General features: G+C 46.0%; 1 protein-coding gene across 4 annotated transcripts; it reads left to right on the forward strand.

Annotated features, from left to right (window-relative positions):
* Positions 1–47591: 47591 nt before the first annotated feature.
* Positions 47592–118438, forward strand: MINDY4 (MINDY lysine 48 deubiquitinase 4). 4 transcript variants are annotated; one of them, XM_040352231.1, is made up of 19 exons: positions 47592–47957; positions 55381–55500; positions 57096–57328; positions 58330–58594; positions 69014–69369; positions 70775–70833; positions 78875–78984; positions 79681–79797; positions 81554–81633; positions 85020–85124; positions 93573–93636; positions 95240–95305; positions 99657–99724; positions 102889–102952; positions 106991–107152; positions 108783–108963; positions 111736–111808; positions 112329–113739; positions 116591–118438. In XM_040352231.1, the coding sequence occupies exons 1-18, from the start codon at positions 47955–47957 to the stop codon at positions 112375–112377; spliced, it is 2175 nt and encodes a 724-aa protein (XP_040208165.1). In that variant the 5' UTR covers positions 47592–47954; the 3' UTR covers positions 112378–113739; positions 116591–118438. The 4 variants fall into 4 exon arrangements, with proteins under 4 accessions (XP_040208165.1, XP_040208164.1, XP_040208166.1 ...); XM_040352230.1 differs by lacking the exon at positions 47592–47957 and adding an exon at positions 52950–53124; XM_040352232.1 differs by lacking the exon at positions 47592–47957 and adding an exon at positions 52953–53193.
* Positions 118439–144179: the final 25741 nt, after the last annotated feature.

A 144179-nucleotide genomic window follows, 5' to 3' on the forward strand; every position in this document is an offset into this window, starting at 1 on the left:
ATTTTCGCATTCGCAATAGCGAAAAATCGCATTCAATTAATTTCGATAAAATATCACGAATATTCGAATTTAGCGAATATATCTCGAATATTCGAATATATATTCGAGATATATCGCGAAATCGAATATGGCATATTCTGCTCAACACTAACTAAGAACCGCCTCTCCGCCAAGTAGGGAAGCGCGGGTCTGATACCCATCACCTGATTGGCTGAAAGGACAGGCACTCCTATTGGATGCCTAGCAGGAGGAAAAGCATGGAGGAAGCATGGAGGACATGAGCACAGCTCGCCGCTTTCACCCACTTCCTGACCTGACACCAAGATGAGGTAAGTGCCAGTCAGACAGAAAGCAGGCACGGGGGGTGCTGGGGTCACAGTGGCTGCATTTGATGGCACAGTGGCTTTAATTGATGGCCACAGTGGCTGCATTTGATTGGCACAGTGGCTGCAATTGATGGTCACAGTGGCTGCAATTGATGGACGTAGTGGCTGAATTTGATGGACACAGTGGCTGTAATTGATGGACGCAGTAGCTGAATTTGATGGGCACAGTGGCTGCATTTGATGGGCACAGTGGCTGCAATTAATGGGCACAATGGCTGCATTTGATGGCCACAGTGGCTGCATTTGATTGGCACAGTGGCTGAATTTGATGGTCACAGTGGCTGCCATTGATGGACGCAGTAGCTGAATTTGATGGGCACAGTGGCTGTAATTGATGGACGCAGTAGCTGAATTTGATGGGCACAGTGGCTGCATTTGATGGGCACAGTGGCTGCAATTAATGGGCACAGTGGCTGCATTTGATGGTCACAGTGGCTGCAATTGATGGGCACAGTGGCGTCTCCCCGCAAGGATGTAGTCCCAAGGGAGGGGGCAAGCACGCTGACTAACCCCCAGCCAGAATGGCTCGGATGATGGGGACAAGCTTACAGGAAGTGAGAAATTCAGACAAAGGAAAAAAAACATTTAGAAGGGAAATCGAAGGAAAAAGTAAGTGAACCAACAATGCACTTGCTTACTGAGCACATATACCCCCTTCCTGCCCAGGCGAAATTTCAGCTTTCGGCACTATCACGCTTTGAATGACAATTACGCGGTCGTGCGGCGTGGCTCCCAAACAAAATTGGCGTCCTTTTTTCCCCACAAATAGAGCTTTCTTTTAGTGGTATTTGATAACCTCTGCGGTTTTTATTTTTTGCGCTATAAACAAAAATAGAGCGACAATTTGAAAAAATCGCAATAAGCGTATATAGCGATTGGTTTGCGCAAACGTTATAACGCCTACAAAATAGTGGATAGAATTATTACTTTTTTTTTTATTATTTTATTTTTTTACTAGTAATGGCGGCGATCTGCGATTTTTGTCATGACTGCGATATTATGGCGGACACATCGGACACTTTTGACACATTTTTGGGACCATTCACATTTATACAGCGAACAATGATATAAAAATGCACTGGTTACCGTATAAATGTGACTGGCAAGGAAGGGGTTAACACTAGGGGGGCATCAAGGGGTTAAATGTGTACCCTGGGAGTGATTCTTACTGTGGGGGGAGGGGGACTGACTGGGGGAGGTGACCGATCTGTGTCCCTATGTACAAGGGACACACCATTGGTCTCCTCTCCCTGACAGGACGTGGAGCTCTGTGTTTACACACACAGGCCCAGATTCTCAAAGGACTTACGACGGCGCAGCGCCATGTACGCCGTCGTAAGTCCTAATCTGACCCGTCGTATCTATGCGACAGATTCTTAGAATCAGTTACGCATAGATATCCATTAGATCCGACAGGCGTAAGTCTCTTACGCCGTCGGATCTAAACTGCATTTTTTTTTTGACCGCTAGGTGGCGCTTCCGTCGAATTCCGCGCCGAGTATGCAAATTAGCTAGATACGCGAATTCCCGAACGTACGCGCGGCCGACGCAGTAAAGTTACGACGTTTACGTTAGGCTTTTCCCGGCGTATAGTTGCCACTGCTATATGGTGGAATAAGTGCGGCGCATCAATGTTAAGTATGGCCGTCGTTCCCGCGTCAAAATTTGAAAAAGTTACCTTCGTTTGCGTAAGTCGCCCGTGAATGGGGCTGGACGTCATTTACGTTCACGTCGAAACCAATGACGTCCTTGCGGCGTACTTTGGAGCAATGTACACTGGGAAATTCCACGGATGGCGCACTCACCGTTCGGGAAAAACGTCAATCACGTCGGGTCACAGTAGATTTACATAAAACACGCCCCCCTGATCCAAATTAAATTTAGGCGGGCTTACGCCGGCCGATTTACGCTACGCCGCCGCAACTTACGGAGCAATTGCTTTGAGAATACAGCACTTGCCCGTCTAAGTTGCGGAGGCGTAACGTAAATCAGATACGTTACGCCCGCACAAAATTGCGTGGACGTACCAGAATCTGGCCCACAGAGCTCCACGTCCCTGGCTCTGTTACTGTCGATCGCCTGTGCATGGCGGACATCGCGACAGCCAGGCACACGCATAGGCACACGTATGATGCGGCGGGCGCGCGGCCGGTGGCCGTATATAGACGTCCTCCCGGCAGGACAGAGCCACCTTGCGGCCGTATATAGTCAGCCGCAGGGTGGGAAAAGGTTAAAGGAACCTATTTAGAAAATAAAAAAAAAAACTTTACAACCCCTTTAACCACTTAACGCCCGCCGCACGCCTATTTACGTCCACAGAATGGCACGTACAGGCAGATGGGCGTATATATACGTCCCTGCCTTCTAGCGGGCGGGAGGTCCGATCGGGACCCCCTCCGCTGCGTGCGGCGGGCGGCTTACCTCGGGGAGCGATCCGGGACGACGGCGCGACTATTCGTTTATAGCCGCTCCGTCGCGATCGCTCCCCCGAGCTGAGGAACGGGGAGAGCCGTATGTAAACACGGCTTCCCCGTGCTTCACTGTGGCGGCGTATCGATCGAGTGATCCCTTTTATAGGGAGACTCGATCGATGACGTCAGACCTACAGCCACACCTCCCTACAGTTGTAAACACACACTAGGTGAACCCTAACTCCTACAGCGCCCCCTGTGGTTAACTCCCAAACTGCAACTGTCATTTTCACAATAAACAATGCAATTTAAATGCATTTTTTGCTGTGAAAATGACAATGGTCCCAAAAATGTGTCAAAATTGTCCGAAGTGTCCGCCATAATGTCGCAGTCACGAAAAAAATCGCTGATCGCCGCCAATAGTAGTAAAAAAAAAAAATTAATAAAAATGCAATAAAACTATCCCCTATTTTGTAAACGCTATAAATTTTGCGCAAACCAATCGATAAACGCTTATTGGGATTTTTTTTTACCAAAAATATGTAGAAGAATACGTATCGGCCTAAACTGAGGAAAAAACTTTTTTTTATATATTTTTGGGGGATGTTTATTATAGCAAAAAGTAAAAAAATATAATTTTTTTTCTAAATTGTCGCTCTTTTTCTGTTTATAGCGCAAAAACTAAAAATCGCAGAGGCGATCAAATACCACCAAAAGAAAGCTCTATTGTGGGAAAAAAAGGACGCCAATTTTGTTTGGGAGCCACGTCGCATGAGCGCGCAATTGTCAGTTAAAGCGACGCAGTGCAGAATCGCAAAAAGTACTCTGGTCTTTGACCAGCAATATGGTCCGGGGGTTAAGTGGTTAAATATTACTGCAGAGTTCAGATTTAAATCTTCCTCAGATCTGCGCGGTGAAGTTCTGAAGAACTTTTCTTTTCTTCGGTTCCTGCAATACAGAATTTGGCAGCGATGGAGGGAAGTTGTATTCCACTCTCACATATAAATATTTTGACTTCTTCTCATAAAGTTTATATGAAAGTGATTTTTTTTTTTTTTTACACGGCTTCCACTTTTTATATGATTACAGATCCTATACTTCTATGCAGCGTACACACGACCGTTTTTCTAGTTGTAAAAAATGAAGTTTTTTTTTTATGTCATTAACCACTTAAGCCCCGGACCAATATGCTGCTAAATGCCCAAAGGCGTTTTTACAATTCGGCACTGCGTCGCTTTAACAGACAATTGCGCGGTCGTGCGACGTGGCTCCCAAACAAAATTGACGTCCTTTTTTCCCCACAAATAGAGCTTTATTTTGGTGGTATTTGATCACCTCTGTGGTTTTTATTTTTTGCGCTATAAACAAAAATAGAGCGACAATTTTGAAAAAAATGCAATATTTTTTACTTTTTGCTGTAATAAATATCCCCCAAAATCATATATAAAATTTTTTTTTCCCTCAGTTTAGACCGATACGTATTCTTCTACCTTTTTTTGGTAAAAAAAATCGCAATAAGCGTTTATCGATTGGTTTGCGCAAAATTTATAGCGTTTACAAAATAGGGGATAGTTTTATTATTTTAATTTTTTTTACTACTAATGGCGGCGATCAGTGATTTTTTTCGTGACTGCGACATTATGGCGGACACTTCGGACAATTTTGACACATTTTTGGGACCATTGTCATTTTCACAGCAAAAAATGCATTTAAATTGCATTGTTTATTGTGAAAATGACAGATGCAGTTTGGGAGTTAACCACAGGGGGCGCTGTTGGAGTTATGTTTCACCTAGTGTGTGTTTACAACTGTAGGGGGGTGTGGCTGTAGGACTGACGTCATCGATCGAGTCTCCCTATAAAAGGGATCACTCGATCGATGCGCCGCCACAGTGAAGCACAGGGAAGCCGTGTTTACATACGGCTCTCCCCGTTCTTCAGCTCCGGGGAGCGATCGCAACGGAACTGCTATAAACGAATAGCCGCGCCGTCGTCCCGGATCGCTCCCCGCGGGAATCCGACCACCGCATGTAGCGGGGGGAGGGGGTCCCGATCGGACCCCCGACCCGCGGAAAGGCAGGGACGTACCTGTACGCCCATTTGCCTGTACGTGCCATTCTGTGGACGTACATATACATGCGGTGTCGCCAAGTGGTTAAAAACGACCGTGTGTAGGCTTTCACAATGTAAAAAATGGACATTAAAAATTTCGAACATGCTCTAATTTTTCACAACGTTTTTAACGTTGTAAAAAAAGATTGTGTGTGGGCTTTAACGACGTGAAAAAAACGCAAATGCTCAGAAGCAAGTTATGAGACGGGAGCGCTCGTTCTGGTAAAACTAGCGTTCGTAATGGAGTAAGCACATTCATCACGCTGTAACAGACTGAAAAGCGCGAATCGTCTTTTACTAACACGGAATCAGCTAAAGCAACCCAAAGGGTGGCGCCATCCGAATGGAACTTCCCCTTTATAGCGACGTCGTATGTGTTGTACGTCACCGCGCTTTGCTAGAGCATTTTTTTTTTCACGATCGTGTGTAGGCAAGGCCGTTTTAATGATCGGGTTGAAAAAAACGTCGGGCCAGATTCACATACTTTGGCGTAACGTATCCCCTTTACGTTACTCCGCCGCAAGTTTTCATCGTAAGTGCTTGATTCACAAAGCACTTGTGTGTAAACTTGCGGCGGCGTAGCGTAAAGCCGTCCGGCGCAAGCCCACCTAATTCAAATGGGGCGGGGACCATTTAAATTAGGCTCGTTCCCGCGCCGAACGTACTGCGCATGCTCCGCTTTGAAATTTCCCGCCGTGCTTTGCGCGAAATGACGTCGCCCTGACGTAATGTTTTGAATAATCTAGAGTGGGTGACTGGGGACAAAGAGAAGGCAAATTTATTAAATGTTTTCTTCAGCTCTGTGTATACAATGGAGCATGGGGGAGCTCATGTCCAAAATGGGGGTGGGAGTGACACAGCCCCAAATCCACAATGGCTCAAAAGTGATATGGTCCAGAAATATTTAGACAGAATAAAGGTGGATAAAGCACCTGGACCTGATGGCATCCATCCACGGATCCTAGGTGAGTTGAGCTCTGTCATTTCAAAGCCACTGTATCTAATATTTAGGGACTCATTAATGACAGGAATAGTACCACTGGATTGGCGCAGGGCCAATGTGGTGCCCATATTTAAAAAGGGAACAAAGTCTTTACCAAGTAACTATAGACCTGTTAGTCTAACTTCTATAGTTGGGAAGATACTGGAACGTTTAATAAAAGACCACATGGAAGAGTTCTTGCTGGAAAAAAACTATTTAAGCAGCAGACAACATGGATTCATGAAAGACAGAAGTTGTCAGACAAACCTGATTTCCTTTTATGAAGAGGTAAGTAAAACCCTGGACAGAGGCGTGGCTGTGGACGTGATATATTTGGATTTTGCAAAAGCGTTGGATACAGTTCCGCACACACGGCTCATGTGTAAGGTAAAGTCTACAGGATTGGATATATCAGTTTGTAAATGGATAGAAAACTGGCTGAAAGACAGAATTCAGAGAGTCGTGGTTAATGATTCTTACTCTGAATGGTCCAAGGTTATCAGTGGTGTACCCCAAGGTTCAGTGCTGGGACCCTTACTTTTTAATATCTTTATAAATGATGTTGGGTCTGAGATCAAAAGTAACATTTCTGTCTTTGCAGATGACACCAAGCTATGCAGTGGAATAACGTCCTTACAGGATGTCTCCAATTTACAAGCCGACCTCAATGCTCTGTCTGATTGGGCGACTGAGTGGCAGATGAGGTTTAATGTAGATAAATGTAAAGTTATGCACTTGGGGGCTAAGAATATGCATGCATCATACATACTAGGGGGAGTACAACTGGGGGGATCTGTAGTGGAGAAGGATCTGGGGGTTTTAGTTGATCATAAGCTCAATAATGGCATGCAATGCCAAGCTGCGGTTTCCAAAGCGAGCAAAGTCCTTTCTTGTATTAGAGAGGTATGGACTCCAGAGACAGAGATATCATTTTGCCCCTGTACAAATCATTAGTAAGACCTCATCTGGAATATGCAGTTCAGTTTTGGGCACCAGTTCTCAAAAAGGATATCGGAGAACTGGAGAAAGTGCAGAGAAGGGCAACCAAACTGATAAGAGGCATGGAGGAGCTCAGCTATGAGGAAAGATTAGAAGAACTGAATTTATTCACTCTTGAGAAGAGGAGAATTAGGGGGGATATGATCAACATGTACAAATATATAAGAGCAGGGCCGCTGATAGGGCAGTACAGGCAGCCCTGTTGTACCGGGCCCGGACCCCAGCAGCTCCACAGGGGGGCCCGGACAACTTTACAGTTAATTTCTGTCTATTAAAAAAATACAGCTTTCTAAACTTCAAGTCCTTCCCCCGCTACTACTTGCTAAGGGAAGGGGCTGTAATTACACATTCCTGGGCCCCATCAGGTCATCAGAGGGGCCCAGGATGTGAGTGCAGTGGTGGGACTATTTCTTGTATTTCGGGCGGATGTACATAACACTGTACAGCACATTACTCTGCTTTTTAATTAGTCCCGGCCACTGCTGCTCACTACCTTCCCTGGTGGAGTGATACGATGCTGCACTCCGCCTCCTGTCCTCAACTCCTCATGTGCAGAGTGCAGACTGCCGAGACTGAGATGAGGCTGACAAGGGAGAAAGAACCTGAGCACCATGGCTGCAGAGCACACAGTGAGTGTAGCACAGAGGATAGACTCCTCACTGTGTATGGCTTACACACAGCATGGCATGTTACATTATGTGTATTTAGAATTATGATACTTACAGAGGCAGCATGTGCTCTGTGATGATCTGTCACAGTGTCATATTGCTGTTGGGTGCTTACTTTGTTATGGCTGTACTGGGTTAAAAGTTTGTAACCCACAGTACAGCCAAAGTCAGAACCCAAAAGCCATTTGACACTGACAGATCCATGACAGAACACATGCTGTGTGCTGCCTGTGTGATTTTCATAATGCTGGTGAAGATGCAGTGAGATGTTGCTTTACACATGCATTTAACCACTTCCTGTCCAGCGATGTACTGGTACATTGCTGGATTGTAAGGGTGATATCTTGATAATCGCTACAGCGATGATCAAGATATAATTTTTTAGCTCCAGCGATTCTGCACACAGTAAAAAGTAATCTTACTGGTTAAAAAGCCCCTGGATTACTTTTACAGTCAGTGGAAGGGGGTTCCACCACCATCACGCCACCACCTTTGCTGGGCTCTCCAATGCAATCGGGTCCTGTGAGCAGCAGCATCAAGTTCCTGGGACACAGTGAGTAGAACTGATGTAGTTCCTCCCACTGTGTGCTGTCAGAAACCAGGAGCAATTACCGGCTTGAACAAGCAACTGATCAAACCGATCTGGGTTTGATCAGATGCTTTGTAGGCCAGAGGATAGATATGGGGTCTAATAGACGCCAGATCTCTCCATAAAGGGGACCTGTCACTGCCCCATGCTATAACTAGGGATGTTGTTCATTACTTCTGATAGCAATAAAAGAGATATAAAAAAAATGAAAGACACAGTGAAAACATTTTTTGTTAATAAAATAAAATTGAAAAAAAAAAAAAAATTAAACCGTCTCTGTCCCCCTGTACTGATAAGTCATAATGATTGTGTGTGCATATGTAAACGGTGAGAAATCTGCAGAGGTGGGGAGGAGGGGCCTGGGGTGGGGTTGAGGGCGGGATTAAAGGGGGCCCCGTCAGGTAGTCTGTACGGGGCCCCATGATTTCTAACAGCAGCCCTGTATAAGAGGTCCATACAGTGTACTTGGTGTTGAGTTATTCACTTTACGGTCAACACTGAGGACAAGGAGGCACTCTTTGCGTCTAGAGGAAAAGAGATTTCACCTCCAAATACGGAAAGGTTTTTTCACAGTAAGAGCTGTGAAAATGTGGAACAGACTCCCTCCAGAGGTGGTTCTGGCCAGCTCAGTAGATTGCTTTAAGAAAGGTCTGGATTCTTTCCTAAATGTACAGAATATAACTGAGTACTAAGATTTGTAGGTATAGTTGATCCAGGGTAAATCCGATTGCCTCTCGGGGGATCAGGAAGGAATTTTTTCCCCTGCTGTAGCAAATTGGATCATGCTCCGCTGGGGTTTTTTGCCTTCCTCTGGATCAACTGTGGGTATGGAGTTGGGTGTATAGGATTTTACTGTGTTTTTTATTTTTGTTTTTTTGTTTTTTGTGGTTGAACTGGATGGACTTGTGTCTTTTTTCAACCTGACTAACTATGTAACTATGAATGGCGACGTGCGTAACGTACTTTCGTATTCCCGGACGACTTACGCAAAAAAATAAAAATTTGAAATTCGACGCAGGAACGACGGCCATACTTTAACATGGGCTGTCTATTGTTACACCACCTCAATAGCAGCCGTAACTTTGCGACGCGAAAAGCCGACTAGCGACGACGTAAGAGAATGCGCCGAACGCGCGTACCTTCGTGGATCGCCGTAAACAGCTAATTAGCATACCCGTCGCGGAAAACAACGCGATCTCCACCCAGCGGTCGCCGAAGTATTGCATCCTAAGCTCCGAAGGCGTACAAAGCCGTACGCCTGACGGATCTTAGCCAAATGCCGTCGTATCTTGTTTGTGAATTACAAATTGAGATACGACGCGGCAAATTTGAAAGTACGCCGGAGTATCAGCAGATACTCCGGCGTACTTATTCTGTGAATCTGGCCCGTCATTTTTTACAACCCGTAAAACGGTCGTGTGTACGCGGCATAAGGCCCCTTTCACACCAAGGGCATTTTGCAGGCGCTATAGCGTTAAAAATAGCGCCTGCAATCCGCCCTCAAACAGCTGCCCTGTTGCACTCCGGCTTTCACACTGGAGCAGTGCGCTGGCAGGGCGTCAGAAAGAGTCCTGCCAGCAGCTAGAGTCAGCAATAAAAAACTGTCAAGTCTACTGTGATAGATCGCCCATCAGGTGCGCACCCGAGGCGTGATATGGGAGGACTTCATGGCGACCACCCAGAATAATAAAGAAAGTTTTCCATCAAAGTAACCCAGGCAAAGTTTCAACTAGGGTAGTCCCGATACCACTTTTTTAGGACTGAGTACAAGTACCGATACTTTTTTTCAAGTACTCGCCGATACTGAATACCGATACTTTTTTTTAAATGTGTCCCCAAATGCAGCCATGTCCCCCCACATATGCAGCCATGTCCCCCCACAAATGCAGCCATGTCCCCCACATATGCAGCCATGTCCCCCCACAGATGCAGCCATGTCCCCCCACAGATGCAGCCATGTCCCCCCATATATGCAGCCATGTCCCCCCCATATCCAGCCATGTCCCCCCCATATCCAGACATGTCCCCCCCATATCCAGCCATGTCCCCCCATATCCAGCCATGTCCCCCCCATATGCAGCCATGTCCCCCCCCATATCCAGCCATGTCCCCCCATATCCAGCCATGTCCCCCCATATCCAGACATGTCCCCCCATATCCAGCCATGTCCCCCCCATATCCAGGTTCCTGGTAGGATCTCCCGTATGGTGTTGTGGAATTTAGCTGATCCGTTTCCAATTTTGATAAGCGAACACAAGAAAATACCTTCAGCCCACGTCCATCCCTGGAATTTCCTTCTGTGGTTCTATCTCTCATTGTCATATTCCTGTTTCTTAGGAAGACCGGGGGGCTGACATGTTCAGGTTATTAAAGCTGAGTTCCAACCACAATTGGCATTTTTTAAATGTATGTCCTTTCATCCTGCGTTTTTCTAATATAAATCCGGTCACTTACTATTTTACAATCCGCCGCCGATCCGCATAGATATTTAAAAAAGATAGTTTATAAAACTATGGGCCAGATTCTCAAAGGCGTTACGACGGCGCAACACCATTAGCGCCATCGTAACTCCTCATCTGGCCCGGGGTATCTATGCGACTGATTCTTAGAATCAGTTGCGCATAGATAACCATTAGATCTGACATGCGTAAGGCTGTTACGCTGTCAGATCTTAAAAGTAATTTTTTTTCCCGCTGCTAGGTGTCGCATCGTCGTTTTCCCCGTCGTCTATGCAAATGAGGTAAGTACGCGAGATTCCCGAACCTACGCGCGTCCGACGCTGAGAATTTACGTAGTTTCCGTAGCGTACGCGACGCGTAAGGTTGCCCCTGCTATTAGCAGGGGCAACCAATGTTAACTATGGCCGTCGTTCCCGCGTCGAATTTTACAAAAAATACGTTGTTTGCGTAAGACGTCCGTGAATGGCGCTGGACGCCATTTACGTAAACGTCTAAGCAAATGACGTCGGGGCGACGTCATTAAGCGCAATGCACGTCGGGTAATTTACCCGACGGAGCATGCGCAGTACGCTCGGCGCGGGAGCGCGCCTAATTTAAATGGTGCCCGCCCCATTTGAATTGGGCGGGCTTGCGCCGAGCGTAATAACGATACACCGCCGCAAGTTTACAGGTAAGTGTTCTGAGAATCAGGATGTAAACCTGTAAACCTGCGGCGGTGTAGCGTACAGCACATACATTACGCTGCCCAGGAGCAACGTTAATGTATGAGAATCTGGCCCTATATCTACACAGTTGTCATTTTGCTTGTGGGCATTGTGAAGCCTACAGGCACTTAGGGCCAGATTCAGGTAGAAGTGCGGCGGCGTAACGTATCGTAGATACGTTACACCGCCGCAAGTTTTCATCACAAGTGCCTGATTCACAAAGCACTTGCGATGAAAACTACGCCGGCGGCCTCTGGCGTAAGCCCGCGTAAATTAAATGGGCGTGTGCCATTTAAATTAGGCGCGCTCCCGCGCCGGACCTACTGCGCATGCTCCGTTTCCAAATTCCCGCCATGCTTTGCGTGCAGTGACGTCATTCTTTTGAACGGCGACGCGCGTAGCGTACTTCCGTATTTCTCGGACGGCTTACGCAAACGACGTTGATTTTTAAATTTCGACGTGGGAACGACGGCCATACTTTATACAGCAATACGATTGCTGTGTAAAGTTAAGGCACCAAAAACGAAGACTAACTTTGCGACGGGAAACTAGACTAGCGGCGACGTAGCGAACGCGAAAATCCGTCGTGGATCGCCGTAACTCCTAATTTGCATACCCGACGCTGGTTTACGACGCAAACTCCCCCCAGCGGCGGCTGCGGTACTGCAATCTTAAGACCCCACAGTGTAAAACAATTACACTTGTCGGATCTTAGGGATATCTATGCGTAACTGATTCTATGAACCAGCCGCATAGATACTCTGAGAGATACGACGGCGTATCTGAGATACTCCGTCGTATCTCCGCTGTGAATCTGGCACTTACTTCCTGGAAGTCTTGGATGGGGAGTGATAATTGGGTAGAGCACTGCATCCTGGGAAATGATGACACACATTTCCCAGGAGCATTAGAGGGAGATGATGTCAGAATCCTAGGTGGTTTCAAAGGCAGATTTCGTGGGACCGCATAGCAACAGGCATTTCCAGATGAGTAAAAAAAAAAAAAATTTTTTCTTTTTTAGTCGTAAGCTACAGTTTAAAGCAAAATAGTTTTTTTGATGGAACCTCCACTTTAAGGTCAATGATTGTTCTACAGGATTTCTATAGCGCCAACAGTTTGAGCAGCATTTTACAAAATAAAAATAAAAATCAGACAATACAATTATAATACAATTCAATACAAAAGTGGAGAAGGATCTGGTGGTTTTGGTAGATCATAAGCTCAATAATAACATGCAATGCCAAGCTGCGATTTCCAAAGCGAGCAAAGTCCTTTCTTGTATAAGTGAGGTATGGACTCCAGAGACAGAGATATCGTATTTTCCGACGTATAAGACGACCTTTTGCATCTAAAATAATGCCCCAAAAGTCGGGGGTCGTCTTATACGCCGGGTACCTGTGTGTCAGACGGCGGCCATCCATTATTCAAAAGCCGCGCCTCCTCCTCAGACTGTTCCGTGATAGGCGGAACACTAATTTTCCCAGCAGAGCCTCTGTTCAGTGTTCCGCCTATCACGGATGCCTTCTCATCCTCGGCCTCGGGCGAGAGGACATCCGTGATAGGCGGAACACTGAACAGAGGCTCTGCTGGGAAAATTAGTGTTCCGCCTATCACGGAACAGTCTGAGGAGGAGGCGCGGCTTTTAAATAATGGATGGCTGCCGTCTGTACGATGCAAACAGGAGAAGGTAGGGAGATCGTCAAGGCAGGGAATGGAATTGCACAGTGAGGCATGTAATAATGGTACAGTGAGGCATGTAATAATGGCACAGTGAGGCATGTAATAATGGTACAGTGAGGCATGTAATAATGGCACAGTGAGGCATGTAATAATGGTACAGTGAGGCATGTAATAATGGTACAGTGAGGCAGGTAATAATGGCACAGTGAGGCAGGTAATAATGGTACAGTGAGGCATGTAATAATGGTACAGTGAGGCATGTAATAATGGTACAGTGAGGCAGGTAATAATGGCACAGTGAGGCAGGTAATAATGGTACAGTGAGGCATGTAATAATGGCACAGTGAGGCATGTAATAATGGCACCGTGAGGCATGTAATAATGGCACAGTGAGGCATGTAATAATGGCACAGTGAGGCAGGTAATAATGGCACAGTGAGGCAGGTAATAATGGCACAGTGAGGCATGTAATAATGGTACAGTGAGGCAGGTAATAATGGCACAGTGAGGCATGTAATAATGGCACAGTGAGGCATGTAATAATGGTACAGTGAGGCATGTAATAATGGCACAGTGAGGCATGTAATAATGGCACAGTGAGGCAGGTAATAATGGCACAGTGAGGCAGGTAATAATGGCACAGTGAGGCATGTAATAATGGTACAGTGAGGCAGGTAATAATGGCACAGTGAGGCATGTAATAATGGCACAGTGAGGCATGTAATAATGGTACAGTGAGGCATGTAATAATGGCACAGTGAGGCATGTAATAATGGCACAGTGAGGCAGGTAATAATGGCACAGTGAGGCATGTAATAATGGCACAGTGAGGCAGGTAATAATGGTACAGTGAGGCATGTAATAATGGCACAGTGAGGCATGTAATAATGGCACCGTGAGGCATGTAATAATGGCACAGTGAGGCATGTAATAATGGCACAGTGAGGCAGGTAATAATGGCACAGTGAGGCAGGTAATAATGGCACAGTGAGGCATGTAATGATGGCACAGTGAGGCATGTATAATGGCACAGTGAGGCAGTTAATAATGGTACAGTGAGGCATGTAATAATGGCACAGTGAGGCAGGTAATAATGGTACAGTGAGGCATGTAATAATGGCACAGTGAGGCATGTAATAATGGCACCGTGAGGCATGTAATAATGGCACAGTGAGGCATGTAATAATGGCACAGTGAGGCAGGTAATAATGGCACAGTGAGGCAGGTAATAATGGCACAGTGAGGCATGTAATGATGGCACAGTGAGGCATGTATAATGGCACAGTGAGGCATGTAATAATGGCACAGTGAGGCAGTTAATAATGGTACAGTGAGGCATGTAATAATGGCACAGTGAGGCAGGTAATAATGGCACAGTGAGGCAGGTAATAATGGTACAGTGAGGCATGTAATAATGGCACAGTGAGCATAGGTGTGCACAGCCTATTGCATTAGGGTGTGCACCCCAAAGCTCAAACATATTTGCATGTGTATATACAGTATACTGATGGTGTCAGCAGAGCGGTGGACGGTGTCAGTAGGGCAGAGATTGGTGTCAGTAGGTCAGTGGACAGTGTCAGTAGTTTTCTATTTTTATTATATATATATTTATTTTATTTTAGGAGCCCCATTAGGGAGCTTTGGTGAAATATAAGGGGTCTATTTTTGTGCGTTACTGCACGCTTAACGCAGTACTGTATATTTCTGTGCATTACTGTATGTTTAACGCAGTATATTTCTGTGCATTAGTGCACATTTAACGTTGTATATTTCGGTGTGTTATGTGCCGTTTAATGCTGTATTTTTCTGTGTGTTAGTGCACATTTAACGCAGTATATTTCGGTGCAATCTGCACAACACAGGGTGATTAGGGTGTGCCCAGGCACACCTGGCACACCCTGTGCGCACGCCTATGACAGTGAGGCATGTATAATGGCACAGTGAGGCAGGTAATAATGGCACAGTGAGGCATGTATAATGGCACAGTGAGGCAGGTAATAATGGCACAGTGAGGCATGTATAATGGCACAGTGAGGGGTCATCTTATACGGTGAGTATATCCCAAAATCAACATTTTAGCTGGAAAATTAGGGGGTCATCTTATACACTCAGTCGTCTTATACGCCGGTAAATACGGTATATCATTTTGCCCCCCCCCCCCCTGTACAAACCATTAGTAAGACCTCATCTGGAATATGTAGTTCAGTTTTGGGCTCCAGTTCTGAAAAAGGATATCGGGGAACTGGAGAAAGTGCAGAGAAGGGCAACCAAACTGATAAGAGGCATGGAGGAGCTCAGCTACGAGGAAAGTATAGAGGAACTGCATTTATTCTCTCTTAAAGCGGGGGTTCACCCTAAAAAAAGCGAGCGAGCTACAGTACGCCTTTATTTTATTTTTTGGCGCCGTACTCACAGTTTAATCCCGTAGTGAAGTTTCAGACTCCCCGCGAGGAGTAGGCGTTCCTATGCAGAGGGAAGATGATTGACGGCCGGCTATGGCGCGTCACGCTTCCTGAAAATAGCCTAAACAGGACTTGGCTCTTCACGGCGCCTGCGCAGTCAACTCCTAGTCTGTGCGCAGGCGCCGTATAGCGCCATGAAGAGCCGAGACCTACTCCGGCTATTTTCGGGAAGCGTGACGCGCCATAGCCGGCCGTCAATCATCTTCCCTCTGCATAGGAATGCCCATTCCCCGTGGGGAGTCTGAAACTTCACTACGGGATTAAACTGTGAGTACGGCGCCAACAAAAAATAAAGGCATACTGTAGCTCACGCTAGTATGCTGGATTAAATGGTAGAAACTTGTTATTTAGGGTGAACCACCGCTTTAAGAAGAGGAGATTAAAGGGTTAGTAAAGTAAAAAATTGCATCCTTTAAAATAACAAACATGTTACTTTAGACACAGAAAACAAATACTCCTGCGCACGCACGAGTGGATTGTCCAGTGATCAATGTTCCAAGGAAAAATTGCCAAACACGGTAACCGAGGCCTTGCTACCCTTCATGGACGGGGAATATCCTAGTAGCACAAAGAAGGGAAGAGAAGAAAAAAGGCTCACCAGCCTAGTGCGTTACCGTAGACAATTTAATGAATTAAAAATATAATAAAAACTACTCACAAAGGAAGCAACATAATAGGCTTGTCGACAACACTGTAGTGGATACCCCTCAAACCACACTCTAAATGGGGGGAATGAAGGTGTGTCACTGCCGGCTGACGCGTTTCGAGGCTACAGAGACCTCTTCATGCTGGGCTCTGAGGAAGAGGTCTCTGTAGCCTCGAAAAGCGTGTTTTACGTTTACGTAAGGCTTTTTCCGGCGTATAGTTACCCCTGCTCTATGAGGCGTAGCCAATGTTAAGTATGGACGTCGGACCAGCGTCAAATTTTTTTACGTTTTACGTTGTTTGCGTAAGTCGTTCGCGAATAGAGCTATGCGTAAGTTATGTTCACGTCGAAAGCATTGACTATTTGCGGCGTAATTCGGAGCATGCGCACTGGGATACGTTCACGGACGGCGCATGCGCCGTTCGTAAAAAGCGTCATTTACGTGGGGTCACGAGTAATTAGCATAAAACACGCCCACCTCTTCCACATTTGAATTAGGCGGGCTAACGCCAGCACAGTTACACTACGCCGCCGTAACTTACAGCGCAAGTTCTTTCTGAATACGGGACCTGCCGCTGTAAGTTACGGCGGCGTAGTGTATCTGAGATACGCTACGCCCGCCGAAAGTTACGCTATTGTACCTGAATCTGGCCCATTGTGTTTTTGTTTTTTTTCAAAATTGTCACTCTTCTTTTGTTTATAGCGCAAAAAAAAAAAAAACACAGAGATGATCAAATACCACCAAAAGAAAGCTCTATTTGTGGGGGGAAAAAGGGCGTCAATTTTGTTTGGGAGCCACGTCGCACGACCGCGCAATTGTCATTCAAAGTGCGACAGCGCTGAAAACTAAAAATTGGTCTGGGCAGGAAGGGGGTGAAAATGGCTGGTATGGAAATGGTTAAAAAGGCACATCTAAGTATGCAGGCATCCGGGGTAAAGATGTCCACATAGACCATCCCCCACGCCACCGTTGATGTCGTCCCTTCCACGAGCGGTTCAAGCCTCGCTTTCAGATCGCTCTACTGCAGGGTAGTCTTCCCGGTCACGATTGCAGACTGACAGCGGTGAGACCTGGCGGTGCGGAGGACGGTCTGTATGTGGATCGCTTTTCCCCGGATCCCTGCATACTTAGATGTGCCTCTTTTAATCATCAACCATGTGAGTTGCTAAATGTTGTACCTTTATTAAATGTAACCATATTGCTACACTTAGAGGCGCCTCTCTTCTCTTTTATACTCTGTAGTTCCTGCTGGATTTTGCTTCTAATCCCCTTGTGGAGGTTTCCATTGGTGGATGGACATTTTATGGTTACACAACCAATCACATTGGCCCAGATTCAGGTAGCCTTGCGCTTTTTTTACGTAGGCGCAGGGCACCGTTTTTGCCCTGCGCCCCCGCAAATTTTCTGCGCTACCCGCGATTCACGGAGCAGTAGCTCCGTAAATTGCGTGGGCGCTCCGGCAAAATGCCCGGCGTTAAGCGCGCGCAATTTAAATGATCCCGTAGGGGGCGGGAATCATTTAAATTAGGCGCGTTCCCGCGCCGAGCGTAGGGCGCATGCTCCGTCGGGAAACTTTCCCGACGTGGATTGCGGTAAATGACGTCGCAAGGACGTCATTTGCTTCAAAGTGAACGTGAATGGCGTCCAGCGCCATTCACGATTCACTTACGCAAACTACGTAAATTTCAAACCTTGCGACGCGGGAACGACGGGTATCCTTAGCATTGGCTGCCCCTGCTTTTAGCATGTGCAGCCTTACGCGAAACCCGACGTACGCAAACGACGTAAACTGCGTACGCAGGGCTCGCGTAACGTTGTGAATCGGCGTTAGTATGCAATTTGCATACTATACGCTGACCACAACGGGAACGCCACCTAGCGGCCAACGTAAGAATGCAGCCTAAGATATGCGGGCATAAAAGCCTTATGCCACGCATATCTTAGGCTGTAGACGGCGTAACGAGCTCTCTGAATCAGGAGAACTCGTTACGTCGGGGCAAGTAAGCAATTGCGCTGCGTAACTATGGTTACGCAGACGCAATTGCTACCTGAATCTACCCCATTGTTATAATCTTTTTATATGGACTATAAACTGAAGGACCTATGGATAAATGGTTGTGGAACGAATCATTTGAGTTTCCATTATTTCTTATAGGAAACTTAGCTTTGATATACAAGTGCTTTGGATTACAAGCATGCTTCTGGAACGAATTATGCTCACAATCCAAGGTTTTACTGTATATAAAATATTCAATCAGTAAATAATGACAGAACACGAGCCCGGCGCTCAGATAAGTGAATGGAACGTCTCTGCTGGAATAACGCTAAAGCCCTGTACACACGATCGGATATCTGATGGAATCTAATCCGATGGATTTTTTTGTCGGATATCCAATGAAGCTGACTTTCATCAGTCTTGCCTACACACCATCGGTTAAAAATCCGATCGTGTCCAAACGCGGTGATGTAAAACACTACGACGTGCTGAGAAAAATTAAGTTCAATGCTTCCGAGCATGCGTCGACTTGATTCTGAGCACGCATTGATTTTTGACCGATGGACTTCCCCACAGACGATGGGTTTTTTAACCATAGGAAAAATTTAAAACAAGTTGGAAAAAAAAAACAATGGGGCCCACACACACGATCGTTTCGTCCGATGAAAACGGTCCGTTTTATCAGACAAACAGATCGCGTGTACAGGGCATTAGAGTTATAAAAACATCTCCAGCCCCCAAGGTCAGCTATTGTGTCGGCGTTTCAGGAAATTTTTCCTGCCGATACTTTTAAGGCAACTTTCCCACGGCGTGTCGCCTGCACTGTGCGCCTCGTGTGACCGATGAGCACTTTCTATTGTTGTTTCACTCTTGTATATAATAATAATAATAATATACAATGTATACGATGTGACTTCCTCGCGGTGTTCACGAGTCTGGAGCCACATCTCCCATTTATTATAATGTTCTCACTGTCACATTATGGACAATTCCCGACCCTGAACGGAAAATGTGAGGAAAGGACAAATCGCTCTGCTGCCATTGGGTCAATGGGGTTCATTTACTAAAGGCAAATGGACCGTGCAATTTTTGCAAGTACCATAGCTCCGGGACTGTCCCGGATTTCAAGAGACTGTCCCGGATTTCAAGAGACTGTCCCGGATTTCAAGAGACTGTCCCGGATTTTAACCACTTCCCGACCGCCGCATGTAGATATACGTTGGCAGAATAGGGTGACCACGTGTCCCGGATTGCCCGGGACAGTCCCGCATTTTGCAGGTCTGTCCCGGGCACCTTCATTCCGGAATGAAACTGACACAGCCACCCCCCAAGCCTAACGAATGCCCCCAAAAAAGGCCGGCACATCACCGCTTTACTCACTGACAGTACTTGTTCTGGCCGGGAATGCCTGGAGGAGCACAGTCCCCGCCCCCCTGCTTGTGATTGGAGAAATCATAAATCCCGCCTCTTGTGTCCAATCACTGTGCTGTGATTCGTTACAGCACAAGCTTATTTTTGGGAAGGGGGGTGTCCCTGAATGGTAGTTTGGAAATGTGGTCACCCTATGGCAGAATGGCACGTACAGGCACATTGGCGTACCTGTACGTCCCTGCCTAGACCCGGGTGGGGGGTCCGATCGGGACCCCCCCCCCGCTACATGCGGTGGTCGGATTCCCGCGGGGAGCGATCCGGGACGAGGGCGCGGCTATTCGTTAATAGCCGCCCCCTCGCGATCGCTCCCCGGAGCTGAAGAACGGGGAGAGCCGTATGTAAACACAGCTTCCCCGTGCTTCACTGTGGCGGCGCATCGATCGAGTGATCCCTTTTATAGGGAGACTCGATCGATGACGTCAGTCCTACAGCCACACCCCCCTACAGTTGTAAACGCACACTAGGTGCACCCTAACTCCTACAGCGCCCCCTGTGGTTAACTCCCAAACTGCAACTGTCATTTTCACAATAAAGAATGCAATTTAAATGCATTTTTTGCTGTGAAAATGACAATGGTCCCAAAAATGTGTCAAAATTGTCCGAAGTGTCCGCCATAATGTCGCAGTCACGAAAAAAATCGCTGATCGCCGCCATTAGTAGTAAAAAAAATAATAATAATAAAACTATCCCCTATTTTGTAAACGCTATAAATTTTGCGCAAACCAATCGATAAACGCTTATTGCGATTTTTTTTACCAAAAATAGGTAGAAGAATACGTATCGGCCTAAACTGAGGAAAAAAATTTTTTATATATGTTTTTGGGGGATATTTATTATAGCAAAAAGTAAAAAATATTGCATTTTTTTAAAAATTGTCGCTCTATTTTTGTTTATAGCGCAAAAAATAAAAACCGCAGAGGTGATCAAATACCACCAAAATAAAGCTCTATTTGTGGGAAAAAAAGGAAGCCAATTTTGTTTGGGAGCCACGTCGCACGACCGCGCAATTGTCAGTTAAAGCGACGCAGTCCCGAATCGCAAAAAGTGCTCTGGTCTTTGGGCAGCAATATGGTCCGGGGGTTAAGTGGTTAAGAGACTGTCCCGCAGTGGCGGTGTGTCTATAGAGGGCGCTGGAGCGCCACCCCCTCTGGCTCTCGCACCGCCACTGAATAACATAGATTCATGCATTGCATGAATCTATGTTATTGTTGGCGACCGCTGCCGCAACTATTCAGGTGGCCGGAAATTGAGCGCCGACTACCTGAATAATGGCAGCTGGTTGGCTGTGCAGAAGTGCCTATCAGAGCCATCGGCTCTGATAGGCTTTCCGAGTACAGCCCTCGGCTCCCGGGATCTTATCCTCGGGACGTACAGGAGGTGCGTTCCTTGGATAAGACTGACGGCCGTCTCAGCCAATCAGGTTCACCGATTCTGGTTATCGGTAACCTGATTGGCTGAAGCGTCATCGAGGACGGGAGAAGACATCGAGGGACGTGGAAGGAGAAAGGTAAGTGCCGGGCTGGGGGGGTATTTTACAGGGCACAGCGGCGACAATGGGCACAGAGGCGACAATGGGCACAGCGGCGACAATGGGCACAGAGGCGACAAAGGGCACAGTGGCATCAATGGGCACAGTGGTGACAATGGGCACAGTGGCAACAATTAAAGGGCACAGTGACATGCACAGTGGCAACAATTAAAGGGCGCATTGGTGACAATTGGCACAGTGGCGACAATTAAGGGGCACAGTGGCTGCGTTTGGCATGGCACAGTGGTGATAATTGATGGCACAGTGGCTGCGTTTGATGGCATGGCACAGTGGTGACAAATGATGGCACAGTGGCTGCGTTTGATGGCATGGCACAGTGGTGACAATTGATGGCACAGTGGCTGCATTTGATGGGCACAGTGAGGCTGCAATTTTTGTCTTTTTTTTTTGCGCCCCCCAAAAAATTTGAGCACCAGCCGCCACTGCTGTCACGGATTTCAAGAGACTGTCCCTGATTTGGAACAAAGTCCCTCTGTCCTTCTTCCTCCACAATTTGGTCTGATCATTGTCCCTCATTTTGGTCTGGTCTACAGCGGGGAAAAAAATTATTTGATCCCCTGCAGACTTTGTAAGGGTCTATAATTTTTATCATCGGTGTATTTTAAATGATAGAGACATAATATCAACCAAAAATCCAGAAAAAAATAAATAAAACGTATGATACAAATGTTATAAATGGAGTTGCAGTAAAATAAGTATTTGATCCCCAAGCAAAACATGAATTAGTACTCGGTGGAGTTGTTGGCAAGCACAGAGGTAATGCCCCTTTCACACGGACGCACCCTTCAGGTCCGCCTGTCAGTTTTGACGGCGGACCTGAACGGCCGCTCCCTGCAGTCCTATGGAGCGTCGGATGTCAGCGGAGACATATCTGCTGACATCCGACCCGATCCGCCAAAATCAGATGTATGGCGATACGTCCCCATCTGTCCATGGCGGATCGGATCGGGTGAGATCTGACGAAAACAGACATGCTGTCCGTTTTCATCAGATCGCTCCATAGGAATCAGCGGCGCTGCACAAGCCCCTCCCCACTCAGTGAGCAGAGAAGAGCTTGTCATCCGCCAGCTCAGCGGAGATCTGCGGACTGATCTCCCGCTGAGCTGTAGCGACGGAGTCCGCCTCGTGTGTCACTGGCCTAAGACGTTTCTTGTAGTTGGTGATCAGGTTTGCACACCTTTAAGGTGATCAAATACCACCAAAAGAAAGCTCTATTTGTGGGGAAAAAAGGACGCCAATTTTGTTTGGGAGCCACGTCGCACGACCACGCAATTGTCAGTTAAAGCGACACAGTGCCGAATCGCAAAACCTGGCCTGGACCTTTAGCTGCATTTTGGTCCGGGTCTTAAGTGGTTAAGGACATACATCATAATACATTTTTCATTATGGAAGGACTTGGGACAAAGGCTGAGACCTGCATATGCAGGGGTGCAGATAAGCCAGCCCTCCTGTACTGGGCCCGGGCACCTGCTGAGCAGGAGGGCCAGCTGTACTGTCTTATTGCAGACACCGATCCTCTTCTGACTCCCCCTTCTTCGCTGCCGACTTCTCCTCTTTCTCCCTCCGACTTCACTGCAGGGGGATTGGTTCTAACACATGCAGCCTTTCCATCTGCTGTCCGGGCCCCCCCATGTTTGCCCCATTCTTCAGCAGTGCTGCCAGCTTATCTGCTGTCCCACCGGCAGGTGCTGTTGGCACACAGGGGGATGTTTCAGGATGATGAGCAGGGGAAGGGGCTGGTAAATATGTAATTTTCTGGCCCCTTCCTTCCCTGAATGAACACAGTGAGCAATCGGTACCAATCACTCTTGTGTCCATTCATCGATGAAGCATAGTAAACTGTATTTTCTGTGCTTCAGTTTGTGAATGAGTGGGGAGCCTCAGGGTGCTTCTAATTCATTCATTTGTTCCGCTGAGGCTACAGAGAAAGGCTACTTATAAATCTTTGTCCTCAGAGGTAGGCTGTATGGGGCCCCCATGGTTTCTAACAGCCCTGTACATGTGACTTCACCTGGCCATATTCTACTGGTGGCTTTAGCATATTGCTTTCCATGTATCCTCCTTTTATGAATGGTTCTCCTTGGGGTAGATTCAGAAAGCAATGACGCCTGAGTATCCATAGATACGCAGGCGTAATTGCTAAGTAGCGCCGGCGTATCGACTTTCTGTATTCAGAGAGCTCGATACGCCGACTGTAGCCTAAGATACGACTGGCATAAGTCTCTTATGCCGTCGTATCTTAGGCTGCAATCTGACGCTGGCCGCTAGGTGGCGTTCCCGTAGTGGTCAGCGTAGAGTATGCAAATTGCATACTCACGCCGATTCACAAACGTACGCGCGCCCGGCGTTCGAGTTTTACGTCGTTTGCGTACGTCGCTTCCGTCGTAAGGCTGCTCCTGCTATTAGGAGGCGCAGCCAATGGTAAGTAAGTATAGACGTCGTTCCCGCGTCGCGATTTTCGAAATTTGCGTAAGTGGATCGTGAATGGCGCTGGAAGCCATTTACGTTCACGTCGAAGCAAATGACGTCCTTGCGACGTCATTTACCGCAATGCACGTCGGGAAATTTTCCAGACGGAGCATGCGCAGTACGTTCGCCTAATTTAAATGATCCACGCCCCCCTACGGATCATTTAAATTACGCGCGCTTACGCCGGCCCCTTTTACGAAACGCCGCCGCAAATTACGGAGCAAATGCTTCGTGAATGAAGCGTAGCTCCAGTAATTGACGGAGGCGTAGCGTAAAAACGGTACGCTGCGCCGCCGTAGCAGTGCGCGCCCCTACCTGAATCTACCCCCTTGTTTTCTCCGAGTTTATTCCAGATTCCATTTCAATAGACAATCCTCTCCCCGTCTGTCCTCAGATGGCCAATGGAGGATATTTGCTCCGGCGGTCAGGAATAAGCCGCCCTCTGATCCACCAATGATTACAGAGGATCACAGAGAGGCCGCGGAGACCCAGAAAGCGCACACTCGGGCCGCTCAGGATACAACCCTTCAAGTCCATTTGTCTTTGTAGACATAATTGTTGACATTTATTTCACACTTCCTATTGTCCGCCACATCCTCTATGGAGGGAGCTAATTATACAAAGGAAAGAGCTCCTCCGAATCTCATCACTTGTATCCAGCGCCGGGCACTCCGGAGGACGCGTCTCTCACAATGCAGGGCTGGGAATTGGTTCTGCCATTTTACATAATTTGATCAATTCGAACTTTGAACTTTATTGGACCAAATCCTTCATAGACCAGCAAAGTTTTGTATGATTTCTTGCCTTTTTATCCCTTTAACCCTTTGCCTTCCGTTCTATAGCCGAAAGACGACTACAGCTTGGGCTTACAATGCTGAGAGGGCGTCCATGGGTGCCCATCAGTGCCACCTATTAGTGATGCCTACCAGTGCCCTTCAGTGTGGCCTATCAGTGCCCATCAGTGGTATCTATCAGTGCAGCCTCATCAGTGCCTCCTGATCAGTGACCACCAGTGCCACCTACCATTATGCATCAGTGCTGCCAATCGGAGTCCATCAGTGCCTCCTCATCAGTGCCGCCTATCAGCGCTGCCCATCAGTGCCACATCAAAGTACCCATCAGTGCCACCTATCAGTTCAGCCTCATCAGTGCTACCTGATCAATGCCCACCAGTGCCATCTCATCAGTGCCCATCAGTGCCACCTATCATTGTGCATCAGTGCTGCCAATCAAAGTCCATCAGTACCTCATCATCAGTGCTGCCTATCAGTGCTGCCTATCAGTGCCACATCTCAGTACCCATCAGTGCCACCTATCATTGTGCATCAGTGCTGCCAATCAGAGTCCATCAGTGCCTTATCATCAGTGCCGCCTATCGGTGCCACATCTCAGTACCCGTCAGTGCCGCCTTATCAGTACCTCCTGATCAGTGCCACCTATCAGTGAAGCCTCATCAGGGCCTCCTGATCAGTGCCCACCAGTGCCATCTCATCAGTGCCCCTTAGTGCCACCTATCAGTGTGCATCAGTGCCACCTATCAGTTCCCATCAGTGCCAACTATCAGTGCAGCCTCATCAGTGCCCACCAGTGCCATATCAACAGTGCCCCTCAGTGCTGCCTATCAGTGCCATGTGCGTTGGGACGCTTTGGTGTAAGACCGCGCTATATTAAGATACCTCTCAACTCAACCCACCTATCAGAGCAGCCTCATTAGTGCCACCTATCAGTATGCATCAGTGCCCATCAGCGAAGGAGAAAAAATTACTTGTTTGCAAAATTTTATAACAGTAACAAAATAAAAATTTTCTTTTCATTTTCGGTCTTTTTTAGTTTCTTCAGCAAACAAAAAAAAAAACAGTGGTGATTAAATACCACAAAAAGAAAGCTCTATTCCTATGAAAAAAAAATGATAAAGAATTCATATGGGTACCGTGTAGCATGACCGCGCAATTGTCATTCAAAGTGTGACAGCGCTGAAAGCTGAAAATTGGCCTGGGCAGGAAGGGGCTGAAAGTGCCCCTCGGTATGGAAGTGGTTAAAATTGATATTTTAGATCATTTCTCTTCTATTTGCATTCTATTGTCCATAAAAAATAAGAATGTGTTTCTTTGTAGACTTACCAGGACTAGCGATGAACTAAGGTTTGGAGGAGCCCAGTACATCCCGAACCCGCGGGAAGCTGTCACATGATAGCTGGCTGGCTGCAGCCATGGAAATCTCTGTCCCACCCCCGTCACATGTAATAAAAGGGCGGGGATGCTGGTGACATCATTGACCTAAAATGGTCAAAGGTATTGTCAAATATGGTCATGGGGCCATATTTGGATAATGACCTTGGCCAGCGTCTACGTCCCTTTGTTGTGTGCATCTGCTGTGCAGTGAATTTCACTGCTGTGGCCGATTTGGCTGGTGGCCTGCTGTCATGTTACAGATTCCCATAGGATTCCAGCCAAAATAGGTTCTGCCCAAACATGAGCTCATCACTAGTGACTAACTTTTAAAACTTAAAAAAAAGGCAGTTATAAAAAAAAACCACAATTAATGCAGTTCTGTAATCATTAATGCAGCTGTAGCACCCTCTAGGGCGTGCTAGAAGTAGTGTAGGTTGTTAGAGTAGATACATTTTAGTTAGCTCAGGACTAAGCCTGAGCTGTGAATCTGGGTCAGGGTTCAGTAACACAGGGCTGGATGACTCATCCTGATAGCTCCTCTGGCGCATCCCCCTGTTTCTGGGACATTGGAGAATGTTCTAGAGCTAGTGGGTGTAGGTGGGGAGGAGCTGCCTGGAATATTTATAAGGCTTCTACCAATCCCCAGTAATGGGCTGGCAGGGGGCAGAGCTTACCTCATAAACAGTCATGGGCCATGCTAGCAGGTCGGGTGGAGGATGGAGATACTCAGCAGGTCGGCTGTCAGTGGCCCTTAAGGGCAGTGTCATCTTAAGAGCATTATAGGCCCCCGGGCAATACAGTGCACTGGGGCCCTGTCTACACAATCACGCACGAGAATTTACTGACAAAAATCATAAAATTTACTGGCAGAACCACATCTTTTACTGCCACTGCAAAAAAAGTACCTAAAATTACAGTTTTCAGTGCCGAACAATGCAAATGCCAGTATTTAAACTATAAACATATAGCTAGTGCTATTAGCAATGTGTTTAAGTTAAACAAAAGTAAAAAAAAAAAAAAAAAGACAGGTTACTATAACCCAGCCAGCACAGAGTTTCCTCTTACATCAGAGTCTGTAGGATTCCCCCTTACAGTGAAAGGGAACTCTTATGTAAAGGGGAACGCTGCAGATCATGATGTAAGGGGGGAAGTCTAATGTGGAGGGGGGCTCTGGTGACCAGAGACCACTTTATATCAGAGTCCACTGCTTTCTCTTTCCCACTTACATCAGGGTCCGCAGACTGAGTTCCCCCTTGCATTGTAAGGGGGTATCCTGCAGACTCTGATGTAAAGGGGAACTCTGATGTGGGGGGCACTCTGGTGACCAGAGACCACCTTCCGTAGAGTAAATACACTAAGGTAAGGGGGGTCACTAATATAGGAGGGGGAACCTTTATATCAGTGCCCCCTTACATTTTTGCATTCACTCCCCCCTTGCATCAGCAACCTCCCGCACTCGTGGAGGACGGGATCTTCTCTGTGATTTCCGCAAACTGGGCATGGGCAGTTCTAACCCGTCACTCTCCACAATTTTTTACTGGGGTTACTGGGCAGCCGGTGGGGCCCCCCAGGCAAGCGGGACCCCCGGGCAACTGCCCAGCGTGCCCAATGGAAAAGATGGCCCTGCTTAAGGGTGCCCACTAGTTTTGGGGGGTAACCTTGGGCCGGTGCTCGGCCCCAGATGACGTCTCTATAGACGAAACGCGTTTGGACAAGCCTTGCTGATGCCATTGCCTTAACTTAGTTGAATACTCCTTAGCGCTTTTTTATTCATCGAAGCCCAGGTTCACACTCCCACTGGCAGTCCTGACTTTGGCCGCGATTTTAGAGACATCTGTGCAGGATGTCAATGTAAATCGCCTGTTGAAATCGCAAAAAGTAGTACAGAAACTACATTTTGAAATTGGTGCAGCGCCGCAGATGCGGCGTCGCACCGATTAGGACGGTGCCATTGCCGGCAATTGTGGGGGGTAATCTGTCTATCAAAGTGCCTGTACAAGGGGAGGGGCTGTATATGACGGCGCGCGGCGGGGAACACACAGCTATTGAAATGAAAGCTGGTATGTTCCCTGCGCTGTGATCAACCCAGCGACGGCGGTAATGGCTATATCTTTCCTTAGTACAAAGGTATTCCATTCGGGACCTACACAAGGCTGCATTTGGAGACACAAGGCTGCATTTAGAGGGACAGATGGCTGCAATTGGGGACAGGTGGCTGCAATTGGGGACACAAGGCTGCATTTGGAGGCACAAGGCTGCATTGGGGACACAGGGCTGAATTTGGGGACACAAGGCTGCATTGGGGACACATGGCTGCATTGGTGGGCACAGGCTGCATTGGGGATACATGACTGCATTGGGGACACAATTGGGGACAGAAGGCTGCATTGGGGACACATGGCTGCATTGGGGATACATGACTGCATTGGGGACACAATTGGGGACAGAAGGCTGCATTGGGGACACATGGCTGCATTAGTGGACACGGGCAGGCTGCTTTTTTGGCCACGGATAAAGTTGTTAATATTTATTTTTATAACTTAATTCTGTATAAAACATTTAAGTGTCATTTCATGAGATAATTTATGAGGGTGTGTTTAGGGGCGGGGCAGGGTAGGGGTTAGGCGGGCCAACTGGTGGCGAGTAACCCTTGCGGTCTAGTAACCCTTGCTGGCTAGTAGCTCAGGATTTGAAATTTTGAGCCTTGCCATAAGGACTTATCCTCATTTTTTGGATCAACTTCAACACTTGTTTTTCACTTTGTGGACTTTTTATTTCAATTTTTTTTTATATATTTATCCACTTGTTGTCATATCTAGTTAATGTTTATTAATTTCTAATGTGAGATTCATACGTATATCCACGGTACCTTGCTGAACATACAGTAATTAGATAATTTAAGTTATTTTTTAGGGACTGTAGCTGAAAAAGTGTTTTATGGAGCCAGCTTTTCACATGCCTCTTATATAACGTTTACATCCTGGCCGCGGTTTGTTACGGTGGTTCCTGTACTGCGAGATTCCCCAGCGCTAGCGTCTCCCTCCTCACATATCCTCGCAGGGTTTCCTGTACAAAGCTGGAGAGAGGAAACAAGGACAGAACAGAGTGTACCCGCCACTGTCCCATTGTATAGGGCGAGTTCTCCAGAGATAACCCGCTGTCACACACACACTATTTTAGGAGAATTGTAATTCGGCCCCAAAGACCAGGAATGGAAGGTTGTATCGTTTTCTTTAACAATAAAGACGTTTAATTGTTCCCATCCATATTCTTCTCTAAGAAATTCTCTGCACCTCACACTTCTTGGTAGCAACCATCTAATTGTTACATTGTATTTTGTAATTAAATACATCTAAACCCAAAAATGTTAAATGTAATGTATTCAGGGCCCTCTTTAATATTGATTGGACCAGTGGCAGCTGGTGCTCCAAATTTTTGGGGGGGGCGCAAACATACGAAAAAACAAACAAAAAAAAAAACAATTGCAGCCTCACTGTGCCCATCAAATGCAGCCACTGGGCCCATCAAACGCAGCCACTGGGCCATGGCATCAAACACATCCACTGTGCCATGCCATCAAATGCAGCCACTGTGCCATCAATTGTCACCACTGTGCCATGCCATCAAACGCAGCCACTGTGCCATCAATTGTCACCACTGTGCCATCAATTGTCACCACTGTGCCATGCCATTAAACGCAGCCACTGTGCTATCAATTGTCACCACAGTGCCATGCCATCAAACGCAGCCACTGTGCCATGCCATCAAACGCAACCACTGTGCCCATCAATTGTCGCCACTGTGCCCTTTAATTGTCGCCAATGTGCCCTTTAATTGTCGCCACTGTGCCCTTTGTCGCCACTGTGCCCTTTAATTGTCGCCACTGTGCCCTTTAATTGTCGCCACTGTGCCACTTGTCGCCACTGTGCCACTTGTCGCCACTGTGCCCCAGTAATTATCGCCACTGTGCCCCAGTAATTATCGCCACTGTGCCCTGTAAAATTCTGCCCCCCCGCCCGGCCGGCACTTACCTTTCTGGGGTCGGCCATCCTCCTTCCATGGTCCCTCGATGTCCTCTCCCGCCCTCAATGACGCTTCAGCCAATCAGGTTACCGGTAACCAAAACCGGTGAACCTGATTGGCTGAGACGCCTGTCAGTCTTATCCAAGGAACGCACCCCCCGTGCATCCCTTGGATAAGTATTTGGAAGCCGATTACAGCCTGAGGCCCGCTGGCTCTGATAGGCACTTCCACAGCCAACCAGCTGCCGTTATTCAGATGGCCGGCGCTCACCAGGGGGCCGGCCATCTGAATAGTCGACGGCAGCAGCAATACATGGATTCATGCAATGCATGAATCTATGTATTGTATCAGTGGCGGTGCGGAAGCAAGAGGGGGCGGTGATCCGGTGCCCTCTATGGACGCACCGCCACTGGATTGGACCCTGGGCAAACATATTCTTGGGCCCTCTTGAATCCACTTATCAACTATTTTTGGGCATCGCAGGCTCAAGAGGCAGATGTTTTGGGCCCCACAACAATGGCTGGGCCCAGGGCAGCTTCCCCTTTTGCCCTGTGGGATTTGGGAATTTATATGAGGCCAGGTCAGACGCCGTAGAATGGCTCCATCGCTATTGGGTTGGTATGGAAAAAGAGTTTAGGACTTTATATGAGGCATGCGGCCGAAATGAACAACAGGAACAGAGAGTGACTGGTGGGTATATAATGGTAGATAACCCAATCACATACTGTTATGGCACGTATATAGTAACATAACATGAACCAGTAACATGATTATAAGGATTATTAGACATAACAATCATATAGTAATAAATATAACATAGGTAACCTGAATAGTACATGACATTAACAATATAATAACAAGAAAGAGGGAAACCACCAGATTCCAAATTCTACGCTCACGTATTGGAACAGCTGTTCATACATAACTTGGTAGCGGCCAATAAAAACAACAGGATAATGAACATGTTGTGGAATATCGCTCTTGGATAAAATTAGTATTCTAAGCATTAATATAGCTCGACGCGTTTCATGGATATCTCCAATCTTCAGGAGCAGATGCAATAATCGATAAATGTAACTTAAAATAGATTGGTGAAACTGGCCAATTACAAGAAGGAGATTTAACCACCTAAGGACCGCCGCACGACTATATACGTCCTCTTTTTGAAGAGGGATATCTCGGTAACGGCGGCAGCTGCTGCCACAACCGAGATATCCATCTCTTCAGGCGCCGGTCCTGTAAATGATAATGGTGGCCGCAAGATCACCGTTATCGGTGGCAAGAGAGGGCCCCCCCCCTCCCGCCGCTCTCCCACGCCCTCCCCCGCTTACCAGAGCCGTCGGTAGCGGCGGAGGTGATCGGGTCCTCTTCCTAGCTGGGTATGGATACTAGTGAGGGGAAGGTGGCCCCCACCGTCTCCATACCATAGCAGGGCGGAAGCGACGCCAAAACGTCACTTCTGCCCATACGTCTTAAAGGCACATTTTTTTGTTGTAATTTTTTCAAATGACAATTTTTTTTTTTCTTATTATTGCATTTTAGTGTAAATATGAGATGTGAGGTCTTTTTGACCCCCAGATCTCATATTTAAGAGGACCTGTCATGCTTTTTTCAATTACAAGGATGTTTACATTCCTTGTAATAGGAATAAAAGTGACCCATTTTTTTTTTTTTAAACAGTGTAAAAATAAATGAAGTAAAATAAATAAGAAAACAAAAAAAAACATTTTTAAAAGCACCCAGTCCCGACGAGCTTGCGCGCAGAAGCAAACTCATACGTGAGTACCGCCCGCATATGAAAACGGTGTTCAAACCACACATGTGAGGTATCGCCGCGATCGTTAGAGCGAGAGCAATAATTCTAGCTCTAGACCTCCCCTGTAACTCAAAAGATGCAACCTGTAGAATTTTTTAAACGTCGCCTATGGAGATTTTTAAGGGTGAAAGTTTGACACCATTCCACGATCGGGTGCAATTTTGAAGCGTGACATGTTGGGTATCAATTTACTCGGTGTAACATTATCTTTCACAATGTAAAAAAAAAAATGGCTACCTTTACTGTTGTCTTATTTTTTAATAAAAAAAAATACGGTGTGACAAAAAGTATTGCAATGACCGCCATTTTATTCTCTAGGGTGTTAGTGAAAAAAACAATATATAATGCTTGGGGGTTCCAAGTAATTTTCTAGCGAAAAAAGCTGTTTAAACTTGTAAACACCAAATCTCAAAATGAGGCTCGGTCCTTAAATGGTTAAAAAAATAGGGGCTTAGGAGGCAGGGTTGCCACTCCCCAGTTATCTCCCTTCCATATTGTTTTTCCACCCTTGTCTTTGGGATATACTGCTTCAGCTCCTGGGAAGACGACCACTTTCCCCAGTTGGTCCTCACCCATTGCGCTGTCATAATTGTAAGTTGTCTATGGGTTATATTTCTATATCATTTTCATGTATGCCAACCCCTGTTATACCTGCCTCCTAAGCCCCTCTTTTCTTAAATCTCCTTGAATGGGACACCATCCATCCCTCCAGTCACGACAATGTATTCATATCCACGCCCAGCATCATCCATCCATCCATCCTTTCCTCCAGTCTACACATCCACGCCCAGAATTACCCATCCATTCATTCCTCCAGTCTCCATGTCCATGCCCAGCATCAACCATCCTTCCATCCCTCTAGTCACCACAATGTATCCACGTCCACGCTCAGTATCATCCATCCATCCCTCCAGTCACTACAATGTATTCATATCCACGCCCAGTATCATCCATCCATCCCTCCAGTCACTACAATGTATTCATATCCACGCCCAGTATCATCCATCCATCCCTCCAGTCACTACAATGTATTCATATCCACGCCCAGCATCATCCATCCATCCATCCTTTCCTCCAGTCTACACATCCACGTCCAGAATCATCCATCCATTCATTCCTCCAGTCTCCATGTCCATGCCCAGCATCATCCATCCATCCATCCATCCCTCTAGTCACCACAATGTATCCACATCCATGCTCAGCATCATCCATCCATCCCTCCAGTCTCCACATCTACGCCCAGCATCATCCATCCATCCATCCATCCCTCTAGTCTCCGCAATGTATCCACGTCCACACTCAGCATCATCCATCCATCCCTCCAGTCTCCACATCTACGCCCAGCATCATCCATCCATCCATCCATCCCTCTAGTCTCCGTAATGTATCCACGTCCACACTCAGCATCATCCATCCATCCCTCCAGTCTCCACATCTACGCCCAGCATCATCCATCCATCCATCCATCCCTCTAGTCTCCGCAATGTATCCACGTCCACACTCAGCATCATCCATCCATCCCTCCAGTCTCCACATCTACGCCCAGCATCATCCATCCAGTCTCCACAATGTATCCACGTCGAAAAGGGTGGGGACAAGGGACAGTGGCTAATGCTGATCCTCTAACCCAAAAGATTAATGGACTATCTCGGTACTTGGTAAGAAATGACATACATATAAAATAATAGTACATTTTATTACATAAAATTTAAAATTGTTAGACAAAGAAAATTGAAAAAACAGAACCTCAGGGATACCCCCGGGCAATATCTGTTATTACAAACATATAGACTGGTCTATGCCTCGACTAGTTTCGCGGTAGAACCGCTTCCTCAAGAGAACCAATCCACAATTTGGGTGGTAATGTGCAGCGTCAGGCCACCCAGGTATAATAGCCCCCCTGCGGCGGACAAGGGGGATAATGCGGAAATCTCGGGGTAATTGAAAATTAGCAGTGTGGGTGCCAAGCCATCTGGTGGTTCACTGTGATGCGGAGACAGTGAGGCAAGTTGAAGGTGGGGACATCCCAAGGTACTCCTGACTAGGATAGTGTCATAGGTAAATAAAATGGTATAGGATCCATCATTGCAAAAGACTGCCCAGCAAAGGGAAGTCTGTGGGAGTCCCCCATTCAGGGTGTTAACAGCCTCAATGCTCTGACCCGCATATAGGAACCACAAGGAGAGATCCGCCACAATGTGGGCGGATTTGGTGGGACGGCCAGTGGGCAGACCCTGGGTAATGTTGGTAGGTCCAAGCCCACACCAAAATTTCTGATGGCTGCCTTGGGTGGCATAGTTACTTACACTTACAGCATATTTATTGACAATCAAATAGTCAAGTAAAAACTACTTGCATGGTCTAAATTTTATCTTTATGATCAGGGGAGGGCTGGGCCGGGGGGCAGGGTGGCAATTGCCTCCCAGGCCGCTCTAACTTATGTTCAAAATGGCCGCTGCCCTCTACCATTTTTCTTTTTTATTCTGCACTAGGAAGTTGGGTCGGGGACCACTATCTGTTGCATTCCCGGGAGTTGTAGAGAAGCGCAGAGAAAACTACAACTCCCTGGGACCGGATTCTTAAAAGCAGGCAAAGGCAGTGTGTGCCAGGGAGTCGGGATGCAGAGCTGCAGGGCTGGGCGCTGGCTGCCACTTGACTCCAGGACCAGGAGCATTACCCCCCCCCAGGAGGCCGTGGTGCAAGGACCTGCTGAGCTGAGATCACTGAGGTGAGAGACCCTGACACGCCTAGCTGATCCCCCATTCCCCCCCCCATACACGCCATGTAACCTGCCCCAGTGATCAGGCTGCATTGTTGGGCACTGGAGTTGGCTGCACTGATGGGCACTGGTGAGGCTGCATTAAAAAAAAACAGGTGGGCCATGGATGGTGAGCTCATTCGGCGGTTCAATGGGCCACTTGACTGGACTTGCCCCCCAGGCCTAAGGCTGCCAGCCCTCCCCTGTTTATGATCTTGAGCACCTCAAGCACTTCTACTGAAACATTGCTCATCATGAGATAAAACAGAATAGAAATGGGGACGTTTCACAAACAAGACAAGACTGGAGTTCTCACACATTTTGGAAAGTAATGGAAATTCGGTGGAACACACCGGGAAATTAGGACCTCGTCCTCATCATCCGATTGGAAAATTGCCATCGAATCCCAAGTTCTTCCTCAATTTATGGTAATAGTACGCAGGGATTGGCCTTTCTTTAGACACCTTGAAAATCCCTCTTTGAATAAGAGGTTGTAATCTACCTGTACTGACGTCTAGAACCTGGCACAAAACCAGACAGAGCACCTTAGGGATGAATTAGAGCCGTCATTATCAGGATCCACTTGGCCTTTGCCATTTTCCTCCCTGAGTGGAAGCCCCATTGTTTGCCGACGGTTAAAGGAAGCGATTAAAGGAGTTTGTTAGAAACATCACTTGCTGCCATACACAATGCACAGCTGGTCCGACAACAACCCCACCCTCTGAGCTTCTTTAGCTTGCTTCAAACTTGGCAAACTTTGTGCCCCTGCCAAGTGCCAACTGTGGGATGACTCCGGGAAAAGATTTCACATTCGGGAAGACCTTGGTGAGATGTTTTCTATTTTTGTTACTATTTATGAAAAGGAAACCACAGCAACTCAGATGCCCTCTACATAAAGGTAACTGGAGACCTCTGAAGACATTTGGATTTGTAGGACAAGGTCTGACAGACAAGAAGCGTTTTGTAAAGTTTGAAGTACACTATTGGATTATTACCCAAACACTTCATGTGCATATAGCGCTACCCCCTTAGGGGCTGCTTGATGATACTTGTTTTACCAGGGCCCAGTGGCGTCTGGTGCTAAAAAAAATTTGGGGGGGCGCAAACGAAAAAAAAAAAAGAAAAAATTGCAGCCTCACTGTGCCCATTAAATGCAGCCACTGTGGCATCAATTATCACCACTGTGCCATGCCATCAAACGCAGTCACTGTGCCATGCCATCAAACGCAGTCGCTGTGCCATGCCATCAAACGCAGTCGCTGTGCCATGCCATCAAACTCAGTCGCTGTGCCATCAATTGTCACCACTGTGCCATGCCATCAAACGCAGTCACTGTACCATGCCATCAAACCCAGTCACTGTGCAATGCCATCAAACGCAGCCACTGTGCCATCAATTGTCACCACTGTGCCATGCCATCAAACGCAGCCACTGTGCCCCTCAATTGTCACCACTGTGCCAATTGTCACCACTGTGCCCTTAAACTGTCGCCACTGTGCCTATTGTTGCCACTGTGCATGTCACTGTGCCCTTTAATTGTTGCCACTGTGCCCATTGTCACCACTGTGCCCTTGATGCCACTGTGCGCATTGATGCCCATTGTCGCCGCTGTGCCCTTGATGCCACGGCCCTCGATTTCTTCTCCCGCCTTGGTGACGCTTCAGCCAATCAGATTACCGATAACCAGAATCGGCGAACCTGATTGGCTGAGACGGCCGTCAGTCTTATCCAAAGAAAGCACCCCCCTGTACGTTCCCTGGATAAGACATCCAGGAACCGAGGGGCTGTACTCGGAAAGCTTACTCTGATAGGCATTTCCGCACAGCCAAACAGCTGCCGTTATTCAGGTGGTCGGCGCTCAAGGTCCGGCCACCTGAAAGACCAGCGGCAGCTGGCAACAATAACATACATTCATGCATTGCATGAATGTATGTTATTTTCAGTGGCGGTGCAGAGCCAGAGGGGGCGGCGCTCCAGTGCCCTCTATGGACGGACCGCCACTGCCAGGGCAGGTGCTACCACTAGGCAAACTAGGCAGCCGCCTAGGGCGCACTGCTGCCTAGGGCACCTGGCCACTGGTGTTCCTACTCTCTTCTCTCTGCAGCAAGCAACTAAGTCTCAGCATCAGCAGGCAGCCGCCGCTCCGTTCTCACATGGTGTCAGAGGCGCAGCTGTGGCAGAGGACTGTGTCCCGAATTAATGGAAGCAAGCACACATTCATTGATGGGCACTGGTGAGGCTGCATTGATGGGCGCTGGTGAGGCTGCATTGATGGGCGCTGGTGAGGCTCCATTTGATGGGTGCTGGTGAGGCTGTATTGATGGGTGCTGGTGAGGCTGCATTGATAGGCGCTAATGAGGCTGCATTTGATGGGTGCTGGTGAGACTGCATTGATGGGCGCTGGTGAGGCTGCATTGATGGGCGCTAGTGAGGCGCCTAGCACGTCTGTTTCTGAATCGGCGTATCTTGCTCATTTGCATATTCTACGCTAAAATCAACGGAAGCGCCACCTAGCGGCCAGCGTAAATATGCACCCTAAGATATGACGGCGTAAGAGACTTACGTTGGTCGTATCTTAGCAAAATTCTGGCGTATCTTGCTTTCTGAATACAGAAAAAAGATACGCCGGCGCATCATAGAAGTTATGCGGCGTATCAACAGATACGCCGACGTAACTTCTTACTGAATCTAGCCCATTTGACGTTTTTTTACGAACGGCGCATGCGCCGTTCGTGAAAGAATCCCAGTGCGCATGCTCGAAATTACGCCGCAAATCGTCAATGCTTTAGACGTGAACGGAACTTACGTACAGCCCTATTCGCGAACGACTTACACAAATGACGTAAAATTTTCAAAATTCTACGCGGGAACGACGTCCATACTTAACATAGGATACCCCTCATATAGCAGGGGTAACTTTACGCCGGAAAAAGCCTAACGTAGACGTAAAAAAATGCGCCGGGCGCACGTACGTTTCTGAATCGGCGTATCTACCTAATTTGCATATTCCTTGCGTAAATCTACGGAAGCGCCACCTAGCGGCCAGCGTAAATATGCAGCCTAAGATACGACGGTGTAAGAGACTTACGCTAGTCGGATCTTAGCCTAATTTCGGCGTGTCTTGCTTTCTGAATACAGAAAGAAGATACGCCGGCGCAGCTTTGAATTTACGCGGCGTATCAATAGATACGCCAACGTAAATTCTTTCTGAATCTAGCCCTATATTCTTTTGTATACTAGTCTATAGGAATTGGTAAAACGGCTGCCACATTTTTTTTTTTTTTTGTATTTTTCCTTATTCTAATTTTTGGTTCCTTTAATCATTTAGGGTTTAAGAATAGAGCAGTGTTGTTGTTGTGTTTTTTTTTTTTTTTTGAGTACTTACTTGTCTTCCTGTCTGCCAACACACAGGAGTATTGGCGTCAGTGTGGGCTGGAAACACATGCTCGCCTTTATTAGGGAGACGCGGCCTAAAGGATGTGAAGCTGGCGCACTGGTAGGAAGAAGAAGGCAGGAAAGTAGTAAATGTTCAGACCCGTCATTCTTCTCCTGGTATCCCTGGGTTATTCAAGGATTCTCTCGCTAAAACCCCTTCCCCTTATTGTATTCCGAAAAACAAAACCGGGGGGCGCAATTTACCCGCAGTGACATCAGACTGACAATATCCTACGGCTGTAAATCTGAGCGCAGGACGGGATCTGTAAATGTCCGAACGTTTCTTCACCGCCTGCCTCTGTTTTCTTTGTATCACTTTTATCAATTCAGATCATCGTAGATCATTTCTGTGTATTGCATGAACCTTAAAAATCACTGGCCCAGATTCAAAAAGCAATTGCGTCTGCGTAACCATAGTTACGCAGCGCAATTGCTTACTTGCGCCGGCGTTTCAAATGCTCCTGATTCAGGAACCTCGATACGCCGGCTGCAGCCTAAGATATGACTGGCATAAGGCTCTTACGCCAGTCATATTGTAGGCTGCATTCTTACGATGGCCGCTAGGGGGCGTTCCCATTGTGGTCAGCCTATAGTATGCAAATTGCATAATAATGCCGATTCACTACCCTACGCGAGCCCTGCGTACGCAGTTTACATTGTTTCCGTTCGTCGGGTTTCGCGTAAGGCTGCTCCTGCTATTAGCAGGGGCAGCCAATGCTACGTATACCCGTCGTTCCCGCGTCGCGAAGTTTAAATTTTACGTTGTTTGCGTAAGTGAATCGTGAATGGCGCTGGACGACATTTACGTTCACTTTGAAGCAAATGACGTCCTTACGACGTCATTTGCCGCAATGCACGTCGGGAAAGTTTCCCGACGGAGCATGCGCACTACGCTCAGCGCGGGAACGCGCCTAATTTAAATGATCCACACCCCCTACGGGATCATTTAAATTACGCGCCCTTACGCCGGGCATTTTTGAGGAGCGCCCATATCGTAGGCTGCATTCTTACGATGGCCGCTAGGGGGCGTTCCCGTAGTGGTCAGCGTATAGTATGCAAATACTAATTTAAATGATCCACGCCCCCTACGGGATCATTTAAATTACGCGCCCTTACGCCGGGCATTTTTGAGGAGCGCCCACGCAAATTACGTGGCTACTGCTTCGTGAATAAAGCGTAGCGCAGATAATTTGGGGGGGCGCAGGGCAAAAACGGTACGCTGCGCCTCCGTAAGAAGTGCGCAGCGGTACCTGAATCTGACCCAATGTAAACCCTCACCTTGTGAAACAACCCATTCAGTTTATAATAGAAGTGAAATCATTGATGATCAGGTTAACCAATTGCTTACTGGGCACTTAAACCCCCCCCCCCTCCTGCCCAGACCAATATTCAGCTTTTAGTGCTGTCACTCTTTGAATGACAATTGCGCGGTCATACAACACTGTACCCAAATGAAATTTTTTATCATTTTTTTTCACACAGATAGAGCTTTCGTTTGGTGGTATTTAATTGCTGCTGGGTTGTTTTTTTGCTAAATAAAACAAAAAACAGACTGAAAATTTCGAAAAATAAAAAAACCTAACTGTTTCATAGTTTGTTATAAAAAATTTAAAACAGGTCATTTTTTTCTCCTTCACTGATGGACACTGATAGGCGGCACTGATAAGGCAGCACTAATGGGCACTGATGGTTGGCACTGAAGGACACTGGTAGGTGGCACTGATAAGCGGAACTACTAGGTGGCACTGATCACGATGGGTGGCACTGTTGGGCAGCACTGATCTGTGGCACTGATTATGAGACACTGATGGGCACTGGTGGGTGGCACTGGTGGGTACCAATAGGTGGCACTGGTGGATACCAATAGGTGGCACTGGTGGGTGGCACAGTGGGCACTGGCAGCTGACACTGATGGGCACAGAATATGCAGCCGCAGCTTTCTGCAGTCCCCCCCCCAGGTAGTACAGACAGACACCCCCCCCAGATCTTCTCAGTCAGTCAGTCAGTCAGTCAGTCAGTCAGAGTCAGAGGTGGAGTAGGGTGCTTCGGACCTTCCGTTACGAGCCTGCTCCCACCCAGACCTGGCAGTCAGCTACTAGGCAGATTTCCATTACCTGTGCTGCACAGGGAACAGCTACTAGGAACCAGGAATCCAGCTCTCTTTCTCTCCTCGTGGACTCCTTCATTCGCCGCAGGTAAGACCCTGCCTCTCAGGGCCTACCATCCTGGGGAACCACTGACGGCCGTCCTTCTCAGGGCAGCCGTCACTCAGACCCCTCACTGCGGCTCTCTATTCCCTCTTTGGCTCGGCATCCCCACTCGCACGGCCACCCACGATTGTGGTGGCCCCTAGACACCCCACCTGGGTGTATTTTCGGCGCTTTGCGGCGTTTTTTTACACGCCCGCGCCAGCCTGCTACTTTCCGCGGCCGCCGCGCCTCAGGAAAGTCCGCGGCTTCAGCCGCGGCCTACCGGCGCTCCGACCGTTTCTCCCTGCGCCTGCCACCAATAGTGCAGGTCTTTCTGATTATCGCCCCTGCACCCCCAGAGGTCCCCTCCACCCCCCTGCTTAGCAACCAGATCGGTGGAATCATTTTCTTACCAACCTGGTTGCCCCCCCAGCCTGGGTCCTGTGTCTTTGCCTGGCGGCCATCTTGGTGCACCCCAGCAACAGTGACACCCAGCATCCCCCCCCCCTTTTTTTTCCCCTCATTAAGTTCAGCAGTCTTTGATCCAGGGCTTGAGCCGATCGCCTTTAGGGATCAGGAAGGAATTTTTTTTCCCTGCCGCAGCACATTGGCCAGCTTGCCCAGGGTTTTTTTTGCCTTCCTCTGGACCAAGGATTGCTGAGAGCGAGGATTCTGCGAATCCTCTCTCACCGAACACCCGCACCCCCGCCCACGGTGACTGGCAACAATGGTTAAATTGCGATACTCTGCGGAAACCATTTGGGGTCTGAGACAATTCGCAACAATATTACCTGCCGTCACCAAAAAAGCCTTAAAATCAGATCAACTTTTGAGAGTCGATCGACGATCGATCATCAAAAATTTCAACCATTCAACACAGCTCAAGCACATATCATGTGCGTTGCTTAACACTAGATCAGCAGTTAAACACCGATCAGAAATCCATGATTTCTTACTACAAAACAATCTAGACTGCCTCTTTATTACAGAAAGTTGGCTGTCAGACGACTGCAACACCATTCTCGGAGAACTGGTACCAGCAAATTATCGCATCCTAACGGAAAATAGAATAGGGCAAAGAGGAGGAGGCCTGGCGGTGATTCATAAGTCTCATATTGCAATCACTAAACCGGTCCTTCAAAATCCTCTACCTTTTATGGAAACCCTTACGCTTCAACTTCAAGCTCATTCTCAGGAGACCGTTCATATTCTCCTCTGCTATAGGCCCCCTGGGCCCAAATCGCAGTTGATTTCAGCATTAACGGAGTTCATATCCACTTACTCCCTTAACAGCAATCATCTTTTGCTGCTCGGGGATTTCAATTTGTGGGCCAACTCCTCACAGGATCCCATCGCGGAGGCCTGCATCGACCACCTGGAAGGGTTAGGACTTCAGCAACTTATATGCGGACCCACGCATGCTTCAGGTCACACTCTCGACCTAATTTTCAGACAAAATCTGAAAATAAACATTTTGGGTAATGAACCTTTGCCATGGACAGACCACCATGCAATTAGCTTCATAATTCCCAGAATTCCACTAGTCATGAAAGCACCCAAGCCGGTGACAATACACTGGGCTAGATCTCAGAGGAAGCTCCACTCGGAACTCTTCAGATCTACCCTGGGAAACCGAATTGGGGCTATTCCTCCTCAGCTAGCAGCCTCAGATACATTGGATGCCATAAATGCAGCTCTGCTACAGTCAGCCGACTTAGCAGCACCAAAGCGCAAAGTCCGCAGCCGGGCAAAAAAGTCCAGCTGGTTCAATAACCAGCTGTCGCTATTGAAGCAAGAGCGCAGAAGGGCGGAAGCCGCCTGGATAAGAAGTCCTTCAGAAGACCGCCTCAACTTCTACAAAGCAGTAACAACACGATATCACAAGGAAATTTTCAAAGCCAAAAAACTTCACTTTTCCATGGTGATTAACAGCGCAATGAATCGCCCACGCGAACTCTTCAGGATGGTCACCCAGACCATGAATCCGGGATGTCTTGAAGTCCCCACTTCAGACACCCAAGAGTTCTGCAATGAACTATCGGATTTCTTCATCAACAAAATTGAAAAAATTCGGGTAAGTATTCGGCAAAACAATACTCCACTCAGCCCCCTCTTCAATCAAAACACCGACGGAACGCCTCTACAATCAACTAAGTTCACTTTGGAACCCATCTCCATTGATACCACTAAAAAATTCATTGGTGCGCTGCGCAACAGCACAGCACCCAATGACATCATTCCCACCAAGCTACTGAAGGAATGTGCCGACATCCTGGCGCCTCCAATCACACAGCTTATAAATCAGTCATTTAAGGAAGGCATAGTGCCTTCCCTGCTGAAAGAGGGCACAATCCTGCCGATCTTGAAAAAAACTAATTTGGATCCTATGGACCCAACTCACCGCCGTCCCATAACAGGTCTAAATGCTGTGTCCAAGATAATGGAGAAAGTGGTGGTAAATCAGCTGCAACAGCATCTGGATACCCACAACCTACTCGATCCATTTCAATCCGGGTTCCGTCCCGGACACGGGACAGAAACGGCCTTACTGAAAATATGGGACGATGCGCTCGAGGCCGCAGACGAAGGAGAATCGTGTCTCCTGGTTCTGCTGGACCTAAGCGCAGCCTTTGACACAGTAGACCATAAATTGCTACTGAGACGACTAACAGAAGTCGCCGGAGTCTCAGAAGATGCCTTACCATGGTTCTCCTCTTTTCTCGGAAACCGATCACAAACAGTGAAACTGGGATCTTTCACGTCAGAAAAACGCACGGTGCCATGTGGGGTCCCCCAAGGATCCCCCCTATCACCGGTGCTGTTTAATATCTATCTTCGTCCTCTCTTTGATATTATCAGTAGCCAAGAACTACTCTATCACTCTTATGCAGACGACACGCAGTTGTATTTTCGCATCTGCCAAAAAAAGGATCATCATCTCAGATTAGAGAAATGTCTCTCTTCAATAGAAAACTGGATGACTAAGAGCTATCTCAAACTCAATAGCGCTAAAACAGAACTCTTTATGTTCAATGCCAGTCGGAAGAGACAACCGACAACAAACTGGACACCTTCGCCCATCCTGGGTCAGACCATCTCCCCTAGCTCCAAAGTCAAAAGTCTAGGAGTCACGTTTGACACCTTCATGACAATGGATGCACAAATAGGGTCAGTAGTCAGCGGGACGCACCATTTGATGCGCCTACTACGCAGACTTATTCCATTTATTCCCAAAGAAGACATAGCAGTCGTGGTGGGAACAATCGTGAATTCCAGACTGGACTATGCAAATGCCCTTTACCTCGGGCTCCCCAAGTACCAAATCGCTCGTCTTCAAGTCGTACAGAATACGGCCGCTAGACTGGTGACTGGGAAAAAATCTTGGGAATCAATCTCACCTTCGTTGAGATCCCTTCACTGGTTGCCAGTAAAAGACAGAATTGCATTCAAAGCACTCTGCCTGACACATAAGTGCATCCATGGGAAGGCTCCTAGATATCTATGCGACAAGATCAAAACGCACAATTGCAACCGCATTCTGCGATCCACCGACCAAAATCTGGTCAAGGTTCCTAAAACCAAATACAAGTCCAAAGGAGAAAGAAGGTTTGCTTTCCAGGGCCCCAGGCTTTGGAATGCTTTACCAACCAGCATTCGGTTGGAGCAAAACCACCTGTCTTTCAGAAGGCAGATCAAAACCCTGCTTTTCTGAAGGCATGAGACACAAACAACTAGCGCCCAGAAGCGATTCAGTTCGCATGTGCCGCGCTATATAAATTTTTCATTCATTCATTCATTCAGGTAGTACAGACATTCCCCCCCGGTAGTACAGACAGACACCCCCCCAGGTAGTACAGACACCCCCCCCAGTAGTATGACTCCCAGCAGTGTGTCCCGCGAGTGCGGGCTCCTCCTCCTCTGTGGGTGTAAACAGAGAGGAGGGCCGGCCGCCGGGTGTACCAAGATGGCCGTGGCTCCGGAGCTAGGCCGAAGCCTCGGCCTTTCCTAATGTTATGGCCGCGGCGGCAATCCGCGGATCACAGTGTGTGCCGATCCGAAGGGGGTGACCAGTTCGGATCACGGATCAACGGTGATCCGTTGCACCACTAGTCGATCCTATTGGACACTTAGGAGGAGGGAGAAGCCACATGGCGGAAGCCACCATGATGCAGAGAGGACACAGGAGCCACTGCCCAACACAAATAGGAGCCCGCAACCCGCCCATAGGAGCCCACAACCTGCCCAATAGGAGCCCACAACCCACCCATAGGATCCCGAAGCCCATAGGAGCACACAACCCGCCCATGGGAGCCCGCAGCCCATAGGAGCACACAACCCGCCCATAGGAGTCCGCAGCCCATAGGAGCCTGCAACCCGCAGCCCATAGGAGCCTGCAACCCGCAGCCCATAGGAGCCCGCAAACCGCCCATAGGAGCCTGCAACCCGCAGCCCATAGGAGCCCGCAACCCGCCCATAGGAGCCTGCAATCCACAGCCCATAGGAGCCCGCAACCCGCCCATAGGAGCCTGCAATGCACCCATAGGAGCCTGCAGCCCATAGGAGCCCGCAACCCGCCCATAGGAGCCTGCAATCCACAGCCCATAGAAGCCTGCAACCCATAGGAGCCTGCAACCCGCAGCCCATAGGAGCCTGTGTGTACCGATCCGAAGGGGGTGACCAGTTCAGATCACGGATCAACGGTGATCCGTTGCACCACTAGTCGATCCTATTGGACACTTAGGAGGAGGGAGAAGCCACCACGATGCAGAGAGGACACAGGAGCCACTGCCCACCACAAATAGGAGCCCGCAACCCGCCCATAGGAGCCCACAACCCGCCCATAGGAGCCCACAATCCACCCATAGGAGCCCACAACCCACCCATAGGAGCCCGAAGCCCATAGGAGCACACAACCTGCCCATGGGGGCCCGCAGCCCATAGGAGCCCGCAACCTGCCCATAGGAGCCCCACAACCCGCAGCCCATAGGAGCCGCAACCCTCAGCCCATAGGAACCCGCAACCCATAGGAGCCCACAATCCTCTGCCCATAGGAGCCCGCAACCCATAGGAGCCTACAACCCATAGGAGCCCGCAACCGGCCAATAGAAGCCTGCAACCCGCAGCCCATAGGAGCCCACAGCCCATAGGAGCCACAAGCTGCCCATAGGAGTCTGCAACCTGCCAATAGAAACCTGCAACCCGCAGCCCATAGAAGCCCGCAGCCCATAGGAGCCCGCAACACATAGGAGCCCACAGCTCATAGGAGCTGCAACCCACCCATAGGAGCCCACAACCCGCCCATAGGAGCCTGCAACCCGCAGCCCATAGTAGCCCGCAACCCGCCCATAGAAGCCCGCAACCCGCCCATAGGAACCTGCAACCCGCAGCCCATAGGAGCCCACAACCCGCCCATAGGAGCCTGCAGCCCATAGAAGCCTGGAACCCATAGAAACCTGCAACCTGCCCATAGGAGCCTGCAACCCACCCATAGGAACCCGTAGCCCGCAACCAGCCCATAGGAGCCTGCAACCCGCAGCCAGCCCAAAGGAGCCCACAACCTGGCCGCTGCCCACCGTCCATAGAAGACCTCCAGCCTGCAACCGATGGGGTAAATGCCGGGGTGGGGGGGGGTGTGCAGCTGACTGAGATTGACCGACCAACCACTGCCAGCCGCCACTGAAGCTTGCCTATAGGTAAAAATCACAAAGCAGGCTTTACTACAGATTTAAGCTCTGGTGGTAGTAAACACCGCTGGGACACTTGTACCTACAGGAAGGCTTAGCTGTAGGGACAAGGAATATCTTGCACCGTTTAGGGGATATCCACTGTCTCTGCAGCCGGTGACGTCACTAGCGCATGCGCTCTGAAGGGATGGCATACTCGTGGCTCGCAGTGCCGTGGTCACAACTCCCATACACATACACAGGAGAGACGTCATATACATACAGTATAATATAAAGTATATCACGGCTATTAATAATTATTAGAAATAACACTTTATGTTGTCAATCCAGAGAGCCTCCAACTTCCTCCGAATCCTCTGAAAGTTCTAAGGATGCAAAATGTTCATTTATTCATTTTTTTTACGTTTGGTTGAGCTGGAAGGACAGGTGAGTTTTATTGACCTTTATATCTAATGCACTCCAAAGACATGCTGGTAGGTTAATCAGATTCTTTCTAAATTGGCCTTTAGTATATGTATGAATGTGAGTTAGGGACATTAGATTGTAAGCTCCTAGGGACGGGACTGATGTGAATGTACAATATATATGTAAAGCGCTGCGTAAATTGACGGCGCTATACAAGTACCTGAAATAAATAAATAAAATAAATAATGTAACGGTCACATGCTAAGACAGAACAAAGCCTTGGAAGTGTGGAGAAGTGCTGCCACCTGGTGTTCATTGATAAAACAAATACAAAATACTGGGGTAGATTTAGAGAGAAATTGCGTCTGCGTAACCATAGTTACGCAGCGCAATTGCTTACTTGCGCCGGCGTATCGAATGCTCCTGATTCAGGAACCTCGATACGCCGACTGCAGCCTAAGATATGCCTGGCATAAGGCTCTTATGCCGTCATATCTTAGGCTGCATTCTTACGCAGGCTGCTAGGTGGCGTTCCCGTAGTGGTCAGCGTAGAGTATGCAAATTGCATACTAACGCCGATTCACAACCGTACGCGCGCCCTGCGTACGCAGTTTACGTCGTTTGCGTACGTCGGTTTTTGCGTAAGGCTGCCCATGCTATTAGCAGGGGCAGCCAATGCTACGTATACCCGTCGTTCCCGCGTTGCGTTTTTGAAAAATTACGTCGTTTGCGTAAGTGAATGGCGCTGGACGCCATTCACGTTCACTTTGAAGCAAATGACGTCCTTGCGACGTCATTTAACGCAATGCACGTCTGGAAAGTTTCCCGACGGAGCATGCGCACTACGTTCGGCGCGGGAACTCGCCTAATTTAAATGATCCGCGCCCCCTATGGGATCATTTAAATTGCGCGCTCTTACGCCGGGCATTTTTCAGGAGCGCCCACGCAATTTCCGTGAATCAAGCGTAGCGCAGGAAATTTACGGAGGCGCAGCGGCAAAACGGTACGCTGTGCCTCCGTAAGAAATGGGCAAATATACCTGAATCTACCCAACTGACAGTCCCAGACCTAAGAAACTGCAGAGAAGTGCTGCCACCTGGTGTTCAATAAGAAAAATAATACAAAATACTGAGACAGTCCCAGACCTAAGAAACTGCAGAGAGGTGCTGCCATCTGGTGTTCAATAATAAAACTAATATAAAATACTGAGACAGCCCCAGACCTAAGAAACAGAAGAAAAGTGCTGCCACCTGGTGTTCAATAATAAAACTAATATAAAATACTGAGACAGTCCCAGACCTAAGAAACTGCAGAGAGGTGCTGCCACCTGGTGTTCAATAATAAAACGAATATAAAATACTGAGACAGTCCCAGACCTAAGAAACTGCAGAGAAGTGCTGCCACCTGGTGTTCATTGATAAAACTAATACAAAATACTGAGACAGTCCCAGACCTAAGTGTCAGTACTAGGATCCCTTTAGGACCCAGCACAACTCGCCTGACACAGCCTTTGCCAGGGAAACAACAGTGATTGGCCAGCTCACCTTTAAAATCACCTGTATCATCATCCAATCAGTGCTTGAGATAGAGTTACCTTTGTGTGCCACTGTTTGAATCAGCGGATAGCTGCTCTGTGTATTTTGTGTATGACCCGGCTCATTTGACCATGCTTGCTCGCTTCTGATTTGGTACCGTTTGGACTCTGATCTACCTGTGTATGACCCAGCTTGCCTAGACTACGCTTTGCCTGATTCTACTGTAGTACCTTCATCTGCAGTGGTGAACTACAAGCACCAGCCAACATCCATCTGCAGTGGTGAACTACAAGCACCAGCCAACATCCATCTGCAGTGGTGAACTACAAGCACCAGCCAACTTCTACCTTCATCTGCAGTGGTGAACTACAAGTCCCAGCTGACCTGCTCTGCTCATGGTATGTGCTCTTGTTCCTGAACTGTTTGCATAATCAGCACACCTGAACTGTTATCTGCTCCTAGCCTGACACTAAGGCCCCTTTCACATTGAGGCGTTTTTCATGCGGTACAGCGCTAAAAATAGCGCTGCTATACCGCATGAAAAAATCATGCCCTGCAGGCTTCAATGTGAAAGCCCGAAGGGGGTGTTTACTGTTCCTATACAGCTCCTTCCCATTGAAATCAATGGGAAACCGTGGTAATACCGGCGGTATTAACCCTTTTTCGGCCGCTAGCGGGGGTTAAAACCGCACCGCTAGCGCCCGAATATCGTGGTAAATACGACGGTATAGCGGCGCTAAAAATAGCGCTGCTATACCGTCACCGCACCTCCGCTGCCCAATGTGAAAGCAGCCTAAGAATATGCAGAAAGTGCTGCCACCTGGTGTTCAATATTAAAACAAATACAAAATACTGAGAGTCCCAGACCTAAGAAACTGCAAAGAAGTTCTGCCACCTGATGGTCATTGATAAATAAAACTATCTTTTTAAATCAGGGGGTCGCCAAACATTCTAAACAAAGGGCCGGTTTATTGTCCTTCAGACTCTTGGAGGGCCGGATTTTAACATTTTCCTGGCATCAGTGGGAGTAAACATAGTGCCCCATTGCTGGTATCATATGGGGGGGGAATAGTGCCCCATTGCTGGTATCATATGGGGGGGGGAATAGTGCCCCATTGCTGGTATATAGGAGGAAGAGTGCCCCATTGCTGGTATCATATGGGGGGGAATAGTGCTCCATTAGTGGTGTCAGTGAGAGACATGATGCTATATTGTCGGTGTCAGATGGCAGAATAGTGTCTCGTATCATTGGGAGGGATAGTGCCCCAAGGGCCGGATAAAGGCAAGCAAAGGGCCGCATCCGGCCCTCGGGCCGCAGTTTGGAGACCACCGTTTTAAATGATCCATTAAAGATCAATTCCATACAGTCAGATTTTGTTTCAGCTTTGATACATCAGGTGAACAGAATTTATCCAAACAATTTTTCTAAACATTTTCTTTAGGCTGGGTGCACACATGCGCAAACTGGATGCGTTATTTCCTCCGCATCCAATACGCAAGACTCTCAATGGAGCCTGTTCACGCATGTCCAGGGGCGGCCAATTCCAAAAGAGGTGTGTGTGTGTGTGTCTGTGTGTGTGTTGCAAAATCAAAGCAAACCTTTCGCTCTGAATTGCGCCTGAACCAGTGAACAGGAACGCACCGGACCCTAGGCTGGAAACTGCGGCCGCACATATATGAACCCGACCCTAAATTCTACCTGGTCACTTGCATCATTCAGTTATTGATATGTTGCTTTATCAAATCAGACCTGTCAGAGTATGACGGCCAACATGAGGCCACATTTTTATTGCTGTTTAACCCTTTTATGCCTAATCCTAATTTTGACATTTGTTGCTTATAAATTCAAATCAGTATGTTTGCTAGAAAATTACTTGGAACCCCTAAACATAATAAAAAATTTTTATTTATTTATATATATATATATATATATATATATATATATATATATATATATATATATATATATATATATATATATATATATATATATATATATATATATATATAATCATTGCAACATTTTATGTCGCACATTATTTGCGCAGTGGTCTTTCAAACGCATTTTTTTGGGGGGGGGGAAATACACTTTCGTTAAAAAAAAAAAAAAAAAAAAAAATGGTAAACTTGGTCCAATGTTTTTTGTATAATGTGAAAGATGATGTTACACAGAGTAAATAGATGCCTAACATGTCACGCTTTGGAATTGCGCACACTCATGGAATGGTGACAAACTACAGTACCAAAAAAACTCCATAGTCGACGCTTTAGAAAAAAAAAAATAGTTACCAGGTTAGAGTTACAGAGGATGTTTGGTGCTAGAATTATTGCTCTCACTCTGAGGATCGCAGTGATACCTCACATGTGTGATTTGAACACCATTTACATTTGCGGGCGCTACTCGCGTACGTGTGGGGTCGTGTTAAAAACCTTTAAAGGGGTTTTATACGGCGCCTGCGCACAGACATCTGAGCTGACCGCGCCGTGAAGAGGCAAGTCCTATTTCGGCTATCTTCGGGCAGTGTGACGCGCCATAGCCGGCCGTCAATCATCTTCCCTGTGCATAGGAACGTCCATTCCCCGCGGGGAGTCTGAAACTTCATTACGGCAGTAAACCGTAAGTACGGCGCCAAAAAATAAAAGAAAGGCACACTGTAGATCGTGCTAGTATGCTTGATGGCATGCTAGAAAAAAAAATGTTTTTTTTAGGGTGAACCCCCGCTTTAAAGTGGCGTTCCACCCATAAATATAACATTACATCAGTAGTTTAAAAAAAAAAAAAAATAAGTCATTAGTCCTTTAAGAAAAAAAAATATTTTTTTAGATGCCTTCAAAGTGTTGTTGCTAGGCAGAATAGTTCATCTTCCCACTTCCTGCACCTAGGTGCTTAAGCTTCCTAACCTACACCGCACAGACTCCTGGGAATGTAGTGGGTGTAACTTTCCAGGAGTCTGTGCAATCCCCAGTCTCAAAGAATCATGTGACTTGGACAGTACAGGTGCTGAAACCTGATATTACACTGCTTGTGCAGCACTGAGCATGTGCGAGATCTGCAAGGCTGAAATCCAGGAAGTCCTACAGTCTGGCTTCATGATGCCCACACTTAAGATGGCCCCAGTCAATTTCTATTTTATAAAGTGTCTAAATGCTGTAACAACCTAACAAAACGGACCTTAGTTTACAGACTAACTTTACTAGAATACATTAAGCTTGTGTATTACAGGGGTATTTATATATAAAAAGTGAAATTGTGGCCGGAACTCCGCTTTAAGTTTGTTATTCTTTTGTATAATGGTTTTTAATATGTATTTTTCTATCATTAATAGAACTGGCTGATTTCTGATCTCAACTATACCCCTGAAGAAGCCACAAAAACGCGAAATGTATTGGGTTTTACCATCTGAGTTGTGATTTCTTCCTATATAGTCTGCTGTTCATATTACAAACGGGATGTTGTAATCTTGTAAATGCATGTTTAACCATATGTGTTCTTATCAAACCATCTGGTTTCACAGTGTACTATGTATTGTGATACATTTTTAATTATTAAACCTACTTTTGTTATTTTTCTATATACAGGCATACCCCGCTTTAAGTACACTCACTTTACATACACTCGCGAGTAAGGACATACCCGCGAGTGTATGTAAAGTGCCTTACAAGTACTGTACAGACATTTTGCAGCCACAGTAGAAGGAGCTAAAGCTCCGAGAGCGCAGCCCGTCCTGTTCCAGTGTGCCCCTGACACCCCCAATACAGACCCTGAGACCTCAACTACAGCTCCTGACACCCCCCACTACAGCCCCTGACCCCCTACTACACCCTAGAAGTGAAAAAATATATTGTTTCACTTTAAGTACATTTTCGTTTTACATACATGCTCTGGTCCCATTGTGTACTTAAAAGTGGGGTATGCCTGTATTGCACCGTTGCAGTCCCACCAGTGTCCATATTTTCTCTTTTATATTTTTTTGGGATGAGGTGCGTTCTTGTGTATATGCTCTAATCTAGGCCAACCAGACCCTATCCACCATTTCCATAATATATATATATACTGTGATTCTGTACTTGCCAAATAGGCTGCAGAAATCTCCCTCCACCTATTATCAGTGGTGATGCGTCCATAAAGGGCACAGGTTTTCTCTCTTTCGCATATGAATTACAGCGGCGCGATTCCTTTGGAAGCGCCTGATTACAGCCATAGGCTTTCAAAAGGGTAAAAAGTGGGCGCAATGCTGTGCGTTCTCTGACTACTTGGGCTGCTTTCACATTGAGGCGTGCAGCCGCGGTGACTGTATAGCTGCGCTATTTGTAGCGCGGCTATACCGTCGTATTTACCGCAATATATTCGGGCATTAGCGGTGGTTTTAACCCCCGTTAGCGGCCGAAAAAGGGTTAATACCACCCGCGTTGCAGGCGGTATTACCGCGCTTTCCCATTTATTTCAATGGGAAGCCGCGGTATAGGAGCGGTGAACACCCCGCTCCTATACCGCGGTAAGGATGCGGCTAGCAGGACTTTTGGTGCGCTCCTGCTAGCGCACCGCTTCAATGTGAAAGCCTTCGAGCTTTCACATTTAACACTACAGGGCATGATTTTTCATGCGGTATAGCAGCGCTATTTTTAGCGCTGTACCGCATGAAAAACGCCTCAATGTGAAAGGGGCCTTAGTGTTGTGTTAGGGAAGCAATGTATTCGGTTCCCGAACACTGACCCGTCCTCTCAGCCAATCGGGTGCACTGGGTCTGGTTACCTGTCACCTGATTGGCTAAAAACAGGCGCCGCTACTGGCGGGTGGAGAGGATGGGAGAAGAGATGCCTCAAGGATCCCGCTCGTCGCCTTCACCCGCTGCCCGACCAAGACAGGGTAAGTGCCAGGCAGGCGGGGGTCACACTGGCAGCAAATTTTTTTCTGTTTGTGCCCCCCCAAAATAGTTTAGCACCGGCCGCCACTGCTTATTATACTGTATATTAATCATTATTATATATTACACAATATAAATTATGACATAGTATTATTGTACTGTGTATTGTTGCAAAGCAACATTATTATCTAATTATTTGGTATTAGTATGTATTGCACAGTATTGTTATACATTATAACGTATTATTATATATTAGAAAGTATTTCCCACCATCTATCAGGAGAAGTTGGGGATGTGAGCTCAGTGATTCCCCTCAGTAGGTCGGAGGGGTGACTCCGCTGTCAGGAAATCGGCTCTCAGAGCTCTGGGGGTCACCACCGCCCATCCCCCTCCCAGCACCGCACGTGGTGGTTGTTGGCAGCAGTAGGTGAAATCCCACAGAGGGAGCCAATCAGCGCCTGAAACCCAGGACGGGGGGGCGGGTTCCGTTTGAACGGAGGGCGGGGCGGCGCTGTACCACGTGGATGCGGAGTAGAGGACTGGGCATGCGTGGCGTACGGAGCCGTCGGGTATCCTGCCGGACTGTCTCCATGGTAACAGAACGCACTGGTAACCGGGGCCTAAACACGGCCTGAGAGAGATGAGCCCCCGGACGGAGGAAGTGACGGCTTCCCTCATCAGAGAGTTCCTCAGCAGGAAGGTGACGGTCCAGTGAGTGTGTGTCAGTCCTCGTGTACCGGAGCCATCGGGTCACACAGTATATTACCGTGTATGTTGGATTACTGCACCCCGGATATACAGTCACCCATAGAAACCAATGACTGGATGTCCTATCCCAGCATGCCCTGGGACACTCTTCAGGGGAAGCCCCAATCCCAGCATGCCCTGTGACACTCCTCGGGGGGAGGCCCAGCATGCCTTGGGACACTCTTCGGGGGGAAGTCCCAGCATGCCTTGGGACACTCTTCGGGGGGAAGTCCCAGCATGCCCTGGGACACTCTTCGGGGGGGAAGTCCCAGCATGCCTTGGGACACTCTTCGGGGGGAAGCGCCAGCATGCCCTGGGACACTCTTCGGGGGGGAAGCGCCAGCATGCCCTGGGACACTCTTCGGGGGGAAGCGCCAGCATGCCTTGGGACACTCTTCGGGGGGGAAGCGCCAGCATGCCCTGGGACACTCTTCGGGGGGAAGCGCCAGCATGCCTTGGGACACTCTTCGGGGGGGGAAGCGCCAGCATGCCCTGGGACACTCTTCGGGGGGGAAGCGCCAGCATGCCCTGGGACACTCTTCGGGGGGAAGCGCCAGCATGCCTTGGGACACTCTTCGGGGTGAAGTCCCAGCATGCCTTGGGACACTCTTCGGGGGGAAGTCCCAGCATGCCCTGGGACACTCTTCGGGGGGAAGTCCCAGCATGCCCTGGGACACTCTTCGGGGGGAAGTCCCAGCATGCCCTGGGACACTCTTCGGGGGGGAAGCGCCAGCATGCCCTGGGACACTCTTCGGGGGGAAGTCCCAGCATGCCCTGGGACACTCTTCGGGGGGGAAGCGCCAGCATGCCCTGGGACACTCTTCGGGGGGGAAGCGCCAGCATGCCCTGGGACACTCTTCGGGGGGAAGCGCCAGCATGCCCTGGGACACTCTTCGGGGGGAAGTCCCAGCATGCCCTGGGACACTCTTCGGGGGGAAGTCCCAGCATGCCCTGGAACACTCTTCGGGGGGAAGTCGCAGCATGCCCTGGGACACTCTTCGGGGGGGAGCCCCAGCATGCCCTGGGACACTCTTCGTGGGGGGGAGCCCCAGCATGCCCTGGGACACTCTTCGTGGGGGGGAGCCCCAGCATGCCCTGGGACACTCTTCGGGGGGGGGGGAAGCCCCAAGTCCCCCAAACAAATGTTTCTTGTGAAGAATGCCCCCCCTCAGTGGTGGTCAGAATGTCGTGCAGCTGGCTATGCCAAGTGTCATTGGCTCTGAAACAATGGAGGTTTCAACTGGGAGGTCAATAAGCCACGGATCGAGGAACCCCCCAGCAACCTTTGGAGGAGCTCCAGAGTCCCATGGACCCCCCCTAGTTGAGAACAGCTGCTCCTTGGCATTTGAAACTCCCAGGGGTGTTGATTGCCTGTGTCCCCCGCCGCATGCTGTGGTTTCTTCCTCTGACCCCTATGTCCCCACTGAGTCCTGTAGCAACCTAGGGAGGAACCATTGCACACTGGGGGAAGGGCACCACACGCTGCTTGTTTCCGTTCAGACATAAAACGTATCGCACGTGGAACAAGCGCCCGATGTGACCGCCCTGTGTCATTTCCGACATCTGACCTTGCTGGCGCTCCAATTCCATGGCCACAGTCTACATGCTGACTTGTGAGCCGAAAACCCAACCAATCACATGGGACTATTTCCTACTCGTTGGAGGAGCTGCCCTTACTACCTAAAAGTCATCGGGACCTGTCTGTTCTTTACAGTGCTATAGATACATACACTATATTACCAAAAGTATTGGGACACCTGCCTTTACACACACATGATCTTTAATGGCATCCCAGTCTTAGTCCGTAGGGTTCAGTATTGAGTTGTTCCCGCCCTTTGCAGCTATAACAGCTTCACCTCTTCTGGGAAGGCCGTCCACAAGGTTTAGGAGGGTGTCTATGGGAATGTTTGACTATTCTTCCAGAAGAGCATTTGTGAGGTCAGGCACTGATGTTGGGTGAGAAGGACTGGCTCACAGTCTCCAATCTAATTCATCCCAAAGGTGTTCTATCGGGTTGAGGTCAGGACTCTGTGCAGTCAAGTTCCTCCACCCCAAACTCGCTCATCCATGTCTTTATGGACCTTGCTTGGAACTAAATTCTGTTTTAATGTTGAAGTGTCCAAATCCCACCATTTCTCTTCCTCCCTATGTTGTCTCCTGCTGATATATAGATAGATATTCTATTATATTTTTCATTTTGTTTCTATAGGGGCTGAAAAAAACGCGTGCAGCTCTAGATGAAGAACTGCCGCGCACGCAGCAGAGCATCAGCAGCCGGGATGAACTGAGGGCCGCGTTACACTTGGACTTTTTGTACAAGGAGAACAAGGTAGTGACTTTCAACATAATGCTAATAAACTGCTAATGTAACTGTATGCCGACATCTACAGGTGCCCGAATGTACCTTAACCACTAAAGGACCGCCTCCTGCAGATATACGTCGGCAGAATGGCACGGCTGGGCACAAGTCCGTCCTCCTTAAGTGCCCAGCCGTTGGGTCGCGGACGCGTGCCGCGGCCCAGTCCGAAGCTCCGTAACCGCGGGACCCGCGGACCTGATCACCGCTGGAGTCCCGCGATCGGTCCCCGGAGCTGAAAAATGGGGAGAGCTGTGTGTAAACACCTTCCCCGTTCTTCACTGTGGTGCCGTCATTGATCGTGTGTTCCCTGTTATAGGGAAACACGATCAATGACGTCACACGTCCAACCCCGCCCCCCTACAGTTAGAAACACAGGTGAGGTCACACTTAACCCCTTCAGCGCCCCCTAGTGGTTAACTCCCAAACTGCAATTGTAATTTTCACAGTAAACCATGCTGTGAAAATGACAATGGTCCCAAAAATGTGTCACAAAAAATCGCTGATCGCTGCCATTAGTAGTAAAAAAAAAAAAAAGAAATAAAACTATCCCCTATTTTGTAAACACTAATTTTTGCGCAAACCAATTGATAAACGCTTATTGCGATTTTTTTTCTTCCAAAAATGGGTAGAAGAATACGTATCGGCCTAAACTGAGGAATATATATATATATATACATTTTTTTTTTTTTTTTTTTTTGGGGGGGGATATTTATTATAGTAAAAAATATTGAATTTTTTTTTAAATTGTCGCTCTATTGTTTATAGCGCAAAAAATAAAAACCTGCAGAGGTGATCAAATACCACCAAAAGAAAGCACTATTTGTGGGGAAAAAAAGGACGTCAATTTTGTTTGGGAGCCACTTTGCACGACCGCGCAATTGTCAGTTAAAGCAACGCAGTGCCGAATCGCAAAAACTGGCCAGGTCCTTTACCTGTCTAAAGGTCCGGGTCTTAAGTGGTTAAAAGGGTTGTAAATGTACAATATTATGTTTTTTTTTTTTTTTTTTTCTTTTTTTTTTTTTTTTTGATTTTTCTTCCCCCCTAAATAGCTTAATTTACCTTAGTGCAGTCCTCCTTCACTTGCCCCATTCTTCCATTTTGCTTTTAACATGATCGCGGGCACCCGTCGGACATCAAATCCGCGTGACCCATGTTCACACGCGGGGACTCGCTATGCTGCAATTTAAAGGGGACGTACAGATAAGTCCCTTTGCACAGCCGTGCCATTCTGCCAACGTAAATAGTCATGGGGCGGTCGGCAATCATTTAAATTGTAATTTTTTTTGTTTATAGCACAAGAAATAAAAAATGCAGAGGTGATCAAATGCCACAAATAAAACTCTATTTTTTTTGGGGGGGGGGGGGGGGGACATAAAATGTATTTGGATACATCGCTGCACGACCACGCAATTGTCAGTTTAGGTAACATAGTGCCATATGGCAAAAAAAGCCTAGTCATGAAGGGGGGTAAATCTTCCAGAGGTCAAGTGGTTCATTTTAGTGACCATTCCTTTTTTAAGTTTGTTTTTGTTTTTTTAATTTAAATTTTTTTTTTCATTCTTCAGTTGGCTGATAAACCCCTGAAAACATACCTGGAAATAATGACAAAGCATTTTCTTGATAAGAAAACGTTGACAATGGAAGGAAAACAGACTGCAGAGTGCGCCAAGTTATTTACCCCCCAAGGACACCAGAGAAAAGCAGCCGTGAGCTCAAACCTGGCCGTGTACGACCTCTCGGATGAGGAGAGCGGTAGCAGCTGTGCTGTATCTGAGACCAGTCACATTTTATCCCACAAGTAAGTGTTGGAAGCTGAATTCCAGCCTGCCCTCCGTCTTGCACAGTTGTACAGGCTTCTTTCTTCACTGAAATGTCTTGCTCTGATTTCAATTTTGAAGCGTGACATGTTTGGTATCAATTTACTCGAATTAACATTATCTTTCACAAATAAGAAAAAAAAATTGGTATAACTTTACTGTTTTATTTTTTAATTTAAAAAAGTGTATTTTTTCCCCAAAAAAGTGTGTTTGTAAGACTGCTGCGCAAATACGGCGTGACAAAGTATTGCAACGATCGCCATTTTATTTTCGAGGGTGTTAAAATAAAAAATATATATAATGTTTGGGGGTTCTAATTAGAGGGAAGGAGATGGCAGTGAAAAATGACATTAGAATTGCTGTTTAACTTGTAATTCCAACGGCCACCACCAGATGGCACCAGCTCGCAGAAGGAAGAGCTTGGGACTTCACAAGGCCACAAAGCCGCAGCCTCAATTACCGGCCCGCCGTGAACGCGCGGACTGGGAGTTACACAGCCACCATTTTCTTTCCTGGAACCACCGCTCTAATTGCCCCATGTTTACTCCCCTATTTTTGCTAATGGGTTTTCCATGTACCATGGCAGTGCTCTTCCCCCTCCACCATGTGGGTCGTGCTCTGTTTGCTCACCGTGAGCCTCATCCGTTCCGTGTCCAGCTTTCTCAGTTTCACCGATTAGGCTTCATCAGGACACATTCAGGGATCATTGGAAAGGGAACGGTTCTCACTGTCTTATGGGGAAAAAATGTATCCTATCCACGTGATGAGTACTCTTCCATCTCCAAGGGGGGTGTACTTTGATGTTCACCAGCCTTTAAGGAGTTGGATCTCGTTGGACTCCATGACCAGATCACTATATACATGAGAGGTGCCTCTGTTCGCTCTCTCTCTCGCGCTCTCATATCAATACATTGTTTTTTGTTGGCAATAGTGATCATTTATTGTTTTTGTGAACATGTCATGGTCCTCTTATAACACACAGGGTTGAGGACAGCCCAGCATCATCACAGAAACATGTATATCTGAGAGCATCGGGGGATGGAAGTAAAAAAACAGACAGTAGCATGAAAAGTAGCAGCTTCTCTTTGGAGGATGAATTGAAGAATACAAAGGAAAATAATTGTGAGACCACAAAGATTTCATACACTCTAAATGAACCAAAAAGTGCAGCACCTGAGAATGGGAGACCGAAATCGAGCAAGATTGTCCGGGGGATGATGTCTGGTCCCATCTCCAGCTTTCAGGAGGTAGGTGATTATTGCATGTAAGTAATTCACCAATAAATCGGAGTACCCGGGTGTCAGAGTGTCATTGTTGTGAATGGTATATTGTGAACAAAACTGCAGGAGGTGTGGATGTTTATTCCAGGAGCACCATTTATAAAAGGCACTTTAGAAATGGCCCTTGGGCGACCAGTGCGCCCAGTAATGGTTGTGAACTGAGCCGTCATTAGACACTGTGGCCCAGATTCTCAAAGGCGTTACGACGGCGCAACACCATTTGCGCCGTCGTAAGTCCTAATCTGGCCCCGGGTATCCATGCGACTGATTCTTAGAATCTTAGAATCAATTACGCATAGGTACCCATTAGATCTGACAGGCGTAAGGCTCTTGCGCTGTCAGATCTTAAATGCAATTTTGTTTCCCCGTCGCTTATGTAAATTAGCAAATTACGACTGGCCTGGGTCTATGAGGCGCAGCCAATGTTAAGTATGGCCGTCGTTCCCGCGTCGAAATTTTAAAAATCTACGTCGTTTGCGTAAGACGTCCGTGAATGGCGCTGGACGCCATTTACGTTAACGTCTAAGCAAATGACGTCGGTGCGACGTCATTTAGCGCAATGCACGTCTGGTAATTTACCCGCCGGAGCATGCGCAGTACGCTCGGCGCGGGAACGCGCCTAATTTAAATGGTGCCCGCCCCATTTGAATTGGGCGGGCTTGCGCCGAGCGCTTTTACGATACCCTGCCGCAAGTTTACAGGTAAGTGTTCTGAGAATCAGGCACTAACGCTGTAAACCTGCGGCGGTGTAACGTAAATCACATACGTTACGCTGCCCATGAGCAGCATAATTGTATGATAATCTGGGCCTGTATATAGAGCTGATCCAAGCGGGCTCTGTACCATGTGATTGCTGTGATGACCAATCACAGCGATCACAAATGTAACAGTGTAGTGTTTATGTTAGATAGCACATCTTTCCCCTTACAACAGAAGGAGAAACTAATGAATACAAGATTAAGTGGATTTGTATTTTTTTTGGTCCGCTCACTCGCCCTACTCTCTCGTACATCTCGGCTTCATCCAGTCTTTTGTCCGTATATAAACCCCTCATTTTCCTTATCCTGCACATCTGAACATTAACTTCTTCATCCTCTGCTGTATGACTTGTACAATAACCCCTTCACCACCTCCTACCTATGGTACTACTGTGCACCATTACCAAGCTCCATGTTTATTGGAAAGTATGAGCAACAGGATTTCTCTTGGTACCAACAAATAAAAAGGTTAGAAACATATCATTTTTATTACAAGTTTTATCTGGAAAAATTCTTAAAGGGACATCATAAATATAAACTCCCTCTTTTTAGGCTGCACTATAATTGCAATAATGATGCCAACTTGCATCAGAATGATGCATGATGAGAGCAAACATTTAGTCAGCCAATCTGGACATGTTTTTTCAGATTTCCCACTTCTTCAGGAGGTACCAAATGCAACCGGGAAGACCAAAGACACACAGAGGTGCTAGACCTATCCCCACCAGGCGATCATGGGAGAAGATTTATGAAAGAAAAAAACAGTGCAGCGCTAGTGAGTGATATTGTGCTCTTATGAATTAATAATAAACAAAAAAAGTCATTCTGGAATAAACTGAAAATTTAGCCAGAATAGGAAAAAACATAAAAATGCAGATGGATATATGAAGAAAAAGTCTTAAAAAGCCACGAAACAAAGTTCATATGACTCTATCCAGTAATTTTCCTTGTGAAAGAGAAGTGGATTGTGCAGACAATGTGAAAGACTCTTGATTGATGTGAGGTAAGCTGTCACCAATACACCCGTGAGGAAGGATAAGATTGCCTGCTTACCAGATGAAAAGACTGTTTTGCATCAGTCTAATAGGGCCTGTGGGAAGTCTGGTCTCCCAATACCTTAGCCGTCAAGATAACCACGGTATAGCTCAGCATACAATCCGAAGAGTCATAAACCAAAAAAAAGAAGGACCTCTCATAGCGTATAACGTTTGAAAATAGAAGAGGGTTTAATAAAAATTGCACTTACAATTAGGCAATATAAATACAGCATGGATAGCAAAACGTCTCCGATCTCTTGTTCCGATGCTTCTCGCTACTCGGTCAGGAAAACACAGCCGGCGTTCAGGACGGAACGCGATGACGTCACGGCACCCTACGATCGTTTCGTCGCTAATGGACTTCAACGGGGGAGTAAGCCGGATGTTGACGTCAGCGCGCTAGGTGTTTAAATACCCACGGGTTCCATGTTTGATACTGGAAAACTCGGGGAGAGTCCTCATAGTGACTGAGGGCAAAATAATTGAGTAGCGAGAAATGGAAAAGTGTTCTAATCATGTTGTACATAACGTATCAGATTAAATAACGATATATATTAGTACAGAACGCGGGGGTGTTTAATAACTGGTAGCGGAGCATCGAATAATGAAAATAAGATCGGAGGTTAACAATATATGTAAAAAGATTGTATCATAAATTTGCATAATCATAAAAATCGATCTATATTTAATTAGAAAAGATCTATATCATAAAAATCATCTATATTTAATTAGAGAAGATCTATAAATTAATTTAAATTTTAATAATGATTATGATAATTAAAATTGGAATAAAAAATAATAAAAAAAAAAAAAAAAAAATGTATTATGAATTATTTAAAAAGCAGTTTATATCCCAATCTACGTTAAGTCCGAACGGAATAAAAGATTTCATAGAAAAAATCCAGCGAGTTTCGAGCCTAGATATGGCCCGAACCATATTAGTACCACGCCAATGAGGACGAATGTTATCTATGGCAAAAAAACTTGTCCCCTTTAATTGTCTCCCATGGAATTTATCGTAATGTTTCGAGAGGTTATGTTTAGGGAACCCGCTTTTGATCCTGCCCACATGCTCACTAAGACGTATATGCAGTTCTCTCTTAGTACGGCCGATATATTGCTTTGAGCATGGACATTGAATCATGTAAACAACGTATTTTGTTGAGCAAGTCATAAATGAATCTATGTCATAAATTGTACCAGTAGCTGTTGATTGAAAATTAGTACATTTCCGTTCCCTAAAGGAATTTACCTTGCAGATATTACATCTGCGACATGGGAAAAAACCTTTAAGGGACTGGAAAAATGACATAGTTCTTGGTGGATCTATAGCATTTGGTGCAATTTTTAGCCTTAAAGCAGGTGCCCCCTTAAAAATCACGATTGGATTATCAGGGATAAGTGATCCAATAATCTTATCACTTTTAAGAATGTCCCAATGCTTTTTTAAGATTTTTTTAATTGAAAAATGCTGATTTGAATATTTGGTAGTTAGGGACCAGCTAAATTTTTCTGAAGGAATAGGGTTCTTACTACTGTTTTTTACCAATAAGGATTCTCTATCCATCTGTTCCACCTTTCTCATGGTTTCGTTAATCAAAACTTCTTGATATCCTTTAGTCAAAAATCTTTGTTTCAGAACGTGTGCTTGTTCATGGTAGTCCTTAATATCAGTGCAGTTCCTCCTTATGCGTTGAAATTGACCTTTAGGTACTGCGGCTAACCATGAGCTATGATGACAGCTTGTGACAGGAATAAAAGCGTTCCTATCTGTCTCTTTGAAGAACGTGTTGGTAATCAGTTTATCTTCTTTTACATAAATGTTTAGATCCAAAAAATGGATGTGGGAGGTGCTAATATCATATTGAAGAGAAATACCCCTCGTATTGGAATTTAATTTAAAAAAGAATTCCTCAAGTGATGTTGTGTCTCCCTCCCATATGACTAACACGTCATCTATATAGCGTTTCCAAAGTCGTAATTGTGAGGGTGGTTGATCATCAATAGCTTCTCGTTCCCAATGAGCCATAAATAAATTGGCTAGGCTGGGGGCGAATTTAGCCCCCATCGCCACGCCACAGATCTGAAGAAAAAAGGTACCACCGAACCAAAAATAGTTATGTGTAGTTGCAAATCTTAACAACTCCAAAATAAACTCCTTCTGTAAGGGTGGTATATCAGATTCTTGCTGGAGGTAAAAGTCCACTGCCTGCAGACCATGTTGATGTGAGATAACCGTGTATAAAGAAGCCACATCAGCAGTGGCAAGGATATAGCCATCCTTCCATTGGACCTCTTTTAATAAATTCAAGACTTCAGTGGTGTCTCTAAGGAAAGCAGGAGTCGATTTCACTAAGGGTTGTAAAAAACTATCTACATATTTACCTATCCTGGCCGTGACGGAATCTATTCCGCTTATAATTGGACGGCCAGGGGGTTTAACTAAACTTTTATGAAGTTTAGGTAAATAGTATATCACCGGTACTCGCGGTGTGATGGGTATGAGATGGGCATGTTCTTTTTTGTTAAGAATCCCCTTTTGTAGGCCTTGATCCACAAGATTGGATAACAACGTCCTATATTTTACTGTAGGATTCGAAGGTAGGGGGGTGTATGTTGAACTATCAGACAATTGTCGATTCATTTCTTCAACATACTGGGACTTGTCTAAAATGACAATCCCCCCCCCTTTGTCTGCAGGTCTAATTACTATCTCATTCCGCTGACAGATCTTCTTGATGTTAGTCTGAATAGGGAAAACACCTCTAGGTTTAGTAATTTTAAGAGACAGAAGATCTTTTGTAACCAGTTCTTTAAATACTTGTATCGCAGGAGCAACAAAGCCTGGTGGATTGAATAGTGATGCATTCCTCAGATTGCTATGTTGAATAGGAGCACAAATGGTAGGTGGAACGTCGTCTGAATTGACTCCAGATCGTCGAATAGAAGATGGGGGAATCCTATGGATAACCTGAGTGCCATTTCCAATTGGATTTAAAATGAAATGTCTTTTAATATTCATCTTGCGGATGAATTTGTTAACATCAATAAAGGTCTCAAATTTATTGAGTTGATGTGGGGGGGCATATTTAAGACCGTGACTCAAAACATTTTGCTCGCCGACTGTTAATGAGGCTGAGCTAAGATTAAAAATACCAGCTAGGTCCGTGGTTTTCCTCTCTTTGGCCCGAATTCGCCTCCCCCTCTGATGCCTCTCTGTCGTCGTACTCCTTTTTGCTCTGACTCCGTGTCATGGGAAAAAAACGAGGAGGACTAGTAATCCCATACTCCCGTGGAGATTCAATATAGTAGTCTCTCTGAACTGGGAGGCTATTTTGATATTCCGGATGCTGAGTAATAACATAATTATCTTCACATGTATCCAATTGATGGTTGGAGAGCGCAGCAAAGCGGTTTTCGAGGGGAATGCATCCTGGAGTTTGATTTCTTCCTTCAGCTCTTTGATCCCTATATCCCTGTATTGCTGGTTTGAGGTTCCAGCGATCCCGTGGATCTGTATGATAGTCTCTGGAATCATTAACTGAATTGGTGGAATTATAGGGATGAGGTCTAAAATGCCAGGTGCCTCTAACTTCTCCCCTCTGTTCTGAAGAATTCAGATGTGGCTGAGATTCTCTAGGGACATAGTAGCCATTATGAACATTGTCTCTAAAGTTAGGATCTCTCCCTGTAGGAGGTCCCTTAGGGCGAGCCCCTTGAGGAGGGCCCTGTGGATAACCCTTTTTGGTTAGTTTAGGAGGTTTGGATGAAAAAGGAGCATTACCAGTCGTCTGATTTTTGTTATTTATCGTTATTTAATCTGATACGTTATGTACAACATGATTAGAACACTTTTCCATTTCTCGCTACTCAATTATTTTGCCCTCAGTCACTATGAGGACTCTCCCCGAGTTTTCCAGTATCAAACATGGAACCCGTGGGTATTTAAACACCTAGCGCGCTGACGTCAACATCCGGCTTACTCCCCCGTTGAAGTCCATTAGCGACGAAACGATCGTAGGGTGCCGTGACGTCATCGCGTTCCGTCCTGAACGCCGGCTGTGTTTTCCTGACAGAGTAGCGAGAAGCATCGGAACAAGAGATCGGAGACGTTTTGCTATCCATGCTGTATTTATATTGCCTAATTGTAAGTGCAATTTTTATTAAACCCTCTTCTATTTTCAAACGTTATACGCTATGAGAGGTCCTTCTTCTTTTTTTTGGTTTATGACTCTTCGGATTGTATGCTGAGCTATACCGTGGTTATCTTGACGGCTAAGGTATTGGGAGACCAGACTTCCCACAGGCCCTATTAGACTGATGCAAAACAGTCTTTTCATCTGGTAAGCAGGCAATCTTATCCTTCCTCACGGGTGTATTGGTGACAGCTTACCTCACATCAATCAAGAGTCTTTCACATTGTCTGCACAATCCACTTCTCTTTCACAAGGAAAATTACTGGATAGAGTCATATGAACTTTGTTTCGTGGCTTTTTAAGACTTTTTCTTCATATATCCATCTGCATTTTTATGTTTTTTCCTATTCTGGCTAAATTTTCAGTTTATTCCAGAATGACTTTTTTTGTTTATTATTAATTCATAAGAGCACAATATCACTCACTAGCGCTGCACTGTTTTTTTCTTTTTTATGTTACCAAGTTGTTGTACACAATTTAGTGCTAGCAGCTATTTACATTTATAATTCAATATTTAATTTAGCGCAGCGTCAACCTTTTGGTTTTTGTTTAGAAGATTTATGAGCCATATGGTACCAGGCGGAATAATGAAGGGGGGGCAGGTTGGGCACCAGTTGATAAACACACAAGGGACATATCAATCAATATATTGATTAGACAACCAGATTGTTCCAGAAATTGGCATGTACATGCCTAAAAGGTGCAGTTGCATCTGGTCAAGTAAGGTAAACTTAATAGATGGCTCAATGAGTCAATCAAACACAATGGTCCATTGTCACAACATGGAGGTGTATCCTGATTGGGGGTGCCACCAGAGAATTGCCCACCGACGCAAATGTTTCCTCATCTCTAAATACCTTGGATTGTCTATTTTCCAAAACGGGGTAATTTCATGGGTTTTCATATACCGATACTAGTATCGGTATCGGGACTGATGCCGAGCATTTGTACTCGCACAAATGCTGCCGATACCTGTGAGCAGAGCGGCGGGCGGAGTCAGTGGGTGGAGCTGAGGGCGGTGCATCGAGCTGCAGAGTGCATCGTTTAGGGCGACCGGAGCCGCCGCATATGGTCGCGGAAGTGATGCTCCATGTTGACGTCAGACGCCCATCTTGGTACACCCTGCACTCGGCCACAGTATGCCAGCAGCGGACATCTTGTCACACCCAACCCATATAGTTTGGGCTGGGTGTAACAATATGGCCACTGCTGCTTTTACGCGGCCGAGTGCAAAGCGTACCAGCATGGACGTTGCAGGCAGCCTTCCCTAATGGCATTTTAATGCCTGCCCATCAGTGCCACCTGCCAGTGCCCCCCCCAGCCATTGGTGCCACCTGCCAGTGCCAGCCAGCCATCTATCAGTGCCACCTAATCCTATCAGTGCCACCTAATCTGTATTGCTCTTTGAGAAACTGTCACATGACATTTAAAAAAAAAGTATCGGTGAGTACTTGCGGGGGGGGGGGGGGGTTGGAGAAAGTATCGGTACTTGTACTCAGTCTTAAAAAAAAAAGTGGTATCGGGACGTGTGTGTGTGTGTATATATATATATATATATATATATATATATATATATATATATATATATATATATATATATATATGTATGTATGTATGTGTGTGTGTGTGTGTGTGTGTGTGTGTGTGTGTGTGTGTATGTATTATGTGTATATATATATATATATATACATACATACATACATACATATATATATATATATATATATATATATATATATATATATATATATATATATATATATATATGTATGTATGTATGTATGTATGTATGTATGTATGTATGTATGTATGTGTGTATATGTGTGTGTGTGTGATATATATTCACCGTCATTTTGCTAGGTAAATATATTTCTAAAGGTTCTATTGACAAAGACACCAAAACAGATAAGTTCAGAAATGAAGTTCTGTGTAATAAAATGGAAGGACACAGGGAAAAAGTATTGAACACGCTAAATTTATTTAATACTTGGTACAAAATCCTTTATTGGTAATGGCTTCAAGACACCTGTATGGAGAAACGAGTCGCATGTGTTCCTCAGGTGGGATTTTGGGCCATTTCTTCGACACAAACAGTCTTCAGATCTTGAAGGCTCTGTGGGCCTCTTCTATGAACTCTGATCTTGAGGTCTTTCCATAGATTTTCTTTTGGATTCAGGGAAGGTGATTTGCTGGGCCATTCTAGAAGCTTTTTTTTTTTTTTTTTTTTTTTTTTTTTAAACCAATGGAGAGTTTCCTTGGCTTTGTGTTTGGGATGATTGTTTTACTGAAATCATCTTCATCATCCTGGTAGATGGCAGCAGATTTTTATCAAGAATGTCTTGGTACATTTTTTTTCCATTCATCCTTCCTCCAATGATATGAAGTTTGCCGGTACCGTATGCGGAAAAACTGCCCCGCCCACTCCATGATGTTCCCACCTCTAAAACTCACTGTTGGTATGGGGGGTGTTTTTGGGGTGATGTGCCATGTGACCTCTAAACATGGTGTGTATTATGGCATCTAAAGTGTAAAATTTTGGTCTCATCTGACCAGACAATATTCTCCCAATATTTCACAGGCTTGTCTAAATGTTGTACAACAAACCATTTTGCGCCTCGTAGACACGCAATTATGCTGTCTCTCGATATCCGGGCCTTGGCACGGAGCGGTCCCATATGTGTTCAACGCTCCCGGCACGGTGACCGGCGGCTCACGCAAACGCTGCTCGGGACTTTTCTGACCATGTGACCCCCGTGGCAGCAGATCATGGCCATTGGCCCTGCCCCGCCTCTCGGCATAGCAAACCTCATTAAGGGCCAATGGCAGCCGATGCCAAGGGGGTTAAACGCGCTTCAGCTTGTTTTTTTCTTCAGCAATGGAGTCTTGTGTGGTGAGTGTGCATACAGGCCATGGCGGTGGAGTGCATTACTTATTGTTTCTTTGAAACAACTGTACCTGATAATTCCAGGTCTTTCTGAAGCTCTTCACAAGTGGTCCTTGGCTCTTGGGACAACTCTTCCATAATTCTTTTCACTTCTTTGTCCAAAATTTTGCGAGGAGCACCTGGTCATGGCCAGTTTATGGTGAAATTATGTTCTTTCCACTTTCGTATTATGGCCCAAACAGTGCTCACTGGAACATCAGAAGTTTAGAAATCTCTGTGCAACCAATGCCATCAGTATCTTGTTTAACTTGTTTAGGTTTCTTTGTATGGATTGCAGGGGTTGTTACTAAAGTGAACATTTTATGTCCGTAGCGCCTTTAAAAATATATTTACAGAGAAAAATGGTGACATGTTCAATACTTACTTTACCTGCTGTATATTTTTGTGTTTGTTTTTTTAGTTTATTGAAGAAATACAATTCATTTTCGGCATAATTCTGCTCATTCATAACAATAAAGGGGCAGATTCTCGTAGATCGCCGCATCTCTGCGGCGGCGTAACGCATCTCATTTACGTTACGCCGCCGCAAGTTTTACGGGCAAGTGCTTGATTCACAAAGCACTTGCCTGTAAAGTTGCGGCGGCGTAGCGTAAATACCCCGGCGCAAGCCCGCCTAATTCAAATTAGGCGGGTAGGGGGCGTATAGCATTTAAATTAGGCGCGTTCTCGCGCCGAACCTAATGCGCATGCGCCGTCCCTAAAATTTCCCGACGTGCATTGCGCTAAATGACGTCGCAAGGACGTCATTGGTTTCGACGTGAACGTAAATGGCGTCCAGCCCTATTCACGGACGACTTGCGCAAACTATCGAAATTTTTTAATTTCGACGCGGGAACGACGGCCATACTTAACATTGGTTGCCCCTCATATATAGCAGGGGCAACTTTACGCGTCGCAAATCTAACGTAAACGTAACTTCACTGCGTCGACCGCGCGTACGTTCGGGAATTCGCGTATTTTGCTAATTTGAATTCGCGTATTTTGCTAATTTGCATACCCGGCAGGAAAACGACGGAGGCGACACCTAGCGGCGAAAAAAAAAATAGCATTTAAGATCCGACAGCATAATAGCCTTACGCCTGTCGGATCTAATGGTTATCTATGCGTAACTGATTCTAAGAATCAGTCGCATAGATACGACGGCCCAGATTAGGACTTACGACGGCATACATGGCGTTGCGCCGTCGTAAGCCCTTTGAGAATCTGGGCCAAAGTTTTTTTTTTTTTTGCTCCGTGTTTTCCCAACCTCTTTTCAGTCAGGGCACCCTTCAGAATCGCGCACAATCCAGGGGTGCACCATTCTGAGGGGTCGCTCACACCAGGAGGTGCATCTGAGCGCACACGTTTTTTTTGCTGTGGCACCCCCAGTTGAGAAACGCTGCCTTAGGTAATGCAGATACTGAGAATGCAGATACTGAGAATTCAGAAGGTTATCTTTTTCTTTCTTTTAGGACTCGCTGAAAAAACGACCGCAGAGACGACCATCTGCAACTTCTCCTTCATCGCAAACAAAAAATGATCCCCAGAAGAATGAGATAATTGGGAAGACAGAAGAGCCTCTGAGCGATGGCGCTTCAAACCCAGCGCTGCAACTGGGGAAAGAATTCTCCGCTAAACTGCTGGGCTCCGCTCCGTCTAGAAACCCGGCTGTGAGCTCCATCATTAAGCAGGACAAGCAGCCCAGAAATGGACCGGACACTGCTGACAGCGCCAGAGATGCTTATAATAACTTCAAATTAAAGTTTGCTTTAGAAGCGGAGCAAGAGAAGCTGCAAAGGCCACAAAGAAAGAGCGAACCCTCAAAAAGGTCAGTATACAACATTTAGAAGATTGTTTCATGCAGAATGAATGGTAAAGCCTAGTTGAAGTTTCACAGCTTTTATCTCCACACTTTATGATTTGTGACTTGTATGTTCTTCAAAACGTATTAAATTAACTTTCTCTAAGAACTCTTTCACACTGAAGGCGTTTTGCAGGTGCTATAGCGTTTAAAATAGCGCCTGAAATCCACCCTTAAACTGCTGCTATTCACTCCAGTGTGAAAGCCTAAGGCAGGGATATGCAATTAGCGGACCTCCAGCTGTTGCAAAACTACAATTCCCATCATGCCTCTGACTCTGAGTGTTATGCTTGTGGCTGTCAGAGTCTTGCTATGCCTCATGGGAATTGTAGTTCTGCAACAGCTGGAGGTCTGCTAATTGCATATCCCTGGCCTAAGGGCTTTCACACTGGAGGGGTGCGCTGGCAGGGCGTCAGAAAAAGTCCTGCCAGTAGCTTCTTTGGAGCGGTGAACTCAACGCTTCTAATGTGCTTCTGCCCATTGAAATCAGTGGGCAGCTCCGCGGTACCGCCGGCAATACGCCGCTGTAGCGGCGCATTGCAGCGGTATTAACTCTTTCTTGGTTGCTAGCGGGGGTTAAAAGCGCCCCGCTAGTGGACGAAATGCCCTGCATTGCTATGGGTGTCGGCAGTGTGAAAGGTCTTGATGAAAACGCAGCTTCCTTTGAAGCTTTGTGTTTGCAGAGCTGAGTATTAGCCACACCCCTCATTGCCAGTGTCCTCACACAGATTTGTATTTTCGAGGAGGTTAGCATAAGGTCTTTCTGACTACATATCTGTTTTCAAGAGAGGAGATACTATGCGTCATGTGGTTAGTTAGTAGGATCAAGGAGATATTATTATTATAATTTTTTTTTTTTTTTTTTTTACTATCAAAGTATTAACCACTTCAGCCCCAGAAGGTTTTACCTACTCAAAGGGGTTGTAAAGGTCATTTTTTTTTTTTTTTTTTTTTCCTAAATAGCTTCCTTTACCTTAGTGCAGTCCTCCTTCACTTACCTCATCCTTCCATTTTACTTTTAAATGTCCTTATTTCTTCTGAGAAATCCTCACTTCCTGTTCTTCTGTCTGTAACTCCACACAGTAGAGTGAGGCTTTCTTCCTGGTGTGGAGAAAGCCTCTTGAGGGGGCGAGCAGGAGTGTCAGGACACCCACTAACACACAGCTCCTTTATCTGCAAAGTAGAGTGTCCTGACACTCCTGCTCGCCCCCTCCCCCATTTTATGAAACCTGAGTGTTCTCTCATTATTGCCAGTCGGTAGAAACCTTGTATAGACATGTCGCTGCAACTTACCATAGTGAGCTTCGCTGTGCTTGTGTTGTGTGATATATAATTGTGGTGATAACGTTTGCCCTTACTGCTCTACTTCCAGGAAGACGACTCGATCTAGCTTGAATGATAAAGGAAGCCATATGGATGATATCAAGTTAGGTAAACTTCTTCAGTCTTCTGCATACTCAAGTGTAGATTTTTTTTTTTTTTTTTTAAAGTTTGAATAAAAAAAAACCCAACTAACATGTCATACTTTACTGCTCTGTGTACTAGTAGCCTGGATCCTTCTCTTTTCGGGTCCTCAGCCTGCGCTTAACCACTTCCGGACCACCGCACGCTGATATACGTCGGCTGTTTGAAGAGGGATATCTCTATTATGGTAACCGCTAGCTGCCATAACCCAGGTATCCTCCTCTTCAGCTGGTGGTCCGGTTTTCGATAATGGTGGCCTCTTCGGCGGATTCGCCGCAAGATCACTTTTATCAGTGGCGGGAGAGGTGGATGGGTATGGGGACAAGTTAGGGGAAGATGGCCCCCACCCATCTCCATACCATAGCAGGGCGGAAGTGACGTCCAAAATGTCACTCCCACCCATAGCTCTTAAAGGGACATTTTTTTATTTTATTTTTCCAATTAAAAAGTGCGCTTGTAAGACCGCTGCGCGAATACAGTTTGACATAAAGTATTGCAACGACCGCCACTTTATTCTCTAGGGTGTTGGGGGGGAATTATGTTTGGGGGTTCTAGGTAATTTTTCTAGCAAAAAAGCTTGTTAACAAATCTCAGAAGGAGGCTGGGTCCTTAAGTGGTTAAACTTAAGCTGTTTGCCTGAAATCTATTTTTTAAAGTGGAACTTTTACTTTTTTTTTTATTTTTTTTTAAACTTGATACTAAATGTTCTTTAGCAAGGAAGATACATTAATAATTATACTACCAAAATGAGTGTGTGCTGTAAATTGCCTCCAGCACTGTTCTTGTTACTCCTTTCCTGGAGGCTGCCATTTTTCTGAAGCCCAAAGCCCCCAGCAGTAAATAATAAAGCAGAGCTAAAATTAATAAATTTACAGATTTGTTTTTTTTTTTTTTTCAAAAAAAAATTTATGCCGCGTACACACCATCGTTTTTCATGGCGAGAAAAATGCAGTTCTTTTAATTGATCGCAAAAAACGGTCGTGTGTAGGCTCCAAAGCCTTTTTTTCTACGAGAAAAATGTCCATTAAAAATTTAGAACCTGCTCCTATTTTTTTTTTTTTTTTCTCCATCGTTTTCACGTCGTGAAAAACAGTCGTGTGTAGGCTTTAACGACGGGGGGAAAAAACGTGCATGCTCTGAAGCAAGTTATGAGAAGGGAATTTTGCATAATTAGCCCAAAGGGTGGAGCCATTCTAATGGTACTTTCCCCTTTATAGTGCCGTCGTACGTGTTGTACGTCACCACGCTTTGCTAGAGCATTTTTTATCACGATCGTGTGTATGCAAGGCAGGCTTGAGAGGAATCGCGTTGAGAAACTTTTTTTTTTATTTTTTTTTTTTTTTTCCTTTTTTTTTTTTCCATGACATGAATAATGGTCCTGTATACGCGTCATTAGGCTACTTTCACACTGGGGCGGGCAGATGTTGATGGTAAACTGCTAGTTTTAGCAGCGCTTTACTGTTTTAGTGGCGCTATTAGGCCATTGGGGACGTTCTTAACCCCACTAGCGGCCGAATAAAGGATTAAATGCGCCCATGTAGTGCTCATTCATTTCAATGGAAAGGGGTGCATACACCGCTCTTCCACCGCTCCAAAGATGTTGCTTGCAGGACTTTTTTTTTTTTTATTTATTTTTTTTTTTTTTACGTCCTGCCAGTGCACCACTCCAGTGTGAAAGCACTTAGGCTTTCACATTGGCGTGAGAGGAGAGGCTCTTTGCAGGTGCTATTTTTAGCGTTCTAGCGCCTGTAAATCGATTCAGTGTGAAATCGGCCTTAATGCTGTCAGCATTTCAGACTCTACAAACTCACCAGTGCCTCAGGCCCCTTTCACACTTGCGGACCGTATGTCCACTTTTTCATCCATCCGTGTACGGATGAAAAAGGGACATGCATTGGTCCCTAATGAGATCGCGGGTGTCAGCAGATGAACATCCGCTGATACCCGATCTCGTTTGCCTCCGCAATGATCTGATTCTGCAGACGGAGGAAAACCCTATTTTTTCCTTCCGTCTTCGGATTGGATGAACACGGACAGACGTCCTTGTTCGTTAGATTTCCCTCCCCCCCCCATAGGGGAGAGCGGAGAAAAGACAGGGCGGTCCCTCAGTGTGCGGGGACCGCCCTGTCATCCGCCAGCTCAGCGGGGATATACGCAGCGATCCCCGCTGAGCATACGGAGGTTCACGGGGCGGATCATTACTAATCCACCCTGTGTAAAAGGGGCCTAAAAAATGGAGAGCAACTGAGCATGTGCAGAGCAGGGTGAGACTGTGTATTACTGGATTTTAAAGAGTATAGGGACTTTTTTTTTTTTTTTACATAGCTTTACCTGCAAAAAAGGGCCAGCCTGAAGTCATCTAATAGGATTTAATTTCTCTTTCGTTCATAGACTGACACAGCCTTCATTGACCTTAGGGTTATGCTTCTTCCTACCAGGAGATTTAGGCAGAATTCTACAGCACTTAAGGTGTTAAAAACTTTCCTTCATGCTGCTCCTCCCAGGGGGCGTGGCTCCCCCAGGCATAACCCACACCCTGCTTTAGCAGCCTCAGTTTGTTTTCTGCCTAACGACAGGAGGTCAAGGCTATCTCTGGAGTTCCTGGACTCTGGAGTTTTTTTCTGGCGATTTTTTTTCTCGCTTTTTTTATTATTTTGTTCCTGCATTTTTGAATCCTGCGATTCTTCTATCAACAGCCGACTGGGTGACAGGCTGGGTCCTCGACTCTTGTAGTCCCCCCATGTTCGGCCTTCGAGCGTGTGCCGGCCCTCAGCTCAGCTTTGGGACGTCCACGACAGGCCCCATTGCTCCAGGGGCGGCCGGGGAACTTTGGTTCTAGGGCACACATATGACCGGTCTCTATGGCTTTGTCACAGTGTGTCTGGCCGACAGCCATGCCGTTTACGGACGTTGGTTCTGTCTGGGATACCTCCAGCCGGGTAGTCGCAGGACAGGTAAGTAGTGGCCCCTTACTCAGGTAAGTGGTCTGGCTGGTGGTTTCCCTGGGGAGGTCGACTGAGGGTCCGCCCTGCTTTCCTCTCTCCCCTTCCTCTCCCTCCTTCCCCTGACTGGGTAGTGGCTGTGAAGGGGGGCCTCCTGGGTTTTCTTTGTTACCACCGGGGCCCGTGTGTTGTTAGGGGGACTGTGTTGTTACTCTGGGGGGTGCTGCTGTGTGCTGCTGTGTTCTATGAGGTAATTTTTACCTCAGACAGCGGCCGTCTTGGAAATCTCCTTGGTAACGCTGTGATTCTTTTCTGAGGTAACAAAGCAGTCAGTGCTGCTGTGTTCTATGAGGTAATTTTTACCTCAGACAGCGGCCGTCTTGGAAATCTCCTTGGTAACGCTGTGATTCTTTTCTGAGGTAACAGACAAAGCAGTCAGGGCTGCTGTGTTCTATGAGGTAATTTTTACCTCAGACAGCGGCCGTCTTGGAAATCTCCTTGGTAACGCTGTGATTCTTTTCTGAGGTAACAAAGCAGTCAGTGCTGCTGTGTTCTATGAGGTAATTTTTACCTCAGATGGTGGCCATCTTGGAAATCTCCTTGGTAACGATGTGATTCTTCCCTGAGATGACTCGGCACAGCCTCTGGTCAGTTTTAGTGCTGTTACAGTTTTAGTGCTGTGAATCTTCCATGAGGTGAATACACATCACAGTCAGCACATCAGAGCACACCTGAGGTTTTTCAGCTCCCTCTGCAGCTGGGTGGGGTGGTGAATACCGGGGGCCCCCCATGCTCTGCAATAGCAGCAAGGAGGTGACCAGTGGGTTTTTTTTTGTCCTGCCTTGCAGGGTGGGTGACTCAGCGCTGACACTATGGAACTCAAGCTATGCCTGAGTTAACCCTTACCGCCCCTCCCCCTGCCACATCTGTTATGTTGGCTGTCCTGGGTTTCTTGCCAGGTTTGAAGCAGCTAGTGCCCGGATGGGGGGTAAAAAAGCGCCCCCTCCCTGAAGCCTGCTTCTGGGGATGACACAGAATCGCTGTTTTTTTCTGGTTCTGTTATGTCAGAGGCTGCGGGTTTTAACCCTTATGGATAGTGAGGATGACTCTGCTGCAGTCAGTTGCTGGCAAGAATTTGTTGGAGCTCTTGTTTCTGCGGTGCGTGAGGCTCTAAAAATTGAGGATGTGGCGGAGACACCTCCGTGTCAGTACCAGCAGACTACCACGCATCGCTGAAGTGTTTCCTTGTGTTCCTTATTTGGACTATATGTTATACAAGGAATGGGATGCACCGCAAAAAGTTTGTCAAAAAACTTTGCAACCCGTTACCCCCTTGAGGGGGGCTTTAAAAAAAAAAAAAAAAAAAGTAGGTCTCTCCTCCGCCAGTGGACCCCCCTGTGTCCAGACTGCGCAAGGCCACCACATTGCCTGTGGAAGGGGCTCCTGCTTTTCAGGATCCCGCTGATAGGAGAGTGGAGGCCGTGGCCCGCTCCCTATTCACGGTGGTGGGTTCGGCGGTGAGGCCGGCTCTGGCCGGGGCCCTGGCAGGCCCCGACTAAAAGGGCGAAGCTCCTGCTGCAGGAGCTGGAAGAAGGACCTCTAAGGTGGCCTTGGTGATCACCGTTAAGGGTGAACGGTCCTTTTGGGTCTTCCCTGACTGGCATCATTGAGGATGCCACAGGTGGTAAGCGCATGCTGTTCCCACGGTTTGGGAAGGGCTAGGGACCTCGCCCTGTGCAAGGACCCTCCTTGCCTACCTCCGAGCGTTTTTTCGCTCGCCCTGTGCGGTGGGGGTAGGTCTACATGGTGCTTGAATCCCCGCTGCGGGGTAGCAGCGCACCGGATACCGCATGCCTAACAAGTCTGCGGACATACCTGCTTCCGCCTGAAGGTCTGCTCCCGCCCGTGTCTCGGGTGGGAGACTGGCTTCGCATTGCAAAGTGTTTTCCTTGGGGTACAAGATTGAGTTTCTCTCTTGTCTGCCAAACAGGTTTTTTCCCTCCGGCTTCTGGCCTCCTCCGGTTCGCCGGTTGACTCCGTCAGGGGCTGTCCAGGATCTTCTGGTCAGGGGAGTGATTGTGCCAGTTCCCTCGTTGGAACGGTCTCGGGGTTTTACTCCATTCTGTTTGTGTCCCCATGGAGGATGGGGCCCGGTCGATCCTGGGCCTCAAGTCCCTCGTTTTGTTTTTGTCAGGTTTTTCTGGCATCCTTGGATGTCATGAACGTGTACCTGCATATCCTCAAACCACCAGAGATTCTGTGCTTTGCGGTCGGGGGGGACCATTTTCAATGGTGTCCTTCCCATTCGGCGGGTTTTCGCCAAGGTGCTCGTACCGATACTGGCCCGGCTGTGACAGCGGGGGTTTGTTATCATGGGATGTCTGGACGACATTCTCCTACGAGCTTCTTCGAGCTCTGCATTGGTGGAGCCGTGTCTATCACGTGTCAGGCTCTCCGAGTGTTCGGCTGGTTTCTGGATTGTCCTGAAATCAGGGTTGATTCCGTCTCAGGGATACCTGAGACTGGTCCTGGATTCCTCCGGGGCGGGAGTGTTTTTCTCCTAGCGGAAAAACTTCAGACTCTGCTATCTGCTGTGCAGCAGTTGCCGACCCAGAAGCGGTCATCTCTGCGATTCTGCAGGAAGGTTCTGGGTCAGTTGGTAGCCTCTTTCGAGGCGGTTCCGTATGCCCAATTCCACGCCAGGGTACTACGGAGGGAACTGCTGTCACGATGGGACTAGCTTCCGTCATCTCTGGATTACCAGATTCAGTTGAGTCATCTGATCATGTCTCCCCTGGTATGGTGGCTGGCGTTTCCGGTGCTTCGGGCCGGAAAGTCATTTTTCTGCAGGCCACTGGACAGTGGTCACGACGGATGCCAGCCTCTCCGGTTGGGGAGGTGCGCTTGGGGCTACAGGGCCGACCGGTCAGGATCCTGTCCGATAACACCACGTCCGTGGCGTAGGTTGATCATCAGGGAGGCACACGGAGTTCTGTTGCAGCGACGGGGGTCGCGCGCATCCTTTCGGTGGGCCGAAGGGTCCGTTCCGGCTCTATCGGCCGGGTACATTCCGGGAATACGGAATTGGCTAGCCGACTACCTAAGTCGCACTGCACTGGGCCAAGGAGAGTGGTCTCTCCACCCGCAGGTGTTTCGGGGTCTGTGCCGAAAGTGGGGCACTCCGGACGTGGACCTTCTAGCGTCCCGTCTCTATATCGGTAGGTGCCACGGTTCGTGGCCAGGTTTAAGGACCCGTGGGCGGACGCGTCAGGCGCGTTGGTGGCTCCTTGGGGGCGCTGTCGCCTACTTTACACCTTCCCTCCTCGGAAGCTTCTTCCTCGCCTGCTGCGCAGAGTAGAAGCTGTAGGGATTCTATCGGTCCTGATTGCCCCAGATTGGCCGCGTCGCTTCTGGTACGCGGACCAGGTGCGTCTGCTGGCAGACGCCCCCTAGCGTCTTCCCCTGGGAATTGATTTTCTGTTACAGGGTCCAATCTTCCACCCTGTTTCACAGCCACCGGCCTTAGCGGCGTGGCTGTTGAGAGCCAGGGGCTTAAGGACCGAGGCCTATTGGGCTCGGTGGTCTATACCGTGCTGCCTGCACGGAGGTCTACCTCACGTAGGTTTTTTCCTCATACATGGAAGGCCTACTTCTCTGTGTGTGGGGAGATGAACTGGCACTCTCGTACATGCGTTGTGTACAGGATTCTGCTGTCTTTGCAGCAGGGAGTGGTTCAGGCTCTCGCCTTACGTACGGTTAGGAGCCAGATTTCTGCTCTGGCTGTTTTTTACTTGCAGCGACCCTTGGCATAGCACTCCTGGGTGCGTGCGTTGGGTCAGGGGGTCTGGCAGGTGGCCCCTCCGGTGCGCCCTCCATTACCCCCATGGGACTTGAATTTAGTCCTTTCAGTGCTTCGGGATGCTCCCTTTGAGGACATTCGGGAGGTTTTTTGTTTTATTGTCACAAAAGGTGATTTTATTTCTGGTATCAATTACCTCGATCAGACGGGTGTCTGTCTGTTCTGGTGGCCTTGTCTTGCAAGGCTCCCTGCTTGGTCATCCGTAAGGACGAGGTGGTGCTGCGGCCGCAGCCGTTTTTCTCCCTAAGGTCGTTTCGGCTTTTCACTTGGATGTGGACATTGTTCTTCCATCCTTGTGTCCTCAGCCGAAGAACCCGAAGGAGGCCACTTTACATTCTTTGGATGTGGTTCGGGCCCTTCGAGTTTACTTGTCGGCGACAGCTCCGTTCCGGATGTCGGACTCGCTGTTCGTGTCTGTGTCCGGTCCCAGTAAGGGCCTGGCAGTTTCGTCGGCCACCATTTCCAGGTGGATCCGACGGATTGTGCTTCAGGCCTACGCCCTGAAGGGGCGGGCGCCTCCCTTTCGGGTCACGGCGCATTCGACCAGGGCGATCGGAGCCTCCTGGGCTTTCCGACACCAAGCCTCTGTGTTACTGGTGTGTAAGGCTGCGACCTGGTCGTCGGTCCACGCTTTTTCAAAGTTTTATATGGTGGATGTGAGTGCATCTTCGGATGCCTCCATTGGCCGCAGGGTGTTACAGGCGGCAGTTTAAGGTTGGAGTTCCTCCGTTGAGTAACTCCGGTTTTTGTTTGGGGTGTAACCTGTTTTTGCTGTGTTATTTTTCCCACCCCTCGAATTTTTTTGACACTGCTTGGGGACGTCCCTAAGGTCAATGAAGGCTGTGTCCGTCTATGAACGAAAGAGAAAAAAGGATTTTTGTACTCACCGTAAAATCCATTTCTCTGAGTTCATAGACGGACACAGCACCCACCCCTCCTTTGTTTGTACTGCTTGTTACGAACTGAGGCTGCTAAAGCAGGGTGTGGGTTATGCCTGGGGGAGCCACGCCCCCTGGGAGGAGCAGCATGAAGGAAAGTTTTTAACACCTTAAGTGCTGTAGAATTCTGCCTAAATCTCCTGGTAGGAAGAAGCATAACCCTAAGGTCAATGAAGGCTGTGTCCGTCTATGAACTCAGAGAAATGGATTTTACGGTGAGTACAAAAATCCTTTTTTTCTGCCTAAAGTTTTTTTTATTTGTCTTTTAGATGATGTTGAAGAGGATTTATTGGCAGCCGATGCAATAGGGATCCCAGAGGTCATCGCACGGAATAAAGTTCAGGCAGAAGGAAGACCTATTGATTTGCAACAAGCTGTGGTGAGAATGTTACTAAACTTAAGACTCATAACTTTTCAAGTCTATACACGGTTATAGATATAAATTAAATATGTTATGATAAAAATACTAAATGCATACACTTCTACATATGGAGCGCTGATATGCATTATAGTAGAACTCCAGTGTATTTTTGGTTCTATGACGCCACCCCCTACCACCACCAAAAAGCCTTTTCACCTTAATACATCCTATGCATTAAGGTGTAAAAACACCTTGCAGTGTCCGGCCCCCTCCCCCATTTTACTTGCCTGAGCCCCGAATTTCCATGGGCATGATCCCACTGTCGCTCTCTCTACGAGTTCTCGGCTCTTCATTGGATAGATTGATAGCAGATCGGCCATTGGCTCACGCTGCTGTCAATCAAATCCAATTATGTGGGGGTGGCGCTGAGTCCTGCATTCGGTGGCTACGGAGGCCGAATGCTGGACACAGGAGCGTGCGTGCCCGCAAGCTAACCCCCCTTGTGAGAGTGCTTCCTAGAGGCAGGGAAGAGCCGAGAGCCGCCGTGGGACCCCAGAAGATGTTCGGGGGGCCACTCTGTGCAAAACGAACTGCACAGTGGAGGCAAGTATATGACATGTTTGTTATTTCAAAACATAAAATTAAAATCGAACCTATAAATATTTATTCCTGAAATACAGTTTTCCTTTAACATGACCAAATTCTGCATTGCAGGAGCTAAAAAATCTGCTGTTCGGATCTCCTCTGCGCTGCTTCAGTGAAGAATGGAAAATTCAGAGCTTCACCTTCTGTAACATTGAGGATTTAAAGTACGGCTTTGTGCAGAAAAAGGTACATTTCATAGGGATTGTTCCATTTTTATCTGCATCTATTATTGAACTCCAAGTAAACTACTAAATACACAACAGAAATACAAAGGAGCATAATAATTCAAAAATCCTAAAGTGTGGCTATTTTCATTCTTGTGTGTTACTAATTTCCAGTTGCTCATCAATGCACTACAGGCTCATTTAGAGCCGGTTCACACAGGGGCAACACGACTTTCAGCACGACTTTGGGATGCAACTTGAACACGACTTGAGTATGAATCACAACGCGACTTGAATTCGCCTCCAGGAGGGGGAAATCTATGGCAAATTTTAAATAAAAAAGCGGCATGGGTTCCCCCTCTAGGAGCATACCAGGCCCTTAGGTCTGGATTTCAAGGGGAACCCCCTACGCCGGAAAAAAGGCGTGGGGGTCCGCCCAAAAGCCATACCAGAGCCTTATCTGAGCATGCAGGCCGGTCAGGAAAGGGTGTGGACGGGCGAGCCCCCCTCTTGAGCCGTACCAGGCGGCATGCCCTCAATATAGGGGGGTGCTTTGGGGCAGGGGGAACGCCCTGTGCCCCCCCACCCCAAAGAACATTGTCCCTATGTTGATAGGGACAAGGGCCTCTTCCCGACAACCCTGGCCGTTGGTTGTCTGGGTCTGTGGGAGGGGGCCCCCAGATCCCAGCCCCCCACCCTATGTGAATGAGGTACATCGTACCCCTACCCATTCACCTGGTGGAAGAAAAATGGCAATAAAAAAACACTACATCGGTTTTTAAAGTAGTTTATTAGGCAGCTCCGGGGGTCTTCTTCCGACTTCGGGGGTCTTCTGACTTCTTCTCCCGGGCACCACCGCTGTCTTCTTTCAGCTCTTACCAGCGGGGGCCCGGTCTTCTCCCTACTTCAGGGGGTCTTCTTCCGACTTCTCCGCTCTCTTCTCCCGCTTTCCGGTTCTTTTTTCTCTTCTGCCGGGCACCACCGATGTCTTCTTTCACCAGCGGGGGCCTGGTCTTCTGCATCGCCTTTTTCTCTTCTCTTCGATGTTGACTCGACGCTCCCTCCCGTTGTAATGGCGGGTGTGCGGCGAGTTATATAGGCCTCTTATGACGTCACAGTCCCAGCATGCTCCGGGTGGTGACGACATAATTCCCCCGCCCCCATCCGCTCTGGCCAATCAACGGCCAGGCTGAGCGGCGAAGAGGATGTTGGGGCCGAGCGCGGGACTTTCAAGGGGTCAGGTAAGTATAACGGGGGGCCGGTATACTCAGAAGTTTTTTCACCTTAATGCATAGAATGCATTAAGGTGAAAAGTTTTTCCTTTACAACTCCTTTTAAGGTAAAAAAAACTTCTACATTCAGCCCCCCCCTTCCCCGCATACTCACCTGAGCCCAATCTCGATCCAGCGATGTGCACAAGAGCAGTCTCTCTCTAGAGAGAGAAGTGGGAGCCATTTGCATCTGCTTCTGTCAGTGACAGCCAGTGAGGAGAGAGGGGGTGGGGCCGAGACGCACTCTGTGTGTCAATGGACACACACAGCCAGCTCTGGAGCGAGCCAGGACAAGTGCCCCCATAGCAAGTGGCTTGCTGTGGGGGTATTCGGCATGGTTTGATGAATAGAACATGTTTTGCTAAAAAAAAAATGTAATAAAAATTGTGCTCTTTTTCCGATCACTTTTGGTATGGGGTGTGGTAATGTGCACTAGTTACAGCGGCATTATAGATCATCCATGAGGGTTGTGCATTGTGTGTAAATGAAGTGCTTTCTCTGTTTCAGGGAGGGGCCTGCGGAGTTTTGGCTGCGGTTCAGGCTTGTTTGTTGCAGAACCTTCTGTTTGGGAGAGATTCTGATATCAGGTAATGGACAGATAAAGGAAATTATTGTATATTTCAGAAGAAACAGTAAATGATGTTTGATAATTAAAGTGGTTCTAAAGGCATTCTATGCATGAAGGTAAAAAAAATTATAATTCAGTGTGCAGCTCCCCCCTCCGCCCCCCAATACTTAAGCCAATCCCGATCCAGTGTTGTGTATGAGAGCAGAAGCTCTCCCAGGTCTCTCCCTTCTCAATGCTTGAGACACAGCAGCAGGAGCTATTTGCCACTGCTGCTGTCAATTACAGCCTTACAGCCAGTGAGGAGGCGGTCTGTTTAGCAGACACATATAGGAGATTCTGGAGCCAGCACACACGGCTGCCCCCCAGAGCAAGCGGCTTGCTATGGGGCACACAACAGCGGGGGGGGGGGGGGAGACAGGAAAGCCAGTGGGAGACCCGAGAAGAGGAGGATCCAGGGTGCTCTGTACAAAATTATTACACAGAGCAGATAAGTATAACGTTTTTGTTATTCTAACTACTTACGGACTGCCTGCCGTCGTTATACGTCGGCTGTTTGAATAGGGATAAATACCGTTGTTATGGCAGCAGATGGCTCCCATAACCCCGGTATCCTCTTCTTTAATGGGCGGTCCACTATCGTATAAAAGTGGTCTCTGTGGCGTATTTGCCACAAGATCAGTTTTATCTGGGGCCACGCTCCAGTGGTCTCCGGAGCTGACGGTAGCGACAGACAATCGCGTCCTCTCGCCTGTTTGGCTGGCTGCCGAGTGAGAGGAAGATGGCCGCCGCTCGGGTCCATAACATTGACTGGTATTTTTTTCCAAATGTACATTTTTTTTTTTTTTTTTTTATTATTGCAATTTAGTGTAAATATGAGATGTGAGGTCTTTTTGACCCCAGATCTCTTATTTAAGAGGTCCTGTCATGCTTTTAGTTTTTCTCTATTACAAGGGTTTCTACTTTTTTTTATTAATTTTACACTGTTTCTCTTTTAAAAAGTGTTTTCTCTTTCGTTCATAGACGGACACAGCCTTCATTGACCTTAGGGTTATGCTTCTTCCTACCAGGAAGAAGCATAAACCTAAGGTCAATGAAGGCTGTGTCCGTCTATGAACTCAGAGAAATGGATTTTACGGTGAGTACAAAAATCCTTTTTTTTTTTTTTTTAATCACTTTTATTCCTATTACAAGGATCCCTTGTAATAGGAATAGGTCATGACGGGTCTATAAGACCCCACACCTCTCCTCCCAGGCTGGAAAGGCTGAGATAAAGGAAAATAATCTGTCTCTGCCTTTCCAGCCGGGTCCCCAGCATTGTTTACACCAGACGTGATGTCATACCATCTGGTCACCAGAAATCTCGATGCTTAACTTCCTGTGCCGACCGATTTATTCTCCGATGTTTCATCAGATTTTGTAACGGAAGTGGCGTTCCATGGCCGTCATCTTGCTACACCCCACACTTGTCCACAGTAAGGATACAGTGAGAAGGCAGCAAGCCGACAGCTTGTTACACCCACCATTTATTTTTAACAGTAAAATGAGCTTATATAATGAAATACTGTACACCAGGGGTGCCCAACCTTTTGAAGCGTGAGGGCCACTTAAGCGACTTGGTAACTGTCGTGGACCACAATAAATGGAGTGCGCGGATGGCGGGTCCGTGTCGGCTTTGTATATGCAGAGCAGACATGGACACAGCCCACTATACTATTTTTATTTTTTATTTATTTTTTAGATTGGATTGGAGGTGGGACACATGTCGACTTACATCTGCCACTCCTCGGAGGTGATTTGAAGGGTCCAATTGGGTCAGACTGTCCATGTGAAAGGGGCCCAGGCTGCTTTCACTTATGCGCTGCGGTTTACCTGCACCTTTGGCTGCACTTTACAATTGACTTCTATTATATTCTGCAGGTTTGATGCACTTTCAGAAAGCTCACAAAACTCGCATGTTATAATAGTCTATGGCTCAGTGCAGGTAAGCCACAGGTGCACTGCTTTGCATCTGTGGATCAGTTTAAAAGTGGCCCAGTAACCACTACAGAACAGATGTGCCCATATATACATTGTGGGCCAGATTCACAAAATAGATACGACGGCGTATCTCCTAAAACGCCGTCGTATCTCTGAGATACGATTGTCGTATCTGTGCGACTGATTCATAGAATCAGTTAAGCATAGATAGCCCTAAGATCCGACAGGTGTAACGGTGTTACACCGTCGGATCTTAGGCTGCAATTCTTGGTGGCGATTCCATTGCGGTCGGCGTAGAATATGCAAATGACTAGTTACGCCGATTCATGAACGTCCGCTTTGCCCGTCGCTCTAAATTTACGTTGTTTCCGTAGAGATGGGTCGCGCAAAACTAAGGTTGCCCTCTAGGTGGACTAACCAATGTTAAGTATATCTGTCGTTCCCGTGTCGAATTTTTAAATTTCACGTCGTTTGCGTAAGTCGTCCGTGAATGGCGCTGGACGCCATTTATGTTAACGTCGAAACCAATGACGTCCTTGCGACGTCATTTAGCGCAATGCACGTCGGGTAATTTTATGGACGGAGCATGCGCGGGAACGCGCCTAATTTAAATGGTGCCCGCCCCATTTGAATTAGGCAGGCTTGCGCCAAGCGGATTTACGCTACACCGCCGCAAGTTTACAGGTAAGTGCTTTGTGAATCAGGCACTTGCGCTGTAAACCTGCGGCGGTGTAACGTAAATGGGATGCGTTACAGCGTAACAGATTTCTACGTGAATCTGCCCCTGTGATTTTAGTAATGAACTGACCTTTAATAACAGTACTCTATTCCATCCCAGAGCAGGAGGTCGTGGGCTACTGGTTGGACACCCCTGCTGTACACTATTTATTAAAAAATCCATCTGACTGTTTTTAGACTGAATTTAAAAAGCAGCGGCAAGCCTGCTGATCTCACAGGTTTGATAATCTGACAGAACACATCTGCTTTGAAAAATCAACATCAAAACAGTCAGATGGATTTCAAAATCCTGTATTTGACTATATAAGCTCTGTTTACTGTTACAAATAAGTGTGAAATGCTACTGTGGAGGAGTGCGGGGTGTGGCAAGATGGCAAAAATGGAACGTCACTTTCTGACGAGTCGCCTAATCTGACGAAACGGTGGCTCGCCGATCACACGGGTGAGCCAGTAGAACTCCCGCTGCCTGTAAGAATGATCAAGCAGCTGAACTACCACTATGATTGTTCTTACGGTGCACAGAATCGCCATCTGTAAATGCCTGTAGCTGCACCCGTCACCACCTAAATTCAATGACGTCTTATGACGTACCTTGGGTGGGAATTGATTAATCATGTCTTATTATTTTCAGCGAGTCTTCTTCCCAGCTGTGTGTAGTTTGTTTTGATGGCACTGCGCTTCTGTTTCTAGGTGGGCACTGCATCCTTCAGACACCGTTCGAACACGCTGTCTGTACAGAGCCATCGCCGACATCTTATGGCGTGCTGGAGACTGTAGGCAAGCTGTTGTCTCTCTGTAAGTAGGTCAAACGGATATCCATTCACTTTACAAGTATGTCTCTTCGATACACGTTTTATGCCTTTGAGGACCCTGCAAGTGCATACAAATACCTATTGATCTGTCAAATGCACTCGGCTCTTAACCACTTCCTGCCCGGCCTATAGCAGATTGACGGCCAGGAAATGGTTCTGTTATCCTGACTGGGTGTCGTATGACATCCAGCAGGATAACATGGCGGCGCGCAGCACGGCGATCGCAGCGTGTCGGTCTGACACGCCGCATCAGGGTAAGAAGCCTCTGACAGGCTTCTTACCACGTAATCGGCTGTGACTAATCACTAATCACAGCTGATCATCGCGTGAACCAGAAGTGCCAGTAAACGATAATCGGCACATTGATTATCGGCACAGCCCCCATCAGCTTCTAAAAAGTGCCCATAAGCTGCCAGTCGGTACCCCAAAAAACGTTGACGGTGCCCATCACAGTGCTAATTGGTGCCCACCACAGTTCCAGTCAGTTCCCATCAGTAAAACCTGTCAGTAACTCATCAGTGCTGATCATCACGGCCGCCTGTCGGTGCCCATCAGTGCTGCATGTCGGTGCCGCCTATCGGTGCCCATCAATTCTACATATTGGTGCATCCACCTCAGTGCCGCCTCATCAGTGCCTGTCGGTGAAGGAGAAAGCTAAATTTTAGAACTTGTATAAAGAAACTCTCTTCTTTTTCTTTTTCTTTTTCTTTTTCTTTTTCTTTTTCTTTTTCTTTTTCTTTTTCTTTTTCTTTTTCTTTTTCTTCTTCTTCTTTTTCTTCTTCTTCTCAAAAATGTTGGTGTTTTTTAGTTTCTTTAGCGAAAAATAAAAACCACAGAAGTGATCAAATACCACCAAAAGAAAGCTCTATTTGTGGGAACAAAACTATAAAAATGTAGTTTGAGTACAGTGTAGCATGACCGCGCAATTGTCGTTCAAAGTGTGACAGCGCTGAAAATTTGTCCTGGGCTGGAAGGGGGGAAAGTGCCCGGTATTGGCGTGGTTAAAGGAGAAGTATAGCCAAAGCTTTTTTGGCTATACTTTTCCTATGTGAGTGGGAAAATTTTCGCGCCAATATCTAATTTAATAAAATATAATATAAAAAAGCTGCAATCCGAAAAATTCTGGGGGGCAACCCCAGTATTTGAGAATATGTGAAAGAAAAAGATGCGCTAATTAAATAAATAAATATGTTATGAAATTCAGTGAATCAACCTCAAACATCTAGAAGTAATATATAAAATAAATATATAAATAAATAATGGTGGGATAGAAGTGAATATATATATACAAAAATAAATAAATAAATAAATAAGTGTCCAACAAATGAATAAGACTCCTAGTAGAGGAGATCAAAACGAATTGTTGTGCAAAAAATAGTCCAAATGATAGTGAGAAGAAATGTACAGGATAAGTCCATAAATCTGTGTAGACTTCCTCCTCCACCAAGGAAAATAGAAATAAATCACCGCAAACAAGTGCTCATGGATGGCACCTTACCACAATAAGTTGATCTCCTTAATCAAAAGGGGATCGCAATAGGCATGGGTTCATATAACATCAGAATCCTTTGGGTAGATATCAGCAGATCCAGCATGCAGCATACAGCCTCATAGAATAAGCCAAAAAAAGGAAAATCGCCATAGTATAATAACGTTTAATAAAATCAAAGTTAAAAGACAGGCAACGCCAAATGGCCTCTTACTTGCTAAGTGCCTTAACCCGGCACTGAGGCTGGTCTGCGTTGGATGATTTGGGGGAGAGATCCACGCTCCAGGAAGGGTGTAGCGGCGTGCGTTCCACCAGTATGTGAGCGAGGACCAACAAAGCAGGAACCGGAAGTCCGCAGGAGATAGCGTGACCAATGCGCCTCGACGTACGTTTCGAGATTGACTCGTCGTCAGGAAGCGTCATTGGTCACGCATATGGGCCATTAATATAGGCCGTCCAATCAGATTGAAGTGGGAGGGACAAAGGATAATGACAGCCTCAGTCCCGCGCCAAGCAACAAATACATACAGCGATGCAATGGCCAATCAAAATATACATCTACAAAAGGATATGGGCTAGTATAAATATGTCACAACGATCCTAGGCTAACAAACAATGCTAAATAATGCCTATAATCGGAAATATGTCAGACAATAATATACATAAAATTAAAAATCACATTTAATAATGTTAAAAAATGCATAAAATATTAAAATATGATAAACCAGACACTAAAATTTTTTATTCGTTGGTTATAAAACAATTTAGGTCGAGATCAATGTTTAAACCCAAAGGTCGCATGGTACGCAAACGGTGTAACCATTTGGTTTCGTTCTGGGACACTGTCTTTTTTAAATCTGTACCTCTCCAATGGCTAATTACCCTATCAATGCCATAAAATGTTAAAAATCGTGGGTCTCTGTTATGACACTCATCAAAATGTCTAGATACGCTATGTTTAGGGAATCCCTTAAGAATGTTCGCTACATGCTCATTGATACGCACCTTAAGTTCTCTAGTGGTTCTACCCACATATTGTAACTTGCACGGACATTCCAGAACGTAAGTTACGTATCTGGAATGGCAAGTTATTAACGGTTCAATGATAAATTGTTCATGTGTAACATAGGATTCAAAACCAATGCGTTTTTTCCCCACTCTATTAGTACTCTTGCATGATCTGCATCTAGTACAATAATAGAAACCTGGGCTATCTAGGAAAGTCAGAGGTTTTTCAGGTGGGTCAGGGACATTTTTTGCAATTTTGTTGCGTAAACCAGGAGCTCTCCTATAAATAAAGGATGGCTTGGATGGTAAAATTTTGGCCAAATCTGTGTCTTGTAACAGAATAGGCCAAAACTTTTTGACAATCTTCTCTACCCCTTTATATTGTCTATGGAAACCAGAGAGAAAAGGGACTGTATCTGCCCGTTGGGGTCTCTCTCTGGATTCCAATAGGGATTGTCTATCCATCCCAAGCACCTCCTTTTTGGTGCCTAATAGGGATGATATAGAATAACCCTTTTCTTCAAACTTTGTAATCAAAAGGTTAGCCTGTTCTTCAAAATCTGTAGTTGAACTACAGTTTCGTCGGATACGCATAAGTTGTCCTTTTGGAACCGCTCCCAACCACTTAGGATGGTGGCAACTTTTTATAGGTACGAAACCATTACGGTCCGTGGGTTTGAAGAAAGTTTTGGTAACAATTCGATCATTTTGTTTCGTTAAAGTAAGATCAAGATAGTTGATACAGGTAAGGCTGGATTCTGCGGTAAAATGTAAGCCATAAATATTATTATTCATCCTAGACAAAAAATTCTCCAAAGAAACTTGAGACCCCTCCCACAACATTATAATATCGTCAATATAACGTTTATAATAAATTAAGGGTTTACAGATTTCCTTATATATGGTCTCCATCTCCCATTTGTTGAGCAAGATATTTGCTACACTAGGGGCATAACGAGCCCCCATCGCCACCCCCTTTATTTGTTTGTAATAATTTCCTTGTACCCAAAAATAATTATTACCCATTGCTTGTCTAAGCCCCTCCACCAAAAAATGAATTTGTGATAATGGTAATGTAGATTTCTCTGTCAAACTCTCAGTGACTGCCAATAAGGCGTTATTTTGTCTAATGTTGGTATATAATGACTCTATATCAACAGTAACAAGCCATGTATTCTTGGTGGTAGGGACAGGGGTTATAGATTTAATTAGCTCTCTACTATCCTTTAAATACGATTTACCCTGAATCACCAAGGGTTGAAGATAGGTATCGAGGTATTCCCCTATACGAGAGTATAACGAGCCGATGCCACTAATGATGGGTCGACCCGGAGGGTCAGTTCTGCTTTTGTGTATCTTTGGGAGAATGTATAAAACCGGGAGGGATCAGATACAGTGCCTCCTTCTTGGTTAATATCGAACGCGCAGCTCCATTGTCAACCCAAGAGGTAAGTTCTTTTTTGAGTTTATTAAGTGGATCACCAGATAATGGATGGTAGGTCTCCACATCAGCCAATAATCTATGGATTTCACCATAGTATTTTTCTTTATTTAATAGCACCACCCCCCCCCCCCCCCCTTATCCGCGGGGCGGACTACTATGTTTTTATTGGTTTCTAACTGTTTAATACCTTCTTTAATAAGCCGATCAGTTTTATGATTGTCTATGATTTCCATATCCTTAATTTCCTCCTGTACCATATTCTTGAAAACTTCGACATGGTGATGAGTCCCTTTCTTGGGATTAAAAGTGGAATTGTTTTTTAAATTAGTATGTTGATATTCAGTAATCTCTACTTGGGGAATAGCATTATTTTGTTGGGAGAAATGTTTCTTGATGTTGAGTTTCCTTACGTACTTCTCAACATCAATGAAAATGTCAAATTTATTAATATTCTTAGATGGTGCAAATTTCATACCCTGCGAAAGAACTGTCATTTCAGCTTTTGAAAGCTCAATTCCCGCTAGATTATAAATACCATCTACTAATTGTCCCTGGGCCTTTTTCTTTCTGGTTCCCCCCCTGGAGCCTCTTTTCCTGATTTTTCTACTGGAGCTTGTATGATAGGAGGGATCTTGTAGGGTTCCTTCCATCCTCTCCATTCCCCCCCCGGTGGTTGGTTTTGATATTGATTATTTGGTCTTCCTCTATAATTTCCCCGAAATTGACCTCTAGGGGGCCTAGGGGCATATTGGGAAGGACCTTGGTGGTAATAGGGGTAATTATAGTCCATAGAATGATTATCCAGAGGAGCGAATCTGTTGTAGGTAGGAACGCCATAAGGAGCTCCATAATATTCGTTATGGGGTGGATAATTATTCTCTTGGGAGGGAGGGGGAGGCACTCCCCTACCCCCCATATACCCTTTGTTTTGGGATGGAGTTCTTACTTTTTTAGGGGTAGATACTTTAAGATTAGCCTTCTTGGTTACATGACTGACCACTTTAGGCACTTCGGGTTCTCTCTCCACCAAAGATTCATTTGTGACACCAGGTTCAAATTGAAGTTGCCATTTATAGACCTTAAGATCTTCGTAATCCTTAAAGGGTCACTAAAGGATTTTTTTTTTTTTGCTAAATAGCTTCCTTTACCTTGCTGCAGTCCTGGTTTCATGTCCTCATTGTTCGTTTTTGCTTTCATGTTGCTGTAAATCTCTCTCTGTTCTGGACACTTCCTGGTTGCCTGTTTCCTGATAACCACAGTACTGGGAGATTTCTCACGGTGGTCACTAATCAAGGAGCTGTGTGTAAAACGAAACTGGATTGGTGCTGAGGGGTTTTAGACAAAGTATCACTGCTCTCTATTGGCTGACTGCCCTCTAGTGGCTCTCTGTACATCAGAGAACCAGCAAACAACAGCAAAAACGAAACTACACTGCAGGCACATTATATGATTGTTTTTTTATCTATTTTTAATCATTTTTAAAAGGAATCAGTTAACTATTATGTCTCTATGTCCTGTAAACAGTCATTTCAGCTAAAAAAATGTTTTCCTTTAGTGACCCTTTAATGTCTCACTGGTATTTCTTCAATTTCTTTTGTTTTATGTCACCGTCATATTTAGATAGCTGAGCATGAAGCTTTTGGGCTCTATCCAAATAATCTTTAGTACCCATATGGGGTTTCATTTGTTCTTTAAGATCTGCTATACTTGATTCGACTAGGATATTTTTTGCTTTACGCCTTCTGATCATCAGCTGCATTAGCTTTTGTTCACAGGCATTAAAAAATTGAAACCACTCGTCCAACAGAGTGGGGTCCTCAATACCATCATTGGGGTGTACGTCCCACCTCAACCTCCTAGGTGTGAGGTTTTTGGAGATATACACCTCAAATGAGGCAGTATCCCACCAAAGACGTATTTGCTTCTCCATATTATGTTGAAGCTGTAGGAAACCTCTCTCGAGATTGGGACTAGGTAATTGTTGAAATATGTCGTCAAGATTGGTCTGGCGACTGTGCATAAAGTTAAATACATCCATGGCTGCAAAAAAATAAACTAAAAATATATAAATATATAATAGTTGAAATGTGAGTGGGAAAATTTTCGCGCCAATATCTAATTTAATAAAATATAATATAAAAAAGCTGCAATCCGAAAAATTCTGGGGGGCAACCCCAGTATTCCTTTTTTTGGCTTATTCTATGAGGCTGTATGCTGCATGCTGGATCTGCTGATATCTACCCAAAGGATTCTGATGTTATATGAACCCATGCCTATTGCGATCCCCTTTTGATTAAGGAGATCAACTTATTGTGGTAAGGTGCCATCCATGAGCACTTGTTTGCGGTGATTTATTTCTATTTTCCTTGGTGGAGGAGGAAGTCTACACAGATTTATGGACTTATCCTGTACATTTCTTCTCACTATCATTTGGACTATTTTTTGCACAACAATTCGTTTTGATCTCCTCTACTAGGAGTCTTATTCATTTGTTGGACACTTATTTATTTATTTATTTTTGTATATATATATTCACTTCTATCCCACCATTATTTATTTATATATTTATTTTATATATTACTTCTAGATGTTTGAGGTTGATTCACTGAATTTCATAACATATTTATTTATTTAATTAGCGCATCTTTTTCTTTCACATACTTTTCCTATGGATCGCTGGAGTGTGGTTCATTCTGCACCCCTGTGACACGGTTTCAGCTGACAGCAGGTTGGCGTCACTGAGACCAGCACCTGGCTCAGCCACTCAACGATCTGCCAAGAGCCTGAGCCAGCCGTTCCCTCCCCCTCCACAGCCCAGCGCTCCAGTGAGCCCTGGAGGGGCAGAGAGCTGGAGACTGACACTCCCTAATCTCTGCTCTTAGTGGAGCTTTACCACCGACGCCCTCACCTCCCCAGTGTAAAAGTAGCCTTATTGTGTGCTGATAACACAACATTTTTTTTTGTGGACTGAATGGTGTCAGCCCTGCCCAGTATTTTTTTGCTAAGCTACTCATCGACTTTCAGCAGCCAAGAGTGCATGTGTATGTGCCATGCACACCTGTCCTTCTTTTCTTTGGATGCATATATTTTCATTCAAGGCAAAGCAGGTCAGGCACAGAAAATCCATAGCCATGTATTGGTTTATCTGCTCAGTTTAATGTAAATAATCACCTTTTTTTTTTTTTGTTACTTTGCTTCTTAGTGGGAAATAAAAAATTTAAATGACTGTAGTTTCCCTTTTTGTACAGCACATTTAAATGTTATTCTGTTGTATTGTGGTTGTAACCCTTTAAGTAGGATAAACCGCATAGTGCTCGTGTGGTGTCACTTGTCCCTCTCTATGCTGTAAAATACCTGATTGATCCTGCATGTGTACTGACCACAGTAATCGTGGTTTCTGATCCATGATACCGTAGTGAGGTTATGTGCCTCAGTCATCCCGCTGTGTTTAGAGTCTCTAAGGCCCCCCGTACACACGACCGAACATGTCTGCTGAAACTGGTCCGCGGACCAGTTTCAGCAGACATGTTCGGTCGAGTGTAGGCCCGAGCGGACAGGATTCCAGCGTACATTTGCCCGCCGGGCCTTTTTCCAGCGGGCAAATATTTCCTAACTTGTTTTAAAACAGCCCGCTGGAATCCAGTCCGCTCGGACATGTTCGGTCGTCTGTACAGACCTACCGTACATGTCCGAGCGCCCGCCATCCCTCGCATGCGTGGAAGCATTGAACAGGCAGGGCCGCCCACGTCGCCACGTCATCGGCGCGGCCACGCCCCGCGTATTGTTTACGCGCGGATTTCTGTATGATGGTGAGTACAGCCACCATACAGAAATCCCCGGGCAGACATGTACGGTGAAAACGGTCCGGCGGACCGGTTTCATCGTACATGTTTGCTCGTCTGTACAAGGCATTAGAGTTACTCCTGCTATTGGGTGGCGCACGCAATGTTAAGTATGGCCTTCGTTCCCGCGCCGAAATTTGAATTTTTTACGTTGTTTGCATAAGTCGTTCGCGAACAGGGCTGGACGTAATTTACATTCACGTCGAAACCAATGACGTCCTTGCGGCGTACTTTGGAGCAATGCACACAGGGGAATTCCACGGACGTTCGGGAAAAACGTCAATCACGTCGGGTCACCAAAAATTAACATAACACGCCCCCCTCATCCACACTTGAATTACGCGCACTTACGCCGGCCCCATTTACGCTATGCCGCCGTAACTTAGAAGGCAAGTGCTTTGTGAATACAGCACTTGCCTCTCTAACTTACAGCGGCGTAGTGTAAATACGATATGCTGCGCTGCCGTAACTATGCGCGCCCTACCTGAATCGAGCCCAAGGTATTTAGCTTTAAAATAAAAAAATGAAATAAAAAAAAAACAGATGTGATGTATTGTTATAACGGGGGATATCGGTATTCATGCTCACCGACTTTACAACCACTTAAAGCTCTAAGTTTCTCACATTGTGCTCTGCTTATCATTGAAGGTCCTCCGGAAGGCAGCAGTTCACTCCAGCTGGGAAATATAAAGCTGATGGAATCCTAGAAAGTGTAAGATTATTGCTGAGACAAATTTATAATGTATATACAAATGTGAGATGTATGTTAATGTAACTAAAATGAAAATCGCTCTGTGCTTGGTTTCTCACCAGCCACTTTATTAGGTACACCTTGCTAGTGCCGGGTTGGACCCCCTTTTTCCATTCTTCTTGGCATAGATACAACAAGGTGTTGGAAACGTTCCTCTGAGATTTTGCTCATTTCCGGTTCTTAGCTGACAGGAGTGGCAACCAGTGTGGTCTTCTGCTTCAAGGTTCTATGTGTTGTGCGTTCAGAGATGGTATTCTGCATACCTTCGATGTAACGAGCGGATATTTGAGTTACTGTTGCCTTTCTATCCTCTCCAACCAGTCTGCCCATTCTCCTCTGACATCAATAAGGCATTTTTCCTCCATGCAACTGCCGCTCACTGGATATTTTCTCTTTTTCGGACCATTTTCTGCAAACCCGAGAGATAGTTGTGCGTGAAAATCCCAGAAGATATTTTTTTTTTTTTAAATGCTCAGACCAGCCCGTCCGGCACCAACAAACCTGCCACGTTCAAAGTCACTTAAAGCAGTTGTAAACCCGCAATAAATTTTTTTTTATTTTTTTCACCTGAAAGGCAAAAGCCATAATGAGCTAGTATGCACCGCATATTAGCTTATTATGAAATGCTTACCTCGGAACGAGGTGAGAGGAACTTACCTGGTCCACGCCGAGCAAGATGTCATCTTGACTCGGCGTGTCTTCCGGGTATCGCTGCTCCAGCGCTGTGATTGGCTGGAGCGGCGATGACGTCACTCCATGCGCATGCACGCGGGAGACTTCAATTCGGCAAGGTCCGGCGGCTGCCGGCCCTTCAGCCGAGGATCCCCGCTGCGCATGCGCCGCTGCAATCAGCGGTGCATTGCGGGAGGAATATATCCTAAACTGTACAGGTTTAGGAGATATTCTTTATTATAGGCTTACCTGTAGGTAAAAGTCAAAAATGTGGGTTTACAACCACTTTAAATGTCCTTTCTTCTCCCTTTCTGATGCTTGGTTTGCACTTCAGCAAGTAGTCTTCACCACGTCTAGATGCCTAAATGCATTGAGTTGCTGCCATGTGATTGGCTGATTAGCAATTTGTGTTTTACACATTACCAAGCAATTGAACAGGTGTACCTAATAAAGTGGCGTGTGTGTGTGTGTGTGTGTGTGTGTGTGTATATATGTGTGTGTATATATATATATATATATATATATATATATATATATATATATATATATATATATATATATATATATATATATATATATATATATATATATATATATATATATATATATATATTCCTGAACAGAAATTTACCTATATAATCATATGAAATAGAAGGAATAAGGAAAGATAAATACTTGGCGATTAAATATGAAACTCTGCAGAAAATGGAATGTCCATTAGCAAAAATAATTAATGTAATTCTATGCAAGAATGATAGAACGTGCGTATATTTATCAGGATGAAAGCATCAATTACATTGTATTACTCCAAAATTAGGACCATCAAGGATTGGGGATTGGTCATCATTTTATGCCACGGTTTTAACCCTATATACTCTGTCTTGTATTTCAGCTCATCTTGTACAGCTTTAAAAAATATGACGATCTTTTAACTTTTCTTCAACAAAATATTAATCAGGTAAACTTGTGTAAATTTTTCATTTTTTTCACAATGTGATCTTTTTGGATAGACTGTGTCTACTCTGGTATCAGTACGTATGGAAATACACTTAAACCTTGGCAATAAGAATTATATATAACAAATTGCGCTAAAACAACTAATAATGCGATACCAAATACATCTAGTCAGGTGCAATCAATCGATTCCAATTTATAATAATGATGAATCCACAGGGCGGATTCAAATAAACTTAGTGAATAACATAATCTAATCAGTATATGAGTTAAACAATATCACTGACATATAAAGGTGAATAAGTGATGAATAACTTCAATCCACATAGAGACAAAATCACATGCTCTCCTAATTAATGTCCCTGAGCATAATGATGCTCCCAATAGTTACAAGATCAGTGATTCACAGCAGAAAGCTTCAGAGTCTGAATGATCAGAAAAAAACAAGCAGCCTTGGATGGTATGCAATCAGATAGCTTCAACTCCGCTCCACATCAATTACGACAGGATATAGAAATGGGGGGGAGAGAAAACACACATAGCGTGATACTGCAACCACCCTGTGAGACAACAACCTTGGCGTTTTCTAAGAAAAGCTAAATTTTTTAAATAAGTTTTGACTTGATATACAAGCGATGTCTTAATATACAAGTAGCATCATGTCACAACTGAGTATAAAAGAGAAGAGAGGAGCCTCTAAGTGTAGCAATATGGTTATATTTAATGGAGGTACAACATTTAGCAACATATTGCTACACATTAAGCTAATCGCCTTTCCAGCCCCTCGGCGGAAGGAGGAAGTGGGACAGGAAGTCCCCTTCTCCTGAAAAAAAAAATTGCATGCCAAATGTGGCATGTAAGGGGGTGAGAAATGGGTTAAGAGGAAGTTCCATTTTTAGGTGGAACTCCTCTTTAATTTTATACACAATTCTAGTCCCAGTTAGTTCTGAGACTACTCACTTTAGCGCTGCACTTGCTCACTTTTATGTCACATTTTGCAAATTGATCCTCTGCTGTGCTGACTGCTATTTTCTCATTTAAAGCACAGTGCGGTATATGTGTTTTCCATTGCTGGTTTTCACCAGAGCTCCTAATGGCGGACATGGGTTTTGCTGCATGTTAGGTCCTCAGGATCGCCCCACCAGGAGGTCGGCAAGCCCGGGGTTCATGTGGCAGATATAGTAGGTAGGAATCGAGCAAGAAGCATAATCAGTAAACAAGCCAAATGTCAGGAACAAGTGGTTGTAGGTTGGGGTCAAGCTGAAGAGTAGTCGAGGAACAAGTCAAAAGTCGGTAACGAGTGGTAGTGGAGATGAGGACAGCTGCAGGTATGCATGGAGCAAGATATCGGCCAGAGAGCAGAATAAACAAGCAAACTGGAAGTGTACAGATATGGCTTAAAGCGGAGGTTCACCCTAATTTGAAAGTCGGCGTTAAACACACGGGCTCAGTGTCTGTATTAAAAGTTCGCTGTCCAAAAAAATTAAAATCAATTCCATACCCATTTTATCTCTTCTGAACCAGGCACTTCCTGGTTTGGCTCCCGCGGGAGTGGGCGTGTCACTTTGGCTGCAATGTCTCCTGGGAGCACAGGGTGATGCTGCCCAGGAGACGATTCTCTGGCCCACCAGAAGCACTCTCGCGTGATTTTACACGTCACATGACTCTTGCAGCCGGTCATGTGACGAGGGGGATAAAATTCCGCCATTTTAACTGATAGAAAACAGGTGAAAACGCCATTACAGTTGTGATGCCAACTGTGTAGTGTTGACGGCGCCGCTCGCCGTCAACACTGCACATGCGCAGGATAGAGCGGTGAATGCTGGGACATCTTCATTCACAGCATCCCAGAAGGATTTGCTTGTGGGCTTCAGAGTGCCCACAAGCAAGATGGAAGCGTCCAGCAATTTTATAAATTCTCTTTTGCGGCAGAATGACATTGCGGGGGGGCTAGGAAATAAGGACACGTGAGTACCCCATTAACTAAGTGAGGAGCGGCAGATGCATATATAAAAAATCGTAACCCCCGCTTTAAATCAGGAACTTCATGGGAGGAGCAAAGAGTTCAAGGCTCACCAGAAACACAAGACAAAGTCCAAAGGATCCAGCATCTCAGGTGGCTCAGCAAGGAGAGCCCCTGTTTCATCAGATTTGGTGACCCGTCAGAATTAGTAACGGAAGTGATGTTCCGTCGCCGCCATCTTGCTACACCCCACACTCCTCCGTAGTAAGGATACTCTAAGAAGGGGGAAAGCGGACATCTTGCTACACCCCACACTCCTCCGTAGTAAGGATACTCTAAGAAGGGGGAAAGCGGACATCTTGCTACACCCCACACTCCTCCGTAGTAAGGATACTCTAAGAAGGGGGAAAGCGGACATCTTGCTACACCCCACACTCCTCCGTAGTAAGGATACTCTAAGAAGGGGGAAAGCGGACATCTTGCTACACCCCACACTCCTCCGTAGTAAGGATACTCTAAGAAGGGGGAAAAGCGGACATCTTGTTGCACCCGCCGGAGTTTTCCATTTTACACTTTAACAGGAAAGTGAGTTTATATAGTGAAATACAGTGCTTAGAATTCCGTCTGACTGGTTAGATGTTGAATTTTAAAAGCAGCAAACTTCTGTCAGATCAGCAAACCTGTGAGATGAGCACGCTTGCCGCTGCTTTTAAAATTCAACATCATAACAGTCAGACGGAGTTCTAAGTACTGGATTTCACTATATAAACTCACTTTCCTGTTAAAAATAAGTGTAAGAGGCAAAACTCCGGTGGGTGTAACAAGATGTCCGCTTTCCCCCTTCTTATGCCGCGTACACACTATCATTTTTTCAGCATGGGAAAAAAAAACGAAGTTTTCCCAACTTCATCATTAAAACGACGTTGCCCACACACCATTGTTTTTAAAAAATTATCTAGCAAAGCGTGGTGACGTACAACACGTACGACGCCACTATAAAGGGGAAGTTCCATTCGCCTTTGGGCTGCTTTAGCTGATTCCGTGTTGGTAAAAGACGATTTGCGCTTTTCTGTCTGTTACAGCGTGATGAATGTACTTACTCCATTATGAACGGTAGTTTTACCAGAATGAGCGCTCCCGTCTCATAACTTGCTTCTGAGCATGCGCAGGTTTTTTACATCGTTTTAGCCCACACACGATTATTTTTTCCAACCCGAAAAAACGCCGTTTAAAAATGCAGCATGTTCAAATTTTTTTTTTTTGTCGTTTTTCAGAACCTGAAAAATGATGTGAAGCCCACACACGATCATTTAAAATTACGTTTTTGAAAAACAACGTTTTTTCATGTCGAAAAATGATTGTGTCTACGCGGCATTAGAGTATCCTTACAATGGAGGAGTGTTGGGTGTAGCAATATGGTGCCGACGGAACGTCGATTCTGACCGGTCACCATATCTCCATATCTCACGAAACGCCACCGCCAGACGCAGCAGAGGTCATAGGTTCATATTCTGGTCCTGACAACCCCACTAGTGGACAGCCAGTAGGAAGTGCATGGCACCCAGCAGGGGTCAAGTCCTGGGGAACAAAGTGTGGGAACTCCCACCCAAGTTCCACTCCCCCACCAAAAAAAAGAAAAAATTATACGCTCATATGCATAATTACTAAACCGCATTTGTTTTTTTCGATCCACTGTATCTTAGTAATCCTTTGTTACTGGCCGCTTCCTGTATATGGATTCATCAGGTAGTGTGCGGGTATTCCGTCACTTCCTCGATGCCGCAATGTCTCCTGGGAGCTTTTGTCATTGTTCCCAGGAGACATTGCAGAGGTCTGCCGCGAGTTATCGCTGGATTTAGAAAGAACATGCTCCCAGGAGACATTGCGGCATCGAGGAAGTGACCGAATACACTACCTGATGAATCCATATACAGGAAGCGGCCAGTAACCTAAAGGATTACGAAGGTTCGCCTGCCCCTGACAGTGACTCGAGCTGGGCATCGCCGCTTAGTGAAGGGTTGGCTCGGGCGGCTCGGCTGCTCTCGTTCTGCAAAGGGAACTGCGTTCCTGCTGTGAAAAAAGTGCAGAAACTCCGTTCCCACAGGACTTGAGCCCTGGCACCCAGGCAATGACTTGGGTTTCCAAACAAGGACCCGTCCACTCTGCAGTCTAAGAAGGTAGAAAATATGGGACCTGGAGTGTCACTTGACCGCGGATTAAAGTAAGTAAAAGGAATGTAATGTTGTCTAATATGGCAATGAGTTGGGAGGGGGGTGAAGGGCAAAGAGGATGGGAGCACATGATGCTCAGAGATCATCTTTAAAATAGGCTGAAATAATAACCCAACAAATGTAATCACTTACCTAATACTTTACTTTCCCTTAAATTCTAGTTTGAACGTGGGCCATTTGGTTGCATTCTGCTTACAGTGTCTTCTGTCTTCTCGAGATCTATTGATCTGTAAGTATATGCCATGTCTCAACATTAGTGTACACTAATATTGTGTGACGCATTTTTTCTATGGACGTGTTAACAGAGTATTTTGTGCTCCACATCAGTAGATACAAGAGAAAGGTATTGCCAGATTTATAACAGTTCTTGGCTTAACCACTTCAGCCCCAGACCATTTGGCTGCCCGAAGACCAGAGCACAATTTTGAAAAAAATGCAATATTTTTTATTTTTTGCTATAATAAACAGCCCCCAAAAAATATATAAAATAAAAAAAATTTCCTCGGTTTAGGCCGATACGAATTCTACAAATTCTTGGTAAAAAAAAATCACAATAACCATTTGATTGGTTTGCGCAAAAGTTATAGCGTCTATAAAATAGGGGATATTTTTTATTTTTATCATCGTGACTGTGACATTATGGCGGACATATCGGACACTTTTGATGCTATTTTGGGACCATTCACATTTATACAGCGATCAGTGCTAAAAAAATGCACTGATTACTGTGTATATGACTGGCAGTGAAGGGGTTAAACACTAGGGGTCGCTGAAGGGGTTAAGTGTGTTATAACTGTGGGGGGATGGGCTACGTGTGACACGACACTGATCCCGATCACAGGGAGCTGTGATCCGTGTCCTGTCACTAGGCAGAATGGGGAAATGCTTGTTTACATCAACATTTCCCCGTTCTTCCTCTCCGTGAGACGATTGCGGGTCTCCCGGCAGACATATAGCCAGATTCAGGTAGAGATACGACGGCGTATAATGTAGATACGCCGTCGTAACTTCGAATCTGCGTCGTCGTATATTTTAAGCGTATTCTCAAACTGAGATACGCTTAAATGTTGCTAAGATACGACCGGCGTAAGTCTTCCTACGCCGTCGTATCTTAGCTGTCTATTTGCACTGGCCGCTAGGGGCGTGTACGCTGATTTACGCCTAGAATATGTAAATCAGCGAGATACACCTATTCACGAACGTACGCACGGCCGTCGCAGTAAAGATACGCCGTTTACGTAAGGCGTTTTCAGGCGTAAAGATAAACCACCAAAAAGATGGCGCAGCCAATGTTAAGTATGGATGACGGAACCGCGTCAAATTTTTCAATTTTTACGCCGTTTGCGTAAGTCATCCGTGAATGGGGCTGGGCGTAATTTACGTTCACATCGAAAACCAATATGAGTCTTTGCGGCGTAATTTGGAGCATGCGCACTGGGATACGTCCACGGACGGCGCATGCGCCGTTCGTTCAAAACGTCATTTACGTGGGGTCATGCTTTATTTACATAAAACACGCCCACCTCTTCACAATTTAAATTAGGCGCGCTTACGCCGGCACATTTACGCTACGCCGCCGTAACTTAGGACGCAAGTGCTTTGTTAATACAGCACTTGCCTCTCTAACTTGCGGCGGTGTAACGTAAATTACATACGCTACGCCCTCATAACTTTAAGCCGCCGTACGTGAATCTGGCTAATAGAGTCCGGGACCCGCGGTCACACTCACGGAGCTTGCGGCAGGAGCGCCCAGTGCCGCGTTTTAAAGGGGATGTAACTATACATCTATATGCCCAGCTGTACAATTCTGCTGACTTATATCATCGTGCAGCTGTCGGCAAGTGGTGTAAGCACTGAAAAAAATAAATAGACAGACTTTTAAAGTGGAGGTTCACCCAGAAATGACAATTTTTAACATTGGATTGATGCTCATTTTGTGAAGGGGAATCGGGTAGTATTTTTAAAGTCGAAGCCGTACTTACCGTTTTAGAGATACATCTTCGCTTCCGGGTATGGGCTGCGGGACTGGGCGTTCCTATTTGATTGACAGTCTTCCGACAGTCGCATCCATCGCGTCACGATTTTCCGAAAGTAGCCGAACGTCTGTGCGCAGGCGCCGTATAGCGCCGCGCCGACTTTCGGCTACTCGTGACGCGATAGATGCGACCGTCGGAAGACTGTCAATCAAATAGGAACGCCCAGTCCCGAAGACCATACCCGGAAGCGGCAGCGAAGATGTATCTCTAAAACGGTAAGTACGGCTTCGATTTTAAAAATACTACCCGATTCCCCTTCACAAAATGAGCCTCAATCTAATGTTAACATTTTTTTTTTTTTTTAGGGTGAACTCCCACTTTAAGGTTGCCACTATAATTCCAATAGGAAAGAAAAAGGTCTTTCATTTTGTGTGTGTGTGTGTGTGTGTGTGTGTGTGTGTGTGTGTGTGTGTGTGTGTGTGTGTGTGTGTGTGTGTGTGTGTGTGTGTGTGTGTGTGTGTGTGTGTGTGTGTGTGTGTGTGTGTGTGTGTGTGTGTGTGTATATGTGTGTGTGTGTATATGTGTGTGTGTGTATATGTGTGTGTGTGTATGTGTGTGTGTGTATATGTGTGTGTGTGTGTGTATGTATATATATATATATATATATATATATATATATATATATATATATATATATATATATATATATATATATATATATATATATATATATATATATATATATATATATATATAAATTTGGGGAGGCAAACCTAAAAAACTGCATAGATGGCCAATAGAATGGTATCAATGTATTCCAAGAAAATCCCCTCTGAAACTTACCTGTATTTGGCAGGATTAGCGCTAGGGCTGGGGGAAAAAATCTATTCAAAATCTCGAGTTGCAAGGGCAAATCGATTCATATTTTCACTGAATCTATTTTTATTTTATTTTTTATTTTCTGCCATAGGACCGGCGCTCCGCGGACTAGGCTGAAGCCGCAGCCTCGCCTAAAAATCCTGCCCACAGCTCGCCACTAGGCCTTTTCCCAGGATCGCGGAGAGCTGCTGGCAGGATTTTTTAGGCGAGGCTTCGGCCTAGTCCACGCCCTTTTCCCAGGATCGTGGCGGACTAGGCCAAAGCCGCGGCCTCGCCTAAAAACTCCTGCCGGGGCGGTGTCCATCAGAAAAAAAAAAAAACGTGCTTCAAATCGTGAATCAAGTGTTTTTTTTTTGTTTTTTGTTTTTTTTTATTTAAATCGCAGATTTTTTATTTTTTTGCCCTAATCGGCGCTAATGGATCACAAAAACACACTGTAACTTCACAACTATTCATTCTTTTCACCGATTCTCACTGCAGACCCTCTTATTATTACCAGCACACTCCTTCTTACACTGAATTTGCCTTCTGTTTACAGGGTTCAGAGCGACTTTGACGTTCCCACCAACTGCCTAATTGGGGCTCATGCTTATTGCACACAAGTAAGTCATTCAGAGGCATCTCTGCCATGAAATACACAACAAGTCTTGTTTCATTTTTACAAGCAGAGACTGCACACAGCAAAGTTCTTCATGTCCTAAAATACTAGGTTGACATAAGAGGTGACCTGAACTTCGGTGCTACATACACATTAGACCTGGGGGTTCTTAAACTTTTTAAATGAGGGGCCAGTTCACTGTCTATCACACAGTTTGGGGGTCAGACTTTGGTCAGTAGGTGTGTAAAATATAAAATCCCTGGCACCATAGGACAGTGGGAGATAATTTGCCCCTATACTAGTGGTCAATGGGTTTACAAAATACAGTACCAAGGTGTCAATGGTTAGGAATAAAATTATTTACCCCTGCGTCAGCTGTCAGTGGGAGCAATAACTGCCCCGCATCATTGGAAGTAAAACCTACCCCTACTTCAGTTGTCAGTGAGAGTAAAATAAGGCATTGGTGTCAAAGGTCAGCAAGAGTAATAAATTACCCCTGTATCAGTGATTAATAGAATGTTTAGAGAGCTCTAAGAACTGAGCGATCAATGATGTTTGATCGATCGGGTCTTCGTCTTGGAGCTGGTGGGGGAACAGATGCAGCATCAGGCCAATGCTGCGTCCACCTAGGCAAGTATGATTCTTGGGGGGGGGGGGGGGGGGGCAAATCCCATACTTCTCTTTTAAATAATCTTCCCCCCACATTGGTGTCCGTGGCCTAATAACCGACACCCAGGCATTGCTGTTCAGTGGAACTTGTAAGCTCCACATCCTGTGCTGCACCTCATGATGGTGTCCTGGCTGGGACTATATAGCAACTATTGGGCAGGGGATCACTCCACCCATAATACAGTAGTATCTTGGATTACGAGCATAATCCGTTCCAGAAGAATGCTTGTAATCCAAAGCACTTGTATATCAAAGTGAGTTTCCCCATAGGAATCAATGTAAACTCAGATAATTTGTTCCACAGCCACCGTTTGTCTATGCAGTACCACATGTGGCCAGAGGTAGGGGAGGCGCCGGAGACGCTCAGAAGCCCAGAGACGCTCGGGAACGGAGTGGCTCTGAGCGTCTCCGAGCGTCACCGGCGCCCCCACATCTCTGGCCAAATGCGGCACTGCACACCCCAGAGGCTTAAATTTTGCTCGTCTTACAAGACAACTCTCGCAAACCACGTCAGGATTTAAGAAAAAACTTGTATTGCGAAACGCTTGTAAACCGAGTTACTTGCAATCTGAGATTATACTGTACCTGTAATTAATTGCCTAGTACTAGAACCCACTGCATTCTAGCCCCCCACACCTGCTGTATTTTGTTATTTACATTAGTTCCTGTCCTCAAGGGGCTTACAATCGAAGGCCCCTAACTCGCATACTCATACACACACATACTAGGGCCATTTTAGACAGAAGCCAGTTAACCTACCAGCATGTCTTTTGGAGTGTGGGAGGAAACTAGAGTACCCAGAGGAAACCCACGCAGGCACAGGGAGAACATGCAAACTCCAGGCAGATAGTGCCATAGTTGGAATTCAAATAGACGACCCTAGTGCTGCTTGGTGGAAGTGCTGACCACGTAGCCCCTTATTACTCTGCACAATAGCTCTCCTTGCCTGCGTTCAGCACAGCTGAAAGCTGAAGCAGCTGAATGTCTGATAAGGAGACTAGAGCTCCCCTTGCTGGCCATATAGAAGACAGCATAGTATTGATATGCAATGTTTAATGTTTTACTAAAGAGAAACTAAATGTACATGTCGATCTTGGGCAAAATAAATGAAAAGATGTACTAAACCACTATACGTTGCCTATCAATGGTGCAGTCAGAATAGAAGATGAATTCATATAAATGATTTGCACATACAGTCAGGTTTATAAATATTGGGACATCGACACAATTCTAATCGTTTTGGCTCTATACACCACCACAATGGATTTGAAATGAAACAAACCACATGTGCTTCAGACTTTCAGCTTTAATTTGAGGTATTTACATCCAAATCGGGTGTAGGAATGACAACAGTTTGTATAGGTGCCTCCCACTTTTTAAGGGACCAAAAGTAATGGGACAGATTAACAATCCTAAATCAAACCTTAACTTTTTAATACTTGGTTGCAAATCCTTAGCAGTCAATTACAGCCTGAAGTCTGGAACGCATAGACATCCCTGGTGATGCTCTGCCAGGCCTCTACTGCAACTGTCTTCAGTTCCTGCTTGTTCTTGGGGCATTTTCCCTTCAGTTTTGTCTTCAGCAAGTGAATTGCATGCTCAATCGGATTCAGGTCAGGTGATTGACTTGGCCATTGCATACCATTCCACTTCTTTCCCTTAAACTCTTTGGTTGCTTTCGCAGAATGCTTCGGGTCATTGTCCATCTGCACTGTGAAGCGCCGGCCAATGAGTTCTGAAGCATTTGGCTGAATATGAGCCGATAATATTGCCCCAAACACTTCAGAATTCATCCTGCTGCTTTTATCAGCAGTCACATCATCAATAAATACAAGAGAACCAGTTCCATTGGCAGCCATACATGCCCACGCCATGACACTACCACCACCATGCTTCACTGATGAGGTGGTATGCTTCGGATCATGAGCAGTTCCTTTCCTTCTCCATACTCTTCTCTTCCCATCACTCTAGTACAGTGTTTCTCAATTCCAGTCCTCAGGCCCCCCCAACAGGTCAGGTTTTCAGGATTTCAATTATTTTGCACAGGTGATTTGATCAGTTTCACTGCCTTAGTAATCACCACAGCCTTTTCATCTGAGGGAAATCCTGAAAACCTGACCTGTTGGGGGGGCCTGAGGACTGGAATTGAGAAACACTGCTCTAGTACAAGTTGATCTTGGTCTCATCTGTCCATAGACTGTTGTTCCAGAACTGTGAAGGCTTTTTTAGATGTTTGGCAAACTCTAATCTGGCCTTGATGTTTTTGAGGCTCGCCAATGGTTACTTCATTTTGGCGAACACTCTGTGTTCACTCTGGTAAAGTCTTCTCTTGATTGGTGACTTTGACACACATACACCGACCTCCTGGAGAGTGTTCTTCATCTGGCCAACTGTTGGGAAGGGTGTTTTCTTCACCAGGGAAAGAATTCTTCGGTCCTCCACCACAGTTGTTTTCTGTGATCTTCCGGGTCTTTTGGTGTTGCTGAGCTCACCGGGGCATTCTTTCTTTTTGAGGATGTTCCAAACAGTTGATTTGGCCACACCTAATGTTTTTGCCATCTCTCTGATGGGTTTGTTTTGTTTTTTTCAACCTAATGATGGCTTTCTTCACTGATGGTGACAGCTCTTTGGATCTCATATTGAGAGTTGATAGCAACAGATTCCAAATGCAAATAGCAAACTTGAAATGAACTCTGGACCTTTTATCTGCTCCTTGTAAATTGGATAATGAGGGAAAAACACACACCTGGCCATGAAACAGCTGAGCCCATTACTTTTGATCCCTTAAAAAGTGGGAGGCACATATGCAAACTGTTGTAATTTCTACACTGTTCACCTGATTTGTATGTAAATTCCCTCAAATTAAAGCTGAAAGTCTGCAGTTAAAGCTCATCTTGTTTGTTTAATTTCAAATTTATTGTGGGGGTGTTTAGAGCCAAAAAGATTACAATTGTGTCGATGTCCCGATATTTATGGACCTGACTGTATACGGGGTGAAGAATTCTTCCCATAGTCCCTTTAGGGCAGTGTTTCTCAATTCCAGTCCTCAGGCCCCCACCCCCAACAGGTCAGGTTTTCAGGATTTCCCTCAGATGAAAAGGCTGTGGTGATTACGAAGGCAGTGAAACTGATCAAATCACCTGTGCAAAATAATGGAAATCCTGAAAACCTGACCTGTTGGGGGGGCCTGAGGACTGGATTTGAGAAACACTGCTTTAGGGAGAGGTGTGGTTCCTTCTTCTTATGCTACGTTTACCAATATCACAACAGGACAGTATTTCTGGAAATCTTTGTGCCGTAGAAACGGTGGGCATGTTATTGATCTCTGATCAGTTCTTTTAATAAATGGGTTCTCTGCTTTTATCTATCACAGGAGCTTGTCAATCTCATCCTGGGAGGTAGAGCTGTGTCCAACGTCTTCAATGACATCATGGAGCTTGATTCTGGGAATGGGAACACCACTGTCCTAAAGGGGGTTTCCAGCCGCAGCGATATTGGCTTTCTCTCCCTCTTTGAACATTACAGTGTGTGCCAGGTAAGTACTCCATTCTCACAGAAAAACGATTTTTTGGGCAGCATAAAAACACTGGACCCCACCTGTGGAGTCTGCAGAACAAACTTTATTAGGTGTTTATTATTATGGCCCTCAAAGCTGCTTTTCATCTGTTTTTTCCATTTTATGTTTAACTGCTTTACTGAAAACAGCCTAATGTTTGAAGAGCTCAGTAGCTGAAGCTCACATGATACAAATTGGTGAGTCAGAACTCGGCCCTGACAAAGGTGTGTCTTTTCTTTGTGTGTCTTCTCTGAAATTTCAGAACAATTCCCCCCCCCCCCCTCACATCATCTCCATAGCATAGAGAGAACTGTGCTGTAGTCCACAAAGGCGAATTGGGTAGGGCCGACAGCACTGCTTGGAAGTTATACAGCATTTGTCCCTTTTTTTTTTTTTTTTTTTTTTTTTTTTTTTTTGCGGCCCATGTAGATCCTTCAGACACTAATCTGTGTTTTCCTATATTGTTATAGCAATGATTTATCTGGTATAACATTTCTCCTGAAGCATGTCCCCAGTCTCCATCAAATTCTATGGCATGTTCAGTCTTCTCCAGCAATAAAGCAGTCTCTGACCATCTCTTGTATCATGTCCACAGTCTCTGATCTCTGACCATCTCTTGTATCACATTTCGTAGTCTCTGACCATCTCTTTGTATCACGTTCATAGACTGACCATCTCTTTATATCCCGTCCACAGTCTCTGACTATATTCTGTTGTGTATCTTCTGTCTCTAACGCTGAATATTCACAACATTTTATTTGCGGCTCCTTGGTGATGTCAAGTGCTGCAATTGAGGCCCCCCATATCAAAATGTTTGACCACCGCTGCTTTGATGGGAGATTGTAGGACTGCAGTAGTGGGCATTCCTAGGCAGACTGTATTTACATGCAGACAGGGATGGACTGGCCATTGGGACTACAGGGAGTTTCCTGGTGGGCCGATGGCTCAGTGGACCGCCTACCCCCTCCGCTCCTCTGTCTCTCCTTCCCCGCAGAGCTCACCTCCTCTCCCTCCCCGCAGCACTCACCTCCTCTCCCTCCCCGCAGCACTCACCTGGGAGGACCAGAGGAGGACTACAGAGGAGCATGGGGGAGGGGACAGACAGTTGACTCAACAGCTATGGCCTGGGAGTTTCTCACTTCTGCCTAATCTTGTCCCATAAGGGGGGGCACCGAACTGATTCTTTGCCCCGGGTGAAATAATGTCTAGCTTCCCCACTGGTACTGCATATAAGGGAGTTGTCCGGCCGCCATAGGAGAGACATGTCAAGGTGGGCCAGTCTGGATAAAGTCCAGCTGCAACTTCTAATGTACATTGTGAGAAGCTCACAGTGTACAGTAAAATCTCAGAGTAAGCGGTTTTAGTCCAGGAGAGGAGCCGGTAAAACAGACAAGACTACAGGGAAGGCCTTACACGGCTTTAAAGCAGACCTAGCATCAGATACGTTTTATGTGTGGTACATCCGGTGTCAGTGTAACACTTCCAGCTAGTCAGATGAAGCCTGGCAGATTTAAAGGATAAAACTTGGCGAAATTAACATTCATTGCAGAAATCTATTGGATGTGTTTTTATTTTCCCCAGACATACAGAGTTTTTTATTTTCCTTCAGGTTGGTTCCTATCTCAAGACCCCAAAGTATCCTATCTGGGTGGTCTGCAGTGAGAGTCACTTTAGCGTCCTATTTTGCTTGAAGAAGGATTTAGTGAGCGACTGGAGAGCGGAAAGAAAATTTGATTTATATTACTATGACGGACTGGCGAATCAGCAGGAGGAGATTCGCCTCACAATTGGTGAGTTTTGAAAATAACATTCCCCCATCCCCCCCCCCCATCAGTGTGCTGATGGTCCGGTTTTGTCTGTGTTGCAGGACGGGTTTGCTGTGTTGAACGGACGGTTTTGTCTGTATGAAAGGGCGGGTTGCAACACAGAAAAAAACAGCCCAAAACCACTTAAGGACCGCCTGGCGCCGATATACGTCGGCAGAATGGCACAGCTAGGCACAATCACGTACCTGTACGTGATTGTTAAATGCCCAGCCGTGGGTCACGGACGTGCGCCTGCGACCTGGTACGAAGCTCCGTGACCGGTGGACCCGATAGCCACCGGAGTCCCGCGATCAGTCACAGGAGCTGAAGAACGGGGAGAACTGTGTAAACACACCTTCCCCGTTCTTCACGTGGCGCTGTCATTGATCGTCTGTTCCCTGATATAGGGAAAATCGATCAATGACATCACATGTCCAGCCCCGCCCCCCTACAGTTAGAAACACATATGAGGTCACACTTAACCCCTTCAGCGCCCCCTAGTGGTTAACTCCCAAACTGCAATTGTCATTTTCACAGTAAACTGCATTTTTTGCTGTGAAAATGACAATGGTCCCAAAAATGTGTCAAAATTGTCCAATGTGTCCGCCATAATGTCGCAGTCATGAAAAAAAATTCTGATCGCCACCATTGGTAGTAAAAAAAAAAATTATTAATAAAAATGCAATAAAACTATCCCCCATTTTGTAAACGCTATACATTTTGCACAAACCAATCGATAAACGCTTATTGCGGTTTTTGTTTTTTTTTGTTTTTTTTTTACCAAAAATAGGTAGAATAATACGCATCGGCCTAAACTGAGAATTTGTTTTTTATATATTTTTTGGGGGATATTATACCAAAAAGTAAAAAATATTGCATTTATTTTTTTTCAAAATTGTCGCTCTATTTTTGTTTATAGCGCAAAAAATAAAAACCGCAGAGGTGATCAAATACCACCAAAAGAAAGCTCTATTTGTGGGAAAGAGACACCAATTTTGTTTGGGAGCCACTTTGCACGACCGCAATTGTCAGTTAAAGCGACGCAGTGCCGAATTGCAAACAGGGGCCTGGTCCTTTACCTGCATATTGGTCTGGGTCTTAAGTGGTTAAACACAGCCACTAGTCACCCTCCAGCAGCAGCGATGCACAATCTGAGAACTACAGACCAGCCAAATTTCAATCCATCTATGGACAGACTGGTTGTAAAGAACTTGATTGACTTCTGTACAACCAGCCTGTTTGTTTTCCACTTGGTCATTGCCATCGGCTATAGCCGGCAACACTGATCAATGTATTCCGATGGCAGGGAGCTCTTCCCACTGTCCAAATACAATAGCTCAGTGGTGGGCTTTTTCCCCACCGAGGTATGTTATTGGGGGAATTAAATCCCCCTTTTTTTTTTTTTAACCCACTGGTTGACCAAAAAAAAAGCTTCATCTGTGGACTGCGCTAGAGAGATTATGACCAAAATATGCCTTAAGTTGGGTTTGCAGCTCAGAGCAGACTTCTGGCAAAATCAGTAAGCCTCTTTTATAGAGAATGCTTCCAGGTTGCCATTTTGTAAAGATTGCTCTGCATCGAGATTCTGATGGTGACAACAGTGGAACATGCAGTGGTTTAATTTTTGGTTTTGTGCTGCCCCACGCAGGACTAAGATCAGGGGCCCACCCCTTCATCTAAATTTGTGCCACCCCTTTCTTAAGTTGGGGTCTCTGGAGAGAGGGGGGAGAGGGAGAAGCGAGGGGGAGGGAGAAGCGAGAGGGACAAGCGAGGGGGGGGGGGGGGAGAGGGAGAAGCGAGGGGGGGAGGGACAAGCGAGGAGGGGGGGAGGGACAAGCGAGGAGGGGGGGAGGGACAAGCGAGGAGGGGGGGGGAGGATAGGGAGAAGCGAGAGGGAGAAGCGAGGGGGGGGGGGCGGAGAGGGAGAAGCGAGGAGGGGGGGATAGGGAGAAGCGAGAGGGGGGGCGGAGAGGGAGAAGCGAGGGGGGGGGCGGAGAGGGAAGCGAGGGGGGGCAGCGAGGGGAGGGGGGGGGAGAAGCGAGGGGGAGGGGGGATTGCAGGGGAGAGAGAAGGGGGTGAGACCAGGAGACTCTCCAATCCAACCTTCTTCCGGACTCTTATTTTCCCTTCTGTGTGTAGAGGCTGCCAAGGAACGATCACAGCCCTGGACTCCGACCTGCTCTGCCAATTGAGCCGCTTCCTGGCTGCAGCCCTGCTGCCTCCGCCGCTTCGCTCCCCTGTCACCGAGTGGTCAGTACGCGGCTGGCCCTGGTGTCACCCCTCTGGCGGGTGTCACCCAGGTGCGGTTCACACCTGCATAGCGATGCCAGTCCTCGTAGTGTCCCTTCTGCCTAGGGTGGCGTCGCCCCCTGAAAAATGCCACCCAAGTCAATTGCAGTGCCTGGGAACATGCCTGTGCAATATGTGTCTGCACAGCTGTTTGTAGTCACTTGCGGAAGCACAGTTTGGAAACGGTTGTCGCCCCACAACAGGAAGTACCTGAAAGAATCTACATACCAGGATTTTTTTTTTTTTTAATAAAAGTCGAAGATTTAATAAAGATTCGAATCGGTTTTTAAACTATATATTATTATGTACCGAAAAACATATATAGGATTTCAGTGATTGGGTTTGATCTGCTTTTATTTCCTGCCGATCTCTAGAGGACGGGGCCTAGTCCAGACCCGTCTTTATTGTATCGGCAGCTCTGTGACTTCTAGACAAGCCGTCTCACCTCTGCTCCTCCTGTCTTTTCAGATACCTCAGGGAATTATGTAGAAGATGAAGACAATGAGTTGGTTCCTCCGCTGGAGTTTTGTATTAGGACCAAGTGAGTACAGCTGATCTTTATTGCTTTCAGGTTCAGTTTGTTTACTTGTCTCACATGTACAATACCTTATATGTGGGACCTAAACCACCTCAATACCGGCTATATATATATGTATGTATGTATGTATGTATGTATGTGTGTGTGTGTGTGTGTGTGTGTGTGTGTGTGTGTGTGTGTGTGTGTTTGTATAATATATATATATATATATATATATATATATATATATATATATATGTGTGTGTGTGTGTGTGTGTGTGTGTGTGTGTGTGTGTGTATATATATATATATATATATATATATATATATATATATATATATATATATGTGTGTGTATATGTATATATGTGTGTATATATGTGTGTGTGTGTGTGTGTGTGTATATATGTATATATGTGTGTGTATATGTATATATATGTGTGTGTGTGTGTGTGTGTGTGTGTATATGTATATATGTGTATGTGATAAACAAATTAAACTTCAGCTGCTTTAAACAGTATCTTCTCCCTGCCTTGTTTTTCAGATGGAAAGGTGCTGTTGTAGACTGGAATGGGACGGACCCCATTCTTTAATGGCAGAAGCCACATCCTATGAACTGCCTGCGTACACCGGACCCCACAACATTCACCCCATGTGATTCTCCATAGAGTAAAGACAAATCGCACCTCTCTCCAGGGGCCTGGAAATGTGGTCTTTGATATAAAAGACAATTTGCCATGTGCCACTGTTATAAAGATTTTCTTTAATCTAATATCTAATATTCATCTATTAACAATATTAACACATGAATGAATGGAGTTGGGTCTTTGAGAATAATGGACTTGGATATATTTAAAGTATTCCATATAGTGTCTGGATTTGGAAAAGTGAATTATATCATTTGTTATATATTTAAGTATATAGTTCATAAGCTTCTATGGTATAACTGGCATATGGTTGTCATTAGCCTAGCTGGCTTCATATAGACATCCTACCTTCCCCCATCATGGCAAATGAAGATATAAGGTTACATGTTGTAAGATGTAAACGTATTTTAGTTAGGAATATAATTCTTTCTGTAGACTACAGTATTTCTATGTATATGTATATATATATGTATGTATATATATATATGTATATTTGATTTAGATGTTAAAGGACATTTGTCTTACATAGGTTAAAATGTAGCTACTTATTCACAGCTTACAGCCCTATCCTCAGGAATTTGAGAGTAATTGACCCTCTCTTTCTCTTCTAAGGAAGATTTGAATTTGGCGCGTTTTTTGTAGAACAAGTCAAAAATGAACCGTTACATGACGTATTTTTAGAAGGGTGGGGGTAGGTTATATTTGGGCTCTCTCTTCTCTTGAATGCGACACACACTCAAGCTCACACTTGGAAATGAGCTGACATGCTCACAATCTCACTCACATTTAGAAGAAGGCTGACATAGCCACACACACACAAAGATATATATTTGCAACTTTCATTTCAAGATTAAGAAACTTATTGATGCTATTTTTATATTCTACAATTGATGATATTCATGTGATATTTTACTATTTTATCATTAAATACATTTTGGAGTTTTTACACAAGAACGGAACGGATTTTCTTGGAACTTTTCTCATCAATATGAATATCGATTATTAATACAATAATATCGATATACGGACTTTATTTCAATGGCGAGCCTTAGCCAGAATCGATTTGCTTGAATATCGAACGTTTTTGAATTATTTCTCCTATCGCTTGTCGAGAGGGAAAACAAGCATTGATCATGCAGACAAGCTTCAAGGAGAAATAAAAACGAAAGAACTTTCAGCATCATCGAATGGATCTGGAAACATAGAATTATTTGGTGAAGAAGTTTACACACGTAAGAAAATCCTGTTTCTTGATGACGTAATTTCCCGTAAAGAGAGGGAAAGCGCGAAAGAAGTCGTCCTAAATTGGTAAGTAATGGATTTTATTAATGAATTATCTAGTGAGAGTAATTTAGAATTCAAAAATCTGTCAAAATTTGTTAAAGATGATGAATTATGGAGGTACATGTTCAATGAATGCTTACAATCTAATATTGAGATCCAAAAGTCAAAATTTACTTTTAAGAAATTCAGCAAACAGATTAGGAATTTGATGAAGCTTGTTAAAGTTTTTGATGCAATGATTTTAGCTCCTGAAAGGAATGATAATTGTGCAACAGGGAAGGACAATAGTCTATGTACTAAATGTTCAATTTTGACTGAACAAATAGATGATTTGCAAAGTGCAATTCAAATAAAAGATATTCAGTTGTTGGAATTACAGAATAATGTAATGTTTAAAGCAGAGTTAAGCTACAGTAATGATAGTGATGATTCTAAGAAAAAGTCTGTTGTGCCGGTAAAGCGGTCAATTGGAAAATATGACCAGGAACTTGAAGTTTTGTTTAAAACTAAAGTAATGAATAAAGATACAATATGTACAGAAAGTCTAGATAGACAGAGTTTAAACACACAAAGAAAAGATGGAGAAATCAGAGTTGCCACTTGTATGGCCACACCCAGATATGATGAGATTCACGTCACAGACAGAATTGAGCAGACAGGAAATGCTAATTGCTTTCAGAGTAAAGAAAGTGGATATGTACACAAAGAAAAAACATTGGAATTAGGAAAGGAGGAACATTTTGAGCAATTTGTTCATCCTTGTTCAAAGTCGATTGACTTGCCTTATGCCTCAGAAGTCAAGCAGATCAGTACATTGACTGTTAATGACAGTTCAATCAATAAGACAAACAATACTGACAATGAGATAAATGGATTACTTCCATTGACTAAATCAAGGAAAAAAGAAGTTTTAACTTCTCCAACATTAAATTATGTTGCTCCAATTTTAATAGATCAGTCTATTTACAGTAATGTTGGGAACATTTCTACAGCAGTCGCTGACATATCTTCAGATTTTAAATGGCCTCATACAAAAGCCAATCTTGTATTGAAGAAATTGGTTCAAACACATAAAAGTCTTTGGAGTCAGACCAAAAATGACACAGGTGTGTTTAAAGATATTGAAATTGATATTGAAGGAAAAGATCCCAAACCTCAAAGTCAAAATAAGTTGCCACAAGAAGCAATAGGTCCAGTTTCTGACATTGTACAAGAATTTTTACAGCAAGGAATATTAAAGAAAACACGATCTGTGGTAAATAATTGCATTTGGCCTATCAAGAATGCTGATGATGAGTATATGTTATCAGTTGATGTAAGAGCATTGAATAAGTGCATTACAAATGACACACCTATTATTCCTGATTTAAATTTAATGTCACACATGGATGCCAAGGCTAAAATATTTTCTGTATTGGAAATAGCCAACAGTACGTTTTCAGTACCATTAACTAAAAGCTGTCAATATAAACTTGCATTCAGCTTTAATAAAGAAACCTATGCATTCACTAGATTAATTCCAGGATTGGACATTAGTGATGGCATAGTACATGAGAGTTTGCAGGAAGTATTATCTAAATTCTCTAGACCAGAATGTATTTTCCAGCATGTGGACAAGTTTTTGTTGACCACACAAACTACAGAAGAGCACATTACTCTTTTGTCAGAGTTATTTTTGCTATTAGAAACAGCAGGGCTGAAACTGAATACTCAGCTAGTTCAATTGATGAGAAGTCATGTAATATTCATGCACATGCAAATTAGTCATGGACATAGAAGATTATCACAGGAAAAAATCAGAAAAGTTTCTGCTTTTCCAGTTCCAACATCTTACAAGGCATTACATACATTTTTGAACGAAATAAAGTGTTGCAAAGAGTTTTTACAGAAGTATGATGATAAAGTTAAACCATTATTTGATTTGTTGAGACAAAAAGATGATGTGTTTGATAAATGGGGTCAACCCCAGACAGATGCCTTTAAAATGTTGAAATGGGATGTGCGGAATGCTCATTCATTGAGTACAATTGAAATTGGTCCATCTGTGAGATTGTACACTGATTTATCAGAGAATTCGATTTCAGTTACTTTGTCACAATTAAAAAACGGTAAACAGAAAATAATAGGATATTTCTCCAGAGGTTTGACAAATATGGAAAAGACATTTGATGCACATACTAAGCAATTGTTAAGTCTTTATTTTGCAGTTAAAGTAACAGAAAAGATTGTGAGATCTAGTCAGATCATATTACCGACATCTGATCAATCACTAAAACTTCTCCTACAGAGAATTAATTCAGGAGAATTATATGACAGATATTGCCCATTTGTTAAAACGTTACAATCTAAATCTATACAGGTAGATTTAATAACAGAACATGTTCAGCAAAGTGTACAAAAGGATGTTTTTAGAACTGCTGAGAGAGGTTTTAAGCCAGTATTTGTTGATGATATCAAGATTCATTCAGCAGGTTATTCTATGTGCTACTCAAAAAATATCATTCAGCCAAAATTCTACAGAAAATGCTGAATTGGAAGATAGAAATTACAGTACAGCACGCATTACTCTGAAATTTGTAGGGCAGAAGTGAATGGATATATTTCATTTCAGTCCTCTGGGTTGATTGAAAACATTTCTGTGTTTGTTAAAACAATGTTTTGAGTCATGACAAAAAAAAGAGAAATTGCGTCTTGTAATATTTAAAATACACAGAAAATAGTATAAGAAGTATAGGCCTAGTTTAAGAAAAATAAAGTCAAGTAAGGCAATTACAAATGTTATAATCAAAATATGTTTTTCATGTCATGATGAAATATTAGGATATATAAAATGTATTTTTTCATTCAAAAAATTTGATGCTGCATTCTTTTACAGGATCTGACTTATGAGTCACCAAAAGAAGAGAAATGTCATATTTCTAAGATCTTCCAGATGCAAACAAGCCCTTTGAAACTTAAGAATATAGTTCTGGGAGAAGATGACATATGAGATTCATTCGTCATAATTATTGTTGTCTTTCTATGTTCAATAAAGTTTTCAACTTTACAGTACAGGAGTACAAGAGGAAGAAAAAGAAAGAAGAATCAATACCTTTTAATGAGAGGGAAATTTCTAAAAACAATTGACTTTTTATTTTTCACGACTGATGATATAATTTTATCCATCAGATATATTGTAGTTTTTATATATGAACTTTTTATGTGACGAGATATGTTTTTCATATCAAGAAGAGATATTTGTTACACACCAATTTTTAAAACACATGTAGTGTACTTTCAGAGTTGAAAGGGTTAAACTTTTTTACAATGAAGTCTAGTTAGTAGGAACATCTGGTGTTAATTAAGATAGAGTACATGTTTCTTAAAGGTACATAAACAAGTTAGGATTAACTTTACCTTGTAATATGCATTTAGTTTTGAAGTCATCTCACATATATGAACAAATTGAAGTTAGGAACATATTTTATATTTACATTTTGACAAGGTTATTAGAAATGTTGTATGGATTATAGTTAAATATGCTGAGCACAATTTGGAGGGAAAATATGAAATATATATTTCTGAAGTGACATTCATACTTCAAAGTATTGTACAACTATGCTACAGTCATGGATTTAGGAATATTAAGGGGTTGATTTTATGGCAAAAGGAAGAAGAAATGAATAAGGTATAAAAAAAATATTTTATGGTACATGAAGCAAAAGTTTTTTTGAAATCACTTTTCCTTATGTGGAATTGAAATTGAGAATATATTCAAGTCAATTATCTTAAGATTTATATGAATGGATACATATGTGAAGCAAATGATTATGAATGAGATTAGATGGAAAATGAAAGATTGTTAATCAATCATTTTGAGAGGGAATTGTTATAAAGATTTTCTTTAATCTAATATCTAATATTCATCTATTAACAATATTAACACATGAATGAATGGAGTTGGGTCTTTGAGAATAATGGACTTGGATATATTTAAAGTATTCCATATAGTGTCTGGATTTGGAAAAGTGAATTATATCATTTGTTATATATTTAAGTATATAGTTCATAAGCTTCTATGGTATAACTGGCATATGGTTGTCATTAGCCTAGCTGGCTTCATATAGACATCCTACCTTCCCCCATCATGGCAAATGAAGATATAAGGTTACATGTTGTAAGATGTAAACGTATTTTAGTTAGGAATATAATTCTTTCTGTAGACTACAGTATTTCTATGTATATGTATATATATATGTATGTATATATATATATATGTATATTTGATTTAGATGTTAAAGGACATTTGTCTTACATAGGTTAAAATGTAGCTACTTATTCACAGCTTACAGCCCTATCCTCAGGAATTTGAGAGTAATTGACCCTCTCTTTCTCTTCTAAGGAAGATTTGAATTTGGCGCGTTTTTTGTAGAACAAGTCAAAAATGAACCGTTACATGACGTATTTTTAGAAGGGTGGGGGTAGGTTATATTTGGGCTCTCTCTTCTCTTGAATGCGACACACACTCAAGCTCACACTTGGAAATGAGCTGACATGCTCACAATCTCACTCACATTTAGAAGAAGGCTGACATAGCCACACACACACAAAGATATATATTTGCAACTTTCATTTCAAGATTAAGAAACTTATTGATGCTATTTTTATATTCTACAATTGATGATATTCATGTGATATTTTACTATTTTATCATTAAATACATTTTGGAGTTTTTACACAAGAACGGAACGGATTTTCTTGGAACTTTTCTCATCAATATGAATATCGATTATTAATACAATAATATCGATATACAGACTTTATTTCAGCCACCTTTAAACGTCGGGTTATGTGGATTTCATGTTTCTGTGCTTTACATGCGATTTCAGTTTACATAGCATGACAAGCAGAATTTTGAAGTTTAAGGCCCATTTCACAAGGGCCGTCCAATCGGGTCCACCTCTGTTTTTCAGGCGGACCTGATCAGACCATCCATTCACCCCTATGGGGCAGCGGTGACATGTCTGCTGCTATCCGATCTTGTACGCCAAATCCAGGCGGATGGCAGTCCTATTTTCCATCCGTCTGGTGGATTGGATGAAAACGGCGGAGAGCGGGACATTGACCTGGTCCGTCTCTGCACAGTGAGCGGAGACTGTCATGTCATCCTCCCTGCTCAGTGGGGATCAGCAAAGTCTGTCAAATGGATCCGCCCCGTGTGAAAGGGGCCTTAATAGGCTTAAATCTCATGCAGATTGTTATGGTTCTAGCGTATCCAAAAAAAAATATCGACATCGATGATCAAGTATTTCTACAGGTATGCCTTGTTGCTTACTCAGTTTTATGGTTTGCCTCTGGTTACCTTTTGAGTTCAACCACTGTTGGTGACCATAATTTCTACATTTCTCAGAGATTGATGGAGCAGGGTGCAATATTTGCACAGTAATGAGCTTTTAAAGTGGTGTCTCTCTCTTAAAAAAAAAAAGTGTGTGTGTGTGTGTGCGCGTGTTTTTTTTTTTTTTTTTTTTTTTACATTTCTTCTGAAACCATGGTGTGGCGCACAAAAACAAAAGTGCGTATGAACACAACAGAAAAGTGCACTTGAGATGTGTTAAATGGTCCCCTCCTGAAGAGAAAGGGTCCTTCCCTGAACCCCCTAGCTTTCAAGACTCCTGACTGGGGCAAGGCACGCCCGGGTTCCACTGCCAAAAGGCCCACTGGACCATGCTCCTCATGAACAGCTGAAGCCAACCAATGAGTACGAGGTGGGGGGGGCTGTTCCAAAAATAAATCTCCACCCCCAAGGCAGGGGAGGAAGGAACCCTAGGACTACACATCCTCCCCCTAGACTTCAAGGTAGGCCCAAATACCCACACCCTGCAATGCTGAGAGGGAAAAGATGCATATGTAAATGCAAGTGACGAACACTTCTGAAACATAATTGGAAAATGAAAAATGTGCAATGGGTAGGCCTGGTAACAAAAATTGCCCAAGTCTTGGCCTAAAAGCCTAGCCCATGCAGTGTGGTGCAGAAAAGATGCTTGGGTGTCGTGGCCTAATTCTGTTTCATGGAGTGAGATCCCAAAGTACTACTCCGATACCACCGGGACACCACCCCTAGGGGGGGGGGGGCTTGACACCGAAGGCCCTTTGCCTTCCCAGCCAAACAAGACAGCAAAGTTTTTAAATCAAGAGGCACTGGGCCCCTCACTACCCTCCACACCAGGGAAATGCGCCTGACTTCCACCATACCCAGGAAACATTAATTTGGTTTCTTTTCTCACGGGGAAGATCCCTCAGGGCCCCCATACTACCAGCAGTGGTGCCTTACAGCCAGAATGATGGTGGAGCACCCCTACTGGACACTAAAAAGAGCAGATGCTACACTTGATCTTGGTCAAAAGGCTGAAAAGCAATGTGGCTGCTTCAATGTGGCGGCAATCTTGTCACTATTATAAATCGTGACAAGATTTTTTATTTAAAAAAAAAAGTATAACGTAGGTGTTTTGCCAGTTTGGCTACAAAAGTGAAATACATCAACACTATTTAAAGCATGCTGTAATGCAGTTGGTTTAAACCCTCATATAGGTTGCTTATGTTAGTTTCTAAATGTAAAAGATTCTCCTGCTGTGGTGTACAGCAAGACAGCGAGTAGAAGTGAATGCATAATGTATATTACAACTGCAAACCTACAGCAAGATTAAAGCGGGAGTTCACCCAAAATTTTTTTTTCTTTATCGTACATCACGGGACACAGAGCGGCATATTCATTACTATATGGGTTATATGGAGTACCTTCAGGTGTTGACACTGGCAATCTCAAACAGGAAATGCCCCTCCCTATATAACCCCCTCCCATAGGAGGAGTACCTCAGTTTTTACGCCAGTGTCTTAGGTGTTAGTCATGGTTTAGCTTGCCTCCGCATCCTTGGGATTAGGTGAGCTACCGGTTCTGTCCAAAAAAGCCTCAACGCTAAAGTGGTCAGTAACCGGACCCCAAACCCTTGGGGTATAGCCCATAATGCTTTTCTTTTTAGAGAGCTGGACCCTGGGCCCAGAACTTAGAAACCTTTGGGTGCCTAATGTTTTCTGTTGCCAGGGTGCTATATGGGCCCAGGACAGTGGATCCTTCATAGGAACCCAGGGCCTGAAGGTCTAGACATCCCCACGGAGATGGGGGAAGATTGGGCCTCTTGCTTGGCAAAGTCCTGCGGCATGGAGCAGGTAAGTGAGGGGAAAACTTGCGGAACTTGGTTCTTAGCAGGTTTTTTTCTGGGGGGTCACAGGGGACATGCCTAAAGTTATGCGCTGCATCTGGCAAACTAGTCACATATCATAAAGATAGGATGGCTCTATATGTATTATTCCCCATAAGATGTGACCTCCCTTGTAGTGTTGGAAAAGCATTGAGTGGGGCCTGTGTGATATAAAAGTATATGTGTGTGTCAGAGAGCTGTGCTTACCTGCAAGCCTCCAGGCGATGCTCCATTCAGTCTTCCTCCTCAGAGCCTGCAAAGCAGGCAAAACGCTGACCTCCTCGTGGTTCCAGGCTGCAGTTTGCTGGAGCAGAGAGGTCCCTTCCTCCCAAACCCCCCCCCCCTGTCGGGAGGGGCATTTCCTGTTTGAGATTGCTGGGGGGGGAAGGGCGGGTCAGTGGCTTAAGGAAGGGGCGGCCCTTCCTTGTTTGTTCCATTCAATACTTTGGAACTGGGGAAGAAAGACCAGAGCGGCAGCACGGGGCGCCGAGGACACACAGTGGCCAGAAAGGATATTGCAGTCTTCAGAAGACTGTTTTTTCAAGCCTAGAAATAGGCTGTTTCTTTCCATCTCATAGTTTTTCTTTGCAATACTACTCAGGGGGACAGAATGTTTTTTCTTTCCTGGATTTGAAACAAAAACGAAAAAAAAAAAAAAAAAGTCATCTAGGGGAGAGGAAGCATTTTTTATCCCCCAAACAGGTGTTTGGGCAATTAACTTTTATAGTTCCAAATACCAATAGGTAGCAGGTGTACCTCGGTATTGTACCATGGCATCCGGGTCAGAGGGTACAAGAGGTGGGGATTCCCCCAGAGAGTCTGAGGTCTCGGACAAAGTTATGCCGCTGCTTTCCCCACAGGGAGCCTTGGGGCCATCGGGATCTGGGGCTGGAGCTGGCGCAGGTCAGTCCAACCCTAAGATGGTCACGGACAAGGTATTACTCACCTCTTTAAGAGAGATGGAGAAAAGAATGGGAAAAATGATAGCCACAGCTATGCGGGGCAGTAAACGGATTAGATCTCCGTCGCCCGAGCGCGGACCCTCAGAAGAGGAGGTCCTTTCCTCATGGGAATTGGACGACCTCTTGGACAAGGACCAAGTAGGTTCAGGGATCGAAGATCCGGATACAGAGGAGTCTGGAGCAGTCTCCCAAGGGGAGAGCTGGTGGATTCAAGCCTTAACGGACTTGGTCCATAATGCATTCAACTTGCCAGTACCAGATCTCCAGGTATCTACGGTTTCAGCTTTGGGCTCACTGAGGGCGCCTCAAAGCAATGCAGTATTTTCGATCCACCCTCTACTAGAGGGAGTTTTGTTCCAAGATTGGAACAAGCCAGATAAAATCTTCTTACCACCTAAAAGATTCTCTGCCCTATATCCTATGGAAGATAAATTTTCCAAGAAATGGGCTACTCCTACAGTGGACGCAGCCATCTCATGTATTAACAAATCATTAACATGCCCTGTAGAAAACATACAGGTATTCAAGGATCCAGTTGATAAACGCTTGGAAGCACTACTTAAGAACTCCTTCACTACTGCAGGGGCAGTAGTACAGCCAGCCGTGGCTGCGATTGGGGTTGCTCAAGCATTATCGGATCAAGTTAAGCAGATGCTTAAACTTATTCCTGCCCAGCAGGCAGAAGAATTTTCGGATGTCCCTAGGGCCATATGTTTTACAGTAGACGCAATTAAGGATTCTATCCAGCAAGCGTCACGTTTATCGTTATCCCTTATCCATATGAGAAGACTCTTATGGTTAAAAAGCTGGGAGGCCGAGCCCCCATGCAAGAAGCTCCTGGTAGGGTTCCCCTTCCATGGAGGACGACTCTTCGGAGAAGACCTAGATAAATACATTCAAACCATTTCAAATGGCAAAAGTACTCTCTTGCCAACTAAGAGGAAGTTTCAGGGGCCTGCGTTTAAACGACAGTACTCCCCTGGGCAGGGGCCCTCTAATGCCAAACAGTATCGACGGCCTCCTGCGAAAGCAAACTTCGGCTTCAACAGCAAATCACAAGGACAGGCTGCTAGAGGCAGAAAGCAGTGGGTTCGCAAACCAGCAAAACCAGCCCCCAAGCCGACCTTATGAAGGGACGCCCCCACCCACGAAGGTGGGGGGAAGGCTGCGACTCTTTTCAGAGGTTTGGGAAGCCAGCATTCCCGACGAGTGGGTACGGTCTTCCGTGGCCACGGGCTACAAATTAGATTTCCTAAGGTTTCCTCCTCTTCATTTCCAGGAGTCGAGGATTCCAAACGATCCGGAGAAAGGAGCCGCATTAATGTCGGCATTAAATCATCTACTTTCCCAGGAAGTAATAGTAGAGGTACCAGTCCTGGAACAGGGGCTAGGTTTCTACTCCAACCTATTCATCATCCCGAAGTCCAATGGAGATGTCAGGCCAATTTTGGACCTAAAGATGGTAAATACATACCTAAAGATCCGCTCATTTCGGATGGAATCCGTGCGGTCAGCAGCTACCACACTCCAAAAGGACGACTTCATGGCGTCCATAGACATAAAGGATGCCTACCTTCATCTTCCAATTTATCAGCCACATCAAAGATATCTACGCTTCATGGTGGCTTCGCGTCACTTCCAATTCGTGGCGCTTCCCTTCGGGTTGGCTACGGCCCCCCGGGTGTTCACGAAGGTCCTAGCTCCAATCCTAGCCAAACTAAGGATCCAAGGGGTCACGATCCTAGCATACCTGGACGACCTCCTAGTCATAGATCACTCGTCTCCCGGCTTGGAGCGAGCAGTGGCCCTCACGGTCCAATACCTCGAGAAGTTCGGCTGGGTCCTAAATCGGGAAAAGTCAGCTTTCCTGCCCACAAGGCAGTTGGAATATCTCGGCATGAGATTAGACACAGAACAACAAAGAGTTGTTTCTACCTCTGAGGAAGGTCAAAGCCATCAAGGAATTAATCCTACTGGTTCTAAGCAAGAAGGAACCGACTATTCGCCTATGTATGAGGTTACTAGGCAAGATGGTGGCCACATTCGAGGCGGTACCATACGCCCAGAGCCACACTCGCATCCTGCAGGCAGCCATCCTGTCAGCATGGAGCAGAAGGCCACAGGCCTTGGATATCCCGTTGCCGCTCTCATCAAGAGTCCGACAAAGTCTGTGTTGGTGGTTAGACCCTCAGAATCTACTGAAGGGGAAGTCTTTCAGCCCAGTGGCTTGGAAGATAGTGACCACAGACGCCAGCCTGACGGGCTGGGGAGCAATTTTGGATGGTGGCACTCGCCAAGGTACTTGGGCAACGCCAGAGAAGCAGTTGCCCATCAACATCTTGGAGCTCAGAGCTGCTCGACTAGCCCTCAGGGCTTGGACGTCAAAATTGCAGGGGTTCCCGGTGAGAATTCAATCAGACAAGGCCACGGCCGTGGCATACATAAATCACCAAGGGGGAACCAGGAGTCAAGCCGCTCAGAGAGGTGAGCTTGATTCTCCTATGGGCAGAGGCTCATGTGCCCTGCATATCGGCAATATTCATTCCAGGAGTGGACAACTTTCAGGCGGACTTCTTAAGCCGCCAGACTCTTTTGCCGGGGGAATGGTCTCTGCATCCACAAATCTTTCAAGCACTCTGCCAAAGATGGGGAGTGCCGGACGTGGATATCATGGCATCGAGACTCAACAAGAAGCTAGACAGGTTCATGTCCCGCTCAAGGGATCCGATGGCCTGCGGAACCGATGCGTTGGTTTGCCCGTGGCATCGGTTCAAACTTCTTTATGCGTTTCCCCCGCTCCAGTTACTACCCCGCCTGCTGCGCAGGATCCGGGCGGAGCACATACCAGTCATCCTGGTAGCTCCAGCATGGCCCAGAAGGGCATGGTACTCACTAATCTTAAGGATGGTAGTGGGAGACCCTGGGACTCTTCCTCTACGGCCAGACCTGCTATCGCAAGGTCCGATCCTCCACCCTGCCTTACGGCATCTAAATTTGACGGCCTGGAAGCTGAATCCCTGATTCTCAGGGGTAGAGGTCTGTCTCAGAAAGTAATCTCTACCCTAATCAGAGCCAGGAAACCGGTCTCTAGGGTGATTTATTACAGGGTCTGGAAGGCCTATGTAGGCTGGTGTGAGTCCAAGCGATGGCTTTCTCGCAAATTTACCATCGATAGAGTATTAAGTTTTCTCCAGCTAGGAGTGGATAAAGGATTGGCATTAAGCACAATCAAAGGACAGATTTCTGCTCTGTCAGTGTGGTTTCAGCGGCCGCTGGCCACCCACTCGCTGGTTAAGACCTTCCTTCAAGGGGTCTTACGTATTAAACCTCCAGTTAAATCCCCGCTTTGCCCGTGGGATTTAAACCTTGTTCTGTCAAGTTTACAGAAACAACCGTTTGAGCCGTTGGCTGAAATTCCTTTGGTTTTACTGACAAGAAAGTTAGTATTTTTGGTCGCCATAGTTTCCGCAAGAAGAGTATCGGAACTGGCGGCCTTATCCTGTAAGGAACCATATCTTATATTTCATAAGGACAGGGTCGTTCTCCGCCCTCATCCTTCCTTCCTACCGAAGGTTGTATCCAGTTTTCATTTGAACCAGGATTTGGTATTACCATCCTTCTTCCCTAAACCTACTTCCAGAAAGGAAGGGTTGCTGCATACCTTGGATATCGTCAGGGCCATGAAGGCCTATCTTAAAGCTACAAAGAAGATCCGGAAAACAGATGTGCTGTTCATATTACCGGATGGGCCCAAGAAGGGGCAGGCAGCTGCAAAGTCCACCATTTCTAGGTGGATTAAGCAATTAATCACTCAGGCCTACGGCTTGAAAGGGTTGCCTCCTCCAGTATCATTAAAGGCTCATTCTACTAGGGCCATGGGCGCCTCCTGGGCAGCACACCACCAGATCTCTATGGCTCAAGTTTGCAAGGCGGCAACCTGGTCTTCTGTCCACACGTTTACAAAATTCTACCAGTTGGACGTAAAAAGGAAGTCTGATACAGCCTTTGGGCAGGCAGTGCTGCAGGCTGCAGTTTGAGACCCTCGGAATCCGGGGGCTCCTCTTCTTTTTTGAGTTAAATTTAAAATTTAAGATTATTTTTCTCAACTAAGTTGGATTTATTATGATTTGAGTATTTCTCTAAATAAAATCCTTTTGTCTTGGAGATGTTCTCCCTCCCCTCATTGTGAGCATTGCTTTGGGACATCCCATATAGTAATGAATATGCCGCTCTGTGTCCCGTGATGTACGATAAAGAAAAAGGGATTTTTAATACAGCTTACCTGTAAAATCCTTTTCTTGGAGTACATCACGGGACACAGAGCTCCCACCCCTCTTTTTGGGGACCATTTTGGGAGGCATACTGCCTGCTACAAAACTGAGGTACTCCTCCTATGGGAGGGGGTTATATAGGGAGGGGCATTTCCTGTTTGAGATTGCCAGTGTCAACACCTGAAGGTACTCCATATAACCCACATAGTAATGAATATGCCGCTCTGTGTCCCGTGATGTACTCAAAGAAAAGGATTTTACAGGTAAGCTGTATTAAAAATCCCTTTTTTTAACATTAGATTGAGGCTAATGTGGGAAGCAGAAACGGGTATTTTTTTTTTTTTAAATCAATGCCGTACTTACCGTTATCGAGATAGATGTTCTCCCGCCGCTTCCGTGTATGATCTTCGGGACTGGGCGTTCCTATTTGATTGACAGCCTTCCGACGGTCGCATACAGTGCGTCGCCAGTTGCCAAAAGAAGCCGTACGTCGGTGCGGCTCTATACGGCGCCTGCGCACCGACGTTCGGCTACTTTTGGAAAATCATGACGCGCTGTATGCGCCGGCCGGAAGGCTGTCAATCAAATAGGAACGCCCAGTCCTGCAGCCCATACCCGGAAGCGGCGGGAACATCTTTCTCAAACGGTAAGTACGGCATTGATTTTAAAAAAAAATACCCGTTTCTGCTCCCTTTAAATAGCCTCGATCTAATGTTAAAACATATTTTTTTTGGGTGAACATCCACTTTAAGAGGAAAAAAATTTAATTAAAAAAAAATCTCCCTCAAGACAGTGCAAAATATGTGTCTTTGAAGTGTAGCTCTCCTCAACCAAATAAGGTATCAAGATTAGAAACACTAAAGCTTTCGGCAATGTCCCTTTCTCATGGATAAGTAAAATCTTAAATGCTCAACTCCTTTAACAATAAAATGTGTTGGTAAAAAGCTAGAGATGTTTTCCTTGTAAGATTTGACTCTTCATACAAATGTTTGTTTTGGAAGAGATGAAACCTACATAACCATTTAAATTAAACTTGGACAGGCAAAGACAAAAAGGTTTAACATGACACAGGAGTCTGTTCAAATGGTTCACCAGTGGCCAACCTGTGAGTCCCCGATTCCAGTGACCTATTCTCGGATCACTGGCTTCTCCATGGGGATTTTCGAAACTTCACTCACTGTTGCCAAGACGAAAGCTTCATCTCTATACCACTCCACATCACCCAGGCATTGGTAAATGTAGCTTAGTTGCCACGTCACGGGTGACATCCCGTGGTCGTCTACTGCGTCCAGCGCCTGCAGGCTCCTGTGATGATGTAACACAGGGGAGCCCAACCTTTTAAAGAGCGGGGGCCACTTAAGTGACTTGGTAATCGGTCACGGGCCACAATGAGCGGGTGGACAGCAGCCCACTATACTCAAGTCTTTTTTTTTTTTAGTGGATCGGATTGGAGGTAGGCGTTTGTAAACAGACACAAGTCTATTTACATCTGCCACTCCTTAGAGCCGGTTCACACTGGGGCGGCACGACTTCGGGGGCGACTCGGCAAGGCGTCCTGAAGACGACTTCAGAGGCGACTTGCAAAATGACTTCTGTATAGAAGTCAATGCAGGTCGCCCCCAAAGTCGTACAAGAACCTTTTTCTAAGTCGGAGTGACTTGCGTCACTCCTATTAGAACGGTTCTATTGACTACAATGGGACGCGACTTGTCAGGCGGCTGAGTCGCCCCAGTGTGAACAGGCTCTTAGAGGTGAATAGAGAGTCCGATTGGGTCAGACTGATCATGTAAAAGAGGCCTAAGGCTGTTTTCACACTGATGCGCTGTTTACCGGCACCGCGGGTTCACCTGTGGCTTTCCTGCAGGTTAGATGCACTTTGCCATAGAGTAGTGATAAACTTACCTTTAATAACAGTATTCTATTCTATTCCATCCCTGAGCATGAGGTCGCAGGCCACATCAGAGGGCTCCGCGGGCCACATCAGAGGGCTCCACGGGCCACATGTGGCCCCCGGGCCACTGGTTGGGCACCCCTGATGTAACAGGTGTGTTCGAAGCTGTGCTTCACGAAGGACTTGGAGTAGAAGCGCTGGAATAACACCTGACCTGTCGCCATGGCCACATGCGGAGAAGAATCCGGCCGCCTGGATGAGCTCACAGCACAGCATAGACAGAGTCGGTGACATGTGCTTCTCCGGGATATAGTGACCAGATTAAACTTGGAAGAGATGCCGCCTTTTTCTTTTGGAACACCCCAGGAACCTCTAAACTCTTGGCACTGGTATGCAAATGCTGAGTTTTATCCAGAAAGATGTTTTGGCATGCCCTCCAGCAATGCAAGGACCTCTGTTGGCTGGAGATGATCAGATTATTGAACTGAGGTTCGAGATTAAGGCCCGGATTCACGTAGAATCGCGTATCTTTGTGTGGGCGTAACGTATCCTATTTACGTTACACCTCCGCAACTTTTACAGGCAAGTGCCGTATTCTCAAACGAAAGTTGCGGCGGTGTAGCGTAAATAGGCCGGCGTAAGCCCGCCTAATTTAAATGTGATAGATGTGGGCGTGTGATGTAAATTTTATGTGACCCAACGTAAATGACGCTTTTTAGGAACTGTGCATGCGCCGTCCGTGAAAGTATCCCAGTGCGCATGCTCCAAATTAACCCGCAAGAAGCCAATGCTTTCAACGTGAACGTAAATGCCCAGCCCTATTCGCGAACGACTTACGACGAAAACATTTTAAAAATTCGACGCAGGAACGACGTCCATACTTAACATTGGTACGCCTCATATAGCAGGGGTAACTTTACGCCGGGAAAAGCCTACCGTAAACGGCGTATCTGTACTGCGTCGGCTGGGCGTACGTTCGTGAATTTGCGTATCTAGCTGATTTACATATTTCTAGGCGTAAATCAGCGTACACGCCCCTAGTGGCCAGCGTAAATATGCAGTTAAGATACGACGGCGTAAGAGACTTACGCCGGTCGGATCTAATACGCATAGATTTGTAACTGATTCTAAGAATCAGGCGCATAGATACGACGGCTCGGACTCAGAGTTACGCCGGCGTATCTGGAGATACGCCAGCGTAACTCATATGAGAATCCGGCCTAAGACTTCAAAGCTGGAGCTTCTGGAGTTTCCTTGGTTTGGGAATTCTTAGGACCCAAGAGGGTGTTTTATGATGGTTTGGTCCATTTGCTGTGGTGACAGGTTTTTCTTTTATCATTTTGGTTGACTTTGTAAATAATATCCAAAAATGAGTATGACATTTTTATTTTTATGACTGTTTTTTTGTACATGTGATGAAAATTATATCAAAAACTGAATAAGCATCAAGTATTTTTGTCTTTTCTTCATATAGTGGAGCATTCATTACTGTGCATGTGTGTTCTGGGTTGAGTCCCACCGGGGCTACCTGCATGGAGTTTGTATTTTTCTCTGCGTTTTCCTCCCTCATCCCAAAACGTTACTTGTAGATTAAAGGAACACTAAAGGCAAACTTTTTTTTTTTTTTTAAATAACAAACATGTTATACTTACCTCCGCTGTGCAGCTCGTTTTGCACAGAGTGTCCCCGAACCCTGTCTTCTGGGGTCCCTCAGCGGCTGTCTCGGCTCCTCCTCGCAAAAGCTTTCCACCTTCATGCGAGAGAGCTCGCATGGTGGAAAGCTTTTGCGAGGGCGCTCCCGAGATACAGCGGCGGCCATAGCTGCCGACTGTATCACTCGGCACACCGCATCATGCGCTGTGATTGACAGCAGCGCCAGCCAATGGCTGCACTGCTATTAATCCGTCCAGCCTAGCCAATCAACGGCCAGGCTGGGAACCGAAGAGGATCACGTGGACGCGTGCGGGACTTTCGAGGGGTCAGGTAAGTAAAACGGGGGTTCGGGGGGGGGGGGGGGGCGGTACCGCCGGATGTTTTTTCACCTTAATGCATAGGATGCATTAAGGTGAAAAAACATTTACCTTTACAACACCATTAATGATGAAGTGTAACCACTGCTGCGGATATAGATGAAGTGATTGTAAAGCGTGACGTTTTTTTTTAAGTAATGCATTCTCTGCATTAACCAAATGCCGATCGCGCCATAGTCAGGTGATGGCTACAGCGCGATTGGCTGGTTCTAGGAAAGCATCTATTGATGTCCTCTCAGATCTCTGCCCCCCCCCCCCTGCACACTGTGTTTTCACAATCACAGTGGCCCTTTACCATGTGATCAGCTGTGTCCAATCACAGCTGATCACAGTAAAAACAGACCTGCTGTTATCGGCAGTCTTCTCACACGCTGTGAAAGCGGGAGGAGAAGAGCGCCAGTAACCGATGATTCTCACAGGGAGCATCTGCACTGATCATCATAAGTAACAATCAGTGCTGCCTATAATTGTGACATTTTAGTGCCCATCAGTGCCGCCTGTCGGTGCCCATCAGTGAAGGAGAAAAATTACTTATTTTAAAGTGTTGCATGACCACTCAATTGTCATTCAAAGTGCGACAGAGCTGAAAACTGGCCTGGGCAGGAAGGGTCTGAAAGTACCCAGTAGGGAATTGGTTAAGGTAAAAAACCTTCTGTGTTCTGTTCTTCATCTCAGCCTTATACCATATCTCACAAAAGTAAGTACACCCCTCACATTTTTTGGTAAATATTTTATTCTAACGTTTCATGTGACAACACTGAAATGACACTTTGCTACAATGTTGTGTAGTGAGTGTACAGCTTGTATAACTGTACATTTCCTGTCCCCTCAAAATAACTCAACACACAGCCATTAATGTCTAAACCGCTGGCAACAAAAGTGAGGACACCCCTAAGTGAAAATGTCCATATTCGGCCCAAAGTGTCAATATTTTGGGTGGCCACCATTATTTTCCAGCACTGCCTTAACCCTCTTGGGCATGGAGATCACCAGAGTTGCCACTGTCTTCCACTCCTCCATGATGACATCACAAAGCTGGTGGATGTTAGAGACCTTGCGCTCCTACTCTCCATTTGAGGAGCCCCACAGATGCTCAATAGGGTTTAGGTCTGGAGACATGCTTGGCCAGTCCATCACCTTTACCCTCAGCTTCTTTAGCAAGGCAGTGGTCATCTTGGAGGTGTGTTTGGGGTGGTTATCATGGAATACTGCCCTGCGGCCCAGTTTCCGAAGGGAGGGGATCATGCTCTGCTTCAGTATGTCACAGTACATGTTGGCATTCATGGTTCCCTCAATGATCTGTAGCTCCCCAGTGCCGGCAACACTCATGCAGCCCCAGACCATGACACTCCCACCACCATGCCTGACTGTAGACAAGACACACTTGCCTTTGTTCTCCTGACCTGGTTGCTGCCACACAAGCCTGACACCAAATAAGTTTATCTTGGTCTGATCAGACCACAGGACATGGTTCCAGTAATCCTTGTCCTTAGTCTACTTGTCTTCAGAAAACTGTTTGCGGCTTTCTTGTGCATTATCTTTAGAAGAGGCTTCCTTCTGGGATGACAGCCATGCAGACCAATTTGATGCAGTGTGCGGCGTATGGTCTGAGCACTGACAGGCTGACCCCCCCCACCCCTTCAACCTCTGCAGCAATGCTGGCAGCACTCATACGTCTATTTCCCAAAGATAACCTCTGGATATGACGCTGAGCACGTGACCTCAACCTCTTTGGTGGACCATGACGAGGCCTGTTCGGTATAACAGGACGGGTTCCACTCAGATGTATGGTCTTGGCCAAGGTACTGCAGCTCAGTTTCAGGGTCTTGACAATCTTCTTGTAACTACAGGGCTCCAGCTTTTGCGATACTACATGTCCTATGAGGCATTATAAAACTCTGACATTCACAGGCATGATGGGAACTGTAGTTCCTAAACAACTGGAGGGCCATAGTGTGGAGCCTAGGCCGTCTTTATGTAGAGCAACAATTATTTTTTTTCTGCTCTTCAGAGGGCCGAATGCCAACTACAGCGCTGGCTTACTTTGCCGGGAGGGGGTCTACTGACTTCCTCCTGTGACCGCGCTGCCTGTGAGCCTTTCAGATTATTGGTATATCTTTCACCTCTCCCTTATGTGATTTCACCAACCCAATCCTCTACACTCTGGGGTCCATTCGTTTCATTTAAAGTGGTGGTAGTAAATGATTCAGCGGTTACAAGAGTCTCTGTCATGTTGTGGATACCTACAGTAAGTGGATTGAAATAACCTGGAGGGCCGTATCTGGCCCGCGGATCTTGTGTTTGACACGCATGTTCTAATCTGTGATATTTTGATTTATTAGGGAACTGCTGCACTTCCAGGAACCCTTTTTAACCACTTGCCAACCGGCCACCGCCGTTATACGTCGGCAAGTTGGCTCGGCTGGGCGAGAGCACGTAGTATGACGTCCTCTCTCCCAGCCGCCACTAGGGGCGCGCACGCCCCCGACTCCCGTGCGTGTGCCCGGCGGGCGCGATCGCTCGGTACAGAGCGGGGACCGGTCCTGTCAGCAGGGGAAATGCTGATCTTCGGTTCATACAATGTATGAACCGAGGATCAGTGTTTCCCCTAGTGAGGCCACCCCTCCCCCCCACAGTAAAAACACACCCAGGCATACTTAACCCCTTCCCCGCCCCCTAGTGTTAACCCCTTCACTGCCAGTGGTATTTTTATAGTAATCCAATGCATTTTTATAGCACTGATCGCTATAAAAATGCCAATGGTCCCAAAAATGTGTCAAAAGTGTCCGAAGTGTCCGCCCCTTAATGTCGCAGTACCGAAAAAAAAAATCGCTGATCGCCGCCATTACTAGTAAAAAAAATATAATAAAAATGACATAAATACCCCCTATTTTGTAAACGCTATAACTTTTGCGCAAACCAATCAATAAACGCTTATTGCGATTTTTTTTTTTTTACGAAAAATATGTAGAAGAAAACGTATCGGCCTAAACTGAGGAAAAAAACGTTTTTTTATATATTTTTGGGGGATATTTATTATAGCAAAATGTAAAAAATATTCATTTTTTTCAAAATTGTCGCTCTATTTTTGTTTATAGCGCAAAAACTAAAAACCGCAGAGGTGATCAAATACCACCAAAAGAAAACTCTATTTGTGGGAAAAAAGGACGCCAATTTTGTTTGGGAGCCACGTCGCACGACCGCGCAATTGTCTGTTAAAGCGACGCAGTCCCGAATCGCAAAAAGTACTCTGGTCAGCAATATGGTCCGGGGGGTAAGTGGTTAAAGTGGTTGTACAATCACTTTCACCTACAGGTAAGTCTAGATTAAGGCTTACCTGTAGGTGCTGGAAATATCTCCTAAACCTACATAGTTCAGGAGATATTTACTATGTCCCCGAACGCTTTCTTCTTCTGCCGATTTGTAGCTTTTAAGATTACCGCAACCAATTAATTTTTACAAACGCACCTTTTAATTTTCCTTTCCCTATAAATGGATCCATAGTTTTGCAGATGTGAAGTTTTTCAGAGAATCTGCTCGCTACATTTGTATCAATTAAATTAATGAGCGCTTTTAGACTAATTGGTTTCTTAACATGAATAATAAAACAGAACACATCTTAAATACCGTACTTAGCAATTGAAGTCTGATTTCTTGGCCCGTCGTGGGGCGGCTTAGGAGAAGGGGAAAAAAAGAAAGTCGCTGGCTGGGACACACGGGATGTCAGGAGCCACTCCGACCCCCGCCCCCCCCCCCCCCCCCCCCCCGCCTATAAATTAGAAAGGATCTTCATATAAAAAGCCGAATCATTTATTATACGATAAGTGAGCCCTTTTAATGTGCTGTTTTTGACCTCCGCTGAGTCTCAAGAGCAGATCTTCTCCAAGTGCCATTAAATAATAATAAAATGTATTTTCCTGCAGTCTCTTTAAAGATCAAGATTGACTGTGTTTCTTAAATCACAGATATGTCAACCTGGGAGGGTGGCTTGCAGGATGGATAATAAGGCGGTCAGGGTTTTTTATCGTAGGCACTAGGGTTGTCCCGATACCACTTTTTTGAGACCGAGTACAAGTACCGATACTTTTTTTTCAAGTACTCGCCGATACCGGTTACTTTTTTTTAATGTCATGTGACAGTGGCAGTATTTTTTTTTACAATTTTTTTTTTTTTTTTTTGGGGGGGGTGGATTGTCAGCGTTTTTTTATTATTATTATTATTATTTACATTTTATTTTTATTTATTTTTAAAAATATATATTTATTGCAATTCTTTCTTTTAATCAGCCCTGTTGGGGGGTCTTTGGTGAGATTTCAGGGGTCTGAACAGACCTCTGACATCTCCCCTTTAAAACAGAGAAAGGGACTAAGGACACATATTCCCCAGTCTCTTTTTTCAGCAGCCTCAGCTGAAATGAATGGAGAGAAGCTTCTCTGCATTCATAAACACAGGAGGTTACGATGCTCAGTTATATGAATGGACAGAGTCGGTGATCACCGACTCTGTTCATTCGGAAAAGGTAGGAGCTGGGCTTAGCGGCTCCTACCTCCGCTCTCCCCCCTGACAGATTGGGGGGGGGGGAGCGGCACGGGGGGGGGGGGGGGAGAGAGAACTGCACGGACGGGGGGAGGAGAGAGAACTGCACGGATGGATCGGGGGGGGGGGTTGGAGGAGAGAGAACTGCACGGACGGGGGGGAGGAGAGAGAACGGCACGGACAGACGGGGGGGGGGGGGGGGGGGGGGGGAGAGAGAACTGCACAAACGGACAGGGAGGTGAGAGAGCAGCACGGGGGGGAAAGACAACAGCACGGGGGGGAAGACAACACTGAGCACGGGGGAGAGAAGACTTGCAATTCCCCTGCCTGCCCACGTATCGGGTGAAGCATCGGGAGCATTTCCCCGAGTACAAGTACTCAGGGAAATGCTCGGTCCTGATACTAGTATCGGTATCGGGACATCCCTAGTATACACCTTTAAAAAAAAAAATTATTTACCCTAGGTTCACACTTATGCGTTTTTTTTGTGCGGTTTTCAGTCCATTTTACATGGTTTCCTATGGTACACGTTCATGTCTATGCGTTTTGCAGCCGGTGTGTTTTTGGAAAGGGCCTGGGACTTTTTCCTGCGTTTTGTGTGTAATAAACTTAAATGAAATCGCGCCAGAAATGCAAGTTTTGTGTTGTGATTTTGTATGTATTTTTTGTGTTTTTTCTTTTCCCTTTAAACCCTTTATATAGCTGGTTACTAAGGAGCAGGTCTGGAAGCCGGCTGCCACTTCCTTAACAACCGATGGATGAGTCGTCAGCTGAATGAAGTGAGAGAAACGGTGTGGGGTCCTCCCCCGGTCCATAACAAGCCATTCCATACCAGACACTTATCCGTGCATTCAGCCTGACAGGAAAGGGAGGGGATGAGCAAGCACCCCCCCTCCTGAACCATTGGGGGGGGGGAGCACTCCATTTCACCATCTATCCAGCAGAGGGAGCCGGTGGACATGAAGGACTTGAGGCTTTGGTGCAGGCCGATGTAGTCTGGGAAGAGGACCTTGCATAAGAGTAGATGGAGTGCAACTCCCAGACATATAGGCCCGGATTCACATACATTGGCGCATATTTATGCCGGCGTAGCGCATCTAATATACGCTAAGTCGATATAGCGCAGAGAGGCTAGCACCGAATTCACGAAGCACTAGCCTCCCAAACTGCGCTGGGTTCCCTCGGCGTAAGGCGTCATAAGTGGAAGTGGGCGTGACCCATTGCTAATGAGGCGTGACCCCATGCAAATGATGGGCCGAGTGCCATACAAGTACTTAAAACGAACGGCGCATGCGCCGTCCCGTGGACGTATCCCAGTGCGCATGCTCAGAATCACGTCGGAACTACTCCCTAAGATACGACGGATTACTGCCTACGACGTGAATGTAACCTACGCCCAGCCCTATTCACGTACTACGTAAAATAAGACGGCTGTGTTCCCTGGTGCAGCCATTTGCATGGATGCTGCTGACTTACACCTGCTTTATGGGGCATAACTTTACGCGCACTGCGTCGGACGTTCGTGAATCGGCGTATCTCCCTCATTTGCATATGTGAATAGAAAATCAACGAGTGCGCCAAATATGTCCAGCGTAAATATGCGCCCACTCTACGCCGGCGTAGGAAAGTTACGTCGGTCGGATGAAGCCTATTTTCAGGCGTATCTTGGTTTCAGAGTCCGGCGCATAGATACGATGACGCATATTTACACTTACGCGGCGTATCTCGATATACGTCGGCGTAAGTGCTTTGTGAATCTGGGCCATACTCTTAATAGGAGGGAAAAGAAGCACTTTTCTCAAGGGCTGTAGAGAGAGAACTTCCTCTTGCTGTGATGGGACTTGAGTGTGCACATCGCAGTCCCCGAGTGCATACTAACCCGCTACAAGCCTGCAGACTATGACAGAAACCGAAGCATTGTTAACATACCCTATTTGCTGAGGACTTAAAGCGGGGGTTCACCCTTAGAGGGCACTTTTCCCCCTTCGCTTCCTGCTCGTTATTACTAGGGGAATCGGCTATTTATTTTAAAATATGTGCAGTACTTACCCGTTTACGAGACGCATCCTCTCCGTCGCTTCCGGGTATGGGCTTCGGGAATGGGCGTTCCTTCTTGATTGACAGGTTTCCGAGAGGCTTCCGACGGTCGCATCCATCGCGTCACGATTTTCCGAAAGAAGCCGAACGTCGGTGCGCAGGCGCAGTATAGAGCCGCACCGACGTTCGGCTTCTTTCGGCTACGAGTGACGCGATGGATGCGACCGTCGGAAGCCTCTCGGAAGAATGTCAATCAAGAAGGAACGCCCGCTCCCGAAGACCCATACCCGGAAGCGACGGAAGAAGATGCAGCTCGAAAACGGGTAAGTACTGCACCTATTTTAATACAAATAGCCGATTCCCCTAGACCGAACGAGCAGGAATCTAGGGGAAGAAAAAAAAAAAATTTAGAAATGGGTGAACTCCCGTTGCTCCAGGCAGATCCTGACGTGAGCGGACATCTGAACAGGGTGACCAGAGTAGATAAGGACTTGCCATCTAATTAGCAGCCTTATTCACTACAAGCAGACTTTACTTATGTGCACCACCGTAAAGTCCGAGCCCCAATGCTAGTCAGCTGAAGAACTAGGGCAAAAAACTGTCCTCTTAGATAGCTGCTCTGCAAGGACTTCACTTGCTGCATATAAAAAGGGGTACCTAAGCAGGGGTGAGGTTGTGTTGCTCACCATCTGTAAATTTAAAATTTCTAAAAAAAAAATAGGCACTTTTCAGTGCCTATAAAAAAAAAATTGTTGCTACAACCTGAACTGTGCATGCATAGTTCTGGAGCCAGATAAAGGGTGAACTGCCAAGCCAAGCCTCAGATCGGATCTGGGTGTGCGCCTGTGCAGGGACACTAAGGTCATGGCTTCTATTCACACACCCTGCTGCCCAATCCAAGGCCAAGCCTGGTAGTTCCTCCTTCGGCTGGCTCCGGAACTACATATGCTCAGCTCCGAGCCCACAACCACGACCATGGATATTTTTTTAAAAGTCTATGACTGTCGTCCACCATGCCAAGGTGAAGTTATGTGTAAGAATGCACTTTCACTGGTGGATCGATGTAAAGACGGCACTCTCACTGACCATTGTTAAGGGGCACTCTTATGTAAGGGAGCACTGACTGATGAACGGGAGTACTCTGGAGGCGCTGACTGATGTAAGGGGGGAACTGACTGATGCAAGGGAGCACTCTGGGGGTGCTGACTGATGCAAGGGGGAACTGACTGAAGAAAGGGAGTACTCTGTGGGCGCTGACTGATGTAAGGGGGAACTGACTGAAGAAAGGGAGTACTCTGTGGGCGCTGACTGATGTAAGGGGGAACTGACTGAAGAAAGGGAGTACTCTGTGGGCGCTGACTGATGTAAGGGGGAACTAATTGATGCAAGGGAGAACTCTGGGGGAACTGACTGATGTAAGGGGGGGGACTGACTGATGTAAGGGGGGAACCGACTAATGTAAGGGGGCACAGACTGATGTAAGGGGGCACAGACTGATGTAAGGGGGCACAGACTGATGTAAGGGGGCACTGACTGATGTAAGGGGGCACTGACTGATGTAAGGGGGCACTGACTGATGCAAGGGGGGCACCGACTGATGCAACGGAGGCACTCTGGGGGAACTGACTGATGTAAGGGAGCACTGACTGATGTAAGGGAGCAGTCTGGGGGAACCGACTGATGCAAGGGGGGGAACCCGACTGATGCAAGGGGGGGAACCGACTGATGCAAGGGGGGGAACCCGACTGATGCAAGGGGGGGAACCCGACTGATGCAAGGGGGGGAACCCGACTGATGCAAGGGGGGGAACCCGACTGATGCAAGGGGGGGAACCCGACTGATGCAAGGGGGGGAACCCGACTGATGCAAGGGGGGGAACCCGACTGATGCAAGGGGGGGAACCCGACTGATGCAAGGGGGGCACGGACTGATGCAAGGGGAGAAGTGACTGATGCAAGAGAGCACTCTGGGGGCACTGACTGATACAAGGGGGGTGCTGACTGATATAAGGGGTAGCGCTACACTTAAAGTGTAGAAAACTGATGCAAAATAATATACTGTCCCTTCAAAGATAATAAAACTAGACAGACTGTACCACTATAGTTTAAATCAGAATGTTTATTGAATTTGTATATAAAAAAAGAACACAAAATAACACTCCATAAAATGGCACACATCTGAAAACCGTAAACAGACAATATAAGAAAGAAATTACAAAATTTAAGTTGAATAAAAGGAACATAAAGCAGACCGGACAATCACTTGTGATATCTTTAACCCCTCACTGTCTGTGGCCGTCTTCGGGTCCAAGCCGTTACGGGAGTAACTTTGAGATTAAACCGTCATAAAAACAGTGAGTGACAGAGATCAGTAATGAGAGATCCCGCCTGCCGACATAAAGGAGTAGAGGACATACATACAAAACACGACAGTATATTGTCTACGTGAAATAAAAATAAACTTCCAGTGCTGTGTGCTTTCATGGAAGGACAACATTCTTCAGATATAACCTCCAGTATTGTTCTCTTGGGCACATTTTAATAGAAATAATGGAATACGCCCCTCATCTACCTTTCCAGATGAGCTGCCAAATTGGCCGGGTTGACCAAGGTGACCATCTGCTTCCTCTACAAGCCGGTGCCAGGAAAGGAACTGGGCCTCTTTGAAGGAACATTAAACTTTTCTGACATCTCATCAGCAGCCAAAACTTTATATTAAAGCCTATATATAAAAAAAATCCTTCCATTTAGTATGAACATGCCCCAAATACATATCTGGGATCACTAGAACTAGTGTGGAGCCTGGGATTCAGATAATAGCAGCTTCCATTTGTGGCTTTTCACACAAGTGTTTTGGTTCAGGACACATGGGGTTACCCTTGAAGGTCCTTCTTCTTAACCTGGGACATCTGGAGTGTCAGGAGAAAAACACGACACCCAAAATCTTCAGGACATCCTGGGAAACTTGGAGGGGTGCGAATCCTAGTCTAAAAAAGTCTAGTCTTACGTCGCCTACACACGATCGGGCTTTTGCCCGGGCCAAAAGCACATCTTAATTCCGACGGAATTCCATCGTAGTAAAGTAGAACATGTTCTATATTTACCGTATTTATCGGCGTATACCGCGCACTATTTTGCCCTGAAAATCACCGATACCCGCTTTTCCGCCACGAGTTTGAATACTGCGCCGACATATACCGAGCGCAGTACACTCGTGTATCTTCGGGCAGTCTCTGCGCCTCTCGTACTGACGTCCTGAGCGTACAGGACGTCAGCGCGAGAGTTGTTGAGCCTGCCCGACGATACACGAGTGTACTGCGCTCGGTATATGTCGGCGCAGTATTCAAACTCGGCGCGGGAAACGAGCGGGGAGGACGCCGCAGAAGGACGCCGGACCCGACGAAGAGGACACCCGAAGCCGCAGACGGACGCCGGACCCGACGAGGCCGCCGATGGACGCTGCGCAAGACACCAAAACTGTAAGTACAAAACATCTTTTTTTCCCACAGGAATTCGGCAACTTTAGGGGTGCGCGCTATACCCGCGTATAGCGCGCACCCCTAAAGTTGCCCGAATTCCTGTGGAGCGCGCTATCCCCCGATAAATACGGTAAACTCCAAAGGAGTTCATCGGAATTTCCGATGGAATTTCTCTGATGGAGCATACACACGGTCGGAATTTCCGATGGAAAAAGTCTGGAATCCAACTGGATGACTAGACAAATGATGATCACCATCCTTGTGGAGCCATCCAGGATCTCCAGGCCTAAAGTACATGTAAAGCCAAAACTCTGGGAGACACACGGGTCCCAGAAGACAGCAGGGACCAATCGGATTACGCAGCACAGCTTGCGCATTCACAGTAGGGAACCAGGAAGTGAAGCCGCAAGGCTTCACTTCCTGATTCCCTTAGCGAAGATGGCGGCGGCAGCATCCGAGAAACGGGTCGGCCTTGGGTGCTGACATCACGGGCGCCCTGGACAGGTAAGTGTCCTAATTTCAAAGTCAGCAGCTGCAGGAAAAAATAAATAAATTGGTGGACCTCCGCTTTAAGCTCAATATTGGAGGTTATATTAATACATAGTAAAAAAAAACACTGCATCTTAAAAAAAAAAAAAAAAAACGACAGACTAACATTCTAAACAATAAGTATCGAATATAAAAATAGTGGAATTATATATACAATGTAACATAAGAAACAAAAAGTATTTTAAGCTATCCATTTTCCATTTCGAATTTCTGCATAGCAATACTGTTTGGCATTTTTCCAGAGTCTCTGGCCCAGATTCACGTAGAATCGGGCAAATCTACGGCGGCGTAACGTTTGACATTTTTACGTTACGCCGCCGCAAGTTTTACGGGCAAGTGCTTGATTCACAAAGCACTTGCCTGTAAAGTTGCGGCGACGTAGCGTAAATCCCCCGGCGCAAGCCCCGCCTAATTCAAATGATCCGGGTAGGGGGCGTGGATCATTTAAATTAGGCGCGTTCCCGGCCGAACGTACAGCGCATGTGCCGTCCATAAAATTTCCCGACGTGCATTGCGCTAAATGACGTCGCAAGGACGTCATTGGTTTCGACGTGAACGTAAATGGCGTCCAGCCCCATTCACAGACGAGTTACGCAAACGACGTAAGATTTTCAAATTTCGACGCGGGAACGACGTCCATACTTAACAATGGCTGCGCCTCCTAATAGCAGGAGCAACGTTACGACGAAAACGACTTACGCAAAAAACTACCGCCGGGCGCACGTACGTTTGTGAATCGGCGCAACTAGGTCATTTGCATACTCTACGCTGAAAACTACGGGAGCGCCACCTAGCGGCCAGCGTGAGAATGCACCCTAAGATACGACGGCGTAAGAGACTTATGCCAGTCGTATCTTAGGCTAATGTCGGCGTATCTAGCTTTCTGAATACAGAAAGTAGATACGCCGGCGCAGATTTGAATTTACGCCGGCGTATCTATGGATACGCCGGCGTAAATTTTATCTGAATCTACCCCTCTGTCATACATTTAAAATCCACCCCACGCCGGGTCAGGGAGTCACTCGAATACAGAGCATGAAGAGAACGCAGTGAACAGAAAAATGGATGTTTGAAGTCACCGGGGCTCCTGGCGGGATGATGTCACCCAACAGTGAACATGAAGCAGCTGCATTTAAAACAAAACTGCCACTCCAAAATAAATACTTGGAGGAATGAATAGGTAGCGCTGGAACTCTGGGGTTGTCCTATTAGTATTATTCTACAATAGTGCGGCGTATTCTCCAGACTGATTTTTCAGATTCTCCTGGTACATAAAACATATAACTATAAAAAAAAAAAAAAAAAACAGCAGCGATGGTGGCTTTCAGTGGTAGGAATTTGGATTTGCTTTTGATCTGCCAAACAAATTTGCTCATGAATGGCCAGCATTAGAAAGCCTTAGATGCCCCGGTGACTTCAAGTGTATGTCTGGGCAAAATAAAAAGATACTCAGTACATCTCAGCAATACATTCATGTCTCCCCTTGTTTCATCTCCTATAATAAATCTGCAATTACAAAAAAAATACACGTTGATCTGTCAGAAATCTAGTGAATTCTTAACTTCTTGTTTGGCCTGACAACACAGTGCACTGAAATTCCGAGCAGCCCTGCCTGCTGGACTACAGAACTCTGCATATTAACTGCCCCCGCCTATCTGCCACCCAGAAAATTCCCACCCCTGCCTATCCCCCACCCAGCCACTTCCCACCCCTGCCTATCCCCCACCCAGCCACTTCCCACCCCTGCCTATCCCCCACCCAGCCACTTCCAAACCCCGCTTATGCCCCACCCAACCACTTCCCACGCCTGCCTATGCTAGGGTGCCCACGTGTCCCGGATTGCCCGGGACTGTCCCGCAATTGACATGTCTGTCCCTGGTCCCCGGCACCTTCATTCCGAGACAATACAGTGTCCCGGAATGAAATAGAGGACACAGTCACCCCCTACTAACTAGTAACTGCATTTCCGGAACTGGTTGCTAGGGCCAGCAGCACTGCCCGGTGTCTTGCACCCAGTGACAATTTACTCTCAGACAGTAAGGCCTCTCAGACAGTGAGGCCTGCGCCTAGTGCAGCACTGCTATACCCACCCACCTCGGCACCTCCTCTGGCACCTAGCGGCAAGCAGCAGGGACTGGTGTGATCTTCACTCTGCAGATAGCGACTCCACTCCTTTCCTATAATGCACGGGGGTCATGCAGAGGGAGTGACAGCAGTACTGCATCTGGCAGCAGGCTATGGGTGGCAAGTGGCACTGCATCTGATGGCAAGTGGCATATTCAGTTGACAAATAACCCGCCGCCAAATTCCCCATCAACCCCGAGACTACATTTCCCCCCCTCATCTTTTTTTGGGGAAGGTGAGGGAGGGTGGGGTGTCCCTGAATGGCAGTATGGAAATGTGGTCACCCTAGCCTATGCCCTACCCAGCCACTTCCCACCCCTGCCTATCCCCCACCCAGCTACTTCCCACCCTGCCTATCCCTCACCCAGCCACTCCCCACGCCTGCCTATGCCCCACCCAGCCACTTCCCACCCAGCCACTTCCCACCCCTGCCTATCCCCCACCCAGCCACTTCCCACCCCTGCCCATCCCCCACCCAGAATAAAATAAATCTATTAACATCCTAACTCCCAAGGACTACTCCGCGCACTGTGTGTAGGGAAAGCAATTTCAGGAGTTGCTGTTCTGGGGGGAGATGCCGATTCCTAGCAGCTGTCCCTGTGAAAATATTACAAGTCTGGCGATGATGTCACTGGGAGTAATGCTAGGACATGTTCTAGTGCAGGGGTGGGGAACCTACGGCCCGCTGGCCGCATGTGGCCCGCAAAATCATTCCATCCGGCCCCCCATGCCGCTGAGTGTGTGCCCCGAGTCCCCCCGAGCAGGAAACTTTTTTTTTTTCAGCCCTTCCGCCTGGTTGGCTGGTGGAACTGTCTGTCTCTCTCGATGTGGGAGTGGCGGGGAACACCAGCCAACCAGGCGGAAGGGCTTAAAAAAACAGATAACGGCAGCGATTGGCGGGCGGTGGAGTGGGAGGCGCTGTGCCTCTGCGCTGACGTGTGCACGTGTTTACAGCGCGGCGGCGGCGCGCCAAGTTTAATTTTCTCCATCTGCAGCTGCAAGGTAAGCAAACACTCTCCTGTACCGCAGGGGAGAGTGAGAGACATTGAGCAGCGCTGAGTAGAGAGCTGCTGAAGCTAACATAAGTAAACCAGCAGGTGATTGCCCTCTGTTCAGCGCTGCTCACTGTCTCTCCATCTGCATGATTAATGCAGGAAAGGACAGAGCTGGGGGGGTGTCTGTGTAAATCTAAAGGGGTCTAGTGGTGCAGAGTGTTGCTGTGTAATGTAAAAGGCGTCCAGAGATGCGGTGCTGTGTAATGTAAAAGGGGTCCAGAGATGCGGTGCTGTGTAATGTAAAAGGGGTCCAGAGGTGCGGTGCTGTGTAATGTAAAGGGGACCAGAGGTGCAGG

Source organism: Rana temporaria, chromosome 5 (assembly GCF_905171775.1).
Source record: "Rana temporaria chromosome 5, aRanTem1.1, whole genome shotgun sequence".
NCBI lineage: Eukaryota > Metazoa > Chordata > Amphibia > Anura > Ranidae > Rana > Rana temporaria.

Bases quoted from the DNA above. Each gene is read 5' to 3' on its own strand.
- MINDY4 (XM_040352230.1), top strand. From the start codon at position 53,065: ATGAGCCCCCGGACGGAGGAAGTGACGGCTTCCCTCATCAGAGAGTTC. The intron at 58,595-69,013 runs GTAGGTGATTAT...TCTTTCTTTTAG, and splicing joins CCATCTCCAGCTTTCAGGAG to GACTCGCTGAAAAAACGACC. The intron at 107,153-108,782 runs GTAAGTACTCCA...ATTTTCCTTCAG, and splicing joins AACATTACAGTGTGTGCCAG to GTTGGTTCCTATCTCAAGAC.